We start from the raw sequence: 144,179 nt of genomic DNA on the forward strand, positions 1-144,179 counted from the left end.
CGGGTTGTTTTAATTTGGCTGATGCAATAGGAAAATCAAGCCCGGAGCAGGACAACTTCAGGAGAAACACGGTTGTATAAATTCTCTGGCACTGGCAAGATTGTGCTTCATCCCACCTATTCGTGTTATGTGCAAGTTAAAATGATCCGGTCCCATTGCCTCCATACTAATCAGTGATTCGTCTGCCGTGCTTCCAGGAAACGCAACGTCTGGCCTTCAGCCTACTCAACATCAACTTAAACGCAATGTGACAGTGTGAGGAAGGGCTGACCGACGAGAAACCTCCCTCTCTCTTCTGAAGAAGCACAGAGGGCAGGGCAAATAAATCTCTTGTATGGTGAATTACACACATTAACCAAGATGAAAATATTAATAAAGTATATGATTTGGTTGGATTGAAATTCATGTAAAAGGCGAGGAACAAACATGAAGACAAACCACACAAGGGAAAGATACTGAACCTATAAGGACACTGAATGCAACATGGGAATAGAACTAAGGAAAAGAGGACTGTTTGGCACAACTTACTGTAATGCACTTTATCTTTTAGCTCTTAAAGAAACAGTGAAACATTGTGATTCGTCCAACAGAAAAGTCATATTGGAAAAAATCATATTTTACTTGGTTTCCATTGAAGTTTTGTGCTACAAACAAACATTTTTTTATTTCTCCCAAAAACATGTTCAAGCAGAGTTGCTGCATATTCTCAGTTCACATTTGCATATGTGAACGTGAACTTATGCTGAATATGCCCGAAAGTGTCAAGTGATGTAACCGTACAAACTTTTATTAGTATTGATACAGGATTAGAACTGTGTGCTTCACAGGAGGAGGATCAGAGTTTTATTCTCGGTCTTGACCTTTCTGATAAGGATTTGTTTATTCTTCATTGGCCTGTGTGTGTGTGTGTGTGCGTGCGCGTGCGTGTGTCTGTCTGTGTGAGTGTGTGTGTGTGTGTATGTGCGTGTTTATACAGCGAAATTGAACGAGGCTATGACGTCAGAATTTCATGTTGCCTTATCAGGTTTCCAACTCCCTGGTGGTCTAGTGGTTAGGATTCGGCGCTCTCACCGCCGCGGCCCGGGTTCGATTCCCGGTCAGGGAACGTCTTTTTGCCGACAAAAATCGTGATTTATGCCTTTCTATCTGTTTAAATAAATAGATATAGATTTTGCTCTTGCACTTTATAGTATAAGAAATAATAATTTCTTAACAAACTTAGTTAAATTATTGACAAATGATTATAATTAGTTAGAATTAAATACATTTCCAGATACATATTTTGTCCATTAAGATGGATATTTCGAGTGGACTCCTTTTCTGAACTTTGAAATGCTTTTGCTCAGTGTGACCTGGTGTAGGTTTAAATGTGTCAGTTTAAATTAGATGAAAATAGTATAAAATGTATCATTCTCACCTTCATATGGACAATTTCCAAGTTTCAGTCTGGCTTTGGGGGCTTTTCTGTGGGAAATTTGAATGTTCTGCATGTATTGACTCTAAATTGCATGTGTGAATATGAGTGTGTGTGTGTGTGTGTGTGTGTGTGTGTGTGTGTGTGTGTGTGTGTGTGTGTGTGTGTGTGTGTGTGTGTGTGTGTGTGTGTGTGTGTGTGTGTGTGTGTGTGTGTGTGTGTGTGTCTGCGTCGTTTGCCCTACAACTGACTGGAGATGTGTCCAGGGTTTCTGCTGCCTTGTGAGGTAGGATTATCTCTTGTCCACTGATTAGGTAATAGACTACAGAAAATGGAAATATGGGTGTATGTAAAATCCATCAAAAAAAGAAAAAACTACTTTGCAGCTGCTTTAAAATACTATATTTAGCTTATACACCTACATTTTTTAATCAAAATAAACATACTGTAACTAAATGATGCAAACTGATTTTAAGAGCACTGTTTTGTGTTGTTATATATAAATAGCACCAGGCGTATATGTAGGCAGGTGGAAAAAAAAGAAGATCTGCATTGAGCGTGAAACAAATCTTGTTTTAGCTGCTGGTCACTAAAGTCCTGGATGGCATCGTTCCCGGGAGGTTTTATTTAGGACCAGTTCAGTGAAGGCACCAAGGCAGGGCAAAGGGCATAATCACATAAATCAATTAATCAAACACTGAGTGCTGCAAGGCCAGATGAAGCACTCCAACAAAACAAAAACACCTATGACGTAATGATAGGTAACTATGAATAAACATAACACTACATAAACTGAGATGAAATGTAATAACACTGTTAATGTTAATCCCTTTTTATTTATTTTTTTTATAAGTGACCAGAGTTTATCCCAGTACTGCAGGCATCAATAATCACTCTTGATACTTTTGGTTGGATAAAGTTGTACAGTCTTGATATTGGGAGGAGGACACACCTTGAAAATGTGCATATATTGTCTGCAAGCATGACTTTGTGATTGGCTTGTCCAGGACGTACAGTGGTTTTGCACAGTCAGCTGGTATCAGGTCCAGCCAAACCAAAATTCTACTAAGCATGAAGAGCAAACGGATGCATTACAATTAGAGGCATCTAATACAATATGTGAAAATGCATATGTAATATACTAGTACAGATATGTGTGTTAAAATACAGTAGAAATCATTCACCATATCCACACCAACTTGAGTACAATATCCAAGTATTTGATCATAGTTACTTCTTAATGCAAATTCAAATTGCACCACATCAAACGGTGTTTGCTCTTTTGATAAGGTGACTCAGAGGTGACTTGACGTCTACTGAGTTTCAAGCGCCATCTAGTGGGTGAACTACTTCAATTCGACTCCTTTCTTCGTTTAGTTTCCATCAATGCTTTAAAAGTAATGTTTCTCTGTAATCTAGTTTAAGGAAAAGAAAAAGTCACCCTTCGTCTATTCAAATATCTCACGCTTTCTTTCAGAGATAATTTTTCCTGGACATATATATCAATAAAGTATCGTTTTTAATGATTCCAATGCGAGCATGGGCATTTAGTGCAGTACAGTTGGAAAGTGCTCGCTTTTTAAGGTCTTTGACGTCAGATAGGTGAGACAGTGAGACACAGCCCGTCATCCTGGTCCGGAGCTCCAGTGCGTCTGAGCTGAGGTGCGCACTCCGCTCCACTCCGCGCTGCGCTCCTCGCGCTCGGCCCGCCCGGACACTGCGGAGGAGAGGAGGGCTCCGGTCCGTGCCATCGCTGCGGCTGCTCGCGCCACATACCTCCCCCGCCCCCCCCCACACCAGTCCCTTGGTCTGCCTGGCGGAACCGGGAAGAGCCGAGAAGCCATGGCCGAGTCCAACCCGTTTCGGGGGTTCCCCCGGCTGCGCCGGGCCGCGGTAAGCTCCACCGGGAGGGAGGGAGGGAGGGAGGCTTGTAACGGGGCGGCGAGGATACTGCAGCACAGAGAGGGGAGCAGCTGTACTCAACTGTACTGCGACACACAGCGAGGCTGGGACGTGTTCTCAGCGCAGCGGGCAAACTGCACCACTAATCTAAACGTGCCTCCCGGCGAGGAGAGTCACAATCACACGGCGGCGTGTGATGATGGACCGGGACAGGACAGGCCAATGACAAAATGTGGGCTCGTTTGGTCCGCAGGTGCACAACAGCATGCGGCTTCATCCCATTTGCCACATTTGCAGACTGTGAAGTCTGCTCAAGTTGTGCATCTTTATGTAACTGTTTTTAACATCTGACTGCAATACTTGATGCACGTGAGCATAGACGCAGATGATGAATACAGACGTGCTGACACCTCTGCAGCTATTAATTACATTCGTCATGGCCGCGTCGATGTCAGGGTTCGTGGTGAGCGCCTGGGTGAATTATTCACTTTATTTCTTTTTGTGAAAATGCTGTTGACAGATACACTTGAGATTAATCTGATCTCAAGTCAGCAGTGTGTTTAATGATGATGAGTTCAGCTCTCGCCATCAGAGAAAGTTTCATGCGGCACTGCAAAGGTTAAAGAGTGTTTTTACAAAGTAAAATGACAGATAAAATAAACAAGTATGATGATGATTTTTTTTTTTAGATTCATCATTGAGACACACTACATCACAAACTCTACAAAAAGCAAGAAGATTTATGTTTGATCGACGAGTCTTTCTTGTTGTAACAATAGTTCTTGGCAATAAATATCACAAATGGAAGAACCATATACAGCCTTTAACATTATCCTCCCAGTAGTCACCAGCTTGCTGCTGATTCTCCTGTTTATCAAATTAATAAATTGCCAATGTATAAATATTTATTTCTTCATACTTGAATCATGTGCAATCCACTAAACAATAATCAGATTTTCTTTGATTGCTCTCAGCTCTATCATGGACTTCCATGATAAACTAGATAAACTAGACTAGCAGTGTGTGAAGAGATCATCAGATCACATTTCCATGCTCTGCTCATCAGCTGACATGAAGTAAAACCGATTTAGATGAACTGTATTCTTATTCCTGTGATGAGCTCCCCCCCCCCCCCCCCCCCCCCCCCCAAGGATATACTCAAGTGGCCTTAGCAAAGAGGCAATGTAAAGTGGACTATATTAACTATTGAGAGAAAAGGGGCAGGAGACACAAAGGCTTAGATTCTTTAAAAATGTATCAAAGTTGATTAAATATTTGTGATATACCCTGTTATAAACCAGTCGTGTTTATGCATGTTCGAACACTAGCTGTAATAAAGGAGTTATTGGACAATTATTTTACCACAGGCTTGGAAAATGGAGTTTAAATTGTAAGGAATTGTTCAAATTAAGGTTACACGTATGTGTAGTGGTTTGCACCCTCACAGCATAGGGCCACTGTGTGTAGAGTTCGCATGCTCTCCCTGAGCATGTGTGTTGCAAAAGTACCATCAGAGATGCACAAAACTTCCAATAGACACATGGCAAAATGATGATTCTTGCAAATACATTTCGACATGTTTGAAATGAGCCTGTAGTATCTGGAAATAACAAAATATAATGAGAAAATGTAAAGTGTGTGAAGTCTTGCAGAGCTTATGTTGAGCTGGTATTGACCAGCAGAAGACAGGATGAGCTGACTGTGAGGCCACGGGGCTTCCATTGATTGACACCGAGGGGCGTTGATGCTGTGTTGAGCATTCGGCTGTCAGAGACGCTGACTGGCTGTCTGACTCCTCTCATCCTCTCATTTTGTCTGTCACACTGATTAAATCCTCAATCTCCATTCATCTCATAGACAGACTGGTGCAAACATATACTCGGCATAAATTCAGTCATTATCGGCCTCCCTATGATATAATAGGTGTTTAGTATACTATCTATCAGAGTACCACCTTATTTCTTTTACCACCATCCCCCCCCAAAAAACGTGCATTTGAGGTTAACTGATGACTCAGAATTGTCTTCGTTGTGAATGTGATTGTGTGTTTTTTCCCTGCGGTGGACTGTTGACCTGTCCATGGTGTCTCCTGCCTTCACACACACTCAGTTGACTACAGCCCCCATAACCATTCAATGTTGGATCAAGATGCATAGAAGAAGTATGAATGGATGTATAAAATTACTTTATATTACTATCATAAGGTAACAGAGTAGAGTTGGTTTTATATTGTGTTGATCAATCGGGTAAAAGCAAGTAAAAACATGCATTGATACCAAAACTATGTCTGAAAAAAGTTCTTATGTTTTGATGTGTAGAAGAGATATTGAGTATGCTGGCTCGCTGACACATTCTCAGTTATTTTTAAAGAGGGAAGATGTTTTGGTAAAGCTTGTGAATAAACTTCTCTCCTTGTTCAGACCTCTTTTCCAGGGAATCTACATTTGGTGTTGGTGCTCCGTCCCAGCAGCTTGTTGAGCTCGGCCCCCAGCCCTTCTTCAAGCACTGACCTGGGCTTTCGCTTCAGCCAAGATGACTTCCTGTTAAAGATGCCGGTGAGGGGACGACAGATTTAAAGTCCACTTACCTCTTTTTGCTAATCCGTGCAGCACAAACCTGTAAACCTCCAAAACCTCACATGCTGACGTGTTGCATGTTTTCCGGATAACTTTTCCACTTGATGACATGTCAAACGCAGTGCAAAGCTACGATCCCTTGAAACCGTATGTTTTCAGGTGGTGATGCTGCAATCTGTTGGCGACCTGCTGCGCTACATCGATGAACACCACCTGACTTCAGATTTCACTGCAAAAGTGGAGTATTGCCATAGTGACTGGCTCGTCCTCCGCACGGTATGCACTTCTAATGCTACATAATCCACTACAGAAGGTTACGTAGAAGTTAAAGCTTTGTTTAAAGCAACACCAGCAAAATAACGGAGTGGCATGAGAAATGATTCTGATCACTGAAAAACGAATAATGACGGATTACACAGTAGTGATTCATGCATTGTGTCGGCGTGCAGTCCATCGAGACATTCGCAGTGACGGTGAAGGAGATCGCCCAGCTGCTGCAGAGCTTTGGATCCGAGCTGTCTGAGACGGAACTCCCAGATGAAGCCAGCGCCATCGAATTCCTGCTGCACTCGCACACGCACAGATACCGACAGATGAAGGTGGTTGTTACTCTATGTCTCTCCCTCATCCTCAACATCTGCCTCTCACTTCAGCTGTTTGGGCTTTTAATTGTTATTCTGTCAGGATGATATCCGGAGCGTGCTCAAGGAAGGACGCCTGCTGCTGTCCAACCTGGAAACTGTCAAGGCCTCTAAGAGAGAGTTGGAGGAGGAGAGAGAAATACAAGCGGACATGGACACTGTTCAAAGGTACAGTGTCAACAAATGAGGGGAAACACAGCTTGAGTTCACATTCATCTTTGGTTAAGAAATTAATTGGAAACAAGACGCATGATGACATCTTTTTGGTTTGATACTTTCAGATGTTTTTGAACCTGAGCAGCTTGTTTTGAAGTCTGCGTGTCCTGTGGCCATGTGTTTTTTCAGGCTGCTGGCTCAGCTGAGAGACATGGAAGAGGCGTTTGATGGCTTCTTTGAAAAGCACCACTTGAAGCTGCAGCAGTACCTCCAGCTGCTGCACTATGAATTAAGTTTTCAGCAGGTGTGGTGATTGATGTCTTGGCTGCATCTGCCCGCGAGTGTTGTGGCGTCGACACTCTGTTGTGATGAGTAACCGCGGACGTGTTTGTGTGTGCAGATGGAGGAGGTGCTGGAGCGGCTGTCTGCCCAGGAAAAAGGGATCGCCTCTTTGGGAAACACTGTGGTTCAGACGGAGCAGCTGCTGAGGGACCTGGAGATGCTGGACAAACAAGCTGAGGTCACTAACGTACACGAAAAGTGTTGTGAAGAATATATATATATATATATATATATATATATACACTCACTGACCACTTATATCACATTTGTTACTTCTCGTTCGCCATCAACGGTAAACAGCCAATCACGTGGCAGCAACTCCATGTTTCAGGCATGTCGACAAAGTGACCTGTCCAAACCAAGCATGAGGTGAATTTGAGATGAGCTGAGCTGAATTTCATTCATGTTTATGGTCATGTTTACCTCATCCAGTGGTGCACCGACAGACATGCATGAACAACAGGGACACCCTTGCAAACTAAACACAGAAAGGATCTTTATTTCAATATGTAAAAGTCTTTTCAATAGAGTTTGTCTTCAGTGGCAACTTTCCTCACTTGGTGGAAGCATACTTTCCACTCTATAGAAGTACATCGTTGTTATGAGAACAGGCATTTTATTTGTGGTCCCTGGATTGACTCGGCAGCTGGATGGTGGTGTAGTGGTCAGCTTTCTTCCCCTACAGCAGGAAAACATCTAGCTCTCCTTTGAGTCCCGTTTTCTCTGTGTGATGAAAGGATTTACTCACATGTACTCCTACTTCGACCTAAAACCAAAGTAACAGCAGGTTGCAGGTTCAAGTGCTGGTCTAACATCAGCTATCTATTAAACGGCATTAAATGTATGCTATAAATGTATTTTTGTGTGAAGATACATTTTTTAGATGTTCCTATAAAGGAGGAATTGTATTTTTCATTCATGAATATACTGTATTTATTCTTTAATTAGAAGCATTTCCTCAAATCAGGACACAAACACGACAGGATCAGTTGATTTAACTTCAAATGACTTTAGCGAGATAAAATTTTCACTGAAATGTTGGAACACACATGTCTGAACCAAAACATTCCCGTGCCGGTGTGATTCAGGAGGAGATGACTCGTGCCCAGGTGGTGATCTTGCACGGGCACCAGTTGGCTGCGAACCATCACTACGCGCTGGCTCTCATCGTGCAGCGCTGCAACGAGCTGCGTCACCTCTGCGACGTTATCACCACTTCCATACGCACCAAGCGGGCCTCGCTCACCCGAACCCGAGATCTGCTTCTCCGCCTGGAAGAGGTAAATTAAAAAAACAAAAAAAAAAAAACCCAAACCTAAATGCATCATGCAGAAGCACAGAATCAAAGATGTCACAAGCAAAATGAGAATAGCTAGAGATGAGATTCATTGTCGCTACTCTGCAAGTCTTGAATGACAAATTTTATCTTAACATTTTAAATCCATATATGGTAATTCAGTCAACACAATTTAGATATATTAAATTATTTTTATTAATTATGGTAGAGATGGAGAACAATTTGCTTCTTTGCCAGTAAGGATGAGATCGCCGTGGTCGTCTCGTTGGTCAAAGTTGCTCGTCCCTGGCTTATGATATCTGCGCACAAAAAATATTTTACTATCCCTGACAGATCTGACCCGTCTTTTACAGTTTCTCTGTAAAACTAACCTATCCCAGATCATATTTACGAGTGTCAAACATTTCTAAAGTTTCATTACCACATACATTACCTGCTAAAAAGCTATCTTGAAAATAAGGCAGAAACTCTTATTCATTACACAATTATTGACAATTGTGCAGCCAAAACATCTAAATGAATTCAGTTAATCTCGTCGTAAAAGAATATAAAAAAAGGACAAAATTGACATTTCCTTAGCGACTTGTGCCTTTTCTTTTACAGTCACACTGGTTATTGTCTATAACAAATCTTTTACATGCAAAAGGGAATGAATGTCTCAGTTCATGTGTTTCATATTGTTGTGTCGCTTGTTTTTGTGTGAGCAGGCCCTGCGGTGGTGTGACCAGGGCGCTTATCTGCTGGCGAGTCAGATGGTGGACAAGTTCCAAACCAGAGAGGGGGCCCAGGAGGCTCTGCAGTACCTGAGCTGTCACCAGGAGAGGGCGCCGTCTGCCCTGAACAGCAGCCAGGACATTGTGAGCCTGGAGTTTGAAGCCATACTCACCCCACAGCTGCAGGTAAAGCTGGGAGGAGAAAGAACAAGGAGAGGAGTGATGCGCCGCCTTCTTCATCTTCACTGTGTTTCCTTCCAGTCGCAGGTTTCGGTGGTGATGGAGAAACTGATCTCCATGCAGTCCATGATCAGGAACAGAGAGCAGTGCTTGAAGAAGCTGGCAGACGTTCAGGTCCGACCCATACAGCTGGTGGCCCCCCGGCCAGAACCTGACCAGACCTCAATGCGCTGCAAGTCACCCCTCTTCTCCCCTAAACATGGTACACTCCCCCCCACGTATTGTATTGACTGATCTTTTATCCCAGCTGCAGTTCAGGTCAGCTGCAATATAACAGTCACTCCTTGTCCCGCTTTGTCTCCCATCAGTGAAGAGATTGAGATCATGAAGAATAACAGCTGCTTCTCATTTACTCACACTTCACTCAGACAGAGTCAGGAGTGTTCAGTTTCTTTAAGAATGTATTTTAAAACACACTTGAACTCATAACTAATCATGTCTCAAGCTTGAGATCACATGGTCTGATGTTGAGACAAAATGATTCAAAGATAATTCTTCACGACGGATTTTATGTTTTGTCGATTTAAGAGTTGTACACTGTTGTGACAATGTAAAATATATTTAACTTGATTTCACTTCTGACAAATTCAGTTCAGTGACGTGTCTACTTACGGTTTGTCACGATAGCAACATTTTAAAATTCAATGTAATATTGGTATAAAAACTACACCATTTAACCGTTTCATTACTCGATTGTCTGGATTTACCTTCTCCTCTTCTTCTAAATGCTGACTTTCTATATCTATGAATTTCCTAACTTTACAGTTTGTTTTCTCCATCAGTGAGACTTTCATGTTACAAATGTTTGACTTGACCTTTAATCCAGTCTAAGACTGCATAGTTGGACTGCGGCCAATGACCAGTATATGGATGGAAAGTTTTATTTCTCTCCCTTTCTGGCAATTTGAAATTATTCTTATCAATCAGAACTTGTCAAGAAGTTACGTATATAAGACGTATTTTCATCAAATCCTGTCGGCGGTGATGTGAGTTTACTATTATACAAAATCAAAGTGTTTTTCAATCAAAATCAGGGTCGCATACTTGATACAAAAAGTTTCTATATTGGATTTTTTTCAAATTATTTTTGCAGCCTTGGTGTAAAAATCAGATTGTGAGTAAGTTTGCTTTCATAGCTGTGTTATTTCTAATTGGATTGATTGTTTAAATAAACCTTCAGCACGTTGCTTCTCTAATAAACTTGATGATCTGTGCTGAAACACATAACCTTGTAACCATCACACGTCAGGCACAACTCAGCTGTTCATTGTTTGCATCTTTCCCATCACAAGCCACCAGGCAGCCCCCGAGCTTTCTCTACACACGTTTACTTCCTTGTGATGATGTTTAACAGTGTCACTCTGCTCTGATCGCTCTTGCGAACGTCTCTCTGCAGGTGTAGACTTTAATGTCTTGAACTCCAAGTTCTCCTTTGACCTGCTTCCCGGAAAGCGAGCCGCCAGGAAGAATAACAGCCAGCGCAAGGTGGGTTCAAGTGTTTGTGCGCCAACAATTCTGACAGGAGATGGAAAATAATTTCTCTTACAACTTGAGATTCCTCACCAAAAAGACATATACTGTAGTATGATTTCACCCTTTATATCCTACGTGAAACATCTGCTCGTGGCAACACGTCCAAGCTGTCTGGTGTGTTTTATGTGTGTTTTGTCAGATCGAGGTGATGCATGACTACCAAGGCAACCGCAGTTGTTTGTATGGCAGCAACCCTGAAACGGACTCTGAGGCCGAGGACAATCCCGAGCAGGTCACACGGTATATAGTCTTTGACCTGTTAGAGCTCACCACCTGACCTAAAGCTTCACCTGCAGTTTCACTTCTACATTCTATGTTGAGGTTTTTGTTTTTTTTATCGTTTTGTGGATTAACTTAAATGTTTACTTTTTGTAGTCACGTTATGAAGGAACTCATCGCTACAGAGAGGATCTATGTGGACGAGCTGCTCTCTGTCCTTCTGGTGAATACATCTGATGTTGTTCTTTGTACGAGCAGCAGCGACGAGATGCTCTGAACTGGTGTTCCTTGATTTTTCTCATGCTCTCTTTGTCTCATCTCCTCTCTGCCCTGTCTCAGGGCTACAGGGCGGAGATGGAAGACCCCGCCATATCTAATCTTCTCCCTCCAGCTCTGTGCAGCCAGAAGGACGTTCTGTTCGGCAACATGCCAGAGATCTACCAGTTTCACAGCAGGTCAACCACTAACACATTCTGCCACACTGAGCTCACAAGCTGTCACTGAGTTTTTCTTGTCATTCTGGTTTTCCTCATCAAACTCTCCTCTGTGATTCTCCAAATAGGATCTTTCTGCAAGATCTGCAGAGTTGCCTGGAAACGCCAGAGAGGGTGGGAGCTTGCTTCCTGCAACGGGTGAGGAAACATAATGAGGAACATGTGAATATCATGGAAAATGATATCATCTCCATACTCTATGTTTTTTTATGTGAGCAGAAAGAGAAGTTCCAGGTGTACGAGCGCTACTGCCAGAACAAACCTCGCTCTGAGTTACTATGGCGGCAGTGCTCCGATTCGCCCTTTTTTCAGGTTGCTATATTACACTCAGAGTATATTATTGTTACAACTGTGTTTTTAGTTTATATTCAGAATCGATTATCATTTCATATGTCAGAAAACGAGAATGTCGATTTCATCACCCCCCGTCTTTCATTCGCAGGAGTGTCAGAAGAAACTGGACCACAAGTTGGGTCTGGACTCTTACCTGCTGAAGCCAGTCCAACGCCTCACCAAGTACCAGCTGCTACTCAAGGTTTGCACATGTTGAAATGCACTCTGTGTTAAATCCCATAGTGCGCAAAGCAACGTAAATCAACACAAGGTTTTGTCCTCCATCAAAGTCACGAGGTTGGCTTTGTGACTGTCCACAGAGATGACAAAGTCTTTGTACTTCAATACTGTGCTTACTTTGCATTTTCCATGATTTGAAATGTATTTCACTTATATAGTTTCCTGATGACATTTTGCTCCCCACACTGCAACACATCTGTACTTTTGGCACTTTAACATATTTAAAATTCATTCATGATGATGATGAGTCAATGTTCCAATGTGGCCACTTCCCACTTTCATTTGATTTCTTACTGTTTAATCCAAAGTCAACCCAAATTATTTATTCATTCATTTACAATATGACATCATTTCCAACTCAAAACTAAAATACAATTTGAGTCAGTTTGAATTTTACAAAATATATAACTTGATGTATCGACATTGACAAACATGGTATTACAGTAGCATAAGTGCCATGCAAGCGAGCACATAAGCATTTGTATCCGATCATGTCTTGACTTAACGAAAGACAAATACAATTATTTTAATCAAATATATTTGTGAGTTTCACATCTGAGCACACAACTCGTGACTCAGAGAAGAGTTTATTCTTCAGTTAGGTTATGAGAGAAAGAATAAACAATCCCTCCCCCCCAAAAAAAACCCAAAAACTTTATGACAGATAAATAATAAAACCACTGGTAGATGCATAACAACAAGACAAGTGACAAAGATAAAATGCCCGCGGTAAATGACAAAATCAGAACAGAAAGCAATAGTACAAAATGTGCACAGACCCTGCTAAATTATAAATGAGTGATGCAGAGGTTTTTCCAAGTGTCTGTTACCTGGTGGTGATGCTTAGTCTCACCACTGAAACTCAACACTGAGAGGGCGGGAGTGGTCATTTAAGATAAAACTAGGCACCCCCTGCAAACTGTGCATTGTAACCTCACAAGTGTCAAAATGTGTCTCACTGTGCCAGCATTTCTTGGTCTGACCTCAGATGGTGCTCTGTGTTTTTATGGGCTTCCATTGCTCACTCTACAGTGCTTAATAATAGCGCAAATAAGTCACGCTGACAAGTCAGTCTGCACAGTAATAGGTTCTGTTGGACAGAGAAAAGACACTTGGATTTATGAATGAGACAATGACACGCGATACGCTGAGATACAGACACATATAAAGAAAGGGACAGTTCCTTTGTGCCACAGAGACAACAGGTACACTTCATTTAATCAATTTAGCGGACTGGCAGACAGTCTGGCGGTAATTTGAATTTACGCACAGACATTAATGTGGACAGACGTCGGTGGAGATGAGATTAGATCAGCTGCGAGCCACGGATATGTCTGTTCTTGTTCAGGAGCTTTTGAAGCATTGCGCGGAGCAGCGATTCCGCTGCGAGCTCCAGGAGGCCCTGGACTCCATGCTGGAGCTGCTGAAGTCCGTCAACGACTCCATGCATCAGATAGCCATCACTGGATATCAGGTACCTGCCAGTCCAAACAGGGGGTCTCATCTCTCAACACGCCTCTTATTGTCATGAATCAGAAGCCATTTCCTGATCATTCTGTTCAATAAAATTAATTTTTGATTTTTTTTTTTTTAATTGCCTGTTTTATTAACTTGTTACTATGACGTAATGAACCTTTCAGTTCACAGTTTATCGTGGACCTGCCGTTCTGTGTCTCTGTCTCAGGGTGACCTCAGCCAGCTGGGCCGGGTGGTCATGCAGGGCGGCTTCAGCGTGTGGATCAGTCATAAGAGCGCAGCGGTGCGAATGAAGGAGCTGGCCAGATTCAAGCCCATGCAGCGGCATCTCTTCCTCTACGAGCACGCCTTGCTCTTCTGCAAGCGCAGGGACGAGGACAACCACGACAGGACGCCGTTCTACAGCTTCAAATCCTGCCTCAGAGTAACAAATCATGACACGCTCACCTCAACTCCTCCTGCCTGTCAGTCAGATGAAGGATTTACGTGTCGTGGTTAATTTGAAGGTTCTGGATGCACGTGGTGTTGTGGTTAGCACTCTCTATGCAGTTCGTATGTTCTGCCGGACTATACATAGGTTGCACTAGTTAAAAGAATCGATGGATGGATGGATTGATCATCACTTATCATGGAAAAAGTGACACTTACCCCTAGTTCTTTTTTTCTTTTCCTTTAGATGGGTGCAGTGGGAATCACTGAAAATGTGAAAGGTGATGTGAAGAAATTTGAAATCTGGTACAGTGGCAGAGAAGTGGTGTACATCATTCAGGTATGTCACCCTTGTGTTTTCTATTTCTTCACAGACTCCCATCATTTTTATAACCCGTGTGTTACAACTCCTGTATTTTTCAGGCTCCCACGTTGGAGGTTAAAGTCGTCTGGCTCACAGAGATTCGAAAAATCCTCACAAACCAGCAAAAACTACATCAAGGTTTTTGTGACTGCTGTGTTTCAGTTGTGACTTTTACTCGTGTTATATGAAGCCATGGAAGATGACCTGTTTCAGTGTTCAGAGAAGCAGTTTTGGGTAGGGTCCAGCTTCGTCTGTGTAATTTTCGTCTGTGTCATTTCCTTTTCTCAGATGAGGCCACATCGCTTCCACTTTCAGACAACCCTCTCTCTGACAGGTGACTATTTGTTTGCATGGCCTCACTATCACCTTTGAATTGGCTCTAAATCTGTCTCACATGAGAACTGTCGCCTTGCAGTTTGTCTGCAAATACCAACTCAGGCTGTCTTATCATATTCTATAATAGAGCTTTCCTGCATCTGATAAGCTGATTTTGGCCTCTTGACATGTAGCGAGAACCTACATTTGCCCTCTCGGTTAAGGACTTATTTAAAGCTTCCACACATGCCACTTCATCTTTGTATATTTTTGTCACAACCCATTGTAGTGAGATACTGGGTGAGTGTGCATGTGTGCAGCTTCTGCTCATCTGCATCAATTACCCCGGAGAAGTGGCGTTCATCACTGAATTGCCAAATCCCGCAGATGGCATGACGCTGTCCTTGGTTCTGAAATTTCAAGCTGCTGAATTTCAGCACCATCCAGAGTGTTGCATGCAGAATTTAAATATTAACTGCAACCGTTTGTCAGTATTTTATAGATGCTGCTATTTATTGAAGCCACTAGTTGTTATTGATTGATGTTATTGATTATAATTGAGAAGCCCCCGTGTTAACACTCAAACTAATTAATGGGATTAATTCTCCCGTGAGCAAGTAAGTGAAATTAATGCGCACACATTAGATATTTATTAAGAGATGACAGTGAGTTAATGAAGTTATTATGATCACTATTAAATGTTTATTGGTTCTCCACGATTGTGTGGTTAACAGAGCTTTTCTCAGTGTTGATGGGTGTTTGTACAAAACGGCCCTATTTACTGTTGCATGCCAGCATGTGATACATTTTCATGATTGCCTTTCTTTTGTAAGTGTTCAACTTGTGTTTGATTCGTATTGTCGGAAATGTATGCATTTGAAAACAATGTTTTCCAGTTTTTGTCAACAGGTTTGTCAACAGGCATAACAAAGTCAAAACCAACAATTGTCTCTTTATACTCCATTTATATTTATATTTTAAGTTTCAAAGCATTGAAATTGTGTTGGTTTTGGTTTTGGTTTATCTCTTTGGTTCATCTCTGGATTTGTTGACTAACCTTTAAGTAAATTAATTCACTTGAAGTTGCTCTGTTGTCACATTATCTGAACGTGGAATAACATGATGACTCTCACTGTTTGAATGACTCATGCACATAATATTGGTGCAGATGGCATACTGTATTTCTTTTTGTACATAATTCAAGTGTCTCTGCTTTATGTGGCAGATGGGTTGGATTTAATGCATTCAAACAAAAATACATCTGTTTATTAGACAAAGTCTGGCAAAATCCACCTATCTTCTACTTAAATCAGGTTAAACAACATTGTTATCATTTAAAAAATATTGTTTGCTCAAGATGTGTTCCATGTGTGTAAAATATGAAATGATATTTCCATATATTGCAGCGATTTGTGACATCATTTAAAGCCAGACGCTGAAATATATGTGAACAAACTGGAATGCTGTATTAATTTACTGAATGTGGATGAGGTATGAGCTTGTTTTGTGACACAGTGAATGTTGTTGTTTGTTTGTTTTGTTTTGTTTTGTTTGCTGTGGTCGTTTCTTGTTCCCATTGTGATGCGGTTTAGTGCATCAGAGGTGTGTGTGTCGTGGGCCGTGGCACCGGTGGGAGGCTGCTCAGCGTGTCTCCCTGTTCCTCACAGCTCCTCCGTGACAAGCCACGCCCACATGACCGGAGGGGAGGAGTCCATACACACCAGCCCCGCCCACTCCGACCCAGTGGTTAATTCACCTCGACGTAGTGAGTTACTGACAAAACCAGACACGCATGTTCATGTTATACATATAAATCATCTATAAAGTACCGTTAGTGCTGGCGTCATCCAGTCAAATACTTTTTTGTTCCTTTCTGAAACATACGAAGATTATTTTGTATTATCTTATATTTTAATGCTTTTAAAGATTAGGATTTTTCCTGTTGGAGAAGAAGCATAAGTGTCTTTAAAAATATGTGCTAATTCTACAACCCAGGCCTTTCATATGAAAATGACTTCCATCACGTTGCTAATGCAAAAAAAAGAAAGAAAAAAAAACTTTAAAAATTGAGAAAGAGTTTTGCAGTACTTTCTATTCATGCTCCACAAACTCTGGCTCTGCAGTTCTTTCAGCTCTCTGTGCCTTGCAGGCTGGCCGGTCCCACACTCGGTGGCCATCTGCGAGGGCCTGGAGGACTGGGGCGCTACCGATCTCTCCAACATATCGGACTCGGAGGAGGAGGACCAGCCTTCCCCATTGGTGAGAGTTTGTCACAAAAGTCACAAAATAAATAGAAATTAAAAAAAAAAAAAAAACTTTCTGGGAAAACTTGTAAACATAATATAAACATTCATTCGCAATCCAACTTCATGCTGTGAAGTGTTGTGCTGTATAACGGATACATAGGCAACATTTACATGGATGTCTACTTGGTGCAAGTACAAATCCCGGATAAGCATACAGTGTAAAAGATTGCTGTGTATAGCACATGGATCTCAAAACCTGCAGCATTGTTGTAGATGTGCTCAGGTCACACACAGCTCTTAAGATAGACGGATGCAAACGATGCTTCAGGACTCAAAGATATTTTATGTTAAACAACTATAACAAACCTTTCGCTAAACTTTTATATTTGTCTTTAGATGGATATTTTGAGTTGTTGCGTGCTTGTAAAATACACAGTATCTCTGATCTGTTGTCAATGCCAGGTGGCGGGCAGGTACAGAGTCATGGTGGAGAGCAGCATGGCGAGCACTGATGACATTATCTTTAATTGTGGTGATGTTATCCAACTACTTCATGAGGAGTCGTCGGGAATGTGGTAACAAAGACTTTCAGAAATACTGATCATAAATTATTTAACATTCAGCTGTAAATAACTACAAACAACTGAAAATGAAATCATTGTTTTCTAAAAGTGGTGGATTTTGTTCATTCTTGGTGACTTTTCAGGATGGTGAGAAACGTAAGTCGTGGGGAAGAAGGTCGTGTTCTGCCTGAGGATCTGCACAGGATTCTGGGAGAAACCTGCTAGAAGCCAAATCTGAACAGATGACAGTGTACATATCTATATATTTTTTCTTTCTTTTTTTCCATTTTGCTCCATTTTTGACATGCAACTATCAACACTTACACACAGACTCATGTATTCCATTCACTTTATGACCAAAACTGGACTCTGCTATTTGTCGGACTGAAGCACAACATGAGCCACCTATTCACTCTCCAAACTACTGTGACAGATTCACCTCAGAGCCTCAGACGATTGTAAATAAAATGGTCAAACTTCAGATGATAGTGGGACATATGGATGGAAAGCACATACTGGCAATGGGTTCATTTGGCTTCATATGCAGAAATACAGTTGATGACTTGGACTTCACATGTTGAACAGAGGCTTTTATTCACACACACAGTGAACGTTTAAGACTTCAACTTGTATTAGTTCTATTTTCTTACATAACGTCACAGGAATCATCAGTATGCCAACATATCATTACTGTTTGTGTGCCAAACAACTAAGTTAGTCATTGCTGCTGCTTCTTGAAAAATAGCTTTATTATACAATGTCCTTATTTTGAATGGATTCATTTATGTTTTTTTTTTATTTATTTTTGTTTTTGAGAAAACAGCCAGCTATTGCCAAAAGCAATGCACTTAATGTATGCAGAAACCACCCCAGGAACTCTGCCTCCCAGTGGCAAAAGTGAGCAATAGTGAAAAGTCTTCCAGTTGCTGATATGACATAAAAGAAGGTGGAAAAGAAGAGTTATTATGGCAGGTTTTACAGCTCTCCACTGTCATGGTAGCTGTAGTGAGTTAGCTTTGCCACTCAGTGGCGTTAATGAGGTATTATGATCATTGCAGGAAATGCACAGGTGAAATAATCATAAAGATAGCCTGTGACATGTGGCTTTCCTATTCAAATTGTTTTTATGAGATGTATGCTGCTGCACTTATTGGTCATTTCTGTAGTTCTGGAGCCTAATGGGTCCCAATTTGGCCCAATGTTTTTTTGCCTCTTAAGAATGGCGCTGGCACGCCTCACCAATCTCTCAACTGCCAAAACATTACAGTGAAACCAAACGCTGGCAGAGGCTCCAATATTCAGTAACGTACAAAAGCAGTAATAGTACAGCGTAAAAGCTTTGGAAAGTTTCCCAGTCTGCTCTAAATAGAACGTATCTTTCTTTGACCCATGTCAATTGAGTTTTGACAAACTCCTTTGACTTGCGTTGGTCCTGAACCCGGCTGTGAGCCACAATTTTATCACGTCTGCTATAAATCCAGCCTTCACAAAGCTCAGTTTCACTTGAGGTCATCAGAGAAGCTTTAAGTGATTCTGACCTGAACTGCAACGCATTGATAGACGCACTCATACTCTGGAATCCTTGTCAATATACTTGAGAGCAGCAAGACGTGAATCAATGTTCGGCACAGTCTTTGCCAATGGTTTTACAGTTTCACTCACATACAAGTGGATGTTGATTTAAATGGCGTAAAACGAAACTAATAATTCATCATGTTTAAAACTTTATCTGACCCCTTTTTATTACCACCACCTGTTTGTAACACGGAGCCGTCATTGCATGTTGAGGCATCGTTTTCCCGCTCTGACATGTCAGGAAAGGCTTTATGTAGAAATCCAGGTTTGTGCTGCAGTGTTCACTTCGAAAGAAAAGTTGTGTGGGTTTTTTGAGGAACCGACACTGGCTGTGGTTGTCAACGTTCAGATGTTATGTCATTTTCAAAAGTGAGCAGATTCCTGCCTTCATTTACTGCACTTGCTGCCTTTTATGGTGATAATGTATTATAATTTGCAAGTATTGACTAATAAGTCTGTAATTTGCTCATCAAACCAACTTTCGTTGCACTGATATGACGATTTGTATTTGTTTGCCGCTCTGCATGGACAAATCCCACTCTGCAAGTTTAGTGCTTTAAAAAAACAAACGTTCTGCTATCTCACCACGACAAGGTGTTCAGTGTTGGGTTACAAACAAACGTAGAGTTGTGAGCCACAACAGATCAGTTGCGGCTACATTGTGAATTATCGTGCTTTTTGAAAATCTATGAGAGCTAAATGTCTGTTAGTTTAAAACTGCCTTATTTAAAAAAAAAAAAAAAACTGCCGTGATTGATTGTGATCATTGGAAAATATGAGCCTGTTAAGATGGAAACTTAGTGAGAAAAGTGGTCCTGAAACCACTGCCACTTCACCAGATGAGCATCATGTTAATGTGTGAAGGGCAGAAGTTGTTAAGTTTAAAAGAAATAAGAAGAAATACTCTGGAAAAATGTGAATATGTAAATTATAAAAATCTACATTTTAGATATAGTCCGTAGTCATCTAAAGGGTTAAACTTTAACAGACCGTCAGACATTACTACTCAGCTATCAAGTGACGATAATACATTGTTCTGTCTCTAGACTGTAAATCTAACTCAGCCGGTAACACTAAATCCAAGAATAACGCAGAATAAAGATTAATTTCATAGTATTTATCACCCACAGTGAGAACATTAGAGTCAGTTCATAGACAGAGCTGGACTGCTTGAATAAATTGTGTCCTGCCTTCACTTAACAAGTGATATTTCATCGTGTTAAATTAGTTTAAAATCCACCAGCACTGGCTCCACTGTAACATCCCGACCCGTTCAGTCAGGCTTCAGTGTCTTTTCCACTGTACCTTGACTTAGTGTTTGCTGCTTTTGCTCATTTTGCACCGTTTTGATATTTTGAGTTTTCGTCAAAGCTTGTACTATAATGCATAATGTATATGAACTTTTTTCCCAAATATAAGCACAGGACTTTGTTTGGAATAAACTCGACTTGTGTGATTATTTCATTTAGTGAGTGTCAGAGATTGCAGGTGGACCCATTAGTTCCATAAAAATCATGGGACATGAAAAAAAAAAACCACAGGGGAAACAGGAAGGACAGATGACAAGAGGAGCGACATGTTGACAAGATGAGCCAAAAAAAATACAACAGAGGGAGAGGGTTTAAATACACTGGGAAGGTGGAACACAATGATGGGTGCACACAGGGATAAGGCCATTGGTTAATTGGAAAGACGAGGTGAGACACACAGGGGCAGACACACAAACCTGACAGTGAGAAGGGTATTAGAAATTCATGAAGTTGTGTTGTTTTTGTTGTTTTTAACATGATTATACGGCAGTAATTTTCAAATTAATGTAAAATTTAAAAAAAACAACCTAAAATTAAAGAAGTACAAATAGCTACTGGTTTATTTAATCATTAATATGGCAATTCACCCTATTACACCGTACTCGTCTCAGCTGACGCTTACAAATCAAAGGGTCCCTTATGATAGTGGAGTGATTGTCTACAATCACTACTATAAATAAGTGGAAGCACCGAGGAATGATTGTGTTGTATTTGGTGCTATGTAAATAAAGTTTAAAAAAAAAGTAAATTAGTGGAAGAATCAATGCATTTTAAAAAATAATATATAATTGGTTTATCATCTTGAATGTTGGCTTAAAAGATTGATGCATCATCGGTGAAGGCACACATAAAGTAATTGCAATAATAAACTGTCATCATTTGTTGCTTTTCATCTAAACGTTGGATAAAGAACCATGGCATTGACAGACTAAGATTTTTAATCATGTTTTATTATAGAATTGATTTGAGCACAACTGACTAAGAAAACCCCCATGGCTCCAGTTGTGCCATGCCTCCGTTTTTATGTATTTGTTCGCATTCCCGTTGTCTTACTGATCCACGCGTAGTATCGAGAGACTCGGGTGTAGATACCGTACTTCCCGTCCTTGGCGCACTCCTCCCCCCAGCTGACGATGCCCGTGAGGAACCAAGTGCCTTTGTAGTTGGTGACATGCGGCCCACCGCTGTCCCCCTGACACGCGTCCTTCTGTGCATTTCGATAGCCGGCGCAGAACATGAAGCGTGTGACGTGGTCCCGGCTGCTCTGTTTGCAGCTGGTGCGGTCCACGTAGGGCACCTGCAGCTTCTGCAGCTTGTCGGCTTCGCGGCCCTGAAACTTCAGCCGTCCCCAGCCGGTCACCAGTGAGCTGCTGGACTCCGTCAGGAGGCTTTCAATAAATTCTTTGGGGCCGAGGCAGATTGGACGCCTCTGATTGGACAGTTCCACTGGGGTGGAAAGCTTGAGCAGTGCAATATCGTGGTTATACTGAGACTTGGTATAATCATACAAAGGGTGGAGATGCACCTCGGCCACTTCATGGTCTCGCTCTGGACCCTCGAACAGGCTCACATCATGTTCACCTGCAAGCACAATGTAGGAATATTAAAACTGTTGAATGAGCAAATATAATCAGACTTACTGCCTAATGTGGTTTGGTGAGATCCCAACAATACAAATTGTGTGATTTCTGCATCAGCTTTCTATTTGTTGCCTTCTGTTGAAACGTTCATGTGCAAACATTTTCTATCACAGTTGTCCCATGGTGTGTATCCCAAGACACGTGCACAACTGCAATTACTCTGTTCCTAGCATTGGCCAGAGGGTGAGTGGGGGAAAACAGCAAAGTCAGCGAACTGTCTTGATCCCGATGTGGTCACTGGAGAGTTTGACGGGAAATGTGGTGGCAGGTTAGAAAATAAACATTATCGGATTCTGAGAATAATCACACTAACTCTGAAGACATGAAGGGGGATTTCACCTTTTTCCATCTTCCTTAATCCATATGGCCAAAGAGGGCTTTTACCAATTAACTATGCTCATTCTCACATCACCAATTAACCTCCCATCAGATGAGGCTGGATTACTTATATGGTATGGTATTCATAGCATTATGGTAGCTGTCTTATGACAACCTGATGGCAAATTCGCTCTATTGAACTGGTTACCTGAGTAACCTGAGTACTCTGAGTATGGGCTTATAGACTCGATGCTTCTCTATGTGGACTTTTCATTTGCAATACAAGACACGTTCACGACAGAGATGCATTAGGAAGTGGAATCAGGTGCAGTGAGTATTGTTTCTCCTACCCGCTCTGATGAAGAACTTCCGGCGAGTAATTTGGGCCTGCACCAGGCAATGGGCTGCTGTGATGACCCATGACTCACTGAGCAGAGACCCTCCACAGAAGGGCTGTGCTCTCTTGAGGATATCCGAGTGAGACATCAAGCTCACCTGCAACCACAAAAACTGGAGTAAGCACAACAAGATGGAGCAGCAGCACAGTTTCCCCAGTGCAATGAGCAACGACCCGGGTTAATTTGTTCTGCATCACACACCTGCCAAGGTATCTCCCCAGGCTTGGCATCGTCACCTCCAACAATCCTCTGGTCAGTGTTTTCTTCCTCCAAGATGGTCGGGAGTGTGGGAAAAGCCCATGAGAACATCTCTTTGGTTTCTGTTGGTGTTTCAGTAGCACTTCTTGCCTTCCTGCTCCCTGAAACTGCTTCACTTGTATTGATAGGGGGACTGAAATCTGACGTCACCGAATCTGTTTCAACTGGAGAGGCCGGCGGAGTGTCGACCTGCTCCGAATCATTCATGGAGGAGTACATATAATCATACAACTCTGTTATGTCGTCTTCATAGTCCTCCTGAAAGGTGTTGCTTGAGTTGTCTCTAGTTGTGTTTAATGACCGAGGGCTGAAAAAGGATCTGGTGTTGATGCTGGAGGAGGTGTTCACACGGCCACAGCTGAATTGCTCTAAGAGAGAGAAAAAAAAACACATCAGAAATCATCATAAATGTTATAAAATTGCCTTTTTTTTGGCAAGGAAATGTCTATGTAGCAGGATGATGGATGCAACAAAGCTCAAATCATCTTTAAGTGATTTGTTTGTTTTTTCTAACATGAGAACTCATTGTTCTCACTAGATTTCCTGTCAGTGCAGAACATTTAGTATGTGACGTGGGTTACAAGGGTAACTCTGCTTTAACAGCACAATAACCCTAATTTATAAATGCTGATTTGTGTATTTATAGTTAAAAGCTGTCATTTTATGCTCTACAAATGTTTCTTCACACATGAGAGAAAACCAAAATAAGTACACATTTAAAAAAACAAACAAACAAAACCTCAATATCTACATATTCATGGCTGTATTAGTTAATTTTACCCATTGGTTCACAGGTCCTCTTATCTGGCCCCAGTCTGTAACCGACAGCACATCGACACACAGCTCGGTCCGTCAGCATCAGACAGAAATGGGAACATCCTCCATTGTTGGTAGAACACTGCTTGGTAGTATCTGGAGCGAAAACAAGGAAAGCAGAAGTACTTCATTGTTTCAGGTTATTTTGATATATAACATTGAGAAAGCAAGTAAAACGTTTATGTGTGCCACGCGCACCAATTTCACAGTTCTTGCCACCAAAGTTTGGCTGGCACCAGCATACATAAGAGCTGAGTCCGTCTTCACATTTTCCATTGTTCTGGCAGGGGTTTGGGTCACACTGGTCTCCATCTACACACAAGTATACAGACATGCAGTCAGGGCAGGTTCAGAGGTGACAGCGTGCTGTGAGAGCTTGTCTTCCCTGTGTCTTACCAATGTAGCCGGCCCAGAACTCCATCTGAAACAAAAACACTGAAATCAGAAGCAAACCTGAGAACTCTGCATTGTGTTTCATCATTGTGGCTGCATATGGTTCTTTCACACTCTACAGAGGGATTGTTAAGTTATTGAAGTGTGAAATAGTCTTTTATTTAAGCATCCACTACCCCCCCCCCCCACCCCAAAAAAACCAACAAAAAACAATCAATAAGACTGAGAAGGATAGTACATTTTTGGCATGGACAGAGAAAATCTGTAAATGTCTTTGAGTATAGCCGAGATACTCATCTCTGATGTTCATCCCACAAATGCATGTTTGAAAGTCAGAAAAGGCTTTCCAACAGTATCAAGAAACATTGGTACAAGGAAGAACAATTCTTACAAACCAAAATGTTGGCTTTTTGCCTGATTATTTGTGAGTACGAGTGCCACCTACAGTTTTCTCGTCATTTTCAAACACCTCCCTGGCCTCCTCCATCGAGCAGAGCTCCTCTCGACACTCCCGCTCCAGGTTGCCCTTGTGAGTAAGTTCTTCAAAAGCCTGGTTGTACCTTCGCTGGCGACGCAGCACCGTGTGCGCCGTGTGCTGTGACACAAACACTGCTCCTGAAAAAGAAAATAAATCACTTTAATTCCATATCTATATGCATACATGCTGGTACACATAACAAAATTCCATTTAAAACCTGATAAACCTCAGTGTTTGTCCTCCGCTGAGTATCTTGTTGTGCCGTCATAAATCTAGTGAGCCCTCTGACAGATGACACTATCTCCTGCTCTGACCTATCTTACATTTAATCTGCTTTAAAATTCTGCTCTCACTCTGGCAAAGAGCTCGGCAGACACTCCGCAGCTTTATCTCGACAGCTATCTACTCAGACTGCGCAGCGCTGCTGACTCTTCTCACTGGATTTAATAGGCAGTTTCAATCTGAAAGCTTGAGGTCTCACTCGGCAGTCTGGCCATTAACGCTGCATATTTAACCCTGAACTTGTCACATAGAGCCACTACTTACATAAGAAGCTTTTACATGCTGCTCTTTGAGTCAATGTGTCTGATATACATCACACAGACTTCATATATTGCCCACTTATCTGTACAGAATATAGCAATAATGATCATAGACACGACTGATAACAAAACACAATTTAAACTTGTGGTTATTTTAATGTTTTATATTAAGATAAAGAAAGACAGAGCATTAAAGGGATATTTGTTTCAGTATGGGTATGTCAATCTTGAACGGACTTGCCATTGTATTTTAAGGGAGTCCAGCTCAAATTTGACAAATTTTTCACATGATTCCTTCTCATATATGTCCTGACATTGAAGTTCAAACACTCAAAGAATAAAAACAATATGACTTTGAGGTGAAAGCCCTCAGGCGTCTCGCCACTAGCCTCTTCCTATAACGATAATCTCTGAACTTTGCTCGCTTCCAGCCACTATTGCTCTTGTTTACCTGTGTTTTCTTCTGTGGTCTCAGCAGCTAGTCCGTACAAGTCCAACAGCAAAGACGCAACCAGAACCAGCAAGTGAACTCTGTCCATCTTGTTGTTGTCAGCCTGAATTTGACTTTACAGAAAAAGCAGCAGACAAAAAGAGTAATCTGCTGCTCCAAAGTACAGCAACACACTGTTTACTCTCCTGTGTGGCTGAAATGTTTGCTTGCATTCATGTAGGCATGTATGCAAGAGGAAGAATTGAGCTACGATATACTGAAACGGTGAATTAGACCAAGTAAATAGAGGCGTACAAGAAAAAAGGAAGGTATAAAGTGACACATTTCACATTTTCCGAAGCAGATTTTATTCAGTAAGGTCAGATTGAAGCTGAGCAACACCAAATATTGACTTTTGATGAGACATGGCCAGTGTGTGTGTGTGCGTGTGTGTGTGTGTGTGTGTGTGTGTGTGTGTGTGTGTGTGTGTGTGTGTGTGTGTGTGTGTGTGTGTGTGTGTGTGTGTGTGTGTGTGGTGGTGTGTGTGTGTGTGTGTGTGTGTGTGTGTGTGTGTGTGTGTGTGTGTGTGTGTGTGTGTGTGTGTGTGTGTGTGTGTGTGTGGGTGTGTGTGTGTGTTGACGTTCCCAGCAGTTAATCATGTTGTTTACCATGATGAGTCTTGTCCGATAAGCAGCTTTTGGAGCATGGCTTACGTGCCGGTTTCAAATGAGGCAAATGCAGAAAGACACATCCAGAAAACACACACGGGCAAAAGTTTTGGACTTCTACATTTGTGAGGAACACCGGATTTCCAGACTCCAAGACAAGCATCACAACTAACTTAGAAACTTTATTGTGGTCCAGAAACGCTGCTGCAAGTGGGCTCACAAAATGTAGATTGGGGATTGATTTTTAAACTCTTGTATTGGTTTTAAAAATCATTTCATACCTAACTGATCGTTTGTCTGAAAAAAAATTGTACTGTCAGGTCATCTGGAAGCCCTCTGCTCAACTTACCAAAGATGAGACATAAAGCACACGATGAAGCTGCATTTTCTTTATAAGCTCCTCTAGTTTCTTAGAGCGTTTAAATAAATCTCAAGATTTATTAATGCTTTGCTTTTAAGCTTATATTATCTTCTGCCTGTTCTTTGTACTGCAGTTTGACATTGATCTCTTTGAGAGTTTTTATCATTCATTTCAATGTTTACCATTATCTTCTGTCTTTTATTTATATACCTTTAAATTACACATTTTAATCATTTAGTGTTTTGTAACATCCTGTTCTCTGTTATTACTTATATTTTATCTGAAGCACTCCAAGTTAAACCATTTACATGGCACTCATTGAAATTCTTCTGAATTTCAACCTTGGAAAGTCACTTAAATATAGTTTGCAACTTTATTGATGTTTGAAATACAAATAAACATCGTCATGTGCGATTTAAATATGCAAACATTAGTTTCATTGCATAAAACTGATGGAAATCACACATATTTCTCCATATCTAGTCCAAAAAAAAAAGGAGTGGATGTCTGCAACAGTTGGCATTCATACTAAGAGTCCTACTATAAACATGATATATTCTTTTTTAAATAAGGGGGCCTAAATATGTCTTAGATGAATGGAATTGTTGCAATAGACAGACCTCCCTCACTAAGGGTTTAAAAGCTTGTTTAATCAATAGTAACTAATGCTTGTGCTGCTACTCAGCAACATTTTCCCCAAAAAATCGCTTTAACTTCCCAAGACTGAGTCTTCAGTAGTAAGAAATACTCTGCTCCCCTTTACCAAAATGCTCACTGACATTAGTCTCCTAAAAACCACAGCTACATCAACAGCGCACAAAAAAACACAAGACTAACACATCCAGATTTAAAACGGCATCGCCATTTCAGTGGACCAAATGTTTCAGCAAATCCAAGCGGGCAGATCAGCTTAAAGCCATTCGGATGCAGCAGAAGCAGATAAAAACTTTGCAGCTAATGCTGCAGTTCATGCCCTGAAGTAAAGAGGAGCCGCTGAATGCTGAGTATTGAAGGCTGTTTGATTAGAGTGTGAGTTACACAGGGTGTGGCTGAGGACAAATCACTGTGAGTGACAGCCACTCCAGCTGGCCTCCAGCCAGCAGCTTCTGAACAGTCGCAGTCTTGTGGGGATTTTATTGGCTGAGAATGGTTTAAATCAGGCGTGAAGGAAGGGTGCATCCCTTTTTTGGCAACGGAGAGTTACAACAGTCTTTGTTTCTGCAAACTACAGAATAAATGTGAAGATGACAATTGGCCACTCCAGTGCCGCTTTGGTAACAGTAAGGATTAGATCACTCTCCCTGCTGATTAGTGTCCGTGGAACAGATCTTTAATCGTTGGGAGCAGCAGCCCAGCAGTACAGGAAGAGACCACTGGTCTCCAGCTTCTCCAATGTTAATTAACAGGCAGAGGAAAGAAAAAGTAGGTTAAAGCAAAAAGAATCATACAGTTTGGAAAGGCTGCAATCAGTGTTCATTATCTCCTCTCAGCTCAGTGTCAAACTTATTTTGGTTCAGGGGCCACAAACACCCATTTCAGCCCAAGTGGGCTCGACCAGTGGAATAACCTTTAGCAACAACTTGAAACCCTCTGCTTTGTGCAAGTGTAAGAAGTATGATTACAATCAGAAGTAGTCTGCATATAATTGAATATTACGGAACAGAAATTGTGTATTGAAATAATCGAGCAAAGAACTTGAGTGTGTACTCCGTGATTAATGACAAACAGAAACAGATTTAATCTGTTAGATTCAAAGAACAGCATGACAGATCTATGTGATGAAAGATAAAACACACACAGTGCATAGGTTTTACTTATTTGATCATTGATTTTAGCTGCATCAGGGACTTCAGAATGATTGTTGTTGTTCTTGGGTTTTTTCTTTTTTTTCTTTTAACCTCATCAGACATGTTACAGAGTCAGCAAGAAAAGAGAAAGCGTTATTTCCCTCTTGGTTGTGTGTGCTGAGTAGCAGCAGCTGTCAGCATGAAAGAATTCAACAAAATGACATGAGCCTGCTGACATTTAGCCAGCCCCTTTTTTTCATTTGTGCTATTTTTTTTGCTGCAGGTTGGATGCTATTGTGTTGAAATTTGTATTTATTGTTATGAATCTTGTCGTAATTCTAATCTGTTGCAGTATTTATGCTTGCGTGTGCATGTTTTTCTTCCCTGCAGTCAAGTCTCCTAAATTTCCCCCCCATTTTAGCCTCAGTTGAAACCAGCAAACATTTTTATTGGTACACAATTCATAGAGCAAAATTGCTGTTTTGTGATTAATTGTGTGGTTGAATTTAAATACAAGATTGTTACCTTTTTGTTTACGTGGATTCTGCTTTTTAGGCAGAGTTTATTAAAAAAAAAAATTCATAAAAGTGAATTGTGGTGATGGGAACTAGAGCGGACTTAGTGGCACTTTTTGTTCTAATAGAGCAGCTGGTCGCAGATCAGTAATCCTCCAGGGCAAGCTCTGGCAGAGGCCCAGCCGCGCCTCGGTCTGCGGGCTCATTCAGTTTCTAGAGTCAAAAAGTCATGGTGACCTGATGCCACGGACCCGTTATACAAGAGACAGACAAACTCACCAAATGAGACCACGTATAGGACGCCGTGGGACTCACTAATGGCGCGGACATGCAGCGCTAAGGGGTCACTCAGGGAGCACGAATCCTGCAACAAAACACAGCAGAGCATGATTTCACCTATTGTAGGACATCCTATTGAAGAAAAAAAGAACATGTACTTGGGATGTTCAAGGCAAGGGCATTCAATGCAGACTCAACCTCAGAAAATAAACTTTTGAGGAGGTACAAATGTAAATCAGTCACAAGGCTTTAAGACGTGTATTAGTCATGTGTCTCATTCCATTAATTTTTGTCATACACTTTTAATGCATTGTTTTTCTCTCATGTCTTCTTTTAAATTTACTCTTTACTTAATTGTCAATTGTTGATTTATTTATCGACTACACCTTATCCAGTTTGGACTAGAACCGACCAACGTTTAAGCAAACTATTTACACACTCATCAACACTTGTAACCAATTTAATATCATCCATGATTTTTTTCTGTCATGGGATGTCATGTGACAAATAAACTTTTCTACCCAGTAGTTGATGAGTTATAATGCAGGAAAAACGGTCAAGCCTTGGGATTTATGCGATGACATTTTGATGACTGTATGAATGAGTCAGAGCATTTCCAGTATCGAGGGGTTCCTTTTCCGGTCAACTCAAATCACTACAGAAGTTATTATTTGTTCTGATAGAAAGCTTGTGGAGCAACAAAAGAGTGATCTGCACAATATTAGTGATCTGGTCATGATATCAAAGTTGGTTGATGAATGTGTGTTTTTTTTTTATTGCTCAGCATTCCTACACATCATCTGCAAAGTGCATTTAAGTTTAGGAAATCACACTGACAACTGACTATAATCCATAACAGGAATGGGCCTTCCTACCGCTACAAGTGAAACCAACAACTTGTTAATTTTTGGATATTGGTGGTGAAACTTAATAATTACAACATTAGTATCAAGTTATTTGAAATCAAGTGCGACCACTGCTGCACAAGGCTTCAATTTCACCTTTGGTTACACTGAAATCACGTTTAAATATTTATAACTGTTTTAAAGACTCATCCTAAACTGGATCTCCTGTAATCAATTCTTGACACTCTCAGCCAGTTGCAAACAAAACTGGGGCTCCTTCCAGCCGGCCGGTCTAATTCTGCCAGTCAGCAGATGTAGGTTAAGAAAAAAACAACCTCCGTTTATCTTTGACCCAACTTGTTCATGCTAACAAACTGAAGACTTTAATGCAGCTCAGACTAATGGATATAAACTGAATGATTAATATCTTTAACATTAAATACAGTCAATAGGGTTTTTTTTTTCAGAGGTGGAATTGAGGTCCTGATTGTTGCTCCTATTTTATTTACAACAATAAAACATCAACAGTTAAAAAACAGTTAAGTTTGGACATTTTGTAACACAAGGACACTCTTGTTCTGCTGACTGTCATGGGATGTCCTGTAAGTGTATTCTACATGTGCCTTGGTAAAAAAAAAAAAGAAGCCATTTTCTTGCACAAATGGATTAAATGATCAATAAACTGATTAATTTGCATGGTGTCAGACCGCTGAGTTTGCAGATGGATCAGCGTTTATTGGATGCAAGACAACCTTGTAAATATGGTGGCCTTCTGTACACCAGTAAAGGCATCAACATGCACATTACAGTTTCTGTGCATGTGGTGGCACATGGAGTTATAATGATGGTTTCTATTTTAATCAAGTTCCCATGTCAAGGCTTTATAAACCGTGAGTCGTGACTTCCCAAAGGCTTGAGCAATTAATGTTTGGCTACCACCTCTTGTGAGATAATATTAAAGAAATCTTTCTCTTAAATTCACTTATTGTCTCTTGAATTGCATTCGATAAACTTTTTTCTTTAATCTTCTTGGGGTTACAGGTCCCTTATAAATTTACATCCCTTAAACTGTAACGAGGACAACTTCAGCGCACTGCTGAAAATGAGACGCCATGAATGAACGAGGTTGATGGTACGCCTTTCACAACCTCTGCAGCTCTCACTGCGCATGTCTTCTTATGATGCTTCTAAATTGTTTTTAATCAGAGATAGTTTTCAAATAAAGTTTGCATCTGTTGCACCAGTTACGCTCATGGTTTTGCAGTGAAGAATCCTTTCATTTTCAAATTTGCCCTTAAAAAAAAAAAGTACACTAAAATGAGCAGTGAGCAGCTGATATTAGATCATCCATCTTTCTTATACCATTTTTATCCAATTGAAGACTGCAGTGCTGATGTCAAGCCCTGCTGACTATGGATGGGGGCTGCTACAAACAGTCCATGTATGCCAGTCCATCACAAGGCAAACAGAGAAACAGACAATCACACATATGAGCAATTTAGAGTCACCGATTAACATCAAATGTGTGTTCTTTGGACTGAGGAACCTGGAGAACCCAATCATGTACATGGAGATTATCCAAACGTGGCCCAAACACAATCACTTCATGCATAGCCCGAATCTATTTGTTTTACCTTCCACTTTGGCTTTTTGTTTTTTTTTGTTTTTTTTACAAAAAAAGAGATCAAAAGGGAAATAAATCACGCTGAGGAAAGGCATCCCTTGACCCCTTTGTGTCACCAACTGGCACTCCCCAGGAATCCCCACCCCTCACTTTCATAACCAACAGTCTCAATGAGAAGGAAAAAAAAAAATCAATACATTGCTCAGAATTAATCAGCTTTGTAAATACACATGTCTTGTTGCCTTGCGTATGCACATCTTCTGTTTCTTTGTCTCTCTTTCTCTATCTGTGCGCGCGCGCGTGTGCCGTTTGTGCGCATGCACGTGGGCGAGCGCTCCTGCGGGTGAGTGGCGACATCTCACACGCACACGCGGACTGAGCGGAGGAGCGCAGAGGTAAAGAAAGACTGGAGAAGAAAGGACGGGGGACTGAGAAGAGGAGATACAGATTGTGAGAGAGAGAAAGAACGGAGTAAGAAGAAGAAGAAGAAGAAGAAGAAGAAAAAAAAAAAAAAAAAAAACAGAAATCTGCCGGAGAATGAAAAAGTAGAGCTGCTACCCTCCATCTGTCACTTGAAGTTTGATTCAACAACCAGCCGAAGAGCTCCATGAGCGGAAAAACGAAAAGCAAAGAGGATAAAGACCATGCCACCAAAGGTGAGTGAGATCAGGAGAACAATGCAGACTGATTGTGCGCGTTTGGTCTCGATTGCAAAGAGAAAAGGGGAAATATCGCTTTGTGAATAATATGCTGAGATCAGCACGCTGGCTACTTTATTTCCATTGTTCTCTCGGTCCAGGAGACAGAACAGGGCATTATCTTCCAATGTGGGTTTAAAAGCATCCTTAATAAACCTGACAGAAATGTGCATCGAGTCAATATGCACATGCAAACACGCTTTTCTATCTCTTACATGTTTTCTCTGTGCGGGGTTTTTGCATGAGCCTCGCATGGAGTTGATTACATTGAGCTCAAGATGAAATACTATCCAATATGTGTCCAACCTTGTAAAATCAGGGAAATACGTTATTACTTCCCCAATAGAGAGGTTTCTGGGTCTCAGATGCAATTTCACCAACGCGCGCACATATTCATTCATTCCTCCCCTCCAGACGGTAATAAAATCGACACGGGATTAACACCGCAATGGAAACTGGGAAACTATCATTGCCATGGAGACCAAAAAAGGGAGTTGCCCGCAAGATGAGCGCGAGCTTGCATGAGAAATGTGTGTGAAGCTCGTGTTCATTCATAAAACTGTGGATTCCTAATAAAACTGTGTTTATATGTTAAAGTGGGAAATCTCTCACGGAAGAACACAAATTGCAACTAAAATGCGGAAAAGTTGTTCACATACCATGACCACTATTCCATAAATTGTTCCCTGAAACCTGAATCGAGCTTTGTTTTTATTCAACTTTAACTGATTTTTTTTTTTCCAATAGTAAAATTATGAAGCGAGTTTATTGCAATTTACTCCAGTGCTTTGTCTTCGGCCTCTTTGAATTCCATAAGTAATTAATAGTTACAGTAATAGCTCACACCAAATGATCACAGCGAATCATCTCCCTTCATCTGACCCTTCCACTGCCTTCACTGTCACACCAACTAATTTAAAAACACTCAATGGACCACATCTTATGATGTGAAACCAGTAGGATACTGAGTGGTAAAAACTTCCACATGATGGAGACACAAAACATTACATTTGTTTAGTTTGCGGTTATTTATCCTGTCTATTTGTGGCCTTCCTTGGTTTGATGCTGCAGGTGGATTATGTAGGGCAGACATTGTTTTCAAGGGAAGTGGCGTCCACAAAGTTAAGGTTGTGAGTTTGTCAAACGAAGGTCGGACTTTCAATCCCACTGCTGCCTGTGAGGTTTACGTCATGAACAGCATATGGAACAAACATCAACAATTGCTCACCTGTCAGCCACTGATCACTGCATAATGCTTTTTTTTTTTTTTTTTTTTTTTTAACTTTTTACCCTGAAAGTGTGTGACTGTGGCAGTTACACTGTGATGGACTAAAGCTCTCCAGCATGAGCCCATAGTGAGCGAGGACGAGCTCCAGCCCTCCGCAACTCTTATCCCGAGCTGGATGAAGACACTGAACTAAGCAGAAGATTGAGGCGGTCCCTTCTACCCCATACATATAGAAGGAATAGGACCATTTAATTGGGATGCAGATTGTAGACACTGTACACTTGATTAAGCATTCCGAAGAGTAATTGAGGTATAAATAAAGAGCATGTGTGTCAGTACATTCAGAGATATGTCAAATGGCTTCACTGTAATAGCATCCAGTTTTTATCTGAATGTCAGCAGATATTGAACTGTAGCATTAGGGGCTGGTTGAAAAGGAAGAAAAAAAAAACAACCCCATGGGTGACAGTGACGTAGTAAACCTAATTTACGGTAACCCTCCCTCATAAAGCTCCAGTAAAAGATGCAAAGCAAACACATCGGTAGAGAGACAAGGCAGAAAGAAAACTGTCCAATAAACAGGAGGCGATGATTTATAGGATGATAGGCCCTCCAAGAGGCTGTAACAACCTCTGTACAGTGTAATGAACCTCCATAACAGTAGATTCTTTTTTTTCTCTGAGTCAGCTGTGTTCACATCAATGCAGTGTGTACATTGCAACCATCTCATAAACAGGCCCAGTGAACAAATATGATGTTTAATATAGCCTGTATATTATAACGCACTGCATCAGCCCGATGTTCAGCAGGCTTGAAGTGAGCTGGCATTTATTGCAACAGCCGAGAAGAGCTCAACTCCCAAATCTGAATTAGCTTCAATGACAAAAAAAGAAAAGAAAGAATGATTACATTTATGGAAAATAAATATCAAGAAACAGATGTGGATCAAAAAATCCGACTGAGGAATTTCATTTACAGCCTGAGCCATTCACACATTGATCAATTCACCACAAAGACAACTCTAAAAGTAGGAGTGTCCTTGAAATGCATCAAGACAAGTTTGACTAAAACCTCCTCAGAGTGTACTGCTCTCTGTATTTCAGTTGGACGACAGGGTCACGTGTCAGCTTATTCTGTTCAGTATACTATAAAACAATGGAGGATTAAGTTTAGGTACAAGATGAACTCATTAACATCCTGTTCCTTAAAAGAGATTAGACTTAGAAATTGGAAATTACATTTTTGGGCACACGTCCACAATCCCAGGACATGAGTCCCTACACACGCGCGCGCGCGCACACACACGCCCTTCTTGGACTTGCTTTCTCAATCATGGTATCTGATAATGTGGCGCCATCTTGTGGTTCTTTCTTGCAGAGAATACGCAGCGAATGACAACAGACCTTGAAAAATCTGAGGAGACTTGTAACAGCCGCAAAAGGTTTTTTAATAGGTTTCTAATTGAACCCTGGCTACCGGCCCAGGCTTATGGCCCCTGACTCTTTGCCAAAACCTGCTGGCATATTTGTGGTTTGCTATTTCAAGCCAAGGCGAAAGAGTTTTTTTGGGAAATTGTGTCTTTGTGCAAACCTAAAATTGGACTTATGTTCAGCTGAAATGAATTGATGGATAAAGGAAGACTGAGAACATATTTTTTATTATTAACTCTGTTATTATTATTCCACATCTACTCAATACCAGTATGTTTCTTCATCACAGGAATCCTTGGCATACAACTAGTAGGACCTATAGCAAGTCTCTGGAAATTGTAGTTAGGATGTTATATTTCTCCCCCTGGTAGCTTTTCTATTCAATGTGCTGCGTTTGCATGTTTTCCAGGAACATCCTTCACTGTCTTCAGTAATTTTTATGATCTCCTGTAGTGCAGGCTATGCCGCAGCAGCGGACACTCTGCATTGTGTTTTGTAACATTACAGCGATATGGATGTGTTTTTAACTGGCTGCTTCACAGGAAGTATCACAGAACAACAAAGTAATGGGCTGATAATATCCAGTTAAGGATGGCTGCATGGACTCCGTGCATAATACTGAACTTGGCAGTGCTTACTTTGTACTGTGCTATGATGCTGCAGACTAACTGTGAGCTGCTGTGCGAGGCCAAATCTGTGTGTTTTTGAGTGTTTGTGTGTGTTTCTGTTTCACAATGGCTGATAATTAGAGTGATTTTAAATGATTCATTTGTATTTGTTTATCTTAAAACACACTTGTGATCCTGAGTATCCTGAATGTTTTCTACAATATTATCTTGCTCCAATAAATATCCAGGTCACATACTTTTCATGAGTTCCACCAAATAAGATTGACCTCTTATCATTTTCTACATAGTCAACTTTTATGGTCGATAATATAGAATTTAAAATATATTGGTGAGCGTGTGTGTATTGTTTTGGGAGCGGTGAACTGAATCTGATATTAAAACATCAGTTCGATCCCATCTGAGATTTATGTCTGTTATGGATTGTTGTGGGTTTTTTTTAAGTAATTTCCTATTCTGATGAGCCAGTAACCTGATATACACTCTGAGGGCCACTTCATTAGGTCCATTTGTACAATCTAAATAGGATTCAGTACAACAGCACTGCCATAAATTTTGCATTTGCAAAAGTAATAATATTCAGTTTTGCCGAGAGTTGTTTCTATTATCCTTCAGCTTTTGTGTTAACTTGATTGGCAAAATATTAAAGGCACCTATCATTATACGGAAGTCCAGCTCAATTTCATGGCAAACTGCAATCCCATGTTTTGTTTTTATTATCATTATTATTATTATTTATTTATTGTGTGCATGTTATCTCAGTTTATGCAGTGAGTTTCAACTTCAGCAGTGATGAGTCTGCTTCCAGATAGTGGCGGTGAAACATAATTACTGTCATGGCTTCGGGGGCCCAAGAGACTAACATGGGTTTTAGCCATTTTTGCAGACTAATTATTCAAGATTCTTCATTATATTCACGTTTAGCTGAGGATGAAAGCAAACAGTAGTTGGAGAGCGAAAATGAGTTTTCAATGGCAACAAAAGGCAATTAACATAGTATTGTAACACTGACAAGAGAGTCTCAAGAGCCTCTTGGAACTTAGAGGTAACAGATTTTTTTTTTTTTGTGGCGCGGGTAAACATAGTGTAAGTTTGGAGGTGATTGGGAGGTCGTTACAATGTGCTTACCGATGCAGTAAATGGGTGTCTGCTTGGCGCAGGAGGGCCTCGGTTTTCACTCTGATCTCACTCAGAAATACTATGAGAAAACCTGCACAGTTTCCTTGATAGATCCTTCTATTTGAGAGAGGCCTGCTGGCTCCCTCGCGCACTTATTGTGCCAGATCAGCGGGCCTCGAGATGAATCATTAATGACCGGTTCCAACGGCTTAATGGCCTCTAATGTTCTGTAATGATCTCCCGTCAACGCCATGTGCGCGGCCTTAATGGATCCAATGCCGTGGAGGATTCTCCGGCTTGAACTTCAGTAATTCGTCCCCTTTTGGTGGAGCAGGAAGTAGAAATCGCCGTGCGCACACGGCTCCGGAGCTCCACGGGCGCAGCATGAGTTTCCCTCTCCGTCGATCGACTTCAGGTAGGACCGAACTCAAAGAGAGGCACTCAACTCTAATATCACCCACACTGTGCGCAAAAGACTGGCTGCGGTCGTGTTTGCGCACTTCTATTGTGCTTTTGGGCACGTCTTGTTTCAAAATCCAAAAGAAGAGCCAATAATTTCAAGCTGCAGGTTGGATAACATTGGGGAACGTGCCTTCAAAGTCTTTAAAGTCGCCACTACAATGCTATTTTCCTGTTGGAAAATAGTGTCAAAGCTACTTAATTAGTTTAGATTTGGTGTAAATGTCGACCTTTCAATTATTTTAGGATGTTTTGAAAGAGTATTTGCATGGAATGTGTGTTTGCAACTCATCTGGAACTTGAAGCTCTGTCCGTGGTGCTGAAAACAGCGCAGGACGCGCCCAGTTGGAGAGGACAGCTCCAACCGAAACAGCTCCTTTACAAGCTGGTCTCCTTTTAACTCAATACATTCATTATACACCACCTTGCAGTGTCAGCTTTGCAACTTCAAGAATACATTCATATTTACATCGATGCAAGGTTCCAGGGATGAAGAACATTTTACAACTTCAACTTGGAATAACCAAATAGAAGTAATACAAAAAATAAATAAAAATAAATCAACACCCTGGTGTTATCTTGTAAGCCATAGATTTGAGGTTTTATTGACCCAACATAATACAAACCTCTTCAGACACCCTGAATCAGTCTCAGCACTGTGCTCTCACACTAATCCTTTTACTACCAACGTCCATGTCGACCTGCACAGCTTGCTCCAATGTACTCCGCCAAAACAAGATTACCCAAAATGCATTGAAAAATGTTATGTCAGCCAAAACATTCTGAAATACAATTCAAATGCAAGTGTAGTAGTTTTTTCTTTTCTTTTCTTTTTTTAAATGTAAATATGCATAAAGTGGAGGTTTAAGTTTAACTGAAGGCCTCAGTGGCGCATGCTGTTAATTTTCCGTGTAAAATGCCGTTTATTCTTTAGTTTTTGGTTGCACTGATAATCGCGCTCATATTTCTATATGCTCTATTGAGACAGTCTATTAGGTTGCTCCCTTTTAGAGGGCCAGTCTCAACAAATCATTACTACTTGTGCTGGATCCCCATTCATAGAAGTCACAGACAAATTTCCCCCTTCGATACATCATATAGGGAAACTATATGATAATAAAACCATTAGCGGTTGTGTCAATCCCATAAACCGAATGGTTAATTGTATATCTCTACGTTTTTATAGATCAAGCCATAACCTCTCCATTGCAATACTGTATGTCTGCTCTTGACTGCACTGTTGTACTTTTTCTGCCATAGCACGTATGATAGGTTGATCGCATTCATTTAGGCTATATAGTCTAATTTTATAACTAAGATATGGCATATTGAATGCAATCATTTTGAGTCTATTTAAAAAGGAGATGTGTTCTAATATTAGAAACAAATTCATTACTAATCCCCCCACCCCCCTCCCCAACCCCATGTTATTTGGCTGCTGGTTTGATTGATTGCTTTCCTATTTAGTAACTTATTGATTTGCTTGCTTCCTCGAACATTTAAATCCGTTCTTGTGGCAGCTCCAGGCAGAAAGTTTGACTTATTGTTCCCCAGCATCACCTTGCATCTGATTTGTGCTCTCACTTTGTGTGGCAGCTGCTTTTAAAAGGCACGTGTCAGGAGTGAGTTTGAAGCAGGAATCTGAAACATGAAATAAAGATGAGGAGCTCGACTTCACTCTCAGTCGTTTGTTTGCTTGTGCCGTTACCTTACCCACGTGGTTGCTTTTCTATTTTGATGTTAAAGGTGACACTACAGGTCGGTTATGGAATCCTTGATGGCTAGTGTGTGGTCTCAGGGAATGTGGGTTGAACAGCACACTCACATCCAGAGCTATGTCTATTTGTACATATACAAGGGTCTTACCTAACCAGAAGGCCACTGGCGTGACTTCAATTCCCTCATGACTCCACTTCCATGACCAGGTCCTGACCTCTGTGTGTGTCCACAGTCCATCACTTTCTCCCCACCCACTTGCCTTATTCTCACAGTGGGCTGCAGCTTTCCTGAGTTTGCCTCCTCCTCAGTCATGTAACTGCTCACCACATCCTCTTGTTCTCCAGCCATCGATTTTCACTATCTTTTCCACTGGAGAACAGCACGCTCAGACTCTGCCCGCTGTTCGGCGCCAGGTGCCACATGCCTTTCGACCTCCGCTGCGAGTGTGTCCGCTGCCTCCTCATCCTCATCCTCTTCTTCTTCTTCTCCCTCTTCTTCTTCTGTACCAGTTGGAGTTGCAGTTGCCATGCGCCATTGCAGCTGAATCTGGCTCTGACAGCTGTGCATCTGTTTTCCTGGGAGGGGGGGGGGTTGCCTGTAGCCAGCCCACATGCATAGAGTGGATGATTGCTTGGCTGTATGTGCCTCTGCTCCTGCGCAAATGCAAAGGGAACATCTAGAAAAGGACACGGCTCACCTACAGAAGCTCTGTTGTTCCTTCGTACACGCTGCAGCCTTTCGGCAGTGGTGAACCTCTGCACCAAAATAAGATGAGAGCCCCTCCTTTCTCCCCTCTCTCTCTCTCTCACACACACACTCATCAGGTCCCCCTCTCTGCTAATCCTTTCCCTTTGCTTCATTGATTTCTATATGTCTCCGTCATATTTTACTAATGCTTCCTTGCATGTTTTCCTTTAGTCTCAGTCTTCATTCTCCAGCCTTTCCTCCCTCACTCACACACCGACACACCATCTCTCTCCTGCCGATTTCCCTCTTTGAAAATTTGTCCTTCTCCTTCATTCATCATTCTCTTTTCCAATCCATTTCCCACAAGCTTTTCTTCTCCCTGCTCTCTATCTTCCTCTCTCTCTCTCTCTCTCACTCTCTCTTGCACACACTCTCACAGGCACACTCAATATCTAATTTTCCTCTTCTCCACCCCCCTCTTTTCATTATTCCTCCTCCCATTCACTCACCTGTCTGTTCCATCTAACCCCTCTTATTATTCTGTTTATTTTCCCTCACTCCTCCTCTTATATATTATATATTACCCCCCCCCACACACACACACACACACACACACACCTCCCTCCTTTCCCATCCTCTCTTTCTCCCCCAGTCTGCCTGCTTATCATCATCACATCAGTATTCAGTGGAACATGTAAATATCATGCCACGTGGGGCGCAGGGCTACAGGTGTCCCCTTCAACCCCTTCTCCACCCCCCCAGCAACTTCACCCCACCGCCCTCCACACACACACACACACACACACACACACACACACACACACACACACACACACACACACACACACACACACACACACACACACACACACACACACACACACACACACACACACACACACACGCACCGCTGCTCTTCCACGGGGCGGGCAGGGCTGCAGCAGTTTTATGAACGGCACGGCTGCATCATGAGCCCTTTCCCACAGAACGAGCGGAAAACTGTTTCATTGACAAACATCCCGGTTGCTGCATTTCTGTCACGGACGGCGTCGAGAAGCGGAGCATCGCCGGGGGAGCGGCGCAGAGCAGCAGCAGCAGCAGCAGCAGAGGAGGAAGAAGCAGCTGCAGTCATCTTCAACAACAAGCCCCGCTGCCGAGCGCACCGGTTCAGGAGCTGTTGATTGGCCACTTGGACCCGGGCCGACTCCTCGCGCATCCACGCACTCTCGGGACAGTCAGGAGAACCACTTGAAGGAGGAGGAGGGGGATTCGACAGTTTTTGCCACTCAGACCCCGTTCTTTTGGGGCGGGAGGGGGGAGGTGGGGTGGCTGGGCTGTGAGGTGGCGTCGTTACAGGCTCGGTCCTCTGACACGCTGCTGGACTTGTTTTAACGACTTCCATGAAGCGCCCGGACGCACCGATGGAGGAGGATGCTGGGCGCGTGTTAAATTCACGGATATCTGCGAGACTGCGGCGGCCGGTGCGCGATGAGAACTGAGCCGTGGGTGGTGTAGACCCCTTCCCCGCACCCCACCCCCCCAACCCCACACTCACACCCCTCCACACCGCCTTGTCCGCGAACAGCCCCGCTCTCCAACCGGGACGCACAGGCTCTTTCCGCTCCGCCGGGGGGGAACATGTCCCGGGCAGCGGCGATCGCCAGCTCCCTGATCCGCCAGAAGCGGCAGGCGAGGGAGCGCGAGAAGGCGAACGCATGTCGCGGCAGCGGCAGTCCGAGCAACAGCAAAGGCACCAACGAGAAACCGAGCAAGCTGAACGTGTTCTCGCGTGTTAAATTGTTTGGCTCGAGGAAGAAACGGAAGAGAAGGCGACCGCCAGGTCTGAGAGCTTTTCTTTCTTTTTTTTTTTTTTTTTAGGAAAGCACCATCATCTCAAAGCATCTTCACCTTCCAAACACCATTCCCCCCCCCCCACCACCATCATCATCATCATCATCACCACCACCACTGGGCAGGTTCCTCACTTCATCTGTCACCCCCGTGGACAGCCAGCTCTCCTCCTCCTGGCTCGGGCTCTCACATCAATCCTGTTGCATGACACCACAAACATCTCATGTAAATAACTTTGTCATCCCAAAGTGTCATCAGCATGTATGTGATCACTAAAGAGAAATAAAACGAGGATCCTGAATAAAGGAGAGCTGCATTGTATTTATTTATATCTATTTTGGTACATGTCAGTCATTATATGGTGTTAATGTGTGCCACAGTGTTGAGGGGGTCAGAGATCTAAAATGGGCCCTCAAGCCCCAGTGACTGGAAAAGTATAAACAGCCTCTTCCTTCTTTGACACTTCCGACTTCCCGGAGACTTTCTGGGTTTTGATGCATGGGATCACATGATGGCAATGAGGAGTGAATGCAGTTTTAAAGTGTCTTTTCTGCTCTGCTCTCGCCTCAGAGCCCCAGTTAAAGGGCATTGTGACCAGGCTATCCAGTCGCCAAGGCTTCCAGCTGCAGATGCAGCCCGATGGCACCATCGATGGAACCAAGGACGAAGACAGCACATACGGTGAGTCTGACTCTCGTCTGTGGGGATCCATAAAAAGCATTTGAGGGGCTCAATTTTTCAATATTTGAATTGATCTTGCTTCCTTGCAAAAGGAAAACCTTGCAGCGGCAACTGAGTTTTTTCATCATTGATTAAACTGCCAGGTGTTTTCTTCAGTCATTGATTAAGAAAACTGTGAAAAAATGATGACCTGCAGCATTTCAACAAGTTGAAGCAACCATTCCCATCACAGCTTTAACCCATTATAGGACACTCCTGGAAAGACTTTCAGATTGAAAATGTCAGACACAGAGTGATTTGAGGAAGTTTAAAGTGCAAAAACTCCCTGATGGGCCATTTGGACATGTTCAAATCTGTTGAAATTAAACCGACCCATATATCACCATCGTAAAAACAATCTTAAAATATAATCAATAGATTGCCTATACACTATTGAGTCCCACCATAAAAGTGTTATTTGATACAACTCAAGCGCAAAGTGGGTTTTTATAATTATCAGTTTAGAAAAAAAGGAAGATATGCAAAAGTTACTAAATATTATTTCTTGCTTGATAAAAAGGTTAAAGGAATTTAAAACATGTATAGTACAGTATTTAAATACTTCATGCTACAATAGAACATTGAAACATACTGAAGCTTTAATGGGTGATTAACAAGAGGTGATTTAATTCAATTCCCACAATTCCACTTTGCAGTTAACGTCCAAACTTGCTTGAATCCAATTTAATGATAAACGTCTCTCCAATGGAAATCTGTCTGATGTGGGAATTGTAATTCAATCTGTCTCTTCGCAACATGTCAAGTGTTCATTTAATTAGTAAGACGTACAGGCTTTCCCTCCAAATGTCATCTGACAACATGGCAATCTATCTCATTTAAATGTCCCCTTGTTAAAGAAATTGATTAAATGCAGCATAAGACACCCGGCAATCTTCAGAGCCCAGAGAGGAGGGAAAAAAAATGGACGGGGCTGAACCTGTGAACAGATCCTTTTTCGCCTCCTCTATCTCGTTCTCGCTCTTCCTCACACAGCCTCCAATGTGTGATTGATACAGCTAATTCAGTTGTGTTGCTGAGGTCCAGACGCCAATCCCTCGACTTCATGTGCAGAGTCGCTGTCTCATATCAATCTCTGCTACTCCGGAGGCCACCAGTGTACAGAGAGAAGGACAGGACCACAAAGACAGACTGTTCTTTAATTAGACGATTACACGACGTATACATGATGTTAACGCCTACCCACATAAAATGAGTCACGCGTGACTTGGGTTTGGCTAATCCATGTAATCCACATCTTCATATAACCACAGTCATTATTAAGAACATGGCTGGTTAAATTATTATAATTAAAGGAAGGCTGGGCTCGTCAAACTGCCAGGAATAATTATGTCCCAGAATACTGTAAAAACATATAAATAACGCTTCTGTCATTTATATGTTAGGAGGAGAAAATTAGTTTACATTTAAGTCACATTCGGTCTTTACATTTTGCCACAGTAGATTGTATGTTCATTTAACATCTCAGAATATTTGCATTTGAACAATATTGACATTGTGGCTTGGGAACCGTAAAGAAATAAATCATATTGGAAAAATAGTCAGACACACTTGAAGCTTGCAGTCTGGCAATGCTCACTTTGCTCTGCACGCTGGAATAACTTTCTCATTAAGGTTTTCAAGGAATGATGAATTTGTCAATTCAGCTACTGTTTTTGTTAAGTTTCAGCGAACTCAGATTCAAATGATGAATTCAAATATATGGGGCCAATTCGCCAAATTTTAAAATGATCTTGTGGGAAAGCACCTTTAAATTATTGTCCTGGAATCTGATTACCTGTTTGCATTTTCAATTGATTTTGACATAAACTGAGCAGGCAAATTAATGAGTGTGAGAATGAAGATGTTCTTCTCGTTACAGTTTGTAAACCCCAAGATTATCCGTTTCTCTCTGATCTATGTGCCCGTAAAGTGAACATTTATGAGTTTTGAGCTATTATTAAAAAAATTAAATGACACTTGAAGGCATGATTTACTGTGTGTTAAATTGTAATGGGCACTTCTCACTAGCTACTGACATTTCACAGGCAAAGTGATCGAGCTGGAAAAATAGCCGACATTTTAGTTGATAATGAAATTGCTCATTAATTGCAACTTCAATGGGAACATTTTCATTTGTGTCATCGTGGCAGTAGCTGTAAGCCCTGTTGAATGTTTTCCTGTTGAAATGTGTCCTTGCTCTACAACCAAATGTTTACCAAGCCTCGCTTTGCTGCACGTCTTTTGATAATTCTTGCCCTTTTCATCCCACGCTTAATACTGGGAGCTAAATTGGTGTAATTCAGCCTCCTGAGCGCCTGACTGACCTTCTGAAATAGCTACTCTGTGGCAAAATGGAGGTGTCATCATGTCATTGATATTGATGAGGATTTTTCTCTGTTTCCCTTTCTCTCCCTAACTGTGTGAATGCTCGTCTGTTTGCTCGGTGCGCTAATGTGTTTGTTGTGCGTGGCTCTGTGTGTGTGTGTGTGTGTGTGTGTGTGTGTGTGTGTGTGTGTGTGTGTGTGTGTGTGTGTGTGTGTGTGTGTGTGTGTGTGTGCGCGCTTGCACGTACGTAGCTGTGTTCAACCTGATCCCAGTGGGGCTTCGTGTGGTGGCCATCCAGGGTGTGCAGACCAAACTTTACCTGGCAATGAACAACGAAGGCTTTCTCTACACCTCTGTAGGTCGCCACGGGCACAAGCCATAATCACAACCACCATCATCATCATCATCATCATCACTCGAGGCTAAACTCTCTACTGTAGGTCAGGTTGAGTAATAAACCAGAACTTTTGAATGTGAGCATTCCTATTATCATCGTATCATCACATCAATACTTTAACTATAGCATTGCCTTGTGAGTCAGGCTGTTATAATCCAGCGTCTGAGCCGCTCCCATCGGTCTCCTGATTGTGTGACTTCTCAGGATTGATTTCAGATCATCTCCCAGCCTCTTTCTCTTTATCTCCTTTCAATCATCCTTTGATTGTGAGATTAGTTTGTGTCCACTAATAACACGCAGCTCCTGGATTGTTTTTTTTTTCTTTCATGCCTTTCCAATTAGAGGTACACATATATACGTATCTCTACCGTTGTGCATACAGTTTATCAGACAGGTCACAAGGTAGTGTTGGCTGCGGCGTAGTGCATAAAGTGCCTCACTTTAGCTCTCTGGTATCGACAGTGGGTGGTGTGGAAGCGATATCAAAAAAAAAAAAACCAAAAAAAAGAATCAACAAAAATACCACGCAATCTAAACAAAGCTGTGAGATGAGAACTAACACAGAGGAAATGGAAAAATGCTGCACACTTTGATGTAATAACAGCCATGCTGCTACGCCTGTGCAGGCACGTATACCACAACAATATCTGGTACATCGTGCCCAGACCTGAATACCTCGTGTTGTTATTCTGAGGTGGCTGGCCGCAGTCATAACGCTGATATCACTAGTTCCATCTTCGCTCTTGATATTACATACACAATGTAATCACAGTATTTGTGAACACATACATATTAAAGCTCTCTGCTCGGTGTTTCCTTAATTTATCTATGCAACGATCGTTGTATCCACAAACTTAATCAAAACCCATGCGCAACATACGAGTGAAGGATAGAAAAAAAAAAAAGCATCTTTTCTGTATCTTTCCGTCTCCCCCGGCAACCTGGGCACCATCTTTCTCTCAGTGGGCTGGTTGGTATTCAAGGGAGTAGCCGGTTGCTATGGAGATCCAGGAATAAGGAAATGCAAATGTCAGCTGTCCTAAGTTGGTGCAGTTTGTTCTGTGAGAGTACGGCCAGGCCGAGATAATGAATCACAGAGGTGACCAAACTGATGGGCGAACACTCTGATAGGGAGGAATGATGGAGTGCTAGTTAACGGAGTTGCCATTGCAAACTCAAACCTTCAGTGACTCCACTCCTGCAGCTCATGCCTCAACCACTCCATCGCCACTTAATCACCTCGCCATCGGCTTTCTTTTGTAATTTGTTTGAAAATGTGTCTTCCCCTCTCCTTCAGGAACATTTCACCCCGGAGTGTAAATTCAAGGAGTCGGTGTTTGAGAACTACTATGTCACCTACTCCTCCATGCTGTACCGGCAGCAGGCTTCAGGCCGGGCCTGGTACCTGGGACTCAACAAGGAGGGGGGGATCATGAAGGGGAACCACGTCAAGAAGAACAAGGCCGCCGCACACTTCATACCGAAACCACTCAAAGGTAGGGCCAGCTCCAGGTTGTGACAGATATTTAGCAATTGTCTCAGTTGTGTATTTCCTTTGAAATCCCTATTTAAAAACTGTAAATGGGAAATCACAGCGATCCAGTTTAATTCATGTCACCTTGAGCCCTCCCCAAGTTTACTATTATTACTAGTTTACCACGTCTTTGCCAGCCGCTTTGATTTTTCACTGCCACTCTGAATTATTACTTTCACAGAGAGGAAAAAAAAAAAGAAAAGAAAGAAAGATCAAAACTCCAGTGATGTACAAGCTGATTTCTGTGACTGTCAGGCATCCCGAGGAGCTTAAGCCAGCCTGTAATAACAAATCCACACAAAGGCCGGTAACACAGTCTGAAAGCACAGAACAAATAAGCACCATGAAAGCACTTTCAGATCTGGATGGTGTGAGTGAATGGATCGAGCCACAGAGGCCTCAACTGTCACACACACTGATGACTGTGTGGAGACGTTTTCTAACATCGCAATGAATCCAAAGTGGGATTTCACTCCACTGACAAAGAAAAACACGACGTACTGACGAGGCCTGAACATGCCACATGAAATAATGCTGTCGAGTGGTTGTGATCACGATACTTTCGATAAATACAAACACTTATGTGTTAATGTTAGCAGTGTTAATGTCTTTGTGCTTTGAGATTTGTTCTTAAAAATAACAGCGCTCTTTCTCTTGACCTTAATTTACACCAGCTGTTACTGGACTCTTTTTTTTCTTTTTTTTTTTAATTATTCATCACATGCTTGTCTGCAGTTCCCACCAGAAGCTTTTTAGAAAGAAATATATATTTTTAATATACTCTGTTTTGTACTTTTTTCTTCTGACTTCTGTCCTGTAGCCACCAGGTCTGAAATAATTCGACCCACTCATCGGGTCATTTATTAAAAATGAGTTAATCGCACGATCTTTGTGAACTGATTGCAATCAACTGGACTTTTCTTTCATATTTGAAATTCTTTCATTTTGAATTTGCAGATAATGAAGGCACAGTGCACGGAAACATAATGTTAAGCAGTACAGCCAGTGTTTTGCGATATGTATATTGCACCCTACTTTGCAATATATCGTGTAGTTCCAGTTGTGCTGACCCATTTGAGGTCCTTCATGCATCCTAGTTTAGTAAAATCCCAGTTGATTTGCTGCAATTTAGAGAATTTTAGCAAGAATTTCCCATTTTAAAAAATACATTTCTGAGATAATGAGACCGCTTAAGTAATGATACAATAATCGAGGTATCGTGGACAAGTTAGAAAAGAGACAAGGAAGTAAAATGTGGAGTGTAAATAAAATATTTGGAATATCATGAAATTACATAAAGCAGACTTCAGGAGTTAGTATCTCTTGCATCAGTGTTTCTTTCAACTGTCAAACCAAATGACTGACGTGGATCACAGGTGCTAGCGAGGTTCAGCATATGTCAGAACTGGTCGCCTAGTGGGATTCAAACCTACAGTCTGGCATTTCCAAACTCACTGCCTTCAATGAGACCCAGGAAAAAAACAAAAAAAAACCTCCTGTGTGGGACAACACATGGAAGTTGAGGGGTTCGTTAGGTGACCTCGTGTCTCATTTACCTATAAATGTATTAAGACACAGTGACCGCTGCTCAATGTTATTTACATTTGCAAGTGTAATATAGTTAACCTATATAGATATTTAACAAGCTGACACACCTGACACAATAACTCGTGAACTAGAAGTAACATAGTTGTTGGCAATAAATAAGGAATGCCAAAATAAAAAGCGTTCACATCGTGTTTAATCTGTAATCAACAGTTTTTCTTTGGGACTCTCAATAAGGCAAATCATTTTTGAAGCATTAAATTTAAAACTGCCGCTTGACAATATAACAGATACTGTGGTATTGTGTATTGATACAGCCTTGTCATCAGTGTGTGAGAGTTGGCAGCCCCGTGTGAAATCCTTCACTTGCTCTTATCCATTATAGACCTACACGTCAACCTGCTAAGCCAAACCCATAAATACCCAATCAATTGTGAACTATTGGCCATATATATTAAAGTAGATTGTAAAATAAACGTATAATAGTGGCCCACTAGAGAATAGGACTTCAGGGATTATTGTATCTGCTTTGTCGTTGCCTTTAAACTGTATATTTGAAGATGAAGAGGAAGTAATAAGAAAAACAAGAGGGGAGTAATCAATATATCAAAATTAAGAATGGATTAAATGACATCACGTATTGGAAAGCCATGCTGGGGGCAATAAAACCATGAAAGATTTATCACCCAATTTTTGTTGTGGCTTTTCAGGGCAGTTTAACATCTGTCAGCTTGTCGCTTTTCTGTTTTGTGTTTTTATAAACCTCCACCTCGATTATTTGGTTTGACCGAAAGGTGAACATTCCTGTTCCTGTGGGGCCGCCGCCCTCTGTGGTTTCCGTGTGTCCCTGCTTGAACATGACTGACTATAATGAGTGGCTCGTTATCGGCCTTTCTCCATGATGACACATTCATTATATTCAAACGTGACGAAGCAGGAAAATATTGCAGACCCTCCAGGACCAGACTTGCACACCTCCGAGTTTGACTCTTACCACTTCATGATGCAAAAAGGGGATTGATTTTCAATAAAATAGCTCTAAAATCCCACCACACACCAGCCAGCCGGCTACAAACGGTAGGCAAAATGGGCTAGAGAGTCAGATATTTCCCTAAGGCATTGGTGAGGAGCACAACAAATCTGGGAGTGGGGGAAGCAATGGACTAAAATTCATCAGATGGTCGCAAATATATGCTAATGTTGCTCCGTTATGTGCTCAGTGTGGAGTTGGGCAACTTGCAACAGCAACAGTCGACTTTTGTTGTCAGTTGTGGATTTAAAGACAGAAATGCAAAATCAATAGTTATCTGCAAGCGGCTACAGATAGCTATTTACTTACCTGTGTGAATTCCTGCCTGATGATGAAATCAGGGCATAGAAATAATGAGGCTCTTGACAAGACCGAGCAATCAAATTAGAGTGATGATGTCTTGACTTAATGATTCATGTGATGTGTTTTCCAGTGGCCATGTACAGGGAGCCTTCACTCCACGACTTGACAGAACTCTCACGTTCAGGCAGCGGCACGCCGACCAAGAGTCGCAGCGCTTCGGCTCTACTCAACGGTGGAGGGAAGTCACCCAGCAACAATGACTTATCCTAGCCCCCCGACTCCTCACACACACACATACACACACACACACACGCAGACAAGGGCACACATACACTTACACAGACACTGCACGCATATACACACACACACACACACACACACACACACACACACACACACACACACACACACACACACACACACACACACACACATACACACGTACACACACCCACTCACACTCACAGATCTCAGGCCCACATGCCCACACTTCAGGCTGGTGAGGGGTTTGGAACAAGGCGCGGATGTAACGAAGGAAGACGGGGAATGTGTTCTTCCACTTAACGGAGCCCACTGTGACTGACTGTGTATGTAAATAAATCAAGGACAATCAATCTGTCTGGCTCTGCTGCTCGGGTCTGCAGAGGGACAGGACCTGTGAATCTCTTCCCTTTGACCACTCTTCCTGCTGTATCGTAACGAGACAGAACGAGCGAGGAGGAGAGAGAAAAGAGAGAAAGAGAGAGAGGGAGGGAGGTGGGAATCAAGCAGTCAGTCACGCAGTCAGATTTACAGACTGTTAAAGAGAACCAAAGAGTCCAAGTGTTAACCAATTAGGTTATCGCTATGAAGCAGGCGAGTGGTGGGAAGTGCCAGAGGGTTACAAAGGACGGGAGCAAGTCTTTATCTACTCTACGATACGCTATGTTTACACAGAGCTCATGGGGTTAAGTCATATTTTTAAAAATGACGAACGTAATTCCTTGTACACTTATGAGGACCGATCATTTGTTTGCATGCAGGTGTGCCTGTGCGTGCGTGCGTGTGTGTGTGTGTGCCTGTGTGTGTGTGTGTGTGTGTGTGTGTGTGTGTGTGTGTGTGTGTGTGTGTGTGTGTGTGTGTGTGTGTGTGTGTGTGTGTGTGTGTGTGTGCGCACGCGCGCACACACGTGTCTGGGGGGGATTTTACCTTTTTAAGATCTGTTGTATATCAGACAAACCTCCTGAGGGCTTTAGCAGGTTAATATAAGGTTTACTGTATATGCTTCCATGCTTACTTCTTACAAGCAATGCTGTTGTTTATCTTTCTGTTTGTTGTTGTTGGCCCCTTGCTGTTTGTTTGTTTGTTGTTGCATGGAAGCTTGTGGACCTCTGCTCAGTAGCAGCATGCCGAAGGTCCCCCCTCCCCCCCACCCCGGTCTTACGTGTTCCTGACCTAAAGAGAACACTAGTGAGCCAATAGTGTCATACCAGAACACTAGTGAACCAATGTGAGGGTGTTTGAACACTACTGGACCAATAGTATTGCACCAGAACATGAGTGGACCAATGGTGTTGGGCCAGAACTTTGGTGAACCAATGGGAGCACAGATTAACTTAATATTTTGGTTCCTGCTGTGGACAAACTAGAAATGCACTAAATAAACTATTTCTAAAGAAGCTAACTGACTGGTTTGTCTTTCTTTTTTTAAACTTCACCATACTAACGCCCATATTTTTAGCTTTTAAGTTAATTATAATTTACCAAGGCAAACCAGGGTAAATGCACACATTCAGATTGAGCAATTTAAAGTCACCAATTTCCTTCAAGCACATGCTTTTGGGACTCTGGGTGGAAACAACAGAAAACGCAAACATAGATTGCTTGATTTAGCACAATTAAAAACTGTATTTGATGTTAGTAAGACTGCAGTGAGATACAGATTTCTGATTGTATTGTTTATTAATGGGATCAGTTCTTTGGGCTTTTTACTGCTTTTTCTTTTTTCTCTCTCTCCCTTGAACAAAACTCATATTTAAGAAATATCGCACAGAAATTAGTCATATTTATATATGTAGTGCTTTTTAAGTTTGAGGGTTTATCCAGAGTAATAAAGACAAGTAACTGATGTTATATTTGTTTTGAGTCGGCAGCTATCTCAAAGAAATCAACCACCAACACTTTATCTGTTGTCAGCTTTGCTGTAGTCATGCTTGAATGTTTCACATTTCAGTTTAATGTTTATTCCAACCAGATGGATGATTTGTATCATATCAAGAGTGCTTGAGCAAAAGAAAGTGGTTTTCTGTATATGCATCCTTTCCACACATTACATATGCTGCTGGTGAACGAGGTGGAGGAGCTATTTTCCGCTGGCATAAATAAAAGAACCGCTCCAGAAATAACTCAGAAATCCTAATAATAGCTAATAAATGAAAGTAGAAGAAATGAGTGTTTGATGCTGCTCATTTTTTCAGGATTTTGAAAGAAGTGTCATATTTGATTTTGAACACTAGATGGAGCTTGATCTTCAGAGCACTGATTCATCTTGTGGGACTACGTATTAGCCAGGACAGAAGATGCTAAAATGTAGTGAGATTGTGAAGTACAAACATTTTATCAAACAATCCAGCACACAGAGTTCTTAACAATCATTTACTTAAATGTGTGTTTGTGTGTGTGTGTGTTTGTTCAAACACAGTCAATTCTCGCCTGATAATTCTTCTAAGAAGGGTATTAAAGTTAGTTTACAAGACATTTCCGTAATAATAAAAATACAACAAGATAAAGTGCAAAAGTCAGATATGAAAAAAAAAAATACCCATATGATGGTTAAAACCAATTGTTTCACATTGCAACAATAAACATTGACTCATTGGTTTAAGGTACAGTGTTCATACTCTATGCGTTCCTAAACGTTTAAATACACATGATACGAAACAGGTTCCCCACTTATGATGATAATTTAGCATTATAACAAGGATTTAATTTCTTTAGTTTCTCGTTTTCCATTTCCAAGTATAGTGTAAAAAAAAAAAAAGCAATAACCCCAGTGGGTGTAGGTAGGACGTCTTGTCTGTAACTCTGTGCTCACAGTGCAGAAGCTGAACCACACTCTCCCTTTGCTCTGGACTTCTATGAAACAATTACATTTTCACTTCCTGCAGCCCTGTGCGAATGTAAACAACCACGCAAACTCACTCAGAACATGTTACACGTTCATAGATACTGTGCTGACACAAGTCCACGCTGTCATATTTACAGTGGTTTCGGCAGCATCCTGCAGCCTGCACTTGCAAAAAAAAAAAAAAATTCGATTTTTGAAGAGGGGAGAATGTGTCAGTCTCCTCCTCCTCTTCTCCTCAGTGCCTGTTTCTCTGCTCTTCTTACATTCTTCTTTTACACATCTTTCAGTCACAGCTACGGTTTTTTTTTTCCTCTTCAAGAATCCATCTGCCATTCTTTTCATGTTCAGTCTAAGTCCCCTTCTTTGACTCCCACTCCTGTGAACCCAGAGATAGCCCGAGGTGAGAATAAAAAAAAGCCCAAAACAAGATTTCTCTATACGTGCGTGCAAACACACACCCGGCAGCAGGTGAGCGTCACACACTTTTTAAGCTTCTCAAAATGCACGCAAACGCATGTTTACCTTTGCCTTCTGCATGACGTTCCCCTTGGAGGAGGCGTAAAGTGACGGAGGACGTTTGCGGAGCTCGACTGCTGCGTTAACGGGCACCGTCTCGTTGTACACCTTTTCAACCTTGCCGCCTTGTGCCTAGAGTCACAGACACACAGAGAAAATATGCAAATGCAGAGGGGAGCAGTCAGATTTTGCTTGTTTGAAGAAATATTTGCTCCACTGGATCATTTCCTGGACGGCAGCAGAGACTTCCTGAAGAAGCTGCAGTGAAGCTGCCTGACAAACCAGACCTTGACTCCTGGAAGCCAAAAGCCTCAAAAAAGCAAAGAAGTCATTCAGATAATACTGTGAAAGCCAGTGGTGCCACATGGTTTGATTTAATTTTTGTACTTTCAATTGATGCGAACAATGTGAAATGGTTTGTATTTTAAGAAACAGTCTTTCCTATGCGAGTTTCTTATGATTCTCAGATCTTCACCTGGAGTCAGCATAACTGAGTGATGTTTTATATGTACGCCAATGATATCGGTTTTATTAGTGGGTCACCACCTCCATCAATGTAGTGTCACTTCATTATATGACCTATAGTGATGTGAAAGACACTTTTTCTTTTGTTTCTTAACAAAAATAGTTTAGGTCACCTCATATGTAGTTGAATACAATACTAAGAGTAAAGTCCAGCTAAAGTTCATAGAAACTTCCAAAATTACTATTGTCACAACCTCTTGTTTCCTGTTAAATGTAATAATAGACACAAATAGCTAACACGTAAGATTGTAGTAAACTCTGGGGACCTTTTCTATAAGCCTCTTTTCAGGTAAAAAAAAACAACCAAACAAACAAAATACTGAATAGTTGCCTTAGATGCATAGATTTTAATATGAAAAAAGAATAAAAATAACTTATGATTTAGACTAAATACCCTAGTCTTAGATACACTTTTGACATAAGTTGTGTTCCTCTGGAATTAAAATAAGATTTGTTCAACCACAGATGGAGGCATTTTGGTCCAAAAAATGATTTAGGTCAGGAAGGTGTTAAAACATTAGGATTGTGAGTTGATTTATAGATTTGTTCAGATTCTCAGTGATCGTGCTGAAGTGATCAAATCAGAATACAACTGATGTTTTGTCGTATACGGAGGCGCTTCAGTGTGAGCTGTATATCAGACGTGTGTCTTTGTGGTGGAAGCCCACCTTGACACTGATCTTGGTGTCAGTAGGAGGACCCAGTGCTCCTCTAGCCAGGGATTTCTTCAGGTTTTCCTTCACTTCTGTCAGTTTGAGCTCCAGCTCCACCCTCGCCTCCTCCTTCTGTTTACAGAGCGACTCCAGCTCGGCTAACCGCTTTTCCACCCCATGACCTGCATACACACACACACACACACACACACACACACACACACACACACACACACACACACACACACACACACACACACACACACACACACACACACACACACACACACACACACACACACACACACACACACACACACACACACACACACACACACACACACACACACACACAATTAGAAGAGTCACAAAACATAATTCAATACAGCGGTGTTTGTACGTGTGTGTGTGTGTGTGTGATACGACTCTGACCTGCACTACTCTTCACCCCGTCCTTCACCTCCTTCTTCTCCCTGCGGAGGCAAATCAGCTCATTCCTGAGTTCCTCCTTTTGCTTCTCCAGTTCCTCTTTCTGCCTCAGGTACCTCCTGGCGTCCTCCTCGGCACGTGTCTTCCCATATCGTCCGTACTGATTCACATCTAAAAGGAGACACACCACAAAACAACCAGAGCCCCGTTGAAACAACTGCGGTACGGTTTCATCGGTTATTCTGTCCACCTCCAACAAGTCTGACCTCAAATCTCAATCATAGAAGGAGTCAGACAGCTGAGGGTAAAAATCCTCCCATGTAATTATTGTGTAGCCAGTGGGATGAAATTCAGAATGAAAAGAAACTCACTGGAGGCGTGTCTCTTGACAGCAGCCTGTTGCTCAGTTTTTTCAGAGTCCCTGCTGGAGAAGGAGGCGTGTCGCCTCACCTGTCCCGGTCTGCTCTCGACTTCACCGTCCTGCAGCCAAGAAGGGTTTCAATTAATTAAACCTCTCTACTTTTGTGCAATTGTAAGATTATTATCTACTTCTCACATCAAACGAGATCAGAAAAAAAACTTGTCTTACTTCAGATTTAACTTTTGCAAGCTGCATTGGAAATAAGACTCATAGTGAGAAATTCGTGGGTTTGAAATCCGCACTGTGTGTGTTTGCATGTTCTCCTCACATGTGTTTCCTCCCACACTCCAAACGCATGCTTGTAAGGTTAATTGCCCATAGATGCGGATTTGTGCGTGTGTGTGTGTGTGTGTGTGTGTGTGTGTGTGTGTGTGTGTGTGTGTGTGTGTGTGTGTGTGTGTGTGTGTGTGTGTGTGTGTTTGTGCTTGTGCTTGTCTGTCTCTGTGTTTGCCCAGTGATGGACTGGTGACCTATCCAGGATGTATCCTGCCTTTGACCTTAGTCAGCTGGGATCAACTTCAGCTTCCTGCAACCCTGAATCTGACAAAGCGGTTTAGAAGATGGATGTTTCAAATCTATAAATTCAGTCAAAAGCTCCACTGTTGGATATTGCATTTTTTTCATGTGCCACAAACATGCCTATATGCAAGTTTTAACAGCATTTGAACATTCATAAACCCTTTATTATTTCCATGTATGTGTTTTATGAACCAAACTCAAAAGGAAAAAAAAGTCAATGATGCTAAACATAGAAAACTATAAAAGCCAATCGGTGGACATTTGGGCCTTTTTAAAGTCTAATTTGAATCCATTGAGTGTTACAGAGAGAAGAGAAGGGAGCAGAAAAAGAAAATCATACATTTAAAGACTTTCTATAATCACGGATCCAAATGAAATTCCCTCACCTCAATACTTTCATAGACTTCATCATACATCCTGGAGTCTATTGAGGTACTACTGGAGGACGCAGCAGTGGTAGTGGCCCATCTGAGAGGGAACCAGAGGCAGATACAAACAAAAGGAGGGTTATGTATATTTCAGGCCTGAAAGTTGGAAAAAGAGATGAGTACATGCGCATAAGGACACCGTGGGAAATGACTCACATGAAGGAGTGTCTGGCGGCGTGCCGTATGTCAGTGAGTGTGTCCACATCGATGTAGTCGTAGTGCAGCTCTTCTGGGAGAATGGCGCTGCCGGTCTCTGCAAACAAAACACCCAGCCAGCGGCCAAGATCCTCAGAGCAGCTGGCCTGATCGACACACACACACACACACACACATACATACACACACAGACACACACGCGCAAACAAACAAACAAACGCACACACAATTTAGCTCGATTTGGAAAAAAAGCAATGTGACCTCACTGTGCATGGTCTGTGAACAGAGTCTTGAAAAAAAAAAAAAATGATTGAATGCCGTGCTGCACCTCTAAGGCTGCCAGTTCGTTGCTTCCCTGCAGGATGCGGAAGGAGAAAGGATGTTTAGGTCCGAGGCCTCCCGGCATCACCTCCGCCCCTTTGAGCGGCACCACAATGACTGGAGGACGCTGGTCCCCGGGGTCCTTCCGCAAATACAGGCGTCCACCTCGAACCACACACCAGCGCTCCTTCCACGAGCCGCTCAGACGCACGCTGAGGTATCCTGTGGTGAGGGCGTGGAAAGCAGGTCTGTTGGGTGTCTTAATACCGAAGACTCCAAAATCCCAAAATAGGCTCATTAGTAGAATTTTTCAGTTGGTTTTAGAGCACCGGAGTACTAGTACACAAAAAAAAAAGTTTTTCAAAACCGTAAAGTGAGAATTTACACAAATCTGACAGCACACCATTTATGATAAAGCCTCCCAGAGGAAAAAAAAAAAAAAACATATTCAAATGTCTGAAAAAAAGTTTTGGGTTTCCCAAACCTGCCAAAATATCCTGTCTCCCACATTACTTCTCTTCAAACAAAGTGACAAACCTGTGGATTCTCAGGCGTTTCCACTGACTTCAGCATTTATGTCTGTACCGTTTCACACAGCTTCGCTTTGAAGTTCCTGCTACTCTGATAGCAATTAGGTTGCAAGCTGTTTGCTATGGCTGAAACTGTTGCATCGCCTGCATACGGGCTGGGGGTGTTTAAAGCAAGGTGGACACTGCATTAAGTGTAGAAGACCAATGGATGAATCGCATATCAAACAGACACACTATGGGATCTGTGCACAAATTAAAAAGCCAGTTGTCTAAAACTGAAAACCTGTTTTCGAGATGCATCAGAAAACCCACCAGTGTACTGACTTGTCACTTGGGCAATAAGATTTAACATTCGTCTAAAACATGTATAAAGTGTATCAAAAAAATAGGAACTTTTGAGTCATTTAATTTTGAGAATAAGTTGCTATTGTCTTCTCTGTGCCTAAAAGGGCTTTTTTTCTGGGTGTTACAAGTTGCCCCCCAAAAAACCCTCCAAAAAAAAACCCCCAATGGCGTCCTCACCACAGCGGGGGTTGTCATGGTGGCCTGATGACGAGGGCAGCTCTCCTGGTAAGGGAGGTTTCCGTTTGGAAAAGGTAATGATTCGATTGATTTTCTTCCCTGCCGCTCGACTCATGGACCCCGTCAGCTCTGAGAAGGCGCCGCGCTTCCCTCGGTCTGCAAGAAAACACACACACCACAGTGAATCCTCAGAACCCCCCTGATGCTTCATCAGGAAAGAGGCCCAATCAATAACACACATATCTATCTATCTATCTATCTATCTATATAAACATTCACGTAATAACCCTTAATTTTAAAGATGTTTCTTCACATTTTCAGTCCAAACTGGTTCAGTCTGAATGTACCAGGTCCTGCAGAGCTGTTCCCATCCCTCTTCCTGTGATGTCAGTGGGAAACAATCGCAGGAAGACGATAGGACGGATGTCATATCTGCTTGTGCCTCACTTCCTGTCTTTTCCTCTCTCTCATGTCTCTTTAGGTTTAGAGCCGCTCGGTGAGTAAACAGGTAGTTACAACACGCGTGTTTGACCTATTTTTTCACCTCTCATCATGGATCCCTAAGCTTTTCTTTCCGGATTTTGTAGATGTGTGTGTGCATGCACTGCAAGCATTATAGGTTCTTCCCTTATAATCAGGATGTTTTTAGAAAGTGAGATCATTACAACCACGTTTCACTTCCCTCTGAGCACAATTTGAAGGATACGACTCAGTTTCCACATTTCTAAACAGTTCTTCTATTTTTGGGGGTATTTCATGGAATTATATTCACATAACTATGTTTGGTGTTATGGATTAGACACCTACAATTATGTGTGGACTTAAAACTATGCCACTGCGTGACAATTATTGTTTTTATACTGTTTTTATTAAACACATCACTAATTAATATTCTCCAGACATGAACTGTTACTAGTTTTAAAAAGTAGCATCAACATTTTATCTCGATTAGCATTAGCGTCTTTCTTTTTCCCCCCCTTTTTTGTCTGATTTTCTCTATTAACCTTAGTCTATTTTTAATTATCCTCCTAATTGAATTCCATTTATTTAATTGTTTTTTTTAAACAGCTTCTGTATGGTGCCGCTTGTTTGGTTTAGTAGTTTTAATTTACTTTCCTTTTTTTTTTTCCCTGATGATTTAGTGCAGAGACGGGTAACTTTGATCACTACGACATCTGCAAAACTTCATCCCTGCTACCAGAGGGCCAAATTATGATCCAGAACCTCAAAGACAAGGATTTATGAGTATTATAAAAGCCAATTTATTCAAAATGATTACTTTTGTGTTTCTGCTTTTGATAAAAATGTATGCCATTGATATTTTAACTGTTACTCACTCATGTGAAGTGACTTCAACTGAGACTAAAATGATTATCATCATTACCTAGGCCAATTTAAAATAAAAGAAAGTGTCACGTGAAGTTCTAAACTTCCCCCAAAAAGTACATTTCTCTCTGAAATACACGACAGAAAATGTCTACGTCATTTTTCTCCCATCTTACTGTGAGCAGACTACGTTGCTGTTGCTATTATGGCCAAATCTGACGTAACAGCTCAGAGTGTCCACGGCAGCAACCTGCACTTGTAGTGCTTCTCTTAGATGGAACACGGGAGAGTTGCGAGCTGTGTCTCTCAGCACGCTCCAATAAAGCAACCGCAACAAGGGAAAGTCAATTATTACAACTTAATCAATATCTGCTTTTAAGGTTACACCTACTGAGTGTGTCTGTGGTGTCTCGCCCTGCTCCGTCCGCAGTGGGCCGACTCTCTGCCGTCGGCCCGCTGTCTGAGTCCGACGCCTGTCTGTCGGACTGCAGCACCTGGAAAACATAATGTACAGGATTTTTTTTTTTTTTTTTTTATTACCAAGTGAAGTGAAGAGACACAAATCAACCCAAAATGTCTATCCAGCTTTTTCAAATAAGCTCACTGGCCGAAAATACCCCCAAAATCTTAGGCAATACTTTTTGGCCTGTGTTGGTAAAACTATGAAACCACGAGAGGGTGGCGCTGCCATGTCATCATGCATTCAATGCGCTCGGGACACGAAGCTCTTTGAAAATGAGCCAGCTCAGCAACCACGATAATGTCACCTCACTCGCTGCTTGTAAACTAGCAGCCAAAGGAACACTTGTGTCATGCGTGGGCTGAAAGAGGTGACGTCAGCACCAATGAAATGTAAAAAAAAAAAAAAAGAGTAGTGTATAGATTCAGAAAGATATAAATTACACAAGTCCGTTTCAGTAAAGTGAACTCAGGCGTAACTCGAGCAAAACTGCAGCGGCGGTTCAGAGGGTAGATTCAAGGACTGCGGGTGTGATTTTTAACGACTTCCACGGGCTGACGTTCAAAGACGTGCGGAGACCGTTGCGCACCTTGTCGAGCTCCAGCTTCCTCTGTATGATGGGAGAAGTGGATCCCTCCAGCAATTCACTGTTGCTGCACTGGCTGCCAACATCGTGGACCACCTTGACCCAGAAAAGAAGAAAGACACCTTTCATTTCAGACACATCCTTGTTGCCATGTGACTTCTCCCATGTTTTCCTGTCTCAGCCACCAGAATTCTGAGGCAGTGAGTGAAACGTACCTTGAGCCAGCGCTGGGCCTGTTCTTTACTCTGAACCGCCAGGACGAGAGCTTCGCCTCCAGGCAGCGAGAAGCGCAGCTCGTGCCTCTTCTTGCGGCCTTCCTTCGGGACGTAGATGACGTTGCAGAGGTTCAGCGGGAGCTCTGTGTGGGGAGAACTCTCTTTGATGCTCTTGTAACACTATAAAAGAAGATGGAGGGAGTGAGACGCAGAATGAGAAGGACGGTATAAAGTGACTCGCTTTAAATTACCAATAAAATGCTGCATCTACCGACCTGCAGTTTATTGTCACGGACCACGACGAGTTGTTTCGCCCACTGGCCGAAGCGTTTCTTTCTGAGCAGGAAGGCGCAGATGCGGCAGTCTCTGACCGGTCCGTCGGCGCTCTCCTCTGCCGTCCACCTCTGAGGGGGATCCCGCCCCTTGGCCTCCTCATCCTCCTCTTCGTATGATTCATACGAGCTGCTCAGAGCATCTGAGTCATTATCTGAGTCAAAACAAAGACACGAATGAAGAATTCACAAAGCATTTTTGGGGAAAATATCTGATTCACAAGCAAAGCACGTTTCCGTTTCCAGTCATGCGATCAAGTTAAAAGCAATGGGAGGGATGCGCCAGTGACTCACAGGAGTTTTTGGGAGGTCCGTTGAGTCTGGTGGTTGGGTAGTTATCGTCGGCGTCCTCGTAGTAGGCATCCTCCACAGAGTTCCGAGAAGCTGCGGGAGTTAGCCAAGAAACGGCAAGGTTGAATATTTGTGAAACCTGACGCTCAGGAGCCACATGCAGATCTTATCTCCAGTTTTTCCTGTAGCTTTTACAAAATAATGAGTGAATGGAGTCCAGTTATACAGCAGTTTAAAAGCATTTGATATGATCTGACCGAATGTTTTGGGTCTTCCAGACACAACCTCAGACCTGCTCAGGGACCCACATTGGTGACTCATTCACCAGACAACTTACGAGCTGCTTCCCCTCACCTGTAGGCCACCGCAATTTGACAGAGTGCGACATGACAAATGCGGGTTTTGGGAATTAAAAAAAAAAACATTTTCTCAAGTCAAATAAGCATCACATTCAAATAAATCACATGGCTTTCAATGTATGCCATAGAAGTGGATTTTTTAAACCTGGCCCTTAGTAAACTAGCCAAGGATAATCTTTAAGCTTAAAGATTGTATACATTTTGAAGAGAGCTGCTAATTATTTGCTAATTGTTTGTGTTGTTCATTCCCTAGATACAGCTGGCAGTTTTCCTCAGTTATTCTCAAAACTAACTCTAAACGAGCGTTAGTAAACCAATTAATTATATCGTATTGTATTGAAATCTGCACGCTTGTGCTGTTTTTATTAATCATTTTCTGAATGTTTAGCAATTTAATTGGCTGTAACACATATAGAGGCATCCTTGAGCAAGACTCTGAACCCGATGGGAGTGTGAATGTGTGTGAATGGGTAATGTGATTAACAGTTTAAAGCACTATATATGTGAAATCCATTTACCATTAACCATTACTGAGTGCATGTATTACTGACTGGTGGTGAAGTACTGTGTCGTAGAGCCGGGATCGAGAGGAACGGCCTCTTCGTAGTAGTCATCAGGAAGCGGGGTGGTAGGCAGAGGCGGGGGGGTGTCGGTCGGTGTCTGAAGAAACAAGGGTGGAGAAAAGATGAGCACTGTTGTTTCAAGAGATTAAAATATACTTGCACGTAGATGATGCCGTCTCAAGACTTACAGATTTATTGCACTGAGTCTTCTCGTCTTCATCGATGTGCTCTTTCTGGTCCAATGGAGATGCACTGAGCATGTGCAAATCACAGTCTGTTTGATAAACAGAGTATTAACAATATAATATACAATCGCAGTCAAGTGCACAGACTGAATTGGTTTCAGGATGTTTGTAAGGTCCACTAACCAAAATCGTCAAACAGGGACTCTACAAAACTGGTGCCGTTGCCATAGAGACAGCTGTTCATGTAGACATCTGATCCATTGACTGTGAATAAACAAACAAGTTCGTGGTCACAACAAGCAGGATCAGGGTCAGGGTTTAGATTCTGACCTGCACTGAACGAGGATTAACGGTGGAGTACAGAGACATGACAGATACAGTAGGTGAGGTACCATTAAGTAACTAGTCTGAATCATCTGCATTTCAATATATTACGTGTTAATACACAACAGCTATGATGTGCAAACTAGGGTTAAATCCTAAATATGAGACATTAGATATCTTATAAGTGAGGTTTTTTTTAAGTCTAATATGTTTAAAAATATATTTATTGCATGGAATTTGACGATTAATCATTTTTGTAAGAGTAAGGACAACCCGGTCTTGCTCGATTCCAACGCTCACCTTTCTCTGACCTTGCCTCATTATCCTCTTTACACTTTACTTTTCATGATCCTCTTACATTAATCCTTTCATCCTCAACGACTTCCTGTATTCCTTCCGATAAACAAAGATCGACTGTAAAGACCGCCGTAAGATTTGATGTCACACAGGCTACAGTTTGTTGTCTCCCTCATATTTTGTACAATCTCAGCCACAGTCTGGCTGTCTGATGATAAAGCTTCCCTGTTGCAAATAGATAAGCAAGAAAGGAATCCTTGGCGATATTGTCTTTGGCTGAATCAGTGCAGGTGTCAAACTGAATCAACATGAAGCAGATTAAAGCTGAAGAAACTGCCAGCATGCTCAGGTACTTTCCTCTCCACAGAGCTCATAGCTGCATTTTTTTACTCTGATGTACACTTCCTTGAATACATTTGGATTTTTAAATTCCTTTTGCTCCTCTTTGTGGATATGATAGCCCTTTGAGGTGGAAATCTTACCATGGATGTAAATGAGCCTGTTCATGTAAGGCCTGATTCAATGACACAGTAAAGAAACAGTTTGACTTTGTTGTGTCAGCTGTAAAAACACCTTCAGCAGGAGAGCAATTATGCATCATGATCAGCGATTATTGTATTTGCACCTCAGGGGACTAATATGCTTGACTTATGTGCACTGCACATCTATATCTGGGACTTTCTGCTTTACCTGACAGTGACTCCAGGATGTTACGTATGGAGGCCATTTTTTCAGCAGTGGCGGGACTGACGGTCTCGTGGTCCAACAGCTTGAGCAGAGAGCTCAGCTCCGTCACCAGTCGCTCCATCACAACTGGAAAACACACCGGAAAATAGATTGTGTGATTTCATGTAATCCTGAAAAGGCTCGGACTTCTGACGGGTCTATCCCAGCTGATCATAGACATAAGGCTTGTTACACTCTCGACGGGTCATCAGTCCATCACAGAGACAGAAATGTACAAACATTCACTCCGACGGGTGATTTAGAGTCAACCATTAACCTCGCATACATGTCTTTGGAATGTGGGAAGGGTATGTGAATGAAACCCCTGCACACATAGAAGCAGAATATGTAAACACACAGAAACGTCCCAACCCAGAGTCTGTCTCCTAATTGCAAAACTACCGTGTCTTACTGCTAAAAGCTTCTACCATTGCAAAAGTGTGTATGCGAGACAAACAATCTGTGCACATGCATGCACAGTCAGAGCAAAAGTGAGTGTCAACTACCCGAGCAACAGCTGACACTGAAGAGATGCTTAACATGCGCTCATATGACTCCATTCATTTACTTGACCTCAGAGCAGCCGGCCTGTTTAGTGCTTCAAGTCTTCAGTCTAAAGTCAACACACCATCTCATACTGTATTCAGTCTGACTTTCCTCACAGACATTTTCTGCTTTCTTTAACCGTTTAACTGTTTTCATGTTCAACTCTGACATCCTGTGAGAGTCTCAGTCTGTGCGCCTGTATGTGTGTGTGTGTGTGTCAGTTTTGTTGCCCTTGACATTGTTCCAAATGCCCTGACACACTCACACATCCTGCCTGTTCAGCGCCGACAAAGAGGGGAGGGAAGGGGGAGAGGGCGAGAGCTGGAGAGAGGAGAAGAGGGCAGGAAGCTCGCTTCCCAAAAGGAAATGAAGAAAAGTTTCACTAGAGATAGGACGGTATGTGGTTACCAAACTGTATCCAGTGCTCATTGGGTTTATTTCATGGTTTGTTACAGTTTAAAGCATACAGCCCTCCCAATGGGGACCACACTTAACTAAATGTTTTGAGTTATCAATTATTATTTGCTTATTAAAGTATTTCTCAGAGCGTTAAGCAGGTCATAAATATCAGTTGGAGTTCTAAAGTAGCAAGTTCTGCAACTCGGTTTCGCTGAAAGGTTTTATTGTCTCATAATGACCCGCATGTGTTTTCATGTGGCTTTTTTCCATCTCTGCCAATGTAGTACGTTGGGGAAACATGTAATTGGTTTTGGCATCAAAATCAGCAAATGTACAACGGAATTCCACCCAAATGGCAAAAAAAAGGAAGTTTAAGGACACTTTAGGGGCTATGCTGGAAAGTAAACATCGGTTATATTAAGAAATATTCTCCAGGAACAAATTTGGGCACACGTTCTACTTTTTTCCAGGCTATAAGCACTGTAACAGCTTGTCTTAATCCTATTATCATATTAGGAAAAATCACTCCAATGTGCCATGGTTAGGAAATGTGTCTTCCTTTATGATGCAGTTCAAGTGGCAAGTTTGCAAAAATTGTGAATAAACATCAGCAGCAGCTGAAATACAGAAACAACTCAACGGTTTGGGAATACGTTTCAAAACAAGCTCAAAACAGCCTCTTTTTCAGTGTGTGAAGACCGAGAGAGCGAGCGAGAGAAAAGACCTCTCTCTTCTCCACAAGTCTCTTCCGCACACCCCTCACCCGGACAATACTCTATTGTCTCTGCAAAGGCCAAAATTAGATGACCACAATGCTCCGCAAGACCAGAGCAAACAATCGCATTGTCAGAGGTAGAAACCCCAACCAAAAAAACAAAACAGGAACGAACACGAACACACACACACACACACACACACACACACACACACACACACACACACACACACACACACACACACACACACACACACACACACACACACACACACACACACACACACACACACACACACACACACTATGTGAGGGGTGTGGTGCAACACAGCTGCATCGTCTCGATCCATGGGCATTCGGAGTGGAAGGATATATCTCAAGCAGCTGTGCGTGTGTGTGCGTGTGTGTGTGTGTGTGTTGCAGCTGTGGTTTCCTGTCCTTGCTGTCAACAGACGCGATCTCCACTCTCTCCTCCATCCTTCGCCTCTCCAGCCTCTCGCCTGTCTTCATACCCCCACCCCAATTCCTCAACATCCCACTTCTATCACTGCAAACTCTCCTTCAATGTCATGCTCGCATGCTTGTTTTTGAATTTCTTTTGCTTCAAGATCTGCTTGTCAGTGGATGGGAACTCAAATTACAGATGTCTTGTACTTTACTGCTGGCAACTCAGACTAAAAACAAACAACAAAGACTCTTTGTAGTCGCAGTGTAAATAAAGGCAATAGTGGAGTTGATGGGAAATTCAGAGACGGCCTTTGGTCTATTTTCTGATTCCTGAAGTCTAACTTTACAGTGGAGCCCATCATCGCATTTGCTGCCTCTTTCTCTCGCACCACTTTGGAGCTCTCTTCGGGGACCGGAGGGTTCAGAGGCTGAGGATCAGCTGTTCTGGCGGCTTGTGGTCGGTCTCACCCACAGAGGGATCTTTGTAACCCCTCATTCCACACACACACACACACACACACACACACACACACACACACACACACACACACACACACACACACACACACACACACACACACACACACACACACACACACACACACACACACACACACACACACACACACACACACACACACACACACAGTTAGTCATACCTCAGAGGACTTCACACATATACATTATCGGTATGTGATTTTAAATCTCCTTCTTTCAGACAAAACCTCATAATGTTGGCACACTTACATACATACATGCCCTTTGAAGACATTGCATAGATTTAATAAAATGTCCTCCAAATTGATTTAACATAACTACTACTTGCCTAATAACAACTTTTACCTTCACATTTGTCACACTATAAAACATGTCTAGTAAAAACAATTCAACCATGTTGTATCGGGGACATCATTACTTGATACATTACTTGACTCACTAAACTCTCAGGGAGCCCACACTCTCGCAGTAAACTTGTCTCTATAGAGCCCTATCTGATAAACACGAGAAAGAATGTGTTGTGTGTGTGTGTGTGTGCGTGCTTTGACATACATTTTTGTGTCTCTGTGGTCAGCCATCATGATGAGAATCAGTCATGAGACGCGGGCCATGCGACTCCTATTTGAACTGGTTCAGCATGTTTGGTTGCAGAACAAAACAACTGCTGCTCCTCACTGTTCATCGCCCAACACATAAAAAAAAAAAAAAAACCTTCGTGGCGAGTGGAGTGAAAGAGGAGAGATACTTTTGACCTTCTGATCCAAAGCATTCAAATGCCATCCATTATAACCCATCAACAAAAGACTCAAACCTCACACTCAACTTGCCCTTCCAGTCCAAACAATTGTAAAAGTCTTTATTAACAAACGGCAGGAAGGATTACAAAAGTATTTTCCATTAGTGCGTACTCTCTTTTTCTTCAAAAACTTAAACAGTAAGGACAATGTCTGAAGAAAGTAAAGTTTCAATCTTCCAATGTCTACAAAGATGTTATTTTTTCCCTCTAGGACAGGCATCCTGCCTTTTCCACTCTTACAGAGTCTGAGGTCTATCTTCTCGTTCTCTTCCAGTTCATTCTTTCTCCCCGTGCCTCAACCCTCTCACATCCTCTCTTTTTAACTCCTTTCCCCCCCACACGTCTGCTTCGGTGGCTTCTCCACACACCGCCTCTCTTCAGACGGGGGGTCAGAGTTCAAGTCTCTGCGGCTTCAGCAGCTCCCACTGAGACAAAAGTCTTCTTCAGAGGCCCAGCATCCACCAATTCATATTTTGCTCATGACAACAGTGGACTGTGTCACTGTTCGCCCGGGGTAAGAGTTCAGTCAAACGCTTAAAAAAAAAAAAAAAAAAGTACAGAGCCAAGCTGGCAAGATGCTTAAAAAGAAACAGCTGGGCGAAAACAGTCCAAGAATTCTCTTTTCCACATTCTTTTAGTATCTTATCGCTTTCCACTGATAGTCGGCGATGAGAAGACACACGAAGCAAGAATGGTGCGACACCGGCTCAGGCGTTGCGGCGCAGCGGGGAGTTTGACGTTCCAACCCAGACTGCTGCAGTGTTTCTTCAGGTATGCAGCCACAGGTAAGAGGAAACCACCATGTGGAGGCCACATGCCCAATTGATGTAACTTCGCGAGGAACCGCCGATGCAAAACAATCCAGTTGCAGCTCAACATTTTGTGGAATATGACCAATCGTGTGCTCCACTAGCTCCTAATGAGGAGAGGAGTGAAGCTGGAGTTGTTTAGCCTGAGTGTAAAAAAAACAAAAATGTGCATAAAGTAATGCTTGGTGGTTTCAAGGGTCTACTGGTCTGAAAAGAATTAGGGTGATATCCCCCACCCCACTTACAGCCACCCAGAGATGACTGCAGCTTTTCCAGGGACTGATACATTGGCGACGAGGTCAAGACGTGATCCCAGGCCCTTCCTGTTGGGTTCGGGGACTGCTGTCGCCACATCTGCTTCATCTCCACCTCCCAGCGAAGTACAAAAAAAAAAAAAAAAACCACTTGTTTTACTGGATTACCCTTGCAGAAGTCGTAAATCCAGTAGATTCGCCCACTCTCACTTTTAACAGCGGAAATGCTTTTGTTGATGAAAGTGGTTATTTCGTTGTGTGAACTGTTGCTTGAAATTAAATAGCGAGAAAGTTCGGCTCTTTCTGACCGTGCACGATAGTGGAAAGATGTGGTTTGTGGACTGATGGTTGGGATAAATAGTAGAAGAGAAGGGGAAGGGAAATGCAAAGGGACCAAGGCAGAGGTCAAGGCTAGTTAATTATCCAACAGAGAGTTGGTATGCCAGTGTGCGAGCCTAAAAAAAGCGATTAATTTTTCAACGTTCACAAACTGGGTTCCATTCAACTCGAAACAAAATCAGTTTCCTCTGAAATTAAGTTTTTTTTTTTTTTTTTTTTTTAAACACTTGATGACATGAAAATGTTTTTGTTGTCTTCAGTTCTCATTGCAGCTGCTAAAAAACTGCCAAGACCTCAATCTTAATTTACCCCCTCTCCCCCCCCCCACACACACACACACACACACACACACACACACACACACACACACACACACACACACACACACACACACACACACACACACACACACACACACACACACACACACACACACACAGTGAGAACATTTAGTGTAATAGCATACAGCTTGTTTGATTATGTACAACCTACTTTGCGTCAACGTGTTTCCCTCCGGTAAATATCCAGACACAGTCTGACATGTCATGATTGCAAAAAGCACTTAGTAAATAATACAACTCATGAAAGCTGCATCGCTTTCGGGGCGGGGTGGCAGATTAATAAGGTTGGCGGAGAGCAGGAAGGCACATGTCTGAATGGAGGCCGTGGATTCATAAATGCTACTTGTGTTTCCCACACAAGCCAAAGACATTCATGTGTGAGTGATTAGTGACTATAAATTGGATGAACATGGGGGTATTTGTGATTCTTCTGTGCGTAGGACAAGTGACCAGTACAGGCTTTTCACTGCCTTTCACCCATAATCAGCTGGGATAGTCTTCAGGTTTCATAAGACACAGAGAAAATAAAAATATGGGCGTGTTTCACTATGACGCTATAAAAAAAAAAAAGTGTATAACCAAATGTATTCACACTATTTTCTTTTGTGACATTTAATACATTTTGTGCAATCACATATATATCCAATATTCCTATACACACACTCACATCCCTCCCAAAAATATACACCATTTGATGTTAATAAATAAATAAATTATATCTTATGAAAATATAGTTATACAAGAAAATATATAATCTATGTTTAATTAGACCCAAACATACTTATCAACACACACACACACACACACACACACACACACACACACACACACACACACACACACACACACACACACACACACACACACCTCATATATCTGACTCATATGCCTGAAAAGGGGGAGGAAGAAGTAAACTTATCAAATCCTACCTCTTTATCAATATTTAATAGTTATATATTATAATTATCTTTCTGTATTAAAAAGTGCATTTTGTATGTAAATATAACAGTAAGAATGGCACCTAATATATAAATGTATATATACATATATACAATATTGACACATATACATATGTATCACATATATATAAATATACACACACACTCACATATATGAACACAAAATGATAATGATAGTGAAGTGGTGAGTAAATTACCCTGCAAAAGGTACATTCAAGATTTCGTCATTTGGAAGAACACACTTCCTAAACTAATTAATGGACTGCACGCTCACACACAGTTTGATTCTTTTTAAACGGCTTTTGGTGCAGAGTTTGCATGTTCTACATCTTCATGCATGGCTTTTATCCCGGTAACCAGGCCTCCTCCATTGGTCCAAAACAATGCAATCAAAATTAATTTAATCCAAAAATGCCCATATAGGAGTAATATCTGTTCTATAATTCTTGGGACGTATATTTCAAAACAAACTGTGCCTTCGCTTCATAATAATTTATTTTCTAAGAATTAAATCTCTCTCCCTCTCTCTCTCTGTTTGGACCGCTCATTGGTTAACCTCAGATAAGCGCATGTGATCCTGGTTTGGCTCACTCCTCCATCACCTGGTGCGCCATAACACAGCTTCCTGCGTCCCGCGGCCTTTCAGACAGACTGTCCACTGTCCGTCCAGCCGCTGCCGCTGCGGCTGCTTCTCTCCCTCCAGCAGCGCAGCTTCCAACAGGGCGCTTCTGTGTTGGCATCGGGTTGCGTCAGATGACGTCACGCTACCTGAGGACACCTCCATCCACTCACGAGCCGGGGCGACGTCACGTTACGCGGAGAAAGCGCGAGGCGCTTTATTTACTCCAAACTGAAATGTTTACTAAACAAAATCCAGCTTTCTCATAACAAATTGTATTTGTTTGTTTTTTTTTGTTTTGCTTTAATTGCAACAAATGTCACGTCGCTGTAACCAGGCTCGAGGTCTCACGGTGATGTTTGGGTACTTTTAATTGTGTTTTGGATTTGTTTGCTTAATTTCACCACGTGTTGTATGGGTTGTTGGGTCACGCTGAAGTCTTTTATCTCCACTTTTATATTCTCACTCGGTTGCTGGTACTCAAGATGTTTGTCATGAAAGAGGCTGTAACTCACCACTCTGCCGCTTAGAGTCCATGCTGTCTGGACGCTTTCAGTCCTCCGCCAGACTTGTTGTTTTCAGCTTTAATTCTCCTGTTTGTTCTGTGTAGAAGTTGTCAACATGAGAGTTTTGTTCTCCACAGACTCAGCAGGGCTGTGACTCTCCCTCCGAGCGGCCAAGTGAGTCAGAGTGGCCGCTACAATCCTCAGTGAGAGCCGGTGGGTTGTTCATCCCTCTGGAGCTCCGCAGGGTCCTAGTGCGAGCCCAATTCTGGTCCAAAGAATCTCATGAAAAAGGTCAAAAAGGTCCCACTGAGGAAGATGTCATGCATGGAAACCTCCAGTTTATGGGTGGCATATAAAACCAGAAGCGGAATATATGAAGCATATTTTCGTTTAGTTTTTTTTTCTATTATTATTCCAACTTGCACTGTGGATTTGGTTCATTTTCCACACTGGATGGCCTTCATGCTGTAGAAAGGATTCAAACTTGGCCCCAAAAAGTGCATCTCATCCATCTTGTTCCATTATTTTGTCTTATTTTACGGTTTTATCTTACATAGTATTGATACTGTCCCTCAATAAAGTGAAATATCATTGTTTTGTCAGTAATTCTACAACCTTCTGAAAAATTATAATTTTTTAACTCATATTTAGAATAACTTAACTTTATATTGTCATGACTTATAAGGCAAATTTAAAGACGTTCTTGAAAGTAAATGTTTAATGTATGGAATAGTAAAGTATTGATAATAATGGGAAAAGGCCTTTTTTTATTTTACAAGAGTCATACAAGAATCACTCAAATCAAAAAAAGAAAAAAAAATTCACCTTGTGACAATTCCATGGCAACAAAACACTATTTAATTTGATATAATGAAGTTTCACAGTTTGAATTAACATTTTGGAAAATATTTTATTATGCTATATTCTCATTTAAAATATATTCTTTCCATTTGTAAGATTTTATATATTTACTTTTGCTGGAATGGGGGCCTTCAGGTACAAAATAACCTGCAAATATTTTAGAAAGAGTAACATTTAAAAAAAGAACTACTCAACACAAAATTACTGTATAGCTAAAAAACTGTTAGGAAAATCCACCATTTCACAACACTGTCCACAACTTCTTATTATACAGGCAGTGACTCAAGGACACCTCCAACAGAAAGTTCAGGTCTGGGACTGATGAGCCGCCAATTTACACGTAGAAATATACGTAAACAATGATGCAACAAGTATAAAGCAGTGAGTCATTTATTCACAAATTGCAGTGACAGACATGAGACATATGTACAATCATACATGTTAACTTAAAGAAACCAAAATAAGTTAGTTGGTTGTTTAAAATGCATTAAATGTGATTTATTAGTGCAACCTGGTAACACACACACACACACACACACACGTGCGCACACACTGCTACAACACACACGTTTGCATGGTTTCAGTCCCAATATAAAAAGAACATTATTACACCTATTACATTCCGTTACAAATCCTGCAAAGTAACATCTCATTCACCACCATCATATTCTCTCTAAACATTCCCATTGTGACACCCGTCAGCTGTTTGTTTTTGTATTCGCTTTTTTTTTTCTTTTTCACATTTCTTCAATATTATGACCCAACTTCTATGGGAATCCTTTTTCAGTCAATTGCTGAAATTGTGTGTGTATACACACACACACACACACACACACGAGAAATTTTGTGATGTTCCTTGAGTGCAGCTCAAAGTATGGGCAGACAAAAACCTGCTTCAATAAAATATTTTGGGTGTGTAGTAGAAAAACTACATTTCTGAACTTAATATCCCCGAGGTCAATCACAAAGCTCTTCATTCACATCATGTTCCCAAACACACCACACTGGACTGCACGTGTTCCTTTCGTCAGAACAAAAGAAGCGTTAACACTGATATGGCTTCAAAAAAACCTGACATCAAAATAATACATATTTTAAAAAAACAAAGCTTGAAAAGAGCAAAAGAAAACCTTTGGCTTTCACTGTTTGCACAATTTCAAATCACTGTGTGTATCTCTAATGCTGCGAGTCACACAGTGTTTATTCACCCGTCATGTCAACTCACTGAGAAACAGTGTCGGACTAAAACTGGTGTTTCCTGCACTCTTGGCAAAATTGTCAGTTATTCTAACTATGGTTTCACTGATTTTGGTACAATTTACTGCAAGGGTTTGGTCATGATAGTACCGCCATCTGCTGTTCACAGAGAGAGACGCAGCCAAACACGTCACCTGTCGTGTCTCTTGCAGCCTCAGGTCAGCTCTCTGCCCCTCTTGCGTCTGACTGAGTTTGCATGTATTGCTTAAGAACAGTGGCAGGCCTACTGTTCTGTGCTGCCACTGTAAAGGAAGAATAACTTCTGCTTTATTCAGCTACTTCGCCAGAATCAAGCAGCGGCAACCGAGAGTCAGTAAACCGAAGTGGGAGTTGCAGTTCAGTGCACACTGCTGCTGATGGTGTTGGTGGTGGAGGACCTGGCCTGGAACCGACCACTCAGGAGGCTTTTCCTCAGAAGAGTCGGACCTGTTTCTTCAGCTCATTCTTCTTCCACTGAGCGAGCCGGTCGAAGGCCGACATGGCCATGCCGAAGACTCTGTAAAACTCCTCAGGCGAGAGGTGACGCTGTGAGGGAGGAGAGAAGGGAGGTGCAGGTCAGAAAACATTCGCTAAGACTTTTAAGTATTGAAAACACGTTCCAGTGGAATTCCAATAGTAACCAAGTTATTCTATTCTATTGTAAGCAATCTGATGTGAAGAACTTGGGCTGATAAAACATCTGTCCGGCTTTCAAGGTGTATAACACCTGCACCAAGTTCTGTATGCGACTCTTTTCTGAGTTTTCCTTTCAGACCAATGTGCGGATGTGTTTGGTAAAAGCGGAGTTTGAAGTAGAGTCTGGTGAATGACTTCGGTCTTGTCCGAGCTCACCTCCAGTCTGGCTCGATCCACATCGCTGGGGAGACGCTGCTGCCCTCTGACTGACACCACCAAAGCTTCATATGGGTAAATCTAGCAGAGAGAGCAGATTTGTAAATCAAGGAACTTTTGATCTTTAATGTGAAACAGCAGGAGAATAGACGTGACTCAAATTATCCTTCATGATAAGTCATTATATTGAAATATTCTCTTTAAATCGTCTGTCACCATTTAGTGGGAAATCATCGGAAGCTTTAAGAAAACATTTGAGAAGTTTTACATTCAAATTCCGTGCAAATATGACATAATAATAAAAAAATATAGATTTAGATATGCAATATTACAGCCAGAGCTAATTCCCATCTTCCCTTCCTTGGCTTGATAATTGACCAAGTTTAGTTAAATATTGTGGATTTCAGAGCAGAAAAAAAGTACTACCAGCTGAAATCTAAGATGCTGAAGTGCTAAAGTGCATCAGATAAATTGATAAACATCATGAATCTGATGAGCAGAGATTGTGAGGGGAAAAAAAAAAGGTTGTTTCATCGACCATGAACATGTTTGTACTTTCAAAAGGTGTCGGTTTAATTGGAAGAAAAAAAATGAGTCACAGTGTTATAAAGTGTGTTTCATAGCCTGCCTTGCAGATCTACCATTCAGTGCAAAAACAAGCAACAACTCATTCTCATCTGTTAGTCATCGATCCAGAAATTCACTCCTGGCTAAGAAACAAAGCTCTTTAGTTTGGCCAGCCGTGTCTTACCTTGTATTCTGAAACACAAAAGAGAGAAAAAAAGATATGCCGCATTACGAAATGTTTGCAGGCTTTCACTGATATTCTTGTTTCATTAAATTAGACACACTGAATAACACCGAGAGACGAGGCAAATCAACAAGGACAAAAGAAGGAAGTGTCGAGTCAGCAGATTTGTAAATAGGCTTACCTCTGATCTGCCAATTAACTGCATTACTGCTGTCATACTGGTAATAATCTGCACCTGCACTCCCGGGCTGCTGGAGAACAACAAGAACACTTCAGAAAAAACATAGACAAAAAAAGATCAATTTCATCTTCCTTAAGGAAAGTAAACAGAAATCCGAAATCAGTGAAGTGTGTTGTCCAACAATTCATCCCACTGATAAATTGACAGGGCCCTGCTTCTTTTTTCTTCTTCTTCTTCTTCTTTTTTTTTTTTTTAACTCTGCCTTACTAGGAGAAAACAGATACAGATGGTTTTCGGGTTCAGTGGCAGATGAAGGACTTGGTCATCTGTTACAGTTTAGTGAATGGCTGCATCTCATCCGGGGTCTGGCTCTATTCCTTTCAGTTTTCATCACTTCAGAGGATAGTATACATGTATTTCTGAGAACATTTATTGGAACTATACATTTTATTTTCTGATATGTTCTCATGAGGTTGATTCTCCATGTGTGACACTGTGAGCTCTTGCCTTTCTATTGTTTTTACAGTTCTTTTTCCATTGTATTGAAGGTATAGGCATAACTCACAGAATTATCTCTGGTTTTAATCCCACTAATATATGTTTTCTTTTTTTTGCCATGCAACATCATTCAAGAAGGAAATAATCTGGTTTGGTATCAAATTTAATGGCACTGGTACAGCTAATAATTGATCAACTGAACACAAATCTTCTTTTAGTTTGCAGCTTGTAAACCTCGTCAGGATAAATCCTCATTGTACCGTCTCAAGCAGATGGGTCTTAAATAACGCAGGATGTTGTGTCTCTGTCACACAGCGTGATAAGTGGCATTACAGACACTCCAGGTTTTTGTCCCACAAACATGAAAGAAACTGTGACTGCTTACCCGGTTTACTCCAGTTTTGCCGTAACCTGGCAGTGAGGACGATTTGGCAATGTATGAGTCTGGAAGAACAAACGCAACAACACAATACCATAAACAAACAAGCAAAACAAACTTTGGCGGACACATTTAAACTATGAGACATTTAAACTATAAGAAGTAAAGTTGTTTTTTTTGTTTATCAACATTACTTTCCAACATCAAAATGATGAATGTATTTATATTCATTAAAATATGACCGAAAATCTCCAATACATTTCATTTAAAACTCATTTTGAATAGAGTTTTTGTCCGAGGAAAGAGTTCTGACTTTTTGGTCGAAAAAACAGGATATGATGCCTTCATATCACTTTTATTGACCACAGTTTCATCAAATTTGTTTAATAAAAGCTTTCTACATTTTGTAATACCTATATCTTATGTATATAATATATTTTAAAATGTAATCTTATAACAGCTATTTATCGCAAATTGGGCTCAAACTGCTTCGGACCTTGGTGCAGAAGCACTAATGTTCTCATATGTTCCTCATATATGCCATTTATTGTACTGGAAACGCCTACATTTATATAAGTCTGATGTATGGGCTATATGTCACGTTTATTTCAATATATTGATCATGAAAAAAAATCCTGCATTTAAGTTTTGGTACATTAATTACAAGTCATCATGGGAGCATCACTGTTGAGGAACCAATCACATTCACATTGTATTTGATAATTAAACGTATATTCCATGCAGACTGACAGCATCTCATCAATACGTTTCTGTGAAACAGGGAGGGACGGGAAAGCATGGAATCCACCTCTGTCCTACAATTTATTAAAAAATATTACAACTAAGAAGCAGTTTCTGTCATTCAATACAAAAACTCAAAAGCAGGAGCGTTCATTGCCATTTGCTCTTGTTTAATTTCAAGGCCATTACCTCCTCACTAAAGGACTGATCACACACAGCGGAAAAACACGTCAGAACACTGACGGATTTGTTATTTAGTCAAAGTAATAGACTGAAGACATCTGAACTCGTTCTTTATAACCATTTGAAATGGTTATGATTAATTGAGATTGTTTTATAATATGCTTTTCTTCTTTCTTGTAACCCAGATATTTGAACTATTTGTGGTGTGCATTGCTGCAGAGAAGGCAGCAGAGAGCAGTAGAGTAACACTGATCCTCTCATGGAATCCAGTCGTCTACTTTCACTTGCTGCCTCTTTGCTGTAGTTCTCTCTTGTTCCTCCTCCTCCTCCTCCTCATTGATTCTTCCTCAGTAATTTGCTCTCTCCTCTTTTCATCAACCATCTGCACTCCCTCCTTTTCTTCCTCTGTCGTTCTCTTTCTTTCTGTTGTTTACCGTGGTGTTGAGAGGCATTAAATTACACAGCGATGTCAAGGATCCGGTGAGAAACACCATGAGGCAGCAGAAAACTGTCTGCTGTGTCGAGCAGCCCGTACAGCGCGTGTGTGTGAGAGACGCTGGACTGTAATGAGTTTGTCATCTACTACTCCCTCAGGAAATGAGATACAGTCTCAATGATGAGTTAAAGTGTTGGTCAGAGAATAAAGCGTTGTTTCATTAGACTGTGCCAGACAATGTAAAAACTACTGACATAAGCAACTCACTTAATTTTACTGCACAACTGCTTCCCTATAATCACTGCTGTGTTCTTAATCCCTATAGATCGGATCTTTGTAGAAGGCTCACAGCTTTCAGCCATTACTTCAGTTTTAATGGCAAACAATTCAATTAGAAACACATTTAACAGTGGTATTAGGATATCATGTGAATAAAGTCCAAACGAAAGTGATTTAAAAAGGTAGTAAAGTTGAGAGAAGAACTAACACATTAGTACGATGACCTCAAATATAACACATTCCTAAATCTTTTGTAGTGTGCAGAAACAGGTTATGAAACAGATCCCTGAAGAGTTTTGCTCTTGCCCTGGATCAGTTCCTCTTGTACTCTGAAGTAACAGAAACAAATAAACACAGGCTTAAGCTACGGAACCATTCATCCTCCCACTTGTAACCGAAAACAAAACAACTGTGTGTGCGCGTGCGCGTGCGTGCTAAATCCTGGCTGCTGTCACAGCAGAGCCGGACAGGATGAAGGAGATAACGGGGAAGCCGGCCCGCTGTGTCGTCGCTCCCTTGGGATGAACACGGGGATCAAAACGCAGTGAAGAAACACTCACCGCTATCGGTGCTTTGGATCGACCGGGGAGCTGCGGACAGAGACAAAGACAAGATGCAACTTAACACTTCGTCATGCTCCTGGACAGATTTGGAAAACGTTTGCACGAAGTCCTGTTTTTGGCTTCGTTAGAACCAGACTTTATATTGCTTTTAACATGAAAGTCAGAAAAAACAAAATCAGTGCACATCATATAGACAATATTAAGGTGCTGCTAGTAACTGGTAGTATCGTATAATAGAGTGTCTTTGTGGTGTTGAGGTTACCAGAATCTACAGAGAAGGTTTGTTTATAAAGTAAATGGTGAGAGATGTAAATGTTTGATCAGTTTTAAACTTTATTACTGGTGTCTTTTATGCACATACTATTTAACGGGGTGGATTAGTGGTTACTACTCGCGCTTCACAAGGAGACTCCAGGCTTGAGGGGGGATTTCTGCGAAGCATTCTCCATGTGGGTGTGTGGCTTTTCTCTGGCTACTCCGATTTCCTCTTGTACTCTAAAAACATCAGTTTGAGGCTAAGTGGTGAGTCTAAATTACTCGTCAGTGTGAATGTGAGTGTTTGTGGTTGTCTGTCCCGGTTGGACTCGGGGCCACATTTACACTACGCAGGTTTTTACAAAAACGGATATTTCCCTCTCTGCGTTTACAAAAATAATCTTCATTTACACTGAACCGCATATACGCCTGGTTCAGGAGCTACGAGTAGCATGCCAAACCTGTAGGGGGCAGTGTAACGAGAAGCTTGAAGCCACGACAGCCAATCAGAGAAATACTATAATTTGATAAATACCAAGGTGGCCTTAGCCTTTATACATACTCAGCTGGGATGGGCTCCAGCAATCCTAAGTATGATTAATTAGTATGGATGGATGGAAATCACAAACCCGAAGTCTTGAGATTGTGTTAAACAACAATGTGGCGTTGACAGTTTCCATTTTTCCAGTGTGTAGGCAGTGTCCTATAAAAGGTTAATCCGTTTCTCCCACTGAAAACACAAAATCTCTTGCTTCAGTCATCAGGCCCAGAAACTGTTCTTGTTCTAATAATTCAAAGCTTTTTTTTTTGTTTTTCCAAAATTAATCACAGTAGAGTTGGGTACTAATAATTATCGATCCGTCTGCCACCGACAGCTAAATAAATCAACTGACAGAAAATTTTCTCCAACAGTTGTATCACTTTAAGAGGTCAGGCTTTCAATTTCATCTGTGAAATGCCATCTTAAACATTTTAAAAACATTAGCAGTCAATATTAAAAGAGTAGAGTGTAGATGAGTTACATTCTGGATGATAAACAGACGAGGAGGATTCAAGCATATGAGATCATAAAAATCATTGAATAAAAACGTTTGATGACACTTTTTTCTTCGTTATTTTCTTTTAAGACCTCATTACACTAAACTAAAATGTTACTTTAACAATGCTGCTGTCTTTGTTAGGAGGAGCTCTACCATCTTTGTTTTTAATCATCTAATGATTTGCTGGTTTTCTGATCCACTTTTATACATGCATATGGATCCATTAGCATCTATCACTACCGACGGCACGAGACGCCGTGTTACACCTGGTCAATAAATCTACGCCGTAGTAAAAGTATGAGTTTTCAGAGGAAGGGCAATAAAAAATAACACAGCTGGTGTGGGACATCTATAAAACATTAGGTGTGCGAGGGTATGTCCCCAGCAGCATCAACATGCAAGCATACATAATCACCGTCAAGACCTACACATGATATAAAATATGGAGCACCATGGGTGCAGCCACGCATCATTCAGGTTTCTACTTATGCCACGCCTGTTAAAAAATGCATATGTTTATGGCACACCTACTGCACCTTGTAATTTTAATGGCCTGAGATGTGCATGGTTATTTTTAGTTGAACATTGTCATTAAATTAGGAGCTGGAATGTGAACATAAGATATAAATGAACAGAGCTTGTGTTTTTTGTATTGGGTTGGTTGCATTCAAAACAAAACACTGCCATCTTCTATACCGTTGATCTAATTTAGAGCCACAAATCAAACACACATGCATAGGAAATTAAAATTCACAGCCAAACCTAAGGAGCATGTCTTTGTATTGTGAGGGTAAAAAAAAAAAAAACTGCATGCAAAGGCACTGAGCCTGAAATTGAATCGTGAAGTCAGGGTTACATCCTCAATAATCCCCCATAGGGCAGATACAGAGAAACAAACAGAGATTCACCAATTAACCTTAAATTCGTGTTTTTTTCACTGTGATAGGAAACCACAGTCCCTGCCATAAACTCACCTAAGCATAGGGAGAACACGCAAATGCCAAGCAGAAAGGCCCAAACTTAAGGTTGAGGCAACAGTGTTGACTAAAATCAGCATAAAAAACCCAGTCGAAACTGCAGCAGCAGCACCGTTCATCATTGTACTTTCGCAACACTAAATAAGCAGCCATAAAATATGCGAAATAGACGCAGATCAGCTGCAGTTCAGAGTCATTTTGTTGTCATCAAGAAGTAAAAAGACTGTCTGAATCGGATTATTCCACTTAATCTACAGTGAGTCACGAGCACTGATCTGGTTTTGTGGATCTGATGCCGGTTTAGTTGGTGAATGAGTATGTCAAAGCTGGATCGGTCACATGCTCTTCTATTAAAGCTGCTCAATGCATTCCTATGAACAGCTGGTGGGGGAAATACATTGGTATTTACCAGCAAAACACACCCTTTGAATGAATAACCAGCATGCATTATGCTTGTGACGCTGTTTGTTAAACTTGCAAAGGCAGCCGATACCATTAGCATGCATGAGGGTGTATGAATGGGTGAATGTTGCTGATAAAGTCACGTGCTATAAGGCCGTCGGATCATTAAAAATGCACCATGTGGTCCTTTCTATTTAACCGACTGGTTTAGCACTGCAGAGAATTTAAGATTGTATAAATAAGGATATGGATTTCCGCTGATATGCACATATTTACCGCTTCAGCAGTTGCACGTACACATTCACACACTGTTACAGTGCAAGGTGCTCGACCTCCACTGGGGAGCAATTTGGGGTTCACTGCTCCTTCTATGAGACCGTTTCATTACATAAATATTGAATTCTCCAGTGTGTTGGCTTCACAGACAGACGGTGTAAAGTGCAGACCGAACTAAAGGGGCATCGTTTCTGCTCGGTGGACTCGTCACCAGCTCCCTTTTTGTCCCAGTGTCTGTTTCAGGTCAAACTTCCTGAACTCTAATGCCAGCATCTACAGGCTCAGCAACGCACTTCAGCACATCACTGTCACGCTCCTTTATGAACAGGTGACTCTGAACATTGTAGCCTGTCAGAATGTGCCCCGGGTCAAGTGGATGGTGAAAAAAGCCTCGAACAACCCTCTCTCTTAATAATTTACACTCATGTGCACTAGAACAGCAGAGTCTTCTGGTGTTTAACTCATCTGTGTGTTTTATTATTGAGACCACATCACCAATCAGCCATAACATTGTGACCACTCACAGGTCACGGTTACTACTCACATATGATGAATAAAACACCACTCACGAGTTGAACAGAAAACGTAGTTAAAAAGTCACAGAATGTCAAAAACAAGATGATTCAACTATGACAACATTTAATGGCCATCACTCTTAAATGTTACAAGTTGATGAAAATGGTGGACTTTTTAAATCACAGGGGTTAAACTCATATCAGTGCAGGGGGTTACATACACCCCCCCTTTCATTACACTCTCATATCCCTTTTAATGGGCCAGCTCAGTAAAAGTAAAGCATAATAATCTTTAAATAATGACTTTAGATTCTGAAAATATTTGTATTTAATGCACATTTGAAATTAAAATATTATGAAAGCTATTGAGATTCTCCTCAGACTAGGTAAAAGACTGTTGCTTCTCAGACTGCACAATGTTTTGTTATATTCATCCTCCCTAATGTTTAATGTACTTGAGCAAGAGAAAAGTTTGCTTGTTTCTACTGCAGCATTTTGTTGCATGTGAATAAAACAACAAAAACAACAAATAAAACTTGACAAATCAGAAACAGTTTCGTTCTTTTTTTTTAATTGAAAAGTACAGGTATGGTCTTCTTTGCTACTTTTAGACTTAGTAATGTGACTCTGACCCCCATATGACTCTCTCATGGGCTTTTCTGGCTTGTGAGCTGGACTCTAGACACTCCTACTTTAACTGATGGCCACACCAAAGCAAAGTAAAGCTTGGAGCACACTGCCAGCACAGGTATATATATATATATATAAAAAAAAAAAAAAAGAACCTCATCAACTTAGTGAAATTAAGTCTCCAAGTGTCAATCATCGCATATAAGTTCATGCCATGAATTGGAAATGGTCCCATTTTGGAATTAACCTCTTCTGAAGAGCAGATGAGCATATGCCTGTCAGGCCGATCCTAATCAGTATGATAGGCGCAGACACCATTAGCTCTCAGGGAACACGCACGCACGCACGCACGCACGCACGCACGCACGCACGCACGCACGCACGCACGCACGCACGCACGCACGCACGCACGCACGCACGCACGCACGCACGCACACACACACACACACACACACACACACATTATCTCAGCCTGACCTCTCCATGCACAGAGCTCATTTCCCTCTCCCTCTATGGCTCTCTGACCCTGATTTACCTCCAGGCTTCATGTCGTACATCTTCCCCGAACAGCTCCAAATTGCTTTTGCTTCAAACTCGCTCTCCCTTCCTTAGATCTAATTCACTTTCTATCGCGTTCACTCTCGCTGTCTCTTCCGTTAGAACACCCTTTCTTTTATTCCCGTCCGACCTAGACCTATACACACGTTCTCTTTGAGTCTCTCCGTCTTTGTCTCGCCTTTACACACACTGAATGCAATGAGGGATGAAAACTACGCCCAGTGAGGATTGGTCAGCATCACAACGAAACCAAGGTTCATTCTGTGATGAAAGGAAATATCATAATTTCACAACAACAAACCTCCAGGCACAGCAGTCTAATCATCATACTTATATGAGGAGTTCATTTTGGAACTCACAAAATTGTTCACAAGTGGTCATTTTGATTACATATATGTCGTCTACTTTACTGCTCCAGCTTCCTTTCACAGTCAAAAGACATTCATATTCGGTAAGCAACCCTAAAGTGCCTGTAAGTGGTGAACCGACAGCCGGTCCAAGGTGTATACTGCCTCCTGCCCAATGTCAGCTGAGCTTGGCTCCAGCCCCGGTGACACTGACTTTGATAAAGTGGGTATAAAAAGCCAAAATTTATTACGATTCCTGCCTAAAATACAGTAAAGTATCTCTAAACGACCGATGCATTTTGCTCCCGAGTCACAAATGCAGGCTCGGTACAGTGATTTTCCTGCGCTGCATATTTTTGACGTGTCCCTCCTCCAGCATTCATGACTCAAATAAACACCTTCTTATCAACCTCTGCAGAAGACTGAATGAGAAATTGATTATGACTCCGATGTGAGGGAGCTGGGAGGCACTTAAACACTACACTGTTGAATGCAGGACGAAGAAACGTCACTACACATTAAATACTACGAGAACCCCGATGTGCGCATCGTCTGGGAACCATGTATGTTTCTGGAAGAGAGAATAAGATGTTGCTATGGAGATATTGCAGTAAGAACTTAAAAAGTTGACTGGCTACTGCCACAGTACGAGACAGAAGATCGGCAGATTCCTCCTCTGGAGACCTTGAACATTAGTGATATTTCAGACTGATCTGAGTTATATAACAACCAGACTGACTGACGTATCGACCGGCACTAGTGCCATGCTGATAGATTTGCCATAAAAACAGTCTAAGGCCCTTTAAAAGCCACAATGTGCTTTGAAGAGAACTACTTCGATATACAAGCAGGAAAAATCTGCTGCAAGTTCAAGTGTGTCAACTTAAGACAGAAATATAAAAGCAGGTCAAACTTGTGCTAAGCTTAAGGACTGAACAAGTTCAATAGCAATATACTGACTGATATTATAAACACCATTTGACACAGAGGAATACAGACCACACCGTGAAACATGGCAGACCCAGGTGAAAAAGTCAACATTCAAAGAGACTCACAGCCATTGAGGGAGCCATAACCGAGATTGTTGAGCGCCTCCTTGCTGCTGCAGCGAGAGCTGCGTCGGCTCCCCCACTGGTCGTTGTCGTGACAGGCGGACCGCGCCTTCATCTCCTCCTTCAGGATCAGCCGGCCGATTCCCTGCATGGAGGGAGTGATGAGAGAAAATGGCACGTTTCGACTCACTTTACATGATCAGTCAACATTCACCCATTCACTCACACTTTCAATGTGATCGATGTCCATTGGGAGCAACTTGCGGTCGAGTGTCTTTCCCAAGGACACTTCAACATGGACAGGGTGAGAGTGAACCACCTACCTGCTCTACCACCAGAGTCAACATTGCCCCAAGTGGAGCGATAAAACAGGTTTTCGAGGAAGGGGTGTATTATTTGATAGGCAGTGATGGATTGACACAGGATCAGCCAGTAAAGGATCAGAGCTGTTGCTTGGATGGTCAGGAGAAGGAATACGACGGGAAGCAGGGAGCATCCCTTGGCATCATGTCCAGTGAGTGAGAGTGGAAAGTTGCATTTAATTAACAGGCTCATTAAATATGAAGGAGAATGTCTTCTTTTTCTTACCCTATTTATATTGTGATTCCAGCCATCTTCCTCTCCTCCCGATGAAAACCTCCTCACCCTGGAGACTGGTTAGAGAGACGGAGAAAAAGAGAACACTTTAAATTTCTTAAGGAACGAGCCAAGAAGCCTCACTTTGTGATTCTTCATTCAGTGAGTATAAATAGCTTTTGAAATGAGTGTAAAACAGGCAGTTAAGCTACCCTGAACTGTACCTTTAGGGGAGCCAGTGTATGGATAGTAGTTGGACTCCGGGTGATAGAGGCTGTTACAGTTTGAAGTGGAAAGGTGGCTGGAATTGACCAGGTTCTCGTTGGTCTTACTCTTAATAGCTGTTGGAGAGGCAGACATGTCTGATGGAAAGATAAATAGAAAACAAGAGGATGCATTTTAATTGAAGTTAAGTTTTGGATATGGTGGCAATGCACCCCCCCCCCCCCAAGTTCTTTCAAGATGATTTATTGAAATTCTACATGAATGAAAATAAGAATGTACTGCTAACACAGTCTCTTTTAATGGAAAAAAGCTTACTTTTTCACCACAACCACAATAAGAGCGATTCATTTTGTTTGTTTGTTTGTGTGTGTGTGTGCAGGATAAATGAGACGGACAAAGTCATGCACATACTCACAGAGAGGGGAGCGCACAGCAGGGAAGGAGAGGAAGGGAGGAGGAGAGAGGAGGAGAAGGGAAAGGAGGTCAGAGAAAATGTGTTGGGCTGCGATGCCAAAACACGCAAGCAACGTTGTGGATATGTTGCAATGCTGATGGCGGAGGAAAGTGAAATGTGTAAAACACTTTAAAGCGTTACCCAAAATGTGATCCGACTTGGGTGTCAACAGTGAAATATCACGACGACGGTGAAATACGATAATATTAAGGGGTTGTGGGTTTTTTTTTCCTGGCTTTTAGCCCAACTGTGAAAAGAGTGATTGTGATACTGGTGTCACATTGGAAAGGTCATCTGCAAACTGCTGCTGCGAGAAAGGATGAAAGTGACCAAATTTAGACTGGACACAAATTCAAGACATTAGTGCCTAATCTGTCCCATTTCTTTAAGAGCAAAATGGTTATTAGAGCAATTTGTCCAATTTTCTTTTTCTGCATTTACTGTGCAGATAAAATGCCAAACAAACAAAATCAGACAAAATCATCAAAGACCACTTGAAATATATGAATATTAAATAAACTCTTTTTGAGACAGGCAAAGATTTACACATTTTTTACGTATCCATTAAGTTCCATTATTTTTCCAGCTTCTTCTACTCACAAATCCTCAATAACAAACTGTTGTTTTGTACTTTTCTTTTTAAAACAACTTTTTGTAACTTTTTATTTAATATTGTGAATTTGAGTCATGTTATGGCATATAGATATTTCATTGTTGATATTTTCTTTTAATGTCTGTGCATTTTCTTTAAATCACTGTTTTCCCCATGAGGACCGTGAATCTCTCTTTGACCTTTGACTCCTTGATTTGACTTTGGAAATAGCCATTTGAAAAATCATTAAAAGTGATGAGCTGCTGCATCAATATATATTATCTTTGTCGTGACTCTTTTTTTCTACTGAACTTGTGCTGTACTTTTTGATGGCAGAGAATTAAAGGCTTCAAACTGAACACGGAGTTGGAGGAGTAGACATTCAGGATGACAGTTAGCGGTTATGCTTCCGAGCATGAAGGAAAATGTTCATTCAACCAGAACTGTTAAAATATGGCAAAACAAATAATCTGAACTGGATCTGCTGTGCAAACAGCTCTTGGTCTCTCTGTTGTCTCTGGTATTATAACTAAACAGCTCCATGCGGACACATAAAACGCTTATGTTGCAGCAAAGCTTGGCGACAACATACATTATATTGTACTAATATACACATGATTATGAGTTTTAGCCTCAACATGAAAACTGTTCCATGCATGATTCATGCTATAAATCTGAATTTAAATCCCACGTTGCAGCTTGCCTGCTCAGACCGAAGAGAGAGGTTTGTCAGCACTTTGTGGAGCGGTGTAAATCATGCAAAGGTCTTTCTGAGGAACTGTAACTCTGAGGGGTCTGCAGTCTGAGAGCGCTGATGGATCACCCACACGCTCAGTATTTGTCACAGCTTCCCTCAGTTTTACTTCACCTCTTGAATCATCTGCTGAATTTGTAATCTAATTTTTGATGTGGCGATCAAAGCTCACACCCGTTTCAACTGGATATAACTCTATAGCTTGTGGAGCCAAGTTGCCTTATAGTAACTTTATCAAAGTGTCATATAGTGACTGATGTTGTGATGATTAGGATACATCAATCCTTGGATCTTGGCTCAGGGCCGCTTCAAATGCTGACTGTGGTACAAAAACTTCACTTTTATATTCAAAATCTGACAATGTGGGGCATTTTATTTATTATTATTATTATTATTAATAATAATAATAATAATAATAATAATAATAATAATAATAATAATAATAATAATAATAATAATAATAATAATAATAATAATAATAATAATAATAATAATAAAGCAACATTTGTGTGGCTTTTAGTCGTGTGTGTGTGTGTGTGCGTGCGTGCGTGCGTGCGTGCGTGTTTTGAAATTAACATAAAGAGTATATCCATATCAAAACCATAAATAGAATTTCACTTTTGATGTCCTGTATGTTTACAGGATTAGCATTAATGTTAATAAAAACCTGGCAAATTGTATGACAGTTATTCAGTCATAAAACTAACAAATACAATTCAAGGCTGTTATTTTACTCTCTTGATTAATTTATCATTTCATTCAATCACATGTGAAGAATTATTTGCTGATAGGATTGTAAATATCAACATTTGAATCCACAACCTTCCACGAGAGCACCAACCACTGAGCAAGCAGTCACACCAAGAGTTTCCATGTCATATAGAGGGAAAGATTTGTCCGTAGTCCATAAAACGAGGACAGGAATCCCAATAACAATAGGCGTCAGTGTACTCTGAGTCAAACGAAAGGTAGACAGCCGAACAAAGGCTCCGAAAAACAAAGGATTGGATGAGTCGACCAACCTTGTCTCTTGTAGATGGGAGGTTTCCTGTAAATGTTGGTTTCCTCAGCAGCTGAAAACAGACAAATAGAGATTTAGCGGCAGCAAGCAAACGCCACTTTCAGAGAACACTTGGGCGGGAAACAAATGATCCAGATCTCCTCATTCATCCCGTCCCACCAAATTAGATGTACACATTTACCATCTTATCAACCATCAAGTGAGCAGCACAGGTAATAAACCAATATAAAGGAGGAGGGGTTGTGCAGTCAGACAACCTGACTGACATGCAGAGAGGCTGATTAATACAGATTCACAGGCTTAAAACAGGAAAGAGAAGCAGATGGCCAAAGAATAGAGACGAGGGCGGAGGACACTTGAAGGGAGGAGAGAGGGAGCAGCAAAGGGAAAACATAAATGGTGTAACTTAGAGAGCGTTTTGTAGCCCTCATTTGGTGAAGATTTTTAGAGACATGCAGCTCAGGCTACTGAAAACGCAGCACAAGATACCACATCTGATAGAAAAAAATTGTTTCAGTAACAATCTGCAACAAAATGAAACAAAAAACATCTTTCTCTTTAGCGAATAGCGTGAGCGACCATTCCTAACAAGTTGGAGGTTTGACTCCCAATGGGCCAGCCGGGCTAAATTTGTATGCACTTCTGATACTGTGATGCACTTTGGATAAAAGCATCCACCAAATACATTTTGCTCAGTCTTGAAAAGCATAGAGGGAGAGCTGCGGCCGGGGCTGGCAAGGAGAACTGGCTCAAAAAAAAAAAAAAAAAGATGGCATGAGGATACAAGCAGAGAGAAATGGACCGAGGGCGAGCGGTGGAGGGAAATCAAATGCACAGCTTGCAGTGACGAAAGGAGGCCTTTTAAAGTGAAGGCAACAAAGACGGAGTGAAACATTCAGGGAGCCGAGAGAAGAGGCATTAAACTGATGAAATGAGGCGCTGATGGACTGTTTAAATAAAACGAACCGATGGATGAACGTGCGCAAATGTTAGACAAGAGCGGATCAGCGTAATATATCAGTCAGACTTTTCACTGGATGCGGCGAAAGAGAGAATGGCTACTCCTTTATGGGTGTTAATATATGAATAAATTAGGTCCGAAGACAAAAATCATGACGATATTGCAATACTGAGTCCAGGGTGTTTAATGCTTATACTGTGTGAGAAATTCGTTGTGATTTTTATTGGTACATTTCTGTAATCATTTGAAGGATATTACTTTGAATAGAAAAATAAATCCTACAGGGAAAAAAACAAAAAAAAGCATCTCATTTTGTTTATTTATATATGTACATATTCATAAGAAACATTCTTTTAATCTTTTTAATGAGGTTTTTAATGATTACAAGATGAGTAGAGGTTATAGCTAGTAAGTATTCCATTTACACAGCCATTATTTGAACTGAATCTAATGGTTTTGTTTTTAAAAAAAAAAGGGTTTTAATCCAAAAGCACAACAGCTATAGATTATGGAGACTTAAGGAAAACACAGGAAAGGTTATTCTACCTTCGGCTTCATAATACATGTGAAGATGGTAAAGTCTGTGTGAAGCAACTTTAAATTTAAATGACCATTTTGGGCGAAATTATGGGGAAAAACATTGAAGTGCACAGTAGTGGCTCGTGACTGTACAACAACTTCATTTCATTGTTGTTTTGGTTTTTTTTGAAATGTGAAACATGCAGCTTTTTCTTTTCCTTTTATGGAAGACCATCTGCTAAACCCGTAATCTCTTTATACCAGGAAGTTGTAAAAACTTAAAAATGTGTTGATCTGCTGTTGTTGGTGATTAGCGCCGACTCTCAATCTCCAGCCTCAATCGTCCTAATATAATAACATATAGAACATCTATATTGTTGTCAGCAGTGTTTCCAGCTGCTAGTTACCTAACATTGGTTAGGCGGCGGCTGTAAATGTAAATTTTTTTTATTTGTTTTTTCCTTTTTCCTTATTGTCTTGCTACTTTTCCCCAATTATCTCTCTATCCACATTTTCTTGAAGTCACTGCTCTGAGCTCATCGACGATCACAGCGAAATGGTTTGAAGATCTGATGTGTAGAAACGCCCATCCATTCCCACCCGTTCTTCAAATCTCGGCTCAATATAGTGATGAGATTTTGATGAAATTTTCTTTGATGATTACAATTTTGTTCTAGTTTCATTTTTAGAGGCAAATTCACAGCACCTTTTCTCATTGCTTTCCACAGACCTTCATGGTTGATGGTTGGATCGGGACTATCAAAATCTACACTGGTGATCTACAAAGAAGCAGAAATGTTTTCATTGTGGGTCAGTTTTGGACTACGCTGGTTCACGACTGGGTTAGTAAACCGGTCAGGGGTCTTGGCTGCGGCCTACCTGGCACATGGAAATGCTTGGGGACTTGCATGAAGGTGGTGGTGGGTGTAGCGCACCGCTCTGGCTGACTGTAATAGGGTGAACTCCTGCCACTCTCACTGCCTGCAGTCCAGCCCAGAGCCAATCACAGTGAGAGAAACCGAAGCGTGAATGGCCCATGCCATCGAACAGAAAGACAGACAATCCGAAGAACGACAGACCGAGTAATAACCTGTGTGCGGGTGTGTGTGTGTGTGTGTGTGTGTGTGTGTGTGTGTGTGTGTGTGTGGGTGTATGTGCGCATGCGTGCGTGTGGGAGTGTATGTTTCAGTGAGGGGAGTTCTGCTGGGAACTATGGAGCTCCAAACAGGATGCAACACCTTGTTGAAACCACTCAGGAACTGTCTTTCCAGTTAGAGGCATCATGTTTTATCTGTGTATCTTGAATGTACTGTGTGTGTGTGTGTGTGTGTGTGTGTGTGTGTGTGTGTGTGTGTGTGTGTGTGTGTGTGTGTGTGTGTGTGTGTGTGTGTGTGTGTGTGTGTGTGTGTGTGTGTGTGTGTGTGTGTGTGTGTGTGTGTGTGTGTGTGTGTGTGTGTGTGTGTGTGTGTGCGTGTGTGCGTGTGTAGCTTGAGTGGGCGCATTACCAGGGAGATAATAGTGCAGTGGGGAGCCACCGTGGCGACTGTGTGCAGGGGAGTCAGTGAAGGCAGAGCTGGAGGAACGCCTCGTTCTCAACTCCATGCCATCCAACAAATCCTGAAAGGAGAAGTGTGGGAGAGAGAAAGGCAGTCTTAGGCCAATGTGCTTAAGTGCAGGCTTTAAATTACTCCACCAGGTCCTTCCAAAACACATTCTAATCATGTTAACAGCAGTTTAATATCCAACAATGCAGCGATGCGGTCCTCCAAGCAGCCCCGCTGCACTGTGGTGCAGAGACACAGTGTGTATTCACTTCTTCTGGTCACTCATGAACATTTAATCAACAGTAACTTGGCAGTTCCTTCGCCTACAACGGAGGCACACCTGCCTTGCTTGTTAAACCCCTTATCAAAATCAACACAGTTCAGATAATAACTGAATATTGTGCAAACAACAAGCTTGACATCCTCTGAAGCTGAGCTGGGCAGCGTTCTGTCCAACCGGTCTGTGAGGATCAATGAGGAATTATGAACCATATGAAAATGAGCGTGTGTATGAATGGAATGAAACAGCTTTGTTTTTGTTTTGAAGATGGAAACTCTAAGTTGAATTTTAGGAGTTCCAGCCTGTGGGTGTGGCTCTGAATCACCATTAACAAAAAAAACAAGCTACAATCTGAATAATGTAGAATAAAAATGGTTTGTCAAAAAAAAAAAAAACAGTGTTATACACATACATACAAAATAAATCACATCAAGCAGTACTAAGTACTCTTTGGGAAAACTAATTGCTCCCCCACTGCACACGGATCCAATCCACCCACCGGCATTTCTACAGCTCACTAATTCTGACGCTACCTCAAGTTTAAAATCAACAAATTATAAAGAGCAAGTCTTTGAAAGGCTCATTTTATTGGTTATCAATTTATAGGAACATCCATTTCAAGAGATTTACACTTTGCTGCTGATTAGAAACACATAAGTAAAGACTTTTTTTTCTGACTTGATGCAGATTTCAATAAATCAGCCCGGCGTGATAGAACTCATGTGACGCCATTAATTTAGAGTTTGTACAAACTCACTGGATCTGTCAAACTTGCCACTCTAATTCACTCAATTTTGCAGCTTCTGCCAGAAAAAGTTTTAGCATCGAATGTCCTTCACTTGTTCCGTGATGAGAAATCACCGGTAAACTAACTTTTCATACTTCAGTGTTTGACTTTGTTTTGCACTCTAAAACAGTTTCTCATTAACAATGAGCCAAATGAAGGAGGTGTGTGGGTACTTACCTGGGAGTACGGTGACAAGGAGCCCAACGACTAGAAAAGAAGGAGATTGAAAGTTATTTCAAAGCATTTTTTTTCCCATTTTGTGTGTGTGTGTGCATGTGTATGTGTGTGTGTACCTGTCCACAGCTGTATCTCTCCAGCATGTCATCGGAGAGGTGTGTGTGCGCGTGGTCGGCCTGATAAGGGATGATGTCGGGACGCTGGATTTCGTATATGGCTTTAACCCTGGGCAGAGCCGCCAGCTGCTTATAGTCCAGGACGTCAGTGTCAGCCTTCGACTGGAAGAGACAGACAGGTGGGCGGAGACGGAGACAGTCAGACACTAAACTGAGACGTCGATAAAACTCTATATTCTATTTGTCATTTAAAGTCAAAGACACAGGATCAATAGAGAAACACAGAGGCTACAAGCTGAACGACAACAACGTAGTACTAATCAAACATTACCAGAGATTACTACATGATTCCAGCTTGATCCTGCTACAAAACATTAGGATTCCTATTGATCAGATTGTTTTCCGTTTTATTCTTCAACGTTATGCTTGTTAATCTTGCAGCGGCGGCCTTCAGAGGTCTCCACAATAGATCCTCTCATCCTATCCTCTGACACCTCTGCTGTTCCATCAATCATTTCCATGTCCTTCACTATGAACCTTCTCTGGCAGTCTCATCTTCTCCTGCCCACAGCTTCATGTCCAAAACATTTTAACTTAAGGACGTTAAATATACGTTTCATTATTAACTATTTCTTAATCACTCATTTTTAAAAACAGCTTTACACATCGGTCACATACGAAAATACTTATTTTCAGTTGATTATTCTATGTGACACGAAAACGCAGATTGGAAAACCGTAATCAGATTAATTTTCAGTACTCAGATTTGCATTTGCCCTCTCCTCTATGAGAAAAAAACTAATAACTTCAAACTGAGGTGTTACTACTAATGTTAATACCATACTTATTATGTTAATAATTTGAGGTGACGCACACTCGGTCCAACAGTGGTACAGAGAGCCAGAAAGGCAAATCACAGACATCACAGTTGGAACTTTCAGTCTTTGTGTTTCTCTCTGTGTCGGTTTAATTTGCGAGGGTGACGGCTGAGGGGCGTCGCCACAGTGGTGGTGACGTAACTATGGCGACGGGTACTCACACAGATAAGCCGGTGCGGAGAGCCGAGGAGCGGTGAGGAGCCAGGAGGAGATATGGACGCCGTCTCAGACGTACGTCTGAGCTGGTGGGACAAATGTACAATCGTGTCAAATACAGCCACAGGAAAAAAAAAAAAAAAAAAAAAAAAAATCCATGAATATAAATTAGATTTGGCAGTTGCTGTAAGTGGCATTTATTTACTTCATTACCTGTCAGTACAAAGCCGGCAGGGTGAAAATCTGCATACACACTGCTGAGCAGCAGCTACTTATTCACAAAATGAATAAACTGTAAACACTCACATTACTTCAATTAAGAATGGCAGGATTTTTGAGTGCTGGTACTTTGTGAGTAACTATATTTGAATTAATATATTTTTTTCTTGCTAATGTTCTTTCACAAGACAACAATTAATTTTTTTATGTACATTTGTCTACAACCTAATTGTCTCAGTGTAATTTATTAATATGTTGGTATGGGCAAAGATAGTATACCAATACATTGCAGTGTGTATACAAAAACTCCATCTTAAATAGCTTTTATCAGGATTTTAACATGAGGTTTACCTTGTCCTTACCATATTAATATATCTTGGGGCTTTTTTAAGGTATTTCAATTGACTATTTTCTTGTCACGAAAGTCCCAGTTTTCCTTATAATTGTCTTTTAGTCCCCCAGATTGATTTAAAAATATAACATTTTATGAAAAGAGTTCAGTTTTAGCAGATTTGACAGAGTTACTCTGTTATGGAGAAAAACAGACTCCAGCTTCAAAGTCACAGATGAGATGTTTCACACACTGTGAGAAAAGTAAAGTGCCGCAAAGAAGCACAGAGAGAGAAGCGGTATGAAGGGCAGGAGGGGGCAGAACATGTATTTTTGAGTATCGCTCACCCTCAGTTTCCTCTGCAGTCGAGCTGCTTCTTTACACATGGGGTGCCAAACCTCTGAACCTACACACACACACACACACACGCACACACGCACACACACACACGCATGCACAATTTTATCTCAGTTTGCTTTGTTTACTGCGTGTGGGCAGAAGCCATACAGTTTTATGGGTGCTCATGAAGAGTAGATCAGCCTTTCTCAAGTGAATAAACATCAATCAACAACACAAAATGTGTGCACGCACGCATGCACACACACACAGAGGAAGGAAAGCGCGCGGCTGCAGAGGCAGTTTGTCTGGGTGGTGAACAGAAGATGTAGCTCTTCTGGTTTCTCCACACAGATCAACAAAGCGAGAGACAAAGGGCCGGAGGATTTTTAGCCGTGTTGCCAGCGTGGCTCCAAGGATGATACAGTAAGGTCGTTCACTATTGTGTCTAGACCCGCATATCTCAACAGCCAGAACATGAACGACCATGCAATTTAGAGATATTCATGATAGAATACATAAACCAGCCACTCAGACTCATCAGCCACATGACAGCATGTAGGTCCTAGCATTTTCCTGAAAACATGTCAGAAGACACGCCAGTACCCAATGATTTGTTACGTCTCCTGAAACATTTCCATGCACTTTTTCAGAGGAAAATAAAAGTGGACCCCTATATAGTCAGGAATCAAATTAGTCAGATAGTCAGGAATCAAATTATTTTTGAGATAGGCAATATCCCTCCATCCCTCCATCCTTCCATCCATTATCTTCAACAATGGCTTCAATTATTTCCAATATTTCTAAATCCCGTTTTGCTTTTCACTGGCAATATTCATGTACATCTCAATAAATGATATATTATTGGAAGGGTAATTGTTTTGTCAAATATAAAATCCCGCGGTTCAAAAACACACGTGAGGTTAATTGATGACCCTAAATAGCCCCTCTGTGTGAATGTGTGTGGTTATCTGTGTGTTTCCCCTGTGATGGACTGGCAAGTTATTATGGTAGTAAGCTAGGTGTGGCTCCAGCATCCTGCACTACATATTCCACAGGTTTTTTTTTTTGTTCGTATTTAATTCTTATGAGTTAGGCTTTGCAAAGGACCTTTAGTGACCTTTGAATACGTTTCTTCAATTTACAGAGAAACATGATTTTGGTATATAACTGAATTTTGTCGATATACAGAGAAGGCACACTTGAAATATCAATCGCAATACTATAAATACTACTGAAGAGGTCCGTGTATTTTTTTTGAAAATGGTGGACTGTGAAACCAGAGAGCACAGAGGGAACAAAAGAGGGCTATTAGATCTTATTCATAACGATAAACCTCTAATGTCAGGATGTTAAACGCATGAGGATCTGATAGTGATAATGACGGCAATACATCCACCTCCAACACACCCACGTGCACTAATACACGCATGTACACACACGCTGACGCCGTATCATTTTCTCCGGCCTTGGGGCAACGCAGGGCAGCAGAATGGACTCAGTTAGCTGATCATGACTGTAATACACAACCACTATCAACACCATAAATCTGACCAGTGCACGCACACGCACACACACACGCACGCGCACACGCACACACACACACACACACACACACGCACACACACAGACCCAGACTCTACAACTAGACACACTCAGCACACAAAATCAATACTCGAGACAGAAACCATGCGTGGTGATTCAGTGCGCCCCCGTCCCACCCACGCTCCTCAACTCTGCCATCAAACAGATGCAAGGCCTCCTGAAGTTGTGCAGAGAAAACAAATTCAGTCCCGAAAGACAGCGCAATGAATAAGTTCTGAACAAATTAGCCACAATAAAAAAAAAAAAAAAAAACCTGAATATCATTGTATTTATCGTTAATGTTAGTTGGAACTGAAGACTTGACTGTTTTTTATGGATGTTATGCAAAAAAAACAAAAAAAAAACAAGCTGAACAGTTTAAATTGTTAATACTTACATTACATACTTACAGTACATATGGCCCTAAACCAAACCTCATAAAAATGTAACCTTAACTATCTTTACCCCAAGTACATGGAAACCGGTGTGAAGCCCAACATAAATTGGACCCTCCTTTGTAGTTTGGCCTCAGTTTAAGGGAAATTCACGCACATGCATGCGCACCACTTCTTATTCTAGACATGTATCATGTGATTGATTGCTGGCATGTCTCAATGTGTTGTGTGTGTGTATACGTTGGCGTGCGCGTGCGTCCTAATTGAGTGCGTCTCATGAGGGTGATTGCTCAGCCCTCCTACATGTCTGAAGTCATCAAAAGGAGTGAATGTAACCTTGGGGCAACTCACTGAAGCTCAACACGCACACACGCACACACACACACACACACACACACACACACACACACACACACACACACACACACACACACACACACACACACACACACACACACACACACACACACACACACACACACACACTCAAATGCATTCACACAAAAGTAAAAACATACATTCAAGCAGATACACAGTAATTGACATTTGCATTTACAGGCAAAGATTAAAATGCACACACACCCACATCCAGAATCTCTCAAGTACTATATGCAAATGCTTAGTTTTATTGGCCTCTCTGAGCGGGAGAGCAGCAGAATGTCAATGAGGTGAAACAGGAGGCATCAACCTGTGCGGTGGTTCCAACACGGTGCGTGTCAACCTCATGTTACGGTACAGCAGCTCCACTTCCAAGCCACACTTCGCTTCAGTCAACTTATCTCAAATATCCACAACATTCTTTTACTTTCAAAAGTGCTCTGCTCTCCTTTATATGTAGTGGTATTTAATATTTATTATATTTATCTTATATCATTTGTTATTTATTTATAATATAATATTCATTTTATCTCCCACAGTAGGTAATGGTCCATTATGTATGTATTTTCAAATAAAATATATTTTTCTCTCAAAATTTGGATTTTATGCAAGTTCAGATATTTCTATAATTCTATAATAGAATGGACATATTTAAACCCAACATACAGAGCGGGTGCAATTTGGCTATTGTTACATAAATTACCAATTTGAAACATTAAACTATCTTTCTTATGAAACCAACCTTCAAGAATGTAAAAAAAAAAAAAAAACAGAAATAGTCCAAAAAACATAGTCATACAGCATTCAAAGTGTTTGATAATTTTTTGCCATAACTTGTTTTAACAGATAAAAAAAGTGTTGCACATTTAAATGATCATTAATCTACAGAAATGTATTTTGCATGAATGTCACTTTGGCTACTTTGGCATGAATTGGTATGAGACTGATATGACATGACCAAAGCCAATGCTGATGCACAATGTGACTATTAAATCACTTGTAAACAGGTGTTAGGTATTATTGCTTAATGCAGTTTTACAGCTTTTGCAACTTGTACTGGAAGCCAAAACAGACCGATTGCAGTAGATACAACACAATACAATAAAAAACTTGAAGAAGACGTCAATCATTGTTTTGTCTGTTTAGAATTCAGTGTTACATTGAATGACATTAAACTAAAATATAACATATTGTCACAAAAATAACATAAATATACATATTTCATGTGGCCCAAGCAACCTGGAGTGGCCTCAAATGATAATATCCGACATCCATGACTAAGCTTATTGAGTTGAAATATTGTAATGTGATTTGTGAAACAGAAGCTCCGGGCTGATTGAATTTGAACCTCGTCTTCATTCAAAATAATTATGTCAACAACAGAGCAGAATAAAAAGCCACCGAGAGGTAATTGACTCCAAGCCTTGGAGTGAGGCAGGTGGGGGGAAGGTGTGTGTCTTTACCGCTGAGTCTAGTAACGAGTGGGAGATCGATAACCTATATAACAGTGCTTTGTTAAAGGCAGCCTTTTACCAGGGCGCTCTCTGTCTTGCCCAACAACACACACAGACACATGCAACCTTACAAATGCCTTCCGTCCACCGTTCTTCAAACACCTAATTTGAGGTCTTAACCCTGTTGCAACCCTTCGACGCCACATTCCTCAACTGCCCTCCCCCCCAAGGTCTACAACTCAAATTGGTTTGCACAGAGTACACACGGCTGTATCACATCCAGGGACATTGTATTGACTTGTGCACCGAAACTGCTGCTTGCCTGCATCCAAACCACCGTCTTTATACTGCGGTTTAGAGATTTATGTTTGAAGTCTTGCAGAAGAGCAGCTAGCCACTGGTTATGGGAGTGCAAACTGATCTGTGTCCCCACAAAAATATCAAGACGAGCTCATGCACACACTTTTTCCACGGATGCAGCATCACACACGAGCCATCTGGACTCTTTGCAGGAACTAATTCAATAAATGCTCCCAGTCTATTTTTACGTCTGTACGCACGCAGAAGCACCTCGGTATTTCTACAAACAAACACTCAAGACTAAAATATATTTCCTGGAAACATTTTATTTATAATTCAATAACATATATTGCTTTGTTTGTATTACCATTAAGTGTTTAGTGCTCTTATAAAGCAAACCTGTCAGGTAGCCTTACTCTCCTACTTTTCCTCACCTGTGAGATACATTTCCTCTCCTTCCAGGAACATCGTGTGACAGCGGGCACAGCGGGCACAGCTGGGGTGGTAGTGTTTCCCTCCAGCCTGCAGGAAAGGAAAGGAAAGGAAAGGAAAGGAAAGGAAAGGAAAGGAAAGGAAAGGAAAGGAAAGGAAAGGAAAGGAAAGGAACACAGATAAAGAATGGAAAATGGGAAAGGGAAGGAAGGAAAGAAGTAAAAGGAAATAAAAGAAAGGAAGGAACACCAAGAAATAAATGAGATGCACTCAGTCGACACAAATGAGAAAATGGGAACAAAGGGGTGATAAGAAAGAGAAAAACAATGCAGAGTGAATAATGGGGAGAGACACGATAAGAAATAGAAAAAGGGGAATGAACAGGGTGGAGGAGACGGCACGGTGTCGCTTTTGTCGGGTTCCCAGAGCCGCTTCGTCATCAGTCGACACTTCAGTCATTTAAAGAGGGACAGCTGCAGCTTTTCTCCTCACTTTGGGTTTTTTTTTTTTTTTTGACAGTTCAGCCCACACAAGACAAAAATCCTGCACATCACAACTGTGCTCCCCATCTGTCTAAAGCATCTAAACATATTCACACACACAACACACACACACACACTCACCTCCAGTACTCTGCCGCTGATGTACCTGCTACAGCTCTCGCACCTGATGCCAAACTGAGTGTGATAGTCGGCCTCGCAGTAAGGTATCCCATCCCTGCCAAGAACACGAACAAAACAATGTCATCTCATCGCTCAGCTTTGTGCTCATGTATGAATATTCATCCCCTGCGTTTAATGTCCGGGTGTCTTGAAATTGTGATGCGAAATCAGCTGCGTACCACTTAACGATAGCGACTAGTTTGTCGTCATCGGTAGGTTTACTGTTGACAGTGTGAACAGAGTCGCAGCAGCTTTTGAGCACTGCGAGTCAAAAGCCACCTACTTGCTGATGTACTCTCCGGTGAGCGCCCGGCCACACGTCCGGCATTTAAAACAACTGACGTGCCACTGTCTCTCCAGAGCCAGCAGAGACTGACCCTGTTTGATCTCCTCTCCGCAGCCGGCACAGTCTGGAGGTGGAGGAGGAGAGAGAAGGAGGGAAGTGTACAGAGGGGGCGTCAGGAACATTTTCAGCATTTATATATATTTATCATCCTCCCTTTGTGTCCTTTGGCTCTCTGCTTTGCCAACCTCTTATCACTTCGCTCTGCCTTCTCTCCTTGCCCTCATCCCTCGCTCCTGTAGTGACAGTCGCACTGTTTCTGCCAGATGGAGCCACAAGAACCAGGCTACAATAGCACCTGAAGCAGTGAGCCGCCTTCTGGGGGAGTGTGTGTTTGAAGTGTGTGTGGCTGCAGGGAATCGGTTTCTGCAGCCTTCAGCAGGTGGACAGTAAGATTTTTAATCTGTGCGAAGACTGAAGTTATTTAACAAGGTTCATACATCTGTGAGTAGCTCTAAATAGCATCACTTCAGTGGAGAAAATCTTGTATAACTATAAATAGAAAAGGGTATAATAGAGTAGATACAATGTCGGATATTGATTACTCTTGAAACTGGTTCTGTGTGCAGTTTACATGATCTTATCATGCACACAAGAGTTTTCTGTTTTATATTTCCTATAGATAACCTGAACAAATTAGGTTTTTTGTTTGTTTTTTGTCCATCGGTGACTCTAAATGATGATATTTGTGAAGGTGTTTGTTAGTCCTATGACAGACTTGTATGTTTCTCTTAAACATACGAGTCTGTCTGTTCGCTTAATAGAACAGACAGTAGCTCCCTTTAGTGTCCAGGCTGATCTCCATACAGTTTGCAAGTTCTTTCTGCGTCTGTACTGATGGCTTCATCTCACAATCCAAAGTGGCCTGGTGACTAGAACTTGCAGTGTCGGCATCTGTGTGCATCCGTCTCACCGCTAAGATAGATTTGGGAATAGAAGACGTGTTACTAGAGGGAGCATTATTCAGTTTTCATAACGTGAAAAAACCTGAAACTATAATCAACATTCTTTCAAAGTATTGCATGTGGAGCTGAAGCCTTGTATGTTTTATTTATCTGGGCCTAAAAGCTCTGAAAAAGTAACAAAGAATGACAATGATGGCCCTCTGGTTCATGCTCCTTCATTACGGAGAACACAAACACTTATTTTGACTCAATCTTAAATGTTCTGTCCTGCTGACACAGGCACTCACTGCAAATGTGTATTAATCTGCTGATGACAATAGTTTGCTGCTAATGTACTATGTACTTTGGATTCAGCCGTGATTGATGAAATCCATGTTGAGCTTTTGTTCAAAATAAATTAGCATTTAGATTAGATTTTACATCACCACTTGGAATGATTGGATAAGACCAAGAACATTAAAAAAGGAGGAATATCAGATAGTAAAAAAAAAAAAAAAACCCAGTAGTTTACATGGCTGTACTTGGTGGTTTTTGTGGGATTTATTGACTTGAATTAATACATTCAGATGGAAACCAGACTTTAAAAATCCCTTATTACACTTGCCCTTGACATGACATAAAGTAAAGAGAAACCTTAGCAAGTTTAGTTCATTCATGAAGACCTTTACAAGAAGCTGAGGCAGGAAACTATTTCCTGATAGCAAATTGAAGGTTCAAACGATCTAAAAGCTTTGAAGAGAAGAGAGACAAGGCTTTCACACAGTGAACCAGATCAAAAAGAAAGTTACACAGATATGAAGCACAGGTACAAAGAAATAAAAGTGTGTGTTGGACAAGAGAACAAAGAGTAAAGATGATCGAAGTAGGTGAAACATGCTTCGAATCAACAAGATGTGAATAAAGAGAAATGACAGAACAAAGAATGGTTTAAAAAAAAAAAAAGTAGTAATCCAGCCGGTAGTTTTCATTCATGCATCGTTTTTTAGGCACAAACGACACAGCCGGCTGTGGACCATCACATCGTAAGGTTGGCGTTGGCATGCGTGTGTGTGCATATATTTGAGTGTTTGTTTCTTACAGCTCGGTCCGTGGACCTTGACGGGCTTGTCGCTGTTCAGAGAGTGTGAGCACTGCTGACACACACACTTTTTCCCACAGAAGGTCACCCTGTCTCCAATTGGGAACGGACTCCTGAGAACACATAATGTAACAGAAAAGAAAATTGTCAGTAATGCCATACAGATAGGGCAGAAACTCTCACTTTACTCAAATCAAAAGAAATATCAGGAATTTCTCCTTCAGTCAAACCTTCAAGTGAGACAGTTTTTATCTGGCTTGAAAGGTTAACGTGCTGCGATCTTAGCAGAAGAAATTCTTTCAACACTTATCTGAGGGATTCATTAAGAACAGCATTGTAATTTTTTTTTTTACAGCACATGAACTTAATGAACCAACAAAAAATACCACATACTCCCAAGTGATCAAGTTTGCCTTTATGAATATCAAATAACAGGTGTGTGTTCCAGATGGTATAAAACACTGGGTTGTATCGCTAACTTTCAGAGAAGACACGAATTCAAAGATTAGAATTTTCATCTTAAAAAATGATATACCTTTATATTCCCCGTCTTTGCTTTTGTTTGCTGTATAGATTGTGTGGGTGGCAGAGTACTAGTATCCGAAATGTCACGAGTGTAGACACGAGCATGTCAAAACAAATTTTATATTACTGTAACAGATGTATTTTTACATGTGTTATTAAAAGATGAATTCATTTTTTTTGACAGTATTTTGCACATTCTACAACTCCAATTTCTTGTGAAAAATGCAACCAATGGAGAAAACCTGAGACTTTTTTGGCCACATCATGTTTAATGAGATGAATTTAATTAGTAAATGCGGAGGTTTGGTTTGACTGCAGCGGTCAAAACAGTTTTTCTTTTCTTTTTTTTTTAGTGCAATGATTTGCACTAAAAAGTCTGCAGAAGTCAGTGAAAGCAGCAACATAAACAGGAAGTTACTGGCCTGCTGCACTCATACATTACATTTTAACTGTAATTGGCCACCCGTGGTGTGAGAAAAGACTTGTAAAGTCAACCGACGGTAGGGTGTGGTGCTCTGTGAGGATCTCATTCGTTGGTTTTCATAGTCACAAGTTACAGATGAAGCAGTGCCAGGAGGATCTCAGAGAATCTTTGCACTGCAACTCCTTATATAACTATTAACATTTTCCAAACACATTTGGCTCATTGCATCGTTACATTTTCCACTTGTCTCTTACTTGCAGATGCTGCAGACGAAACAGTGCGGGTGGTACGTCCTTCCCAGCGCAGACACAACCTCGCCGGTGATGTACTGGTCGCAGCTGTCACACTGGGTCCCGTGGAGCCGCTGGTAGTCCTCCGTGCAGATGTACTCGCCGGAGTGGTGGAAGAAGCCCGAGTGCACCAGGTCACACCCGCACACTGAAGAGACAGAGGAACAACATAACTTTTAACACTTGGAACCCACAGTATCCAAAGAAAACACACACACACACACACACACAGAAGCAGAACATACAATCTATGCACAGAAAGGCCTCCAAGACAAACCGTCCTGTTATGAGGCAAGACTGCGACCCACTACTCCACTGTGACGCCAATAATATAGTATAAAGGGTCATTAAATGAGTGGGATAGCCAATTTCAGACCTGTACTATGTGATCTGTAGGATTTTCCACAAGCTGCTGCTGTAATTAAAAACCTTTAATCATTAGCCTGCAATGGCTGAAACACCAATGTTAATCCACTTGAAGGTTTCACCCTCTGGTTTGAGAGTAACATGAACCATGTACTTGCAGTATGGAGACAAAAAGCAACCACAAATAAAAGAGATCATTAAAGTTCTTTGTCAATGTGCATTTTATAGATGAAGCAGCATTAATCTGATAGTGTGCTGTAAGTTTTACGTTGAGGCAAGTTGTAGTAATGGTTGAAGTTGGAGGAATTAAAGGCAAAAGAAAACGAGATGTCCTCTAAAGTGACACGATTGGGTGGGTGCATTCAGGATTTGCACAGTGCAATCTGTTATCCTTCCTGACCTCTAAAGGGTTAATGCTCTAATCTGGTTTTGTGGATTAGACTTATAATCTTAATTTATACAGTATGTTTGGGTCACCAGGCCATATGCTGAATTCATGTGGTTGAGCTTTTTATCATTTAGGACATTTAGACTTTCTTTCATTGTGTAATATCGTCAGGGACTCATCTGATTAGCTCAACAAACCAAAACAAACAGACAGATTCATACACAAACAGCTACGAGAAGAACAAGAGTGGACAAACAGATGAGCCGACCCCCGCCAAGCCCTGATCTCCACAGCCAGTGTGAGATTACTTGAAGCGGCGAGACCTAAAATCCACCAACTGAAAGGTGGAGAGTTCAGCCGTGAAAGGATCTGTTGCATTTCAAAGCTCTCTCAAGAACTGTGGTTCATTCATCTTCTCGAGAAGATACGGTACACCTTATTTCATTGAACAGGTTTCTACAACTAATGCAATACGAAGAACAACAGTAATTGACTGGTTATCTCAGTTTCCCAGGTGAAACCACTGGAAGTATAGACCGACTCATTGTTAGGGATCCCAAAATCTTTGATAATGGCAATCCTCCACAACCAGGGTGAACAAGAACATTGTGACCATATGAAGTGTGACAATGGAAAGAGAGAAGCGTCATAAGACTATTTTGTTTAGTGAGCTCTGATTTCCTGGACTGAACTCCATGATCACAATGCAATCAATCCCTCGTGTCTCAAACAGGTTCTCCAAACCGTGGCTTCATTCAGGAATAGCCAGGAGCAGCCGATTTACTGCTGATTGCAGCAGAGGCGACACTCCGCCGGACCCCATTTCCCCCTCTACAACTCCGATCACTCACCTGCCTTTGTGTCCTCGAGGCCCAAATGTGCTCGATGCTAAATGTGCAGGCGAATATGAACGGAGCCTTTATTACGTGCGCAATTTGGTACGTTTTTAAAGAGCTTGAGGAGCAAATGAAGTACCACTGATGACCTGTGGGAGCAGCGTGATGCACATATTGCACAGCAGTTCACACTATACAGCTGAATACTGTTCAGATTTAACTTAAAAATGTGCAATAAACTGCGTTTTTTAGTGCTTGTGTCTGCTTTATTAATTCATCCTTCAGTGTTTTCAGTGTGCCATGTTAGCTGCATGTGCGAGAAGAGAAACACACGAATGCACGCGCTCACTCACACACACACACACTGCGTCTTCTACATGCACTGACAGCATGATGTATGGATTTTATTTAGCAAATGCAAAGTCCTTCAGCCAGATGATAGCTCCTGGTCCAGCTGTGCAGAAGGTGAGCAAGCCTCGGATCAGCAGGTTCCGTTCGCCAGTTTGAAAGGCGCTCCACCATGATGTGCTCCACTTGGCAGAGAGCCAGGCCCCTCGGCTCCCATCAGCTGTGTCTTATAGTATTTACCACAACGTGTGCCAATTACAGCACTATACCGAGCAAAATCTTGTTATGCTTCCACCCGTCTAAAGTTCTTGTATCCTCTACGTCTCCGAGATTAAACGAATCGCTGGTTTTCTTCAGCACACACACACACACACACACACACACGATCCGTCACTGCGACACAGTCTGCAAGCGTCCTGCCCAGTCGACGGAGAAATCCACTGCAGTACACCCAATGGCACCATGACACCACCCCGGACGTATTGTAGGTTAGATGTCTGAAAGGCAGCCAACGGATCAGGACATCTGACAGTGAATTGAATGCCTGGTACCTAATTAAGCTAATGGCTGTAAACCCAGCAGAGTGAATGGATCCGATCTGATCCCAACTGGTGTGTTAAGTGGCTCAGACAAAGACAGAGAGAGCGTCAGGGAGAAAGACTTTAAAGTAAATTTGGAGAGGACATAACGACAAGTAAACTGTACTCATTGAGAAGGATTTTTTAGGAATTTTTTTTGTATTATTTAAGATCCGAGGACCAAACCCAAAGACCATATTCATATCACAATAACTTTCAGTTCGTCTTCGCCTTATGCTGTTGTGTTCATCACCTTATTTCCTGTGGTTAAAGTATATCCAATGAATGCCGACTATAAAAATGCCACAAATAATTGCAAACACTACAGACAAACTGTAGGAGACAAAACGTCTGTCAATGTAAAACAAACACACAATCTGGCTTTTATAAATCTGATTGAGAAATATTCTTGTTACATTATCATTCTTCATGCCAATGTGGTGATTATCACTTGTATGGGACACATTTATAATAAACTAACATTTTATATAGACTTCATTGTAATTTCTTCTTTTTTTTTTTTTTTTACTACAGTGTTACTTTAAAGTATAAAGATTTCTGTTGCATCTACTTATTTTTCATTAATTTCCTTGCATTTCAGATGAAAACATTCCGCACCATCGTTAACGCATTCCAACAAATTATTTGACTCATCATGAGCACACTGCTTTAAAATGCTTGATTAAAAAGTAAAAAAAAGGTGGATTTGACTCAATGACGAGTTGATTGGCATAAAACACACATTTTGGAAGAAAAAAAAAAGACATTTCCCACTGATATAAGACTGTAAAGCAACACTAAAAATCTCTGTTTGTGTTGGTATTCCACATTGGCTGAGCTTTGGCATTGGGAGGTTTTCAGCTGTTTGACGGAGGCCGGAACAAGCGATCGCTCCGGGGCGATCTGAACTGCCCTTTTGGCAGCAAGACAAATCCTCCTGAAGGCAGAGGTTCGTGTTCAGAGAAGACATGTCAAGAGTCTGCGAGCAATGTCTTTTTGTTGCTCGTTTCAGGGCAGCCCGTTCATACAGACTCATATTCCAGTTATTTTCATTGCTGTCCAGCTTTGCAAGTCTGCAAAAATGTTAATCGTGCTCTGTAAGATCACTCAGGACAACGCCAGAATGATTTTATACTGTGGTTTTGGCCATGTCTTTATTTCTTTGTCTTTTAAATTATAAACTGCTGCTCAACAAATATATTTCTGGCAAGAAAATCTTCCTTCCATCCATTGTCTCGAGCACTTCGTCCAACTAAGACCCGCTGTGTTAATACCCTAGCCAGGTGGTCATCAGTTCATCACATTGTAAACAATTATATTCACACATAAAGACTTTTTTTTTTTTTAAAGTTAAATGCATGTTTGTGAATATTTTCTCACTAGTTTCACCTGAATAGTCATGTTCTTCATACAGGAAATAAACCCTACGGCATCACCTCGAACATAAGAGTGCAGTGTGTTTTTCTTTGTTTCTCTCTGTCCTCTACGAAGCGAAGCTCCTGTCGCACAACTTCAAAATGTCAGCGTGACCTTTATCAGCCCGCTAAAGACAAACGCTGTACGTAGCAAAGGAGCTGCAGCTTCAGTGACGCACACTCACAAATGAATTACAGGTGCAGCACAACAGCGCATGCATACATGTCAAAACGTACACTGCGAATAAAACATTAATTAAAATGTCCCAGAAGTCAACCGTCATTGCTTTTTCATTATTCAGTGGACTTCAACAGACATATCCACCACATCAACAATGCATACACTTTTCGTTCTGTCTCTGTGTTCATTTGAGGAGCAGGGCTCATCTCGTCGTTTCCCACCCTGCCCAGACGATCCACACATTCGTCTCTGTCTAAATGAAAAGCTATTAAAATGTGGCGGAGGGGGAGCTGCCGAGACTCGCCCTCTCTGGAGGTCTCTGGTATATTTGGATTCCAGGTCATTTTCCAAAACCTGTCCCTGTTCATTAAAGATCAAAGTATAATTACACTTCCTTTAATGTCTCAAGAAGGAAGATTAAATTGAAACATCTGAATTGGCATTTATAATACTTTAGTACTTTATAGTGATTCCCTGACACATTTCCAGTTCATTGAGTCTGATTCCAGTCAGAAAAGTCGGAATATCTCAGCAAGCGTCAGTTCTGCATGAGTTTAATAGGCCAAAGACAAAGCATATAATTGGATGAATCTATTCCTCTATCGACTACATCTGCTTCATCCATGCTAGAGTTGGCTGATGATGGAGTCAACTGTGTCACCTTTTTTGATAGAACTCATTTCAGAGAGGGTGAAAGCTGTTTGAAGACATCTAATGACTATTGTAGTCCATCCTAATATTTTCTTTAAATGATAAGTTGAATAACATAACGACATTGTGGTCAGTTAACTTCTTCATACTGTATTTAAATAACATTGAGTTGTATTTTATTAAGACATACACAAAAGGCATAAACATATAAAAAGTACGTTGACTTAAAAAGTGCTTTTTATGGGGTTAATTCTACCATTCAAACCTGTCAGACATGGATTTAATGACAAACTATGATGATTTGAAGCACCAGAGCCAATTAGGTTGATATAATAGTTGTCAAAGTTCGAAAATACTCCAAATCACTGTTTCACTTAGTTTCTTTTGAGGCAAAAGTTGTAAGGAGCCAGCTTATTCCTTAAAAGTATTGACATGCAAAGAGTCCTCATTAAATCAGACGCCATAATAGAAGTTCTCATTCACAATCAGGCCCTCTGGCAGTTGGGATGAAACGCTACAATAAGTTTATTCATTGATCAGTATCGGCTCATTGCACAAAAAATTCAGTATGGTTGTCTGCTCTGAAATCGATTATTTACCATTTATGCTATGAAGCAATTATTTATCTTGTCCTTACACCACTGTCAAGTGTAGAATAATTTAATCTCTTAAAGAAATGAGAGTAATTATTTTTCTTTGTTGGTTTTCTCTTCTCTTGGGCTGGACTTTAACCATCTGATGTTTTTTGGGTTGTTTTTTTTTTAAATATCACTCATAATGAGAACATTTTATCAAATCTCACTCCAAAGGAGAATTGATTAATTTATAAAAAATAATCTGCAAAAGGCCCGTTCATATCACGTACTTTGTAGTGGCGGAGGCTGTGCCTGAGCATAAATAACTCGATTAAACAAAAAATTTCATCTGACACATTTACAGTGTAATTATAATAGAGAAGAAAATGTCACAACATCCATCTCCCGGAATATAAATGAGCATGTGGCTGCCTGCCGCCATCCATTACTCTCCCTCTATCACATGACATTTCCTTCTTTCATGGACAGTCCGGACAAATCTCCCTGCTGCTTTGTGAACTTGCTGACTGAAGCTCAATGTTCGAATAGGTCAAAGACTTGTCAGATGCTTCCTCGCCCGACCTGTCAGGCACATCTTCAGGACCATGCCACTGCTCCCTGACCTTCTTCAAACTCACCTGTTGTCCCCAAAACTGGTGAATTTCTACATTTTGCCTCGACGCTGCATGCTGAATCCGCACAAACCCGCTCCACCAGCGAACCGAATTAAACCTGGCGGACACTGCAGACTCCCGTGCGCAGAGGTTCTAAGACTATTATGCATATAAATATTCAACTAGGTTTGACAATTGAATTGGATTAGAGTTACATAATCTCCTACTTGTAATTATTTCTTATCCCTAGATGAGAAAGCAACAGAGTCAGACTACCTCAAACCAGATGGATGGATTTTTTATTTTAACAAATCAACAAAAATGTCTAAGAAATGCATACAAGGTCTTTTTTTTTTTTTTTTTCAATAATCAGGGAGCATTATGCAAGCAAAAGCAAAGGAGAATAATGTAAATGTAATCTGTTAATTGATAGAAATGTGTTGTTGTTAATTCACAAAATAAACAGTCAAAAAAAGTTTGGGGTATAAATTGAATTAGGAATAAAAAGGTCAAATATTTATTTATTTAAAAACTATATATCCTGTCCAAAAACAACCACTTAGAAAAAATAAAATTGCAGAAATGAGCTTTATTTGAAGCGGTTTTATTTTTTTAGATAAAAGCAAAATTTTATCATAGATAAATTAAACCACTTTCCTGACTAACTCTAAACCTAAAATAAAACAAATATTAATCTAAATATATTAACTGTTGCGGATCCGTTTCACAATTACTCAAACTGTGCCGGTTTTGTTCTTTGCTTCTCGTGTGTTTATCTCCCAACAGTTGGAAAGCCAGTAAAAGATCTACGAGTTGGACAAATAATAAAGAAATGGCAGCATGTGATGCAGGAAACATAAAGGTCGAGGACAGAATGATATATTTACAAAACAAACTGTCATGTATAAAATGGGCCATAGTTTTTTTTTTTTGCAGGTGATACTTCTCCAGTAAATATCAGCTCCATGCTGAACCTCTTTCCCCTTTTATTTTCTGTGTGGAGCTTTTTTTTATTTTTTTTATCCTTTCAGACACTGTTATGAATGGAAACACTCCGGAGACACGGGGTTAGGACATCATCCAGATGGAGTGTTTCTCACAGTCTTGAGCTGTCAGAGGCTCTCTACAACAGCCTCCACCATGACTCAGCAATACTATAAGCAAGAGATTCCACAATGGGCTGCCCTGGACTCAAGACCCATTGTATCGATAGGAGATGAAGGTGTTAAGGTTTAGGTGGGTGCAAAAGGTTTTGTGCTTCAGTAAACAGTCACAATACAATACGTGATGTCAGCTTTTTTTTTCTACATTTTTCTTTCATTTCTGCATCACACTTTGATTTGGAGCTTGTGCATTTTTCTGTATGTAATTTTGATAATACCAGATTAGTCTGATCTAATTTAAGGAGAAAGACAGTGTGATAGAAGTCAACTGAAGACAAATACATGGATTAGTGATCAGATTCAGGTCAGAGTTCATCAACACACCAAGGTTCCTGGCTTTTTCACTACTTTATTTTTGTTCCTGTATCTTTTAGTAAATCGCACTGACTGGAGGATGACGCTCATTTTCTATCTCCCATATTTCCAAACACTCCAATTTTGGTTCTATTCTGGTTGACCTGAAGAAACCTTTTACACATAATTAACTAAAATCTGAACTAGTGAGAGCATGCAGTTTTTAAACAGAAGAGGGCCCAGGATGAAGCCTTGAGGAACACTCAATGTGATTTTTTTTTTTTTAATCCAGACTTGAAATTACCTGTTAACTTGAAGTTCTTATCCACTAGACAGGATTTCAACCATTTAAGGTCTATATCAGCCAGCAGATTTGAACTTTAATGCTATGAAACAACAGTGCTTAACAACATCATGCTGACTTCACCCATAATATCAACATTTCATCTATGGCGGAATCTGTTTAAGCGGTACACATGTGGAGGCTTATGTTTATCCTTTTAGAGGCTAACACAAAAACAGCTTATTATGTTAAAAGTCAGAGTTTGAGGTGTTAAGTCTATTATTTATCACTTTATTCCACAGATTGATTTCAGTGACGAAATGAACGAGACCAAAAACAAAAGGGAGAAAATGAACTTTTTTGAAAAAGCAAAGGAAAAAAAAATGGTTCAGGGGGCGAAATAAATACAAACTGATAAATAAAATAATGCTCCCTTTTACCCCAAACTCGATTTCCTCTCTCAGTCTCTGCTCCATTAGTTTTATTCTTCCCTCACCCGCCTCCTACTTGTCCTCCTTTGTGCTCGTCAGGGGGTCGGTTCAACTGCAGTTCGTCAGAGGCACTGAAGTATTTAAATACTTCCACATCTGTTAACAGAGATTTGTAGCCCAAGTGTTTTAAATGTGCGCCCACATATGTACAAATGCAAAGCATTGGCGACAGATAATGATTTCTTTGTTTACTGCCAGAAGCACACACATGTTGACCGTCTCATGTTTGCATGTTTAGCTTTGCAGTAACACATAAATACAGTGCAAGCATCAATACAGACAAACACCGGCATTCTGACCCACTGTTCACATGCGAGGACACACGCAATAGAAAGTTGCCGTTCGGGGCCGATACAGCGCTTAGTGCTCCACCGTTTGTCCTTGAAGTCTCTTCTGGAGAAAGACTGAGGCCATCCGTGACCAAGTCTCCAAGGCAGAGCGAACACTAATTCTGATCAAATACGCAGAGTCCCTCCCCCCCCCCCCTTCACTATATCTCATAGCCGAGACAAAAACGCCTGTCATACAAAAGTGGGTCACATTTTACACTTTTTTTTTTTTAAAGTAGGTGAAGCACCTGCAGATGTACCATCCATCCAAAATAAATTAGCGGGCTCCAGGTTCCTCTTTAAGAAAGCAAATTGCTCCCTGAAAATGAAGTGTAAAATGTTTGCGCACACCGAAGGAATCAGAGAATTTATGCTTTTTGACATTTTTCTTTTTCCAGTAATGATCGAAAAGATTCTTAACAAAAGAGATGCTGTAAAGTCAGATGTGCGCGTGTGTTAATATTCCAGTATGCAAGAAAAAGAGAGCAGACGAGAGCAGACGAGGGGATTCTTTCAGACTACGGGCCGAGAGGAGACATGGAGAGAAGCGAAGAAGGCAAGAGAGGAGTCAAGGGAGAGATTAGAGAAAGCAGATTCGGGAAAGAGCATCACATGTGAGGAGAAAGAGAAACAGACAGCAAAGTGGAGGGGATGAGGACGGGGAGGATGAGACACGGGGGCCCAGGGGAGGTATCAATGAGGCTATCGATCTGTCCATCCAGCACACATCTGCCGTCCTGTCACTGTCTTCCTTCATCTGTTTGCATCATCAACACGGGAGGGTTTTGTGTGCTGGAGGTCATTTGCATTTGCGTGAGCGCGATGAGGACGGACGGGCGGATCAAAGTGAAGGTAATGGGGAGAAAGAAGAAGAGAGAAGAAAGCTCATCAGTCTACGATCTGACTGAGGGAGATGTCGGCGCAAACAGCACACTGGTGTACTATGTGTGTCTATGAGATCAAAGTTGTGGGATGTGGGTGGAGCACATCTCAGCACAATAAATTCAGGAGAATTCATTCAGGATCTGTAGATTCGCATTTCGTTCAACACCAATTTCAAACCGATTGTGATGCAGGATTACAACTGGAGAACGACAGAGTTAGTGGGGTTTAACTTCTGTGATTCATAAATATCTGTAAACTTCATGAAATGTAATAAGTCAGGAGATTTATTTTGGAGGGGGTAGATTTCTCAGCACATGAAATGTGCAGCTAAATGCAGGTCATCAAACAGCTCTTGGAAACATTTGATCAGAATAAAGAAACTGTTTAATAACAGTTTAATTCTGCTGAGAAATGTCATGAGTCCATTACAGAGCAAACACACAGACATCCACACGCCCACATTCAAACATATTTAGTCGCCAATAAGCATGTTTTTGTGTCGTGGGTGGAAATCAAACTAAAAGAGGAGAAAATGCAAACGATAAGGCCTTCAAACCCAGAGATATTCTCACTGTCATGCATCTGAAAAGTGCATTATAATAAGCAGCCAGCATTTTTAGAATATTTGAATCTGACATCATCAAACCATTGGTAAAATGGTGATATTAAGGGGGAAAAAATTACTTTAAATAAATGTGACAGTTTCTTCATGAAACACAATCACCCAGCTGTTTGTATTTTATCTTATAGACCTAAAGAAAGCATCTTATGTGACATTCTTATATAGCTTCCCTTAACAGTTAAACAAACACATCATGACATTCATTATTAGAATTAAAAACTCAGCAAATTAGTCACTCTGCTCTATTTATTCGGGGGAAAAAAAGTCCTCTCTTCAGGCACAAACAGTCACACGAGCAGACAAATGCGCTGTTTACCAAACAAAGACGCATTGTGGCTCTCTGACATTCACAGCTACAAAACAATGTGACACAAGCAGGTGACAGCGAGAGTGGGAGGAAAGAAGAGGAGCAGATAATGACCAAGGGAAGGAAAAAAAAAAACCCAGAGACATCTGTGTACTAAAAACTGACTATCTGATTCTTGTTGACTTCATCGGCTGAAGTCTGCACTCAGACCGTTGGTCCATTAGCTAACAGTCATTACGCTTCCTCTGCAAGATCAACTCTCCCAAATACTTGGGAAATCAAACATTTAGTGATAAATCACAAAGGAATAAGCGTCACGAAGGAATAAGCATCAGCAGAGCAAACAATCAGAGGATTAGACAACCGAAGTTTCCACCAAGTAAACAGTCAAACGGGCTGCTTCAGCTTAGGTTATTTTCTAAATCTGCAAAGTTGCATGAGGTGAAATATTCCTGAATAAATTGAAACTGCTGCTTTTGCGACCGAGCGCACCGAGGCAATGTTACGGGCAGATCAAGCAGAGAGGACGTGTTGTCTTGCAGCATGCGTCGGCAACGTGAAGAGGGGAAGTTGGCTGCTTGGAGTCGAGACGACGAGCTGAAAACCTGCTGACTGCACTGCTAAGCTGGCTGCTGACTCTTCAGGCCTCGGTTCGTCTCAGTCCCACCTGCTCAATGGTGGAGCTCAACCATGCAAAAAGACACACACGCAGCAAAGATCGAAGACTCCTGCACAGTAAATGTGCACACACAATCACGCGACATATGGACAGCAGGAACAGAGAAGAGTGACTGAAAATGTATTTTTTTTTAATACATTTAGGGTGTTTTGTTTTTCCTATCTTTTTTAAAAGCTTCTTTAACAGGTTTGGGTTAAGGCTAGGGTTAACCCTATCCCCGGTTCGAGTCCGGGTTGGGGCCCTGTACAGAGCTTGCATCTCCTCTCTCTCCCTGAGACCCTCAGTTAGAGATGAAGCTTTTCACCAACTGGATGCATAGAGTGAGCGAAAAACTCCCTTGATTGTTGTCAGCAATTTTAGGTTGCCTGGCAACCAATTGCAATTTATTTAATGAGTGAGAGCCAAAATGAATACATCCTCAATACCTTTGTCCATTGATGTCAGTGATATATTTCACTCTCACTTAAAATTAAGCAACGACCTCACTGTTATTACCGACCTTATTTACCTGGTCACTAACTTCAATATCAAAAATGTCACATCCTGGCTGAGCTATAGTCCAGTTCTGCTTCTTTTTTTCTATGACACCAAAATCTATCAGTAATTCAGCTTTGCTGGTTCCTTGATGTCTGGATACTGCTAATTATTAAATATTTAATTATGCAATCTGATGGGTGGGTGAGAAAGGACATGGAGACCAGTATAAAACACTGAAGAAAATAAACCAACATGAAGCATGAGAGACTACAAAGCCAGTGTGTGTGTGTTTGTACATGGGAGAAAATGTTTATTTTTACTGAACGCATGAAAGCATGTCCGTGTGTCTCAGTGCGAATATTGTGTGTGCCTTTCTTTAAAATTTACCTTGGCACGTGAAGCAGTTTACATGGAAGTGGTTTTTTTTAACGCGCACCACCTCCCCACGACACACCTCCCCACAGCGCTCACACACAATGGGCGAATTTCCACGGCTGGAGAGTGGAGATCTGCTGCTGCTGCTGCTGCTGTTGTTGTTTCCTCCGTAAAGACCCGCCTGGTACTGAACTGTGGAGGAGAGGAGAGCGTCAAGAACATGTCACTAGTTGTCATCCTCAGTGGGTTTCTTTCATCTTCCATCAAACTGATTGCCAACGTCACATCAAAGTGCGATAAAGAAAAGAAGAAAAAAAAGAGAGAGATTTTCCTTTCAGGGAAATGTCTTGTTACAGAGACATGTGGCGGCGCATGCTGAAGTAAAACATTTGATTTCAACTAAAAAGCAGCTCATGAGCATTAAAGGGAATAATTCTGTGCGTGTGTGTGTTTGTGATTCTGTGTGTGCTATTTTGAACTATCACAAACTGAAACAGTTTTAAGTGGATGAATTGGATGAAAAGTTGAATATTTTTCTTGATTGAAGCTTGATGGTGGCGATGGGCCCTTGAAGACAGAACATTTGAGAACTGAAGTAGAGGGCTGAAAGGCACTTTCATCTCACAGCCCCGCCACATTGTTTGACTGATTAAACCTTCAGATCTTAAATGTATTGATCTTCGATTCAGCATTACCATTTAAAGTGCAGTTTTGTGCTCTTGACTGAAGGTAAAGATGATTCTGTATCTTTGAAAATGTTTGAATTTCGTTCTTTCAATTCATATTTAACATGTGAAAGATTTCATTGCCATTTGTTAAATGACTGACTTGTTTCCTTTGTTTTTTAGATCCATCAAGATCATTCAGATTACTTATGAATTGAATGCGAACACATGGTTTACAGGCCGTTGTTGCCTCCATTCAAAACTTTGGAGCACATGGCAGAGGTAATAATTTGAGGCGATTCAGCGAAAAGGAAGCTGCAGATCACTTCCAACTTCAACATTTATTGCCAACCAAAACACGAAACAAAGACTGGAAACCATAATTGAAATACATAAAACTTAAATTCCACGATCTGCTGTGCAGTTCCCTCCACTGACTGGCTCAACCCCCGGCTGTCCTTCATCAGACCTCACATGACTCCAGCTCAGACAGAGGGAGAGGCAGCGACAAGCAAACCATCATCCAATCAAATCGATCCTTTTCTAGAGTTTCTCTAAACAAACATCACAGATCAAGAACAAACCGACATTAAAGTTATTAAAGTTTCCTGTTAATTCAATTCAATTTATTTTGTCCCCAACGTATCGCTCTAATATTGTTTATATGATTTGTTGGTCACCTTCAGATTTTTATGTCTGTCGGAATACAAACTTATGAGTGACTTGTCCTGTACATATGAGCAATGAGAAGTCATTTTTAAATGTGGCGCACTCTAAATATCTACTAATCCATCCATTTATCCAGTTCAGAGTCACAGGGCCAACCAGCTGACGACAGCTTGTCTTTTATATATATATATATATATATATATATATAATATATTAGGACAGCGGGGTCTCAATGGCATTACACCTCTTTCATCCTCACTTATGAAACTGGTCAAATCCCGCTTACTGAGTCTTTTCTTCATGCCGTTGGAACACGTGCACGCACACGCTGCTCTAAGTCACTGCAGGACAACAGATGAGCAGTGGACAGAACGGCTCTCACTGACTCACCGGTGTACCATCAGATTTTGATTTCCAAGTACTGTCAGATGTACTCGGCACACAGTGCGCCAGACTGAGCAGCAATCCTACTGTACTCCGCTGAAATCAATTACATTACAGTTAATGCTGCTGCATTCTCCAGCATTATGCAATCGCAGCAAACACAACAAGCTGGCAGGTTAATCTGATGACAGCAGGGGGAGAGATGCAGAGAGTTGTGGATCTATAAATGTTTTCAGAAGAAAGAAAAAAAAATGGAAGAACTGGGACAAAAATGTTTCCCAACAAATTGTATCAGTGTGTGTGTGTGTGTGTGTGTGTGTGTGTGTGTGTGTGTGTGTGTGTGTGTGTGTGTGTGTGTGTGTGTGTGTGTGTGTGTGTGTGTGTGTGTGTGTGTGTGTGTGTGTGTGTGTGTGTGTGTGTGTGTGTGTGTGTGTGTGTGTGTGTGTGCGTCGCAGGAGCTGGCACTGGCTCTGTAGCCAGATGGCGGCACAAGTACTGGGACAACAGACATGAAGATCTGAACCACCTGTGTGTGGATGGTACACTGAACGTGTTGTGTGTGTGTGTGTGTGTTATTAGTAGGCAAAGTAGATCACACAGGACTGTACATATATCCTTACTGTAAATGATTGACCAGTACAGTTGATATAACAGTACTTTTAAGATCCCCTAACGGTGCAGATATTGGATTTAAAGTGTATATTATGCAAATTCCACTTCCTCATGGTTTTCCCAACAGTAATACATGTCCCTCCCCATACCTGTAACGATCCCCCAGAAGTAAAGAAGGTCTGTCATCTCTCTAACTGGCTTGTTTCGATTTTTAAAAAGTTTGTGCTCCAATGACCGAATCAGAAATCAAACCCTATTTAGTGTCATCAGGGGTTTAGCCAATCCCAATCAAGGTCGGCCCTCCCTGTCACCCTCCCATAATTAGGCAGCTCTGCTCTGGCACATGGACCCACAAGAGGAAGTACATCCTCCTCTTCCCAAGATGGGCACGTGTGGGTGGAGACAGTCCAGCTCACACAGACAGAGCAGATACTGAATGCCGCTCCTATGATCCAATATTCAAATGGAGGAACAGTGGTAAGCACCGGCGCATCACAACCACAAGTACAGGATATTTGGGGCTTTCTCTTGGAAGTGTACCTGTTCTCTCTGGGCCCGGGTGAACTTTTTCCCGGGTAATCTGCCTCCTCCTAACAATACATCAACGTACTCATTTGGTTAATGTCTCACTGTAAATTGGCTGCATATGTGATGTGTGTGTGTGACGGACTGCCTACTGGGCCTTATTGACTGGGATCCAGCCTCCACAACACTAGTCTGGGTAAGATGTATATCGAAGAATACTTGTCATCTTGTCGTGGCTCAAGTGGTCTTTTCACCAAAAAAACATGATACTTGATCTGGAAACTACTTTTATTTTTTAGTATCCTGTAATAGTAACTCATAAGTAGAATCACTGAGCACAAACATCTATTTGGTGAATTTTAAATGGGTTACCTATTGTGAGCCACAGAAATCTGATGTTTTACTGAATGTGTGGATCAGATATGACACATTGTGCTTCTTCTTATTGTTTGGCATCATCTTCACAGAACTTGAGTGAACGCTGGCTGGCTGCTTCTGCCTGTGTGGTTTTGTGGTTACTCTCAAACTTTTACTCTTTATGACCTTATTTAGTGAGAAAGACATGATGAAACTGCTTTGCTGGATTTCAGCATCTCATTCCATTTCCCGATAACTCTCCCTTAAATGGCTTCAAAGTCTGATAAGCCATTTATTCTGCTCTGTTTGACAGCCTTTTGACATATTTTGACTCCAACCTCTGACCTCGTGGGTTAACGGCTTGAATAAGAAACCAGTAAGCCCCCATAGTGAGAACCAAACCCATCAGTGCAAAGGTAATCCTTGTCTGTTCTGTGAGATTTTTTTTTTTGGAGGTGCGGTTGCAGTTGCTCAGCCAGGACTCCTCTGATGCATGGACAAGCTTGTAATTGTATCAGGGGAGCCCCATCAGAGCCTTATAAGCTTAAATATCTCCCTGAGGCAGAAGGTAGGCTATAAAACTGAAAGGCAGTAGCTTGATGTTTTGTACTGGAAGTCACGGTGACATGTCTGCAGAGCCACTTTGCTTTAGATTTTTTGGGAAATTGATTTTGGGAATTGGTGGTTTCATATTAATAATAAAAAACATCTGCCGTGTGGTTCTATGTTTAGACCTGAAGACATTTTAATATGTGTTTGCCTCAGTGCATGTTCGACCAAAGCTGTGCTCTTTTTGTGCTCTGACTATCAAGGATTAACAAGCTTATTCTTTTCAATATATCGGACTAGTCTTCACCCTCTCAAGCCATCTTCAATAGCACTTTCTCCAATTGATCATACAAGGAATCAATATGTGTGATCAGAACCACAAACATATGTGACTTCAGTATGATAATAATTATGATGACCAAATAAATACTGATGAAAGTTGACAGGTATCGATATCAGCCTCTTTTTTTCCTTCCATCCGTTTTAAAAATGTAGTTGGCAGGATGAGAAGTGGAGTCAATAAGTGAGTTAGTGATCAATAAACTGGTGGAAGGGCTGTTTATGTCTACTTCACGTTAAACCCTCCCAGGACGCTCTCATATTGATTAGGCTGCACGTGCACACGCACAAACGCACACGTTGCTTACCTTTGGTCGGTCCGCTCATGATGCCAAGAGGAATCCCTGCAGCCTGAATGAAAGTCTCTTATCAGTCAGTTCATTTTAAGCCTCCGGCAGCAAGGAAGGACGCCTCGAATAAAAACTTCTCCAGCGTCGCTACGACCTAAAAGTCTGTTTCAGACTGGGAAAGGGCTTCCCCTGCTCCGCCCGGCGAGAGGATTACTGTCGGGCGGCAGACTGCAGTACCTCTCCGCCCTGCGTAAAAGCAGCAATTAAATGGAATCTGGCGCTTTAATGCTGTTCCTCCTCACACCCTGCGCTCCTTCATCTCCCGCCTGGAGACCTCCAACGCGTCTCTGGTCCGGTGCAGCCCTGTCCATCACGCCCCGTCTTGTCCGCTCAGTGTGCGTGGCTGTGCGGCGTGCGCTCCGGTGCGCGCTCCGCTCCGGTGTGCTGCTGACTGAGGCAGCGGGCTGGAGGCTTGGAGTGCTGCTGAGGAGGGTTCGCGCTCTGGAGCCGGACAACACGGAGCAAGAGCGCCTAACAGCGTCTGATTTAGAGACTGCAGGGTAGATGTGCGATGAAACATGGTAAGAGTTTCTATTGTGAGTGTTTCGCAAGATTAAACATCGATTTTGTTGATTATAAGTGGGGACTCTTCATAGAGATGTGATGGATTGCCCAGAATTTTTTTTTTTTTATTACACCCTATAATGCCTCAGATATGCTCCAGTTCCCATTAATTGATCGATGAACAATATGCTGAATATGGCCTATAAAATGTCACTGAAATTTTAATCCAACACCAAAGTAATATACCAATATAAGTGCCCAACTTTTTCTGGAAGTGGAACAGATGTTTAGTGCAGCTGTGGCAGTGTAAATGTTGGCATTTTCAAGTTGGGTAACCAAAACCAGTTACAGCCACATTGAAGGTCTCATATTATGCAGAAGTGACTTGGTAATGGTTTTCTAACAGTAATATGTCCTCATAGTGTGTGAATGAGGCCCAAGAAGTGAAGGAAGTCTGCCACGGCCTTCGCTTTTCCTGCTCCACCTTTTACGAAATATTCTCAGTGTCACTAGAGGGACATGCTGATATTCAGGACCAAGGCTGGGTTTGGAGAAAAACACTCTGGATAACATGTTGGACCTCTGACAGCTATTGAAAGTTATTGAAATATTGTATAATGAGACATTTGAAGCCAAGATGTAAATGTATCATCGTGTTTTAAAATATAGAAACCAATAGCTTTATGCAGAATAAAAAAAGAATAACTTTTTTTTTTAACTCATAGTGAAATGTTATCAGTGTTGCTCCACACAGATTTGTAATGATTGACATTAATTGGAATTAAATACGAATAAAATATTAAAGTGAATATAATACAAGTATAATACACAGGAGTAAGTATTGGTACATATGCAAATGTTAAAGCTTGACAGTCAAATAGAATATTTACACTGAGAAGGACAAAAATATTCCTTTAGCAGGTTTTTAGAAGATATGTGTCCTCCGCCGGGTTCACCCGGGGTCAGGACTGCCCTTCACCATAATTATTTTATTAAAGCAAATACAAACGTCCCCAAAATCTCACACCAGACACCACTGCCTCTTTCAGAATCAGTTGAGGCAGCACACCTGATTCCCATCAGGGGCTAAATCACCTCCCTGTCACAATGTTGTTATATGAAATCTGCATGAATACGGGCTACTTTCTCCTAGGAATCCAATTATTATGACGAAATGGTGTTGTTTCTAATCGAATGATGTATTATGTTTACGTTTGTTTTGAACACAATGCTTGCACCAGTGAGTTATAGCATAAAATATGTATTTCATTGCCACATGGCTGGTTTTTATTATCACTGATTACGGGTGTTTGGTGTGAAACTTCCAGATCCTGGATCCATCACAGGCAAACACAGACATATAGATATGCGCGCGCGCGCGCACACACACACACACACACACACACACACACACACACACACACACACACACACACACACACACACACACACACACACACACAGGAAATTTAGGGTCATGAATCAACCAGAAATGCATGGAGTGATAAAGGAAACCCATACTCCTTCACATACAGCGGGAAGATGCAAACTCTACGCAAAAAGGCTCAAAAGACCAGAAGTCAACCAGACACTTGGTTACTATGAGGCCAGAATGTGGTCCTTTATCTAGCTGTGGTGTATGAAACTAAAAATCTATGGCTCTGAAATATCTGTTGCCCGGAGGGGTTGTGTATATCGATCAATTTGATGGCCCTGAAATATACTGCCATTGAGGGACTCGCATGTAAACAACAAATCGCTAAATTGATTGGTCAGTGGTTCTCAAACTGTCTTAAATAATGCATGGATTCTTTAAATCTAAGTGTAAACAACTTGCATTCACTTTTTTATTTTATTTTGACCTTTGATGATGATTTCTTTCCGCATTGTTTTTTGTCTGTCTGGTAAATAAATAGTAAATAGTTTTTGTCTCCTTTTAAGGCTTCCTATCTTTTACCATTAAACAGACGTTAATAACGTATATACATTTATCGTCTCCTTTTTAAATTGTGAATCACTTTCAGCTGCTTTTTTTGTATGATGGGTGCTATTTCTTATGTGGTCACATGAAATCTGTAACTGTATTCATTTACCAGTAGAGGGCAGTGTATGTTTGGACAACAGTGTCCCCCAATATGAAAACCTGAAAACCTTTAAAAAAAACTAACAAAAAAAACCCATGTATTTTATTTAAACGTGTCCTTTTATTTCAACTAATAATACGATTCAATAAAACAAAACTGCATACAATAGGATCAGATAATTTACATGAAGATGCATAAAGCCTTTCAATGGACTACAACCAAGCTGGTACTGTCTTGAGGCAATACACATGACAACGGGTTCTTCATGCGCAATAACAAAATCTAGTATATGCATCACTTTGACTGCTAGTGCAAATGCTTTAATAACAACATCATCTTCTATGAGTATCACTATGTTTTCTTTTGTACATTTTTTTGCATATTGTTGCCTTTTTTATATATAAAATTGTATTTAAATTGCACAACAAATCAGTATTTTAAGTATAGTCAGGAACCACTATACTATTCTACATTATCCTTCAGTAAAATGTTTAAATGACCCAGAAACTATGAAGAAAAGTAAAATACATACATGTTCATTCAAATAGCATGAGATGTACTAGACTCCTGTGTGAGTATGAAAACCAAACTGGTTTAAAGGAGTCACAACTTTTCAACACTTTCACGTGGTTCCTATTGGTCCAAAAACATTGTATTCAAAGTTTTTTGCCCCAAATCCAGCTTGTCCATGATTTTCAGCCAGATGAATATTTGCTCATTCCAGCCACATTCAGAATCTGCTGATTTTCAGGGAACTGGCCTGACTCCGCCCGACATGACCATCTTGGGAAGAGGAGGATGTATGTCCTCTCCTTATGCCATGCGCTATTGTTATCAAGCCCATAAACAGACCTCAGACTCTGCAAAGCCTACATTTGATCTGCAGCCTCTATCAGCACAACTTTGCAGACATGAACAATACCTCACAATAAACAAACAAAACAAAAAAAGTCCAGTCCCCACATTTGCAGTAGAGTCATGGATAGTTGGTACAGATCCATGCTTTATAAGAAGTTTTGCAGTGAATCCAGCGTCGTTCTGGCCGATGTTCTTAAAACACTCCTCCGTGAAGTGCTGGGAGTGATATATAAAACTTTGGGAAGTCTTGTTGTAGATTCCCATTAAAAATAAAATTAATCCACTGGGTCCTCGCAGGCTCAGGAGAAGGCAGTAAAAAAATCAACTCCTCTGCTTGTTGATAAAATTAGTAGCGGTGCATCTGATGACGCCATCCTTGGGTTTGCTTTTCGATTCACTCGTTGGAGCACATGCTTCAGAAAAAATTAAACAAGCCAGAGGAAGAGATGGCAGACTTTCTTCACTTCTGGAGTGCCATTCCCAGATATGGGGACACATGTTACTGTAGGAAAACCATTAGAAAGTGAATTTTGCATATGTCCCCTTTAACCAAATAGTTTTATTTGTGTATATACATTCTTCTGCAGTCGTTAGTTATTGCTGCTTCCCATCCACAACAACACAAGCTGTTGATACGATTAACGGTTTGACCGTTGCGGCTCACTTCCCTATGACTGAGAAACAATGTGCAGGATACTTCCTGCTTTGGCCGACACTGCAGACTGTGTCACTTCCTAACACCTCCTGCAAATGTTTCTGCACAAGAAAGAAAAACACAGCAAATTGCTTCTCATTCAAGCATTGAAAACATTATTTAAAAGCATATTGAATTGTGTCGAATTCTGTTGGGATATGACTCCGGTTTCTTCCTCATCTGCAGCGGAAGTTTGAGTCTGTTGTGTAGATCCCTGCTGTATGTCGGAGGCCTTCCTGCCTCTGATTGCTGCCTTCGAACTCACCGGGTCAAACCTTTGAGTCTGGACTGACATCCTCAATCGGAGGTCCCCAACCGCGGTCTGAAAAACAATATGTCAGCTTGTGTGTAACATTCCCTTTGTGAGTCTGTGGGGACATCCAGGTGTGATTAATGGCCCGTTGTCAGGCCTGCCTGCCTTTTAAAAGGCACAATAAATAAATTCCAAGAAAAAAAAACCAGTTATTGGCAACTGTAATGTGTGCCATAAAAACCCGTGTTTATGTTGTGATGTAATGCACTAACGTGCGTTAACCTTCATTTAAAAAACAAAACGTAAAAACCTCACTGTTGTCATGTTGTGTTATTGTAGCTGAGTACATCTGTTGTCTACGGAAGATGTGAATAGAACGAGAAGTGAAAGTGACTGAGAGGAAGCTAAAACAAGCGTACTATTTAGAATGAACCCATAACTCGCATAGTGTAGTTGGTAAAAGACAAAGATGTAAATAAAAATCCACTCAAGTTGTCAATACACAATCAGCAGCCACTTCATATACCTGCTCAAACACTCAGTACTCAACCAATCAGCTAATCACACTGGCAGTAACTCAATGTATTTGGACAGATGTTGAATGGAGCGTGGTTGTTTGTACCAGACGAGCTGGTCTGAGCATTTCAGAAACTGCTGATCTTGTGGGATTTTCCACACACAACGATCTGCAAGGTTCCAGAAAAAAACTGTCTCCAGCTCCCAGATATTTTTTTATGTTTTTTTTGGCAAAGATGTCTTGTTGATGCCAGAAGGCAGAGGGGACTGGCTTGAGATGACAGAAAGGCAACATTAACCCAAATAAGCATAGTCACAACCGAGGTGTACAGGAAACCAACTCTGACCGCACGTTGTCAACGTCAAACCTTGAAGCTTGACGTACGACATCAGCAGAAGACCACACGCATCTCGTCACAGCAAGAGGGGTAGTTTCAGGACTTTGTTGAATCTCTGTGACCAACAACCCCAGACGGGTGAAATTTGGCTGGTTGTCTCTGTACGACAGTAGACGGGGCAACACACTTAACCAGGAGGACCGTTCTTTGACAATATGTTTGGAAGGACACTGCTGATTCAGGTCAAACCGTTGATCCATTGTGTCTGCACTCGTGTAAAAGTACCAGACACGGAAGCAAATAACACGGAAAAATACAAGAGATGAAGCAAACTCAGACGGTGTCGTGCCAGCTTCGCAAGAACACACGTCTTCTTGGAAGGGAAGTGAGAGACTTTATGGGAAGCGTGGCACAGCAGCAGCCTATAAATACCACAGTAGTGAGCCTGCCACCACTCTTAAGGGTGTATTTACATTATGTTGCTATTGAAGGTAACAATATTATTAAGGGAATAAATCTGTATATGAGAAAGTGAAAGCAATGTGAACTTTACTTAACTAAAGTTTCCCGAACTGTTCCCTCAACAGATGGAGAGCAACATATGAAGTTGTTGATTAAGACAGAAACACTTTTAAATAGATTAAATAAATCTAATAAATATAAACTTCTGTATACAAGGGTAAAATACAGTGAACACATGATCATTTAATTTCTATTTATAATATAAGAGTGTTATTCTTCATAAACACACCAAGCCCAGAGGCCCAGGAACATGTATAACGTCCTTCATAATCAGAGGACTATTTCAAAAAAGAAAATGGACTTAATTCACTGTGATTTCATAGCACTGCTGCTTTGACAATAGTTCATAAAACGGAGAGAGAAAGAATAAAACTGTGTTTTTAAAGTGGGTTTCACTTAGATAATGTAATCAAAGTACGTTCATGCACAGATGCTGCCACGCGAGGTCCCTGTCCTCCTCCATCAGGAGGAAGGAGGGGTTCAGACAGGTGGAGTCGGCCATCTAACTGCCTTGAGTCATATCGTGAGTAATAGATAATGAAACAGACAAAAGGATTTAGAGCTATAAAAATGTCTGATAGCCATTTTTCCTGAACGTTCAAGATAATTCAGCGTATTGTAAATTCAGGTGTCTTCTTAGAATATGGCCGGGTGTTCAATTTAAAAATATTTATAGGATTATAGAGACACCAGTCAATACATGCTGTCACGTTGTGAGGAATCTTTTCCCATTTAAAGATAAAAAAAAAAAAAATGGGTCAAGACAAAATTCTTGGTACGTGTGTGTGTGTGTCTGTGTATTGTCTGTCAGGAAATGAGATAAGTTGAAGGTAGGGTTACGGCTATTGTGTATTGGTTTTGTTTGTGTGTCTCTAAGTAATAATAACTGATCGAGCCCACTTCCTAGGGTTAAAGGGTCATGAGTGGGCTCTCGGTGTCAGGCTCCTGTTCTCCACGGACAGATTTATTATTAATAAAATACAATTCAAAGCTCAGAGGTTGCAGTGCACACCCCGATTTTTTTCTTAGATTTATGAGCGATTAAGGTATGGCTGATAAATCAAATGTATTCTTCTTCTTTACTTTAATAAAAGACAAACCACACCTCATGTCCACGGAAAGTCAGATAAGCACTGAGCAATACATTCACCCCCCACTGGTCGAAACTCTATCACTGTATGATTTGTAATTTTCTCTCTGGGCTTTTTTCCTTTTTCTTTTTCTTTTTTTTAATTATTATTGTGTGCTTTCCAGCATATCAGATGATGACTATCCTGACCATCTTTGAGCCAGGGCATCTGCCGCTGTCTGTTATTCTGCTCTATCGATGGGGTCATTTTTCACACAGGAGACTGATTCTGTGATTTCTTACCGTGATAACAATGTCGACTTTACAGGCTGACATTTGTCTTCAAAGCCAGCGGAGACAAACAATTCGGTTGCGAATGGCTTGACGCTCACAACATTCTATAGAAATACACACACGGCATAGTTCTGAACATCATCCTTGGCTGTGTGTCGTTTCCCCTCTCTCTCAACTGGTTGAAATCTGGGTGTGGAGGCAATTTTTTTCTTTCTTTCTTTCTTCTTTTTTTTTTTTGACAGCATTGGTTCTCTTCCAGAGGAGCTGAAGCAGCTGTGTTTAGACCGACAGGAATTCTCTGAGTCTGTTCTGTGTAAAAAAGAAATGCCAGGATAGCACCAGCAATGATGTCTCCTCACAGAGAGGAGAAACAAGCCAAGGCTCAAGGAAAATTTGTGAAATAATAACTGAAAATGCATTAATTAACATAAAGCTGAGATCAAGCAGCAAAGGCATAAAACAAATATAATGCTCTGAATATAACCTTCTACTCTCTTTTACGTCATAAATATTATGGAATCATTGTTTATGGTTGTATATGATACATTTGATAATGTGTTCTGGTTTTGAACTGTTCGTGCAACAAAAAACGGCAACTTTAGACAATTTCTGACAATATTTGACAAAATAATTCATCAATTTTTTAAAGAAACAACTGGGAACAGGTACTGTTGTCATATTAATCCAAGTGTTGGATGCTTTCTCCAAATTCTAAACTATTTGGAGCAAATGTTTTGACTTCAGCTCTGACTTTAAGAGCAAATATCTTAAAAATGAGGCGGCGACTCTTAACGGTTTATGTGAGAAAAGATAATAAAGTTTAAAGAAAAGTTGTCTGTATATCAGTGAAATTGTCAAACAAAGACAAATAGTACAGAAATCATCCTGTCAAACTTCACATACCTTTCAATTATGTCATCTGAATGAGTTTTGATTTGGACGCAAATCCTGGTTGACCTCGGAAAGGACAACGCGCCTTGATGTGGTGACCCCTGTTGAAGGAATAAGACTCTCATCCTGACACAGACTCTCATTCCTGTGAGTGGTATAACCAGACAGGAAGATCCCATTAAAGATAGAGCTTCTTTATGAGGAATTAAAGGGTCTTGTCGCATTAAAGCTCAACTTATTTCAAAGACCTGCAAGTCTCAGTCGACCTCACGCCAGACATTTCTATTGTGATCGAGTTCCCAAGTCAGTAGAACTCATGACATTATGAGCTCTTTTTCAGTAAATATGTATGAGAAATGAAGAGTATCCATCTATCTTCCACACTGCTGGATCTGAGTTATGGTCAGTTGGAGCTGGAGCTGCTTTGAAGTGATTATGAGGCGAAGGCCGTTTGGACTGTCCATCACACACCAGCAATTTAGGATCACTAACCTCAAATGAAACCTGAAACCCACAGGCTCACAGGGAAAAGATGCAAACTCTACATGGAAGAACCAAGATATGTGAGTACTAAGCACTAAACACACTTTTGTGGCTACAACAACAGTCGCTTGAGTTATCATTGGAAAATATTGTTAAAATTGATTCATCTTTGGGTTAAAGTGGCCACTTGTAAAAGCTTGATGGTGTTAGTCAAGGACACTTGATGCATTCAGGGGGAAAAAAAACAAAACTGCTGACAACTGATTACCAATAGTACTTGAGATGACAAATGGAACAAGCGAAATGAAGAGACGAGGGTAAAAAAAATGACGACGAGGATCAAGAGAAGAGTACAAAAGTTCGGCGAGGAGAGAAGAGCAGTTATGAATGACGGGAGGGAGGATATGAAAGTAGCGAGCTATGATGGAAAGCAGAGAGTGACAGAGGGGAGGAAAAATGAAAGAGTGTGAATGATGGAAGAGCGAGAACAACAGCAACAATGATGGTAGGATGGAGGAGAGAAGGAGGGAAAATAAAGTGCCGTCTGGCAGAAGGCCTGTTTATGTTTCTGCTCGTGTGCCTCATTCCTGATCAGTAAAAAAGCAGACCTTTCAGTTCACCCCTACACACCTGTCAGCACACACGTAAATACCCACATAGTTGAACTTTGGCAGTGATAGCATGAAGCCTCCGTTTGTGCCAGGGGTAAAAAAAGAGGGGCGCAGCTCAAGTTCATTTTCTCAATCAGACAGATTCAGAGTTTGTGACCCTGCATTCTTCTGTTCACCTCAGCTGACCCCACTAATCACCACATCTGTCGTCACGGCTGTCCTGCCAGGCAGCTGTGACGAGGCTGTGAAAACACAGTGTCTGGGATGACAGCGAGAAAATGAAAGGAGATGCACTCATCTATGAAAGAATACAGTTTATGACTTGATGAAAAGTCACCATTTATCATGTCCATGGGCATTTTTTTTTCTCCTTTAAATATCTCTATTTTGAGAGTGTGAGCACAGATATAAGAGAACATTAAAACATAATATTAAGAGAAGAAATATTTTTAAGGACCTGCTATAAAGGAAATAGATTTTTTTGTTTTACGTAAAGAACTTATCTTTCATTTGAAATGCATGTAAAATGTGTGTGAAATGTCAATAAAATAAAATAGAACAGTGAATGCTCTCTAGGGGGTGCTTCTATTCTATTCTATTCTATTCTATTATATTATATTAAATATTAAGAGGCAAATAGGTACTCAAACCAAAACAAATAAAATGTAACAATCTGATAATAATATTTTGATTTTGATTTTATTTTTACTCTTTGTGTCCAATAGTGCATTTTATGAAGTAAAACTGTACATTTTACTTCAAATGGAAGGGGTCTGTGTGAAGGAGCTCAAGAAGAGGAATGTGAATTAATGGTTGAGCGATTATTCGTGAAATAATCATACAGACAGGCAGTTCGTTTATTGTAAAACTTTATCTTCTATAAGGCTGTTTTTTTTAAATGGGTCGAGTGTGGAATTGCTTAATTTGAAAGATTCTGACTTCAGCACTCAAACTGTAGTCGAGTAAAGTAATCTCAGGTTTGTACATTTGGCTTTCTTGATATGACATTACAGTAAGATAGTTATTGTTTTTTTTCCCTCTTCAGGATAATGTCTGTAATTTCCATTGCAAAATTTGATTCAAATTTCAAAAAAGCAATAAACTCTGACTAAAAATGTTTTATATTCCCAGTGTCTTCAACCCCCCACACATCTCATAAACGTCCCGCTACTAAGCATCAGAATGCAATATGTCATTGCTGATGATATATTTATTTGATTATCCAAGTGCTTCTTTAGATTATTCCCTCAGTTCTGATCATAACACTATAATCACCGTTGCTATTATCAAAGACAAGTTATTAAAAAGCCGACTGATGGATGTAACAACAGGAAACTGTACATTATGGTCTCAATGCCGGCGCTGCACATTATACACAGGATACACTGTGCACCGTGCCAAACATCCAGCTGAACTATACAACACACTACAATGAGAGTTTATGTTTTATACGTTTATTCATGCACAGAATATGTGAAATGAAACAGCAAACACGGGATAAAACAAATGTTGCTTTATCGGAAAGTAATAATTTTTTCGACAAAATCGTCTCACCTGTAAAAAAAAAAAACTTGTGGAAAATACATCCTACAAAAAAAATTGTAAAGTACGTGACACAGCTTGTTACTCTTTATTGATTTCAAAGAGGGAAAAATTAAACAAAACCAGCAAGTGGCAAAAATAGTTGTTCTAATGTTATCTCATTGTGTATTCGATCAGCTGATGATCAAAGGCTATTCTAACATCCTGGTTTGTCCACGTAGTTGCGAGGATGTCATATAAGCAATTAAAGTTCAAGGGAGGCTCTACTCCTGACTGACAATAAATTAAAAAAAAAAAATTTCTGTAAATGCCAAAACCTGAGGAATAAAAATGTCAGCCCTGTGAGCAAATATTGAGAAGGTATCACAAGAACTGACATTTTAGATGGAAGCAGTGGAGGATGGCTGCTTTGAAATGTTCACTATCAGCACTTTGCTGTCATAGATCCATAAGGGAGTTAATACAGAATGATTAAAAAAATAATAATAATAATAAAATAAAAAAATAAAAAATATTAGAAAAAACATTTAATTGATGAGAGCACGTGATTGTGTTTCTATGAAATAAATTAGCTTTGCATTTGGTATCTTCAATTATTTGAAGATTCTGGCTCCCTTGACTTCTTCTCGTGTCTGATTTCAGTTTCCTGCCCTGATGTGTTTCAGCTGTGCACAAGTGTGTGATCGTCTTCACCCGGTGACCTTGGGGCATGTTGGCTGTCTTCTGTGTAATTCTGTTAGGGTTTGCTTGAGGAGGAATCACGGCACCAGACGCCGCAGTCGGTGGAACAGCACCTCGTGGAAGAATTCCCTATCTGTCCACATGTTGAAGTGTCCTTGAGCAAGACACTGAGCCCCAAACTGCTCCCAGTGGCTGGTTTGGAAGGTTTGAGTGCCTTGCATGGCGAACCATTTTATTCCAGCAAGAAAAACTCCAAATCCCAAACATCTATAGTCATTGAGATGACAGGAGATAATGATGAGACTAGAAAGCCCAAACACACAGAACACAGACGAGTTGCCATACATGTACCAAAGACACCGGGTGACGACAATCACACTCATTAAATGCATTTTCTTTTTTTTCTACATTTTTCGACTTGTTCTCTTGACCTAAGGGATGGATCTAGAAAGCAGTGCAATTGTAGTGCTTTATTAAAATAATGAAGTTTCATTCTAAAAAGAAAATCAGTAGTAGCTGCCTGGTGGTTTAGTTATTAGCGCTTCCACTTCATGGTGAGCATGTTCTCCTTGTGTGGGTTTTTTTTTTTTTTTTCCTGGTCACTCTAGTTTTCTCTGCCAGTCCAAAAACATATGATTAAGTTAAATAGGTAAATTTAATTTACTCGTGGGTGTGAATGTGAGAGTGTGTGACTGTCTGTCCCTCTGTATTTGCAGACTCAGCTCTATTTGGCTCCAGCAGCCGTCGACTCTGTGACGGATAAGCTGCATGATGGATGTTTTAAGTACCTTCCTGCAGGAATGTCTGAGAAAAAATTCAAATCTGTTTCTTAAATAACCAGCGCTGCCGTGTGCGAATGAACTTGTGATGTTGCCTTGTTTGCAGCTCTCTGTCTCTGGCCCTTCCTTTTATGTCTTAGCTCCACAGTGAACAGAAAAACGTTTTCATTGCATCAACTTTGAAATATTCTGGTATATTAAAAAAAAAAAAGAAGAAAAGAACAAGGTTTCCAAAATATTTCACTCCTTCCTGAACCAGTGATGCAGTGAGGATACCAGATCAAAGTGAGACAGTGGATGGGGAGTTTGTTGTTTATTTACAAGAGAAATATGAGAGATTATAGGGTTTATTGAGGAGGAAGAGCTCTGATAAGAAGGGATGGATACTTCAGGATTCGAAGGTGTGGCAGGGAGCGGAGGATGTGGACAGATAGAGGAAGGGATGGGTCATGGACAGGAAGAGGCACAGAAAGGAATGTTTGGACTGGATAGATTGGAGGAAATTACTCTTCTCACTGCCTTGTGTCTCTTCTCCCAAAGGATGACACAATATTGTGTGAACAAGACAGACAACAGATACAGTGGAATCTTGGCTGTTAACAGTAATGCCAGTGCGGCTTTTTTGCCCCTCGTGGTACCAGCTGTGGTTTCCTCTGCAGGCGTAAAAAAACCTTCAGATTAACTCACTGCAGGCTCTGCAGGATGACGGCAGCTTGCATTTGCACTTTTGGCCGTCAGAAGAAAGACTGCAGGGTGCTGGATGGTGGAAACGTAATTGATTCAGGCACTGAACACAAACTGTGATGTTCAATCGGTCACGCAGTGTGTTATCAGTAAACGGTCCTTATGCCCACATGGATCTCACTGAGTCCCGTCCCCCGTCCCCCCCCCCCCCCCCTACACACTCACAATTTTTCAGAAAACGAAAAGCACTGGTGAAAGGAGGAGAAGAAGAATTAGACATAAACTGCTGGGGGGGGGGGGGGGGGGGGGGGGGGGCAGTGTGAGTGGTGCCAGAAATCCTTGAAGGGAGTGACTAGAAAAAGACTGGGACAAAAATTAGGGCTGATAGTTTGACTTGTGATCTGTTGATGTCATGGATATCAAACTGTGGCTGTAAATCTGTATTCATCTGGGACAAACATGTATAATAAATAGCCAATCGAGACACTTATCTGGAGTTGTTTTTGCGATAGTATGGTTGTGAATGCACATCAAATGTTCCTCATCTCACCACGTTCGAATCTCAAATCATTCACACTGGACATTTGTTACCTTGTATATGGCAGCCATCAGCCATTGTCATCACACACAATCAGAAAACAGTTAAATTAGTCATGTGTGATTGAAATTCTAACAAGAAACACTTAGAAAACTGTTTGAATTTCTTTCCTTTATGCTGGCTGCATACATGACATGGGTAGGTTAAATACTTGCTCATAAAACATCTAGCACTATCATTAATAATACCCAGGCACCCATGCCCTGGGAATAATATAACAAGATATAATATAATTCCTAGATAATCTGCTATCTATCCATCCTCTACTCACTTCACCATGTAGTTATAGTTGATTGCACTGCACTCTTGGTGACATTGGGAGAAGGGCATGAGGTGCAGCTCTCCGGCCTATTATAGGGTTAACAGAGAGACACACACAATCAGCCCTCAGCATATGAACAAGTAGAGTCACCAACTGATCTAACAAGCACACCTATTTATGTGTTGCAAGTCATACTTCCTCTGTGTTTGTGCTCTCAGCTGGTTCTGTAGTAACACCATACTCCTCATGTTCCTGTTCCTCCACTGTCTTTCAAAGTGCTCATCTGAACTCTTACCAGCAGGAGCAGTATTTTTTGCTGATTGCATCTCACTTATATGGCTCGTTTTCACCACTTCAGCAGTCTCACAGACCTACACACTGTCAGTCCCATTTACCCACTCACGCACACACACACACACACACACACACACACGCACGGATGTCCAATGGCTGCCATGCAAGGTACTCAACCTCCACTGGGAGCAATTTGGAGCTTTTGTGCCTTGCACACGGACACTTCAATGCATGGACAGAGACAACCTTAAGATTAGAAAAGCACCTGCTCTACTGATTGAAACCACATTTGTTATAGTTTACCGCCTGAGCTTGTTCACAACAGGAATTGTGTTCTTTAAATGAATTGTGAAGCCAATTCCTTTAAAGAATGATAGAACCTCTTGGATGCATCTCAACATGTCCAAGGACACATCTAATATCAAAATGAAAAAAAAACCTCTATTGCTTATGCCTTCTTTCATGGTAAGAATTGATGAAACAGGATGTTTGAAATTACCATGATCCAATTCACTAAAATGTTCTTTTTAGTGAGCTTGTAATGAGACAAAATAAAATGATATGACAATTCTGATCAGACAGGATTAAGGATTTATTCATGTGTGTTTTGTGCCTAACTGCTTGCATGCTGAGTACTGACACTTCACCACATGTGGCTTCTGAAAGCCATTGCTGCATTCATGTGGTTTTCCGTCAGCATAAATGCAGAGAACAAGATGTGCGATGGTTTTTCAGAAAAGCTGAGATGAGTTCACCTGAAAACTTGACCCAGTAAATTCTGTGGTGTGTGTGTGTGTGTGTGTGTGTGTGTGTGTGTGTGTGTGTGTGTGTGTGTGTGTGTGTGTGTGTGTGTGTGTGTGTGTGTGTGTGTGTGTGTGTGTGTGTGTGTGTGTGGAGACTCGTGACTGCTTTTTGTGTGAGACTTCTGCAGATTGTGTAGATGTAATGCTGCCTGCTCACAAAGACCTTTGTGTGCCGTTATCTCAATATATTGAGCAATTTTGATGATTCTGTGTATCATCTTGTTTGAAGAGATCACGTAGTGGTAAAGGGGAAGGACAGTGAATCACCTTGTGAAGCATTTTGTCACTGAGTTGCGAAATTGGCTTTGACTACGATAACAGTGTACAGAGTGGTCCCAATGACGCAGTACCCTATTGTCCAGCGGTTGCCAGTGGTGAGCAGGCTTTGACGTAACATCAAAATCTATACTAACGGTTATCAAGGACAGCGTAACCAGTCCGGGGGCTGGGAGACCTCTGACCTGCTCGTCTTAGATGTCTCCCAGATACATCGACCTCTGCGGAAGCCTGATAACCACCCACACATCTGAAACAATCCGAATGATGTGCACATCTTCTCACAGGACGAGCGAAAGCAGTATGCCATTACAGTACATTTTATGTAATCAAAAATTCATCCTAAAATACTGGAACTGTTTAAAAAAAACTATATATATAACATAAAATTAGCTAAAGCAAAGCACGAGCCAAATATAACCACAGTAGCTCTTAATGTAAAATGGGAAAGTTTAAGCTGTTTAAGCTGTCAAGTGTTGGAGCCTAAATCAGAAGATTGTGGTTTGGACGAGGTCGCTCCCATGTGTGAATGTAAAGTAGGGTGGATGTGGAAAGAAACACAAACAAGCCACTATGAATAAATAATACGAATAAATTAATAAATCAAGGTGAAAATCGAAGGTTTCCTGGTGGGGACAGGCTGATGTGGAGCTGTCTGGACACTGCAGATATATGATACTCACTAAAAGTCCCTTTCTTGTCCTCTGATTGGCTACTGTCTGGCTGTGATGTCATCAGGGCAGGCTTATAAAAAGGCTCTCGAGCTCAGCTGCTTCAAAGGGGCAAGTGTGGTGGAGGGCTGACAGTGTGTCCATGCATGTGTGAGAAAGGAAAGCGTGTGTGTTACACACACATTTTCAGTGAATTATAGGGAAGCTGCAGAAACACTCAATATAATGATTCTTTGTTTGGATTTTAAAACTCCTGAGGTATGAAATCACTGGACTGAGGCAAAGAACAAAGACTGGAGGTAAGAAAACTATTTGCAGGGTTGGTTTGCACACACTCAGAATAAGTGAAAGCTTTTTATTAGCAGCTCTTGTTCACTTAAATTAATCCAATGAAAAGTACAACATTTTTCTATCATGTACAACTTCACATTTTTCAGTTCTCCTTTTTTTTTTTTAATATACCTCTCAGATATTGTTCAGGGAACACTCAGATTATTTTTGTTTCACTCTAACAGCTGGTAAAGGACAAAAACAAATACTATCATTAAATACATATATGAAGAAATTTAGACTTTTAACTGTCAATTCTACATTTTGTGAATCAATCTGTCTGGCTTTTTTTATGAACACTTGTCGGTGTCCCACTAATGACGTGTTTGTCAACAGTTTGACTTCACTGACCTCAGTTTGCTGAACTAAGCACTATTAACGCCGTAAAAGCCAAGTGTTCTCTGTGCTTGTCTTTGTGCACACACTGTTGTGCCCCCAAGTGATATTACCAGCACTCACCCCAAATATTGGGAATTTAGTTTCTGGGTTAATCTTGTGTGTTTGATCGTTGGCCTTGGCGCTGCCGGTCATGGTTTTCTGTGAGTAACTGTTTGAACTGCTCAGGCATGGAGACCATCAGGGGCTGGTGGGGGTAGTGAACAGCAACAGCCCCCATGACAAGGGTCATTAGTGCAAAACCTGAGAGGCCTCATGGAAGAAGCCTCTAATGGGCACTGTAACATCTGAATATTGAACAAGTAGAAGAAACCTTTTGGTTACATGGAGCAAAATCAACGTATGATGATCTACAAACATTTCATACACGTGCTTTTAAAAGTATGATAAATGATTAATTCATTCTTTGTTTATCCCTTTGAGGGAAATTGTTTTTCCCACATTGACCAAACCTAGTTCTATAATGTGGAGGTGTGGTCATATTAAGGAGCTCCAGGGAGCTGATGAATCATCGGTGATGACACCTCAGCTGTGGGATTCAAACCTGCAAACTCCCGATCCCAAGTATCCATTTATATCGAAATTGAGTCTCCTAATATCTTTCCTGGAGATAAGTTCTCTTCTCAATATGTCACCTTTACCCTATATTCTATATTTAAGGTGGGAACTTTTCCAAATGATGACATGTTTTTAAGGTAGACAGCTGATAGACAGCTCACGGATGTTCAGACTTATTGTGTCGGGCTGCAGCAATGTAATGTAATGGCACTGTGAGCTTTTCTTGTAGTCAGAACTGCAATTTATTCCAAATTTCCATTAAAAAAAAAGAAATCCTGTTCAGTCAGGCTTTTCAAAATTTGACAATTTGCGCATTGACCACAGAAAAGCTAAATAAATACTTGAATGAAAGCACCTCTCTGCAGCTGGCTATAATATGTTGTGATAGTGATGGAAAGAAGCCAAGCCTAAGAGCAAAAGCATGCAGGTGATGCAGTTAACCAAACAAGCATTTGATGGGTGTCAAAAAAAAAAAAACACGAACCAGCATAATAATTCTTTTTACCTTTTTCATGTAAAAGCATTTCCAAAATAAATACACTGCCACCTGTGAAGCCAACAGGTAGAGGAAGGTTGGACCAGGACTACTGCAGAATGTCTGTTTTGCCTCTAACCCTTGCTTATTTAACAGTGTGTACCGCCTCGCAAGTGTCAACATGGACAGTTAGAATGACAAACAAGGATCAGCATGTGTCTGCTGTCAGTTTGGTCGTTGCAGCAGAGGAGCCTTTGTGCTCTGCCGACCCTGCGTGAATAAAGTGCTGTTTGTTGTGTGAAACTGAACAACAAATACATTCCAAATCAAAAAGTCACACAAACTACATGATTGATCCTGTTCTGACAGCAATATGCTGTATGTCCAATGTGTCCAGAGCCATGAGGCAGTGTAATTAACTTGTGTGTCCTTGCTCGGTCAATGCTGCTCCACTCCTCTGTTGTAATCAACACTGCATATTTCCATGTAGCATTTCTGCAGCACTTTCAACAAGTGTAAACCTCCACTCTTAATAATAAGGTCACAGACTGAAAGAGGTTTTAATTCTTATTTACCGGTATTGGCCATTCAGACAAAGAGATTTATACTCTTTTTTTCCATTTCTACAAATGGGTGCGAGACAGAGAACACAAGGACACATGCAATGGGATGTCAACACATCTGGACATTGAGATGGCGATGGAGGACATAAATGTGAGACATGACTGCAGAAGGAAATCTCAGAGGTATAGCTTACCCGATAACACGACTGAGCTTCCAATGTGAAATTGCACATATGTTCACAGCAGGCAGGCAACTTCTCACCCATTGCTTAACCTACAGAGGTGAGAAAACACACACATTCCTTCACTCCAGTACAAGTACCGATACTAGTGTGAAAAGAAAACTATTTAAAGCAGAAACGATGATTCACTCCTGAATTCTTCATGTAGTTACTGATGTATTACATGGAAATGCTCAGTTGGATATACAAAGGGATTTTGTCTGTATGTTGATGCTTCATTTAGAAAGGAATCAGTCTTCATTTTGAAGAGTGAAGTAATGCAGGAAAATATTTATGCTGATAATTGCAAATAATTATAAAATAATTGCACAGACACTTGAAGACTGTATTCAAGACAGTCTTGAATGGTAAATTCTATAATCCTGCAGAAACCACATCTTAATGCAGTGCTGCTCCAGTTTACAAGAATTTCTTTTCATTTGCTGGTCCTTGCATGAAATAATCCCTGGATATACAATTAATGTGTTTCCATGCGCAACAATCTATATCAGCGACACATTAAGGTCATGCTCTTTTATCATCACATGCATATCTAGCACAAACATCAAAGACCTCTTTGTATTTGCAGGAACAGTGTTTTCTTTCATTTACTATAGTCTGTTGTATATGCATAAGCATATGGAAATGGCAATCACAAAATGTCAATATCACCTAAAGGCCAGAGGTTGACACAAATGGCTTATATAAAAAAAAAATGTCATTGATAACATGACACGATGCTACACCAGAATCCTGAAGATGTTGTCATCATCATCAAGGGAGTAAAGTAAGACGCAAAGCTTAAGCAGGACTGTGCTCAGTCAGAACGAATATATAAACGCGGTGCAGCCTGTCCTGAAAACTACAAAATCCCATAAGCAGCGAATCGCTGGTTGGACAAACAAAACAAATAAAGACGCAAAGAAAAGCCGCCCATTTTAGACAGAGCAGCTCTCAACTGTATAAACATTGCTCATGTATGTGAACTGAAGCTGTTTCTTTAATATGTTTTCTCATTTAACAGTAAACTCCTACTAAATGCATACTATATTAAAATATTATACGGGCTTTGTGAGTCAGTTGAGACATTCTCTGTACACCAGACCTTTACTGGGAAGGATTGGCCGTTTTAAATGATAATTTCCACTCTGTATGGTGAATATCCAGTTCAAAGCCAGAGCCAGTTCAAAGGCTCTGAGGCTATGGGGTCCGCAGGGCGCACACAATAGGAAAGACCTCATCAATGCTTAAAAGTATATAAAAGCTTTTAGAACAGCAAACACTCCTCTCCAGGAGACCTCTCTTTCTGGGAAGTACATACATATTTCAGCAGGACAATGATAAACCACACACTGAATCCATCACAACAGCAGAGCTTCACAGGGTAAGACACTGGGTGTTGAACCAGTGTACAATCCAGACGTTTAACAAAAACAAAACCGATCGTAAAACACAGAGCGAAGAGCCAGGACTGTCGAACGGCTGGAATAGTAACACAAGAAAGAGACCTAGTCATTTTGGTCTCAATGCTCTTTTTTCATCATGGTATCCATCTAAATGTAGAGAATCAACACGTTTCTTACTTGAAGACAATCTACATGTTGTTTATGTTATACTGTGAATATAAAAATGGATTTGAAATCATTGCTGTTTGTTTCCATTCACATTCAACTCACTGATAATCATTTTGGTATTGGGTTTGCAAAGTGCACGCTTTTTTAAATGATTCTCCGGATGTTTGGGGGATTTTTCTTTAATTTATATTGTTTGGCCTTTTTGCTCTCAAAATGAACAATGTTTAACAACTTTGATTCCATCTCTTTTCCAGTATGGGGAATCTACCTGTGGGACAAATGAAGTGTCCTCACATAACCCCATTCCAGTATTCCTTGAACTCATGCTATTGTTATTATATCTGTCTTTCCCTATCATAACCAGACCTCTGTGGTTGTGCTTGCTTTGCCTGTAGATCATGGAAGGTGTGAGTTCTGTGTCAGGACAGACCAACGAGTCTCAGCACAGCAACTTCAACCTGGTTCGATCTTCAGACTACAGTGATGCGGAATTGGTGTTGCTTGGTGTTGCGATGGCCATTCTGGTTCTGGCCATAGTTTTTGGTGAGTTCACTCAGTCAATGATGGGACGATTAAAAACTGAAACGCACCCTTGGGGATGACTGAGATATGAATTCTCGTTACGCAGGTAACGTGATGGTGATCACAGCCATTCTGAGGTTCCAGCGGCTCCAGACCGTCACCAACCTCTTCATCGCCTCGCTGGCTGTCGCCGACCTCATCATGGGGGTGGTGGTGGTGCCCTTTGGCTCCTCTTACATCCTGCTGGGAGTCTGGCGGTTTGGAAACTTCATGTGTGACTTCTGGACAGCCACTGACGTGCTGTGTGTGACGGCCAGCATAGAAACGCTGTGTGTGATTGCTTTGGACCGCTACCTTGCCATTACGTCCCCGCTCCGCTACCCGACACTGCTGACCAGGTATGACTCCAGATTTACCCTGAAGTGGTAAAAATATTTTAGTTAAGTGTTGGAAAGGAATGGACTTTAATTGACTCCAGCATGTTGAGCGGCGGCCCAATGACTGAACCAGTGTCAAAAGCAATTTGCTGTGACGCCGCTTATCGCTTCGTCGCCAGACATTCAATATACGAGAAAAGGTGAACCCTTTAAGTGGTGCAATGGTAATGATTAACTCTGTTTAGCTTAACATGAATATATTCCTTCACATGCAGATCCGTGTCACAAAAGCGTTCCTTCTGAATTAGTTTATTTTCCCTTTAAGCTCGCTCAGACATGGTGACCCCCGTGTTTGACCCCTGCAGCATCAGCTATAAAAACACTAAAAGCCCTGTATATCAAAGCTTGATTGTCTCATGCTCACTGAGGAGGCTGCCTAGTAGCACCATTTTGTGAACAACCTTTTAAAAGGTACAGAATTACAAAAAATCCACTATGTTAGTAACATATTAGAACTATGATAATGACAACAATGATGTGCTTGAACTACTTTATCAAACACATCACAACTAACATGATCAATTATGCATTTTGAACACTTTCATAACACAGACTACGCAGCACAATTGGATTGTGCCGAAGCCAATAATATCAGTGTGGCAAGCGCATGTCATGAAGATAAATTCACTCTAATTTAAAGATTCTTCCAGCTGCCCCGTCTCCTCAGAGGTCACCATTGTTCAACATGACCTCACGTTTGTGGGGTCGTTACCGAATGGATTTAGGGCTGTTTTTCCAGCTGGGAACGACACCCTCAGGAATCTTGTCAGGACATCGTTCTTGGCTGTTGAGGAAACGGCTCTGCTTGTACACATCAAAGTCAGTTTACGAGTCTTCAGCGCAACTGACAAAGTTGTATATAATATCTTTTTGGGATGGCTGTTGGGGGTGAAGATCTGTTTAGGTATCGAAATGAATCTGGAATTACAGATTCGCACATTTAAATTTAGTATTGAACTGTGTTACACAGTTGATTCAGCCTTTGACTTAAAAGAATAATCTGATAAGAATTTGTTTTTTTTTTAAAAAGCAATATCTTTGGGTGGGCTGAAATGATTTATCAGCACAAATATAAAAATGTTATGTGAGTGCAATGTCAACAAACTCTGAGGAGCACTAAAATTTAATTTATGTGGCACTCAAAGCAAAGGAGCAGCGAACTGCTCTGACTGTGTAGCTTTTCGAGCATCAAAGATAATATCAACGCCACGCATTCTTTCCCGCTTATCCCTCAGCAGGACTAATCACCCATGTGCTCTCTCTTGTCTGCCTGCTTCTGAACAGGGGTCGAGGCTTCGCTGTGGTGTTCACGGTTTGGGCTGTGGCCTCCCTCATCTCATTCCTGCCCATCTATCTGAAGGTGTGGGTGTCTAAGGATGAGAAAGCTCACCAGTGCTTGGCGGCTGAGGACTGCTGTGAATTCAACACCAACGCGGCGTACGCCGTGTCGTCTTCGATTGTTTCCTTCTACCTGCCGCTGGTGGTGATGATTTTCCTCTACGCCCGCGTATTCCAGGAGGCTCAGAAACAGCTGGAGAAAATCAGAGGGAGGGAGCGGCACTTGTATAACTTACAGTACACCGCACAGATGACTTATCCTGATGACAGCCCTGCAATGAATAACCTCAGAGTGGGAGCAGAGGCGGGGGAACAAGGAGAAGACAGACTGAGCATGCAGAAAACAGAAGGCGATGAGGAAAATGGGAAGGAGAGCAGAGTGAGGACAGGAAGGGGTGAAGGAAAACACTCTGCCGCAAAGCGCCTTAAGTTCTGCCTGAAAGAGCAGAAGGCAGTCAAAACTCTGGGGATCATCATGGGGACTTTCACCCTCTGCTGGCTCCCCTTCTTCATCCTCAACATCCTCATAACCTTCCTGGATCTGGGCGATATTACGGTACCCTTCAGGCTCCTCAACTGGCTCGGATACTCAAACTCTGCATTCAACCCGCTCATTTACTGCCGCAGCCCAGACTTCAGGCATGCCTTCCAGGAAATACTGTGCTGCAGGAGCAATAGAGGCGGCTGTGGAGGAAGAAGAGGATGGGGATGGTGCAGAGAAAAAGATCGATACGTCAAAAACCGACGTAGGCCAGTTGGGGACTCCGACCTGAACGGCGTTGGAAGCCAGCAGACGCCGCGGTGGAAAGGCAGCGTGGACAGCTCGATTCAGGACAGCTCACTGACTCTGGCTCCTCCTCCTTCTGGCTCCGAGCAGGTTTTAAACGTGGCTCCGGGTTCCCTCACTAACTGGCAGGCTAACAGTTCCGCTACCTGGGACAGTAAGGGAAACCTCGCCTCGATAGCATGACCAAGTAGGATAATAGGTTTTATTTTGTGTGCGTATGTCTGTGCAGTAAACACTGATCTCTTGAATGTAAAACGATGTTTGCATTTGGTTCAGGTAGAGAGATATTCTGTTAGACTTTACTTGTGCTCACTGGCTCACTTTGCTGCTGGAGCTTTTCTTCTTCTGTCAACAGAGTAAATCACAAAGGCAGCTACAGACGTAAACACAGTTTTACAAGAGGTTTAATTTACAACTTAAACAAATATTTGACATTTATACATGTTTCTTAGCTCCAAACTGCCTCTTGAAAAGGCATTAGGCTCACTAAATTTGAACGTTTGTGGCTCTGTAATAGGAATGTGATAATAATAATGATATACGTTAAATCTTTTAATGAGGATCCTGAGAGATATTCCTGCAACTAAATGGTCTATATCAAGTTAACAGGATTCAGTGAGAGCTGGGTACAAGGGAAAGACACTTTTTGGATGCTTCTGTCTTTTTATAAATTCAAAGAATAGAAAACTATTACAATAGTGAGGTTTGATTTCCTTTTAAATTTGCAACAATTTGCTTAAATTTACTTACCCCCACAGTACAAAAAACAACATGCATATACCAGTAAGAAATGGCTTGGAATTTGCCTATAGGTGTGAATGTGAGTGTTGTCCCAGTGTGTTTGCCATGGGATGGACGAATAACCGGTCCAGGATGAACTTTGTCTTCACTCGCAGGCAGCGTAGTCCACTGGGATCAGTTCGACTTCAGAACACTTGTAAATCCTCTATTTCTGAAAACATGATCTCATTTACAAAAAATAATCAAATGTTAAAATGGCAGTTCCCCCCAAATTTAGGAAAATGTGTCAGGTTGACAAGTAGGCTGCTCATTCATGTTTCTGGGCAAGAACGAGAAACAGCTGAAGCATCATCGCGTTGAAGGGTTTTATATAACTTGAGTGTCCCATCAAACCAGTGAGAAACGCAAAGGGATAATGGAAACACATAAATTTTTTTAATTGAAAACATTAAAAGATCTAATCTCTCAATATTAATATGGGGGGGAAATGTGTTTCCCTGGCTTTCAAGGTGATTTCTAATGTATATGTATCCTTTTAAGATATCAAGTCAAGGCCACCCATGGTCTCAATACATCATTAATGAGGCTGTGTAAGTCAATGGTGTTTTACACTAACTCACATGGCAGGAAGCCATTTAGCACCTGATCTGTATTGCTAATACCCTTTTCCATGAACCACCACACAAACATCCACAACCTCCAGAAAGCAGAAATAATAAATCAGTGTTTTTGCCCTGAGGCTCAAAAGTCTTTTTATTAGCGCATTAAAAAAAAACAATCATTCCAATTCCATATAATCCTCGCAACCACTCCAGAGTCATTAAACTGCCATGTAGTTGTATGTGAAATGAACACCTCAGAGCCAAAGTCGATTATCATATGTGTCGCTTCTCTCATCATCACACATCTGCGAAATAGTTTCTTTCCGTCTCTCCACTTTCTGCTTTCCTTCCACTCCGTCAGAGAAAATTCAGTTATCTGTCACACAGAGCTTAGTGGGGATCATTTTCATGTGGTGCCATTGAATTGCATCATGTCTCATTTTCAAAAAGATTGGTTCAAGGGAAGATTTCAAATGTGAAACAAGGTGGACGTACAGTACTTTTTTTTAATAATTGCTCAATGTGTGCATGTATAAAGTTCCTTTTGAAACGTTTCACCTCAAAAAGTGTTTGTGGGTCAATGACTATAAATATAATGTACATGTGTCTGTGTAAGTACGAGTTTGTTTAATGTGCAGGGGATTCATCGTGACTGTGCAATTTCAATCTTGAGACATGCCACTGAATATCTCTAATTTACTGTAATCTGTATGATACTTGGAATACTGTAGTTTAACAGTATGGTTTATTGGCCAATGATTACCACATTGGGTGTAAAAGTTATTTCCTAAACAGTCCCTCCAGATTTGACTGTATTTGGCTGTTTTGCTGTTAAATTCATAGAAAACATGTTAACAGAGGATAAAACCATTTCTCCATTGTTCAGTACCATCAAATGTGACGACACCTCAAATGCTTTCACAACTTCTTGTTTTAAAATTAAGAAAAATCCAGTGCTTTGAAAATAATGAAAAACTGGAGTATTATTCTAGAGGGACTGACAACCTGTACATTGAATATATCCCCTTCTAAAAACCCAAAAAATCTCAAAGAAATTGTTACATATATAAACACTACGTTAAGCTGCAATCGCACACCAGTCCATGTTTAAAAAGAAAAGAAGAAGAAAATAGTGTGAGTAAGAAAGATATTTTTAGCTTAATGTTACGTGTGTGGCCATCTTGGTTTCTTAGCTGACAGAAACAAACCTGAAACGCACTTTGCTGCGACTAAAATTAGTTTACGGGATTGTAACGTTCAATCAGAGGAGAGTGTTTGATTTTCTAGCTCCAGTGTCATCTCATTGCTGTAAATATTTATTCCTGTGCTGCTCCAGATGTTTGTGAGTAAATGAATGAAGTTTAAAATAAGTTGTACTGTTTAAATCTGTTGTTTGTACGTGCGTGTGTGAACAAATGTTAGAATTAGATTACACAGTGTTTACCTTTTGTCTAGCAAATAGCTGAGGGATTAGTTGCCCAAAACAGTATTGTA

At 41.2% G+C, this 144,179-nt stretch overlaps 7 protein-coding genes across 9 annotated transcripts in view; 3 read left to right on the top strand and 4 right to left on the bottom strand.

Annotated features, from left to right (window-relative positions):
• LOC308139536 (arrestin-C-like) overlaps nucleotides 1–3,165 on the bottom strand; it is a gene marked incomplete at both ends in the record, with an annotated part of 12,925 nt that extends 9,760 nt beyond the window's left edge. The window contains one exon of the mRNA XM_080508996.1: nucleotides 3,085–3,165. Coding sequence (XP_080365122.1) covers nucleotides 3,085–3,165 — 81 coding nt within the window. The remainder of the gene's footprint in view (nucleotides 1–3,084) is intronic.
• A 91-nt stretch (nucleotides 3,166–3,256) lies between these two features.
• On the top strand, nucleotides 3,257–17,718 carry mcf2b (MCF.2 cell line derived transforming sequence b; the record flags this gene model as incomplete). Its single annotated transcript, XM_080509525.1, has 26 exons — nucleotides 3,257–3,307; nucleotides 5,737–5,871; nucleotides 6,052–6,168; nucleotides 6,342–6,491; nucleotides 6,577–6,701; nucleotides 6,879–6,993; nucleotides 7,090–7,209; nucleotides 8,120–8,311; nucleotides 9,036–9,227; nucleotides 9,303–9,483; nucleotides 10,678–10,766; nucleotides 10,954–11,054; nucleotides 11,190–11,256; nucleotides 11,373–11,488; nucleotides 11,596–11,665; nucleotides 11,747–11,839; nucleotides 11,970–12,062; nucleotides 13,449–13,574; nucleotides 13,785–14,000; nucleotides 14,253–14,345; nucleotides 14,429–14,507; nucleotides 14,658–14,703; nucleotides 16,277–16,449; nucleotides 16,834–16,943; nucleotides 17,393–17,505; nucleotides 17,637–17,718. The coding sequence occupies 26 exons, from the start codon at nucleotides 3,257–3,259 to the stop codon at nucleotides 17,716–17,718; spliced, it is 3,045 nt and encodes a 1,014-aa protein (XP_080365651.1).
• Nucleotides 17,719–21,399: 3,681 nt separating this feature from the next.
• On the bottom strand, nucleotides 21,400–25,760 carry f9b (coagulation factor IXb; the record flags this gene model as incomplete). The annotated part of the gene is made up of 8 exons (XM_080508997.1): nucleotides 21,400–21,959; nucleotides 22,687–22,831; nucleotides 22,936–23,360; nucleotides 23,773–23,904; nucleotides 24,007–24,120; nucleotides 24,205–24,229; nucleotides 24,647–24,816; nucleotides 25,673–25,760. 8 exons carry the CDS (start codon nucleotides 25,758–25,760, stop codon nucleotides 21,400–21,402), a joined length of 1,659 nt encoding a protein of 552 aa, XP_080365123.1.
• Nucleotides 25,761–32,337: 6,577 nt separating this feature from the next.
• On the top strand, nucleotides 32,338–49,671 carry fgf13b (fibroblast growth factor 13b; the record flags this gene model as incomplete). 3 transcript variants are annotated; one of them, XM_080509512.1, is made up of 5 exons in its annotated part: nucleotides 32,338–32,386; nucleotides 42,118–42,228; nucleotides 44,844–44,947; nucleotides 46,287–46,485; nucleotides 49,532–49,671. In XM_080509512.1, the coding sequence occupies 5 exons, from the start codon at nucleotides 32,338–32,340 to the stop codon at nucleotides 49,669–49,671; spliced, it is 603 nt and encodes a 200-aa protein (XP_080365638.1). The 3 variants fall into 3 exon arrangements, with proteins under 3 accessions (XP_080365638.1, XP_080365639.1, XP_080365637.1); XM_080509513.1 differs by lacking the exon at nucleotides 32,338–32,386 and adding an exon at nucleotides 37,216–37,246; XM_080509511.1 differs by lacking the exon at nucleotides 32,338–32,386 and adding an exon at nucleotides 41,335–41,536.
• A 2,350-nt stretch (nucleotides 49,672–52,021) lies between these two features.
• Nucleotides 52,022–70,568, bottom strand: LOC308139752 (actin filament-associated protein 1-like 1). The gene is made up of 19 exons (XM_080509269.1): nucleotides 70,429–70,568; nucleotides 63,156–63,278; nucleotides 62,028–62,108; nucleotides 61,848–61,933; nucleotides 61,648–61,756; nucleotides 60,741–60,830; nucleotides 60,390–60,601; nucleotides 60,115–60,294; nucleotides 59,903–59,995; nucleotides 59,245–59,347; nucleotides 57,528–57,683; nucleotides 56,483–56,697; nucleotides 56,155–56,300; nucleotides 55,957–56,038; nucleotides 55,002–55,110; nucleotides 54,634–54,801; nucleotides 54,217–54,383; nucleotides 53,030–53,155; nucleotides 52,022–52,883 (listed from the first exon to the last, which is right to left on the bottom strand). The coding sequence occupies exons 1-19, from the start codon at nucleotides 70,448–70,450 to the stop codon at nucleotides 52,857–52,859; spliced, it is 2,295 nt and encodes a 764-aa protein (XP_080365395.1). The 5' UTR covers nucleotides 70,451–70,568; the 3' UTR covers nucleotides 52,022–52,856.
• Nucleotides 70,569–72,948: 2,380 nt separating this feature from the next.
• On the bottom strand, nucleotides 72,949–118,491 carry LOC308139888 (actin-binding LIM protein 3-like; the record flags this gene model as incomplete). The annotated part of the gene is made up of 23 exons (XM_080509473.1): nucleotides 118,393–118,491; nucleotides 113,997–114,176; nucleotides 102,092–102,275; nucleotides 100,889–101,001; nucleotides 98,846–98,972; nucleotides 98,524–98,617; nucleotides 97,903–97,990; nucleotides 93,369–93,427; nucleotides 92,477–92,557; nucleotides 91,438–91,599; nucleotides 91,322–91,351; nucleotides 90,039–90,150; nucleotides 89,413–89,514; nucleotides 87,055–87,105; nucleotides 84,232–84,369; nucleotides 84,020–84,084; nucleotides 83,435–83,576; nucleotides 77,377–77,406; nucleotides 75,184–75,242; nucleotides 74,301–74,370; nucleotides 74,120–74,127; nucleotides 73,369–73,449; nucleotides 72,949–73,062 (listed from the first exon to the last, which is right to left on the bottom strand). Exons 1-23 carry the CDS (start codon nucleotides 118,409–118,411, stop codon nucleotides 72,949–72,951), a joined length of 2,109 nt encoding a protein of 702 aa, XP_080365599.1. The 5' UTR covers nucleotides 118,412–118,491.
• A 15,785-nt stretch (nucleotides 118,492–134,276) lies between these two features.
• Nucleotides 134,277–144,179, top strand: part of LOC308139664 (beta-2 adrenergic receptor-like) — a 9,942-nt gene continuing 39 nt past the window's right edge. Inside the window, exons 1-4 of the mRNA XM_080509137.1 lie at nucleotides 134,277–134,440; nucleotides 138,654–138,801; nucleotides 138,887–139,178; nucleotides 140,502–144,179. The exon at nucleotides 140,502–144,179 is cut by the window's right edge and continues 39 nt beyond it. Coding sequence (XP_080365263.1) covers nucleotides 138,657–138,801; nucleotides 138,887–139,178; nucleotides 140,502–141,525 — 1,461 coding nt within the window. The 5' untranslated portion in view covers nucleotides 134,277–134,440; nucleotides 138,654–138,656 and the 3' untranslated portion in view covers nucleotides 141,526–144,179. The remainder of the gene's footprint in view (nucleotides 134,441–138,653; nucleotides 138,802–138,886; nucleotides 139,179–140,501) is intronic.

Source organism: Blennius ocellaris, assembly GCF_963422515.1.
Source record: "Blennius ocellaris genome assembly, chromosome: 14".
Taxonomy (NCBI): Eukaryota; Metazoa; Chordata; class Actinopteri; order Blenniiformes; family Blenniidae; genus Blennius; species Blennius ocellaris.

Excerpts from the sequence above, each read along its gene's own strand:
- LOC308139752 (XM_080509269.1), bottom strand. The coding sequence starts at position 70,450 with ATGGACTCTAAGCGGCAGAGTG. Across the intron at positions 59,348-59,902 it reads GGAAGCTGGAGCTCGACAAG|GTGCTGCAGTCCGACAGACA; the intron begins GTGCGCAACGGT and ends TATGTTTTCCAG. Across the intron at positions 54,802-55,001 it reads TGTCAAGAGACACGCCTCCA|ATGTGAATCAGTACGGACGA; the intron begins GTGAGTTTCTTT and ends GTCTCCTTTTAG.